The 144,179-nt window shown below is 45.8% G+C and overlaps 3 protein-coding genes across 3 annotated transcripts; 2 read left to right on the top strand and 1 right to left on the bottom strand.

Moving 5' to 3' along the window:
- Window positions 1–7,000: 7,000 nt before the first annotated feature.
- On the bottom strand, window positions 7,001–7,521 carry LOC130850271 (60S ribosomal protein L21-like). Its single transcript, XM_057729697.1, has one exon. The coding sequence runs from the start codon at window positions 7,494–7,496 to the stop codon at window positions 7,014–7,016; it is 483 nt and encodes a 160-aa protein (XP_057585680.1). The 5' UTR covers window positions 7,497–7,521; the 3' UTR covers window positions 7,001–7,013.
- A 26,012-nt stretch (window positions 7,522–33,533) lies between these two features.
- Window positions 33,534–35,796, top strand: LOC130848803 (serine/arginine-rich splicing factor 4-like). Its single transcript, XM_057727192.1, is given in 2 exon segments — window positions 33,534–33,623; window positions 34,268–35,796. Coding segments are annotated over 2 exon segments (1,443 nt in total). The 3' UTR covers window positions 35,621–35,796.
- Window positions 35,797–55,010: 19,214 nt separating this feature from the next.
- Window positions 55,011–138,260, top strand: FAM78B (family with sequence similarity 78 member B). Its single transcript, XM_057729696.1, has 2 exons — window positions 55,011–55,325; window positions 137,516–138,260. Exons 1-2 carry the CDS (start codon window positions 55,063–55,065, stop codon window positions 138,036–138,038), a joined length of 786 nt encoding a protein of 261 aa, XP_057585679.1. The 5' UTR covers window positions 55,011–55,062; the 3' UTR covers window positions 138,039–138,260.
- Window positions 138,261–144,179: the final 5,919 nt, after the last annotated feature.

The following is a 144,179-nucleotide window of genomic DNA, read 5'->3' as shown; positions in this document are numbered from 1 at the left end:
CAAAGGAAATGAAATCAGCTCTACTTGAACCACAGAGAATATAAGCAGAGAAGGCAAGGGAGAAAGGGTAGGTTCCCAAAAGAAAATCAGGTGCTACTAACAGAGTAAACGGTTGCTGGGAAGACTAGACTGGCAGATGTCATCGTCTCCATCTGTCTAGGATGAGGTTGAATAGGGCCATAGGACAGGCTGGCAGAAAGAAAGTGATTAAGCCTTTTGCCACTATTGATGCAATGCATGTGCTTAATGATAACAGATGAGATTCAGTGCCAGTGAGCAGCTGCAGAAAAGGAGCCAGCAGGGTTGGGAGTAGAAGCCAATCAGCAATCCATCTTACAGCCTAAGAGTTCCCCCAAGTCTATTTTGTTACATGAAATGCCCAAACTGGCTCAGGCGCTTTTCAAGTTGCAAAACTTGCACTCATGCTCAGCAGATATATTTGAAACTGTTTTATGACCAACAGTTAAGCAGGAGGAAATTGAGGGAAAAAATCAAGGATACAGCTTCATGCATAAAACTCAGCCATACAATTAACAGAGCCCATATTAATCACACGTCAGTCAGGCCTCAGTGGTTTGATAGTTATTCGTCGGCAAAAATAAGCCAATCCTGATAGGCAAAGATGGTGGATGCCAATATAACTGAAAGACTTAAATGTAGGGCCCCTATCATTAATTAATCAAGTAATTACTCTATTTCTGGTGTTTGTACCATATTTGGTAATTAGGTTTTTTAGTGTTTCTCCCCCTTCAGCTCCAGCCCTTTATCACACCAACATTCCTTTATCTAGACATTCCAGTGGAAGATGAGATGTGTTTTTAATAATAATAAAAATGCTTGTATTTGTAGATCACTTTGTACTTTATAAAATAGCTCACTAGAGTCTTCCAGCAGCCTTTGCAGATAAGCAGGATAAATATTATTCTCCCAAGTAACTGCCGACTGTCTGGCTTGGACTCAGACTTGAAAAATGCCAACAGAATCCCATTCTCCCACAGGCAGAGTAAGACATCTCCTTATCCTGATGGTGGAGCTTATGGAGCCTTGGTTCTGGGGTAAGGCACAGAATCACCCTTAGTACCTACAGTCCCTGAGGACACAAGTCAGCCCTACGCAACTGCAAAGGTATTAAATATACTGCACCTGGGCTTGAATGGAACAATAATTCTATAGAGAGGGGAGAAAGGCAATCAAATAGAAAACATGAATTCACAAGACAATACAGTATTTCACAAGATAACAAAAACGTGTTTTAATGATGCTCCCACTTGTATCATGGTCAGGAATTCTTCAGGAAATGCACTATCCCATTAGTCCTCAATCTCTGTAGACCAGAAGTACCAGCATCTCTATGACTTGGAGAAATTTTATAGGAAAGAGACAAGGCCCTGCACTGCGAGAGACCTCATATCTTTCAAATGAATCTTTCTCAGGGCTGATAATATAGTAAATGTATTCAGGAAGTGGGTTTTTGTTTTAATAAGAAAAATATCAGCCCCTTGCATTAATGCTGGTTAGCGTTTTTTGTGACTCTGAGGCCCATTCTTGGAACTATTCTACTATCTCTAAAAATGATCATTATAAAAAAGGTAGCTGAATTTACCCTCTAAAGCATTCACTTATCCATCCATTCATTCAGTCTATAAACTTTCAAGGACGTGATGCCAAGTTCTACAGTGGTGCAGAGGATGTAAAGATAAAAAGTTATAGTCCCTGAACTTAAAGGCTAGACATGCAAGTCAACCATTACAGCAGCAGCAGTAGCAACAGATAATATCAGACATTTTTGAGCACTTACCATAGTCCAGGCACTGTGCCAAGTGCCTTCTTTGTATTATTTCTTTTAATCTTTCCCACCACCAATGAGGTAGGTAGTATTATTAACGCCATTTTAGAGGAGTAAACTGAGACTCCAAGTGGTTAAATGACTTGCCCAAGCTCACATGGCCAATTAGAGGTGGAGCTGAGAGCCGAGCTCAGGCAATCTGACCCCACAACACATACTCTTAGCTCTGTAACTCATACTCCATATGAGTGCACTGGTCATGGCATGGATAAAGTTCAGTGGCAGCACAAGGGAAGAAGCAGTACTATATCCATGAAGGAGTTAGTTGAGCATCACAGGAGAGAGAGCATCTGCACCGAGACCTAATGGATTTGTAGCATTTTTCCAGGCTGGATAGCTTGCAAAGAGCATTCCAAGTAAAGGGAATAGCACAGCCCAAGCACTAAGGTGGGAAGGGAAGCCTGGTACATTCTGTGACGTAGAACTACATCTGAGTGGCTTGGGCATTGAACAAAGGTTGGGGAGGAATGGGAGGCAAGGCCAGTGAGGAAGGTAGGATCTGAATACCATGGCTTAATTATATAAGATATCTGTGTAATTGTCTTCGGTTATGAAACAAATCTGTCATTTAATTTTGTTTGGCAATTCACAGCACTCACTGTCTGATTAACATCAGAGTGAACTTGACCTTAGTTTGTTGGGGTCTAGTCTCCTTGGTGAACAGGCTAATTTTACTGTCACTGTTTAATGTCAAAGGTCTCTTCTTATAAAGACTGTAATATCATGTTTGTTTTGGTTTTGTTTTCAGTCCTAAGAGAGATTTTAAATGTTATAAATTATCTATGGAATCTAAGGAATCTAAGCTAATCAGTTTAGATTCACAATTTTGAATTCCTCGAGTTGTATCCTTACTCCACATGATTGTAAATGTGTATAAATATAATTGATTTTTAAAAGACTATAAGAAAATAAGCCAATGTTTTATGAGCTGCCTCTAAATTCTGGAAAATTTTTCTATAGTTTCTAAATTTTCCATAATGAGAAAGCATCACTTTTAGGAGTGCAGAAAGAAATTTTTCTAGAGTGAAGACCAGATATTTTAAAACTCAATGTAATGCACACATATAGTTCAAAAGTCAAGTTTTCCCAAAGGACTAATAATGAAAACAAAACTCCGTTCTTCACTCCCACCCTCAGGCTTAACCCCCCAAAGTCGACCAGTAACTCTCTAACTTGTTTATTCTGTAGTTACATCGAAATACTGTAGTTCTTCTATGGTTCTATGCCATACATGAGTTTATATACCATGTCTGAATTTGTCCATTTTAGACATTCAACTTGTTGCTATAAGATTTTGCTCATTTATATCACCTCCTATGTGTCTTCCCCAACTTCCCAATGTAATTATAACACATATTTCTTTCTCTATTGTTTGCTTACCTTTGAGATTTTAAGTAATAAACATACACCATCATGTCTTGTTCCACCAAATATAGTCCGTCTCTTAACATCCCCGTGGGTACAATGAGAACATTGGTGCTCCTAGACTTATCTTTAGCTCTGCCATCTCCCTTTCTCAGCATTCTGGTCTTAGAGCATTCCAGGTGATAACATTTACATTTGGTTCTGTAATTTAAATATTCCATGCTTTCTCTATCAGTTCATTTTAAAATTTGAAAACCAATAACAGCATTTACACTGTTGTGACCACGTAAGCATTATTCATGGAGGAGTCAAGTAGCATTCTGTGAGTTTAATTTTTTTCTTACACTTGTTTTTGTTTCTTCTGATTCTCACACTATTTTTAAATTTTCCGTTATGTCAGGTATTCTACAACATCTCCTTTTGTCCCAGGAGTCCTCTCTCCCAGGGCCCTCTGTCCTCCTACTTCGACCTGGGTTGTATGTTCTCCAGGTGCCATGGACAGTGTGGCTGATTCCGCAAATTCATTACATCACAGACGGTTAGACTGAGGAGACAGTCACACTCTCAGTGAGGGTGTTCTCAGACACCTTCCCTAAAATTCCATCACCCTACAACACTTCCTATTTCCTCCTCTGCTTTATTAATCACACCAGCACATATCACCTTACAACTTTATAGTTGCTTTTCATCTCTTTACCTGAATATAAGCTCCATGAAGGCAGGCAGTTTTGTCTGTTTTATTTCCTGCTTTATCCCCAGTGCTGAAAACAGTGCCTGCACTGAGTGAAAGAATCAAAACGACTCCATCTCCCTTGCTAGAGACTCTTTCAGCAATGGACAGCCCCTGGAGACCAGTTTGGCCAATGACCTGTGAGGAGTAACTTGCTGGAAAAGAAAAGCCAGTCTCTCTTCTGCTAGATATGAACACAGAAGCATTTGCTTCTGGCAGCCACACATGACTAGGAGGAAAAGGAACTTTAGGATGAAGCTAATACCAGAAATGACAGAGCAGAAAGATGGTAAAAGCCTGAATCTTTGTTGATCTTGGAACCATTAAATCAATCTGGGAGACCTCCCTATCTTCAGTTTGTGTTTCAGCCAATTTGAGTTGCATTTTCCATTACTTGCAGTCAAAGAATCTCACCAGTTACCTTAGTTCTACTGCGTATCTGCCATCTTAGGATCTCTCTTCACTGCCTTTCTGAACCTGAGTCACACGTTTGTGTACTCCATGTCTTTCTCTTTGGTTTACTTGCCAGTTTTAGTGGGATACAAACTGGATAACTTTCTGAGAAGTTATTTTTTTTTCTAGGCCCTTGAATGTCTTAAAATGTTTTCATTTCTCCCTTATACCTCATTGATGAGTTGGGTAGGTATGGGATTCTAGGTTGAAAATCTTAATATTAATCAATTTTGAAAACATCATTCAAATTTCCTTTTACCATCACTGCTATTGATGGGATATTTGGGTGATCTGGTTTTATTCTGGGAAATAAGATTGCCACATCTAGCAAATAAAAATACAGGATATCTTGGGACTTCCCTGGCAGTCCAATGGTTAAGACTCTGCACTTCCACTGCAGAGGGCCCAGGTTTGATCCCTGGTCAGGAAACTAAGATCCCACATGCCAAAAAAACAACAACAAAAACCGGATATACAACTAAATTTGCATTTCAGATAAACAAGGAAATATTTGGAACATACTTATTCTAAATATTTATTGTTTATTTGAACTTCACATTTAACTAGCTGTCATATTTTTTAAGGTAACACTATTGGGACACTTTTAGGATATTCTTTGTATCCTTACTGTTCTGAAATTTCACAGTATTTCTAGTTTGTGAGTCTTAAAAAAAAAAAACAACTTTTATATTAGTGCTTAAGCCCCAAGAAAGAGGGTATGGTTATTACTGACATGTTTAAATGATGAGTCACCATTGTTTACAGACTCTGGCTCTCTCTCAGCTTGAGTTTGAGGAACAGGAGCAAGAAAAAAAAATGTAAAAAGTTTCACCAATCTTAGAATTTGAAAATCTTTAGAGAGAGTGTCAGATCAGAAGCATGAGATGACTGTAGTCTATTTCATACAGGGCTCAATTATCTAGTAGTTATCTGGTTTCAAACCTTGTCACCCAACTGGTATTTCATACAAGTATTGGTGAACAATCTTAGGAAAGAACCAAAAGTTCAGGCTGAAGAGCCTTGCTTTATAAGAGTGAATATTCTGGACACATCCCAAATTTACCATATAATTTCTCCACTGTGAACATAGCATAGAGATACAGTATCTCCAAAGGTGAAAATGATTTGCTTGTGAGATACATATTTCCTGTGGTTATCTCTGAATGAACTAGCCAGAAAGAAGTGAAGAAGCAGAGAGATAAGAAGTAATCACTTTGGAAAGTAGTGGTCAAATCAGGCAAAGTAAAAACAGGTCAAGGAAATTAGGAGAACCGCAGAGTTGAGAGAGAAGAAATTTTTAAAACTGACTTTAGAATCAGTGAACTGGACACGACCTTAGAAATTATCTAGGCCAGCCCCTCCTTTTGCAGTGACAATACCCAGGCTAAGAGAGTGGAAGGGACTTGCCCAAAGTCATGAAACCAGACCAGACCAGTTCCCCTGATTCCCAGTCCAGTGTTTACTCCACTCCATTGCTGCTGTGGTTTGGGACCTATTGCACAACAGCCCTATTTAATCATCTTGACAGCCTCTGAGAGTGATCAACCTTCTCTGTTGTGATCTGGCTCAGCTCAGGGTAGCAGCTTCACCAGATGCCCATTAAAATGCAGTCAAACAGGGAGAGCAACTTGATGCCAGGCAATGACTTAGAGGAATGGGATAGGGAGGGTGGGAAGGAGTCGCAGGAGGGAGGGGATATGGGGCTATATGTATAAATACAGATGATTCACTTTGTTGTACAACAAAAACTGGCACAACAATGTAAAGCAATTATATTCCAATAAAGAGCTTAAAAAAAATGCAGTCGACTCCAGGGGGAGGTTGAAAAAGGGGCTCCAGGGGGCTTGGAAAAGGTTCCCCTGACCAAAAATATTGCCTGCATCCACCTGCCTGTGTGCCTGAAATTAAACCTTGAAAATGTCTGTTGGAATGCAAATGATTACCTTTAACATTTTGCTTGGATAGAGGATCCTTAACAAAGAAGGTATTAATGGTATGTGACACCAGACAAATGCTTTGTGATTGGACAGGGGTAGGATGACTAGTCAATGGTCTCAAACGTATTAGGACCCATCAGGTACAAATAGCAGCAGGTGCCCACTTGAACACCATCATTTCATATCAGAACAAAGCAACAGATTGCTTTGTGTTCTAATCATTTTCCTGTCATCAGATTTCACTTTTGGTGTCTGATGTCACAGTAAGGTATTTTAGTAGACGTAGTTTCCTTGATTACTTGAATAATTCACATTTTGATTCTGAATATGGGATGTTTTCAGTAGAACAAAGTCCCTTTAAATGGCAATTTTGATTTTAGCATTGAGACTCGGTTTGCCTGGACTCAAACTTGAAAATGTATTTCCCACACATGAAGGTCATTTGCCTTCTTCTCTTTGTGGCCAAAAGTTAAGGAAGATGAAGATTGAAAGATAGCCATTGGGTTTTGTTAACGAAGAGGTAATTTTAACCAGCGCTGGTGTAATAGATCGATAGAGGCCAAGGATAGAATGCCATACGTTGTTAAGAAGTGAATGCAGGTGAAAAGTGGGGGAAATTAATGTAGAAAACCTTTTTTTTTTTTTTTTCCAGAGTCCAGGCCTTTTATTTTCTTTACACCCATCATGCCATGAACTCGTAGGGAATGGGCTCCAGTAGCTCAGGCTCCTTTCCATTAGTTCTCACGAAGTGTGCTTCTCTGGGTGGAGCAGGCTGGTGCTTCAGCTGAACCCAAGTACCCTTCTCTTTGGCTTCCTTCTTTTTCTGATCATTTTCCTTCACCTGTTTCAGGAAGCTATCTCGGCTCTTAGAGTGCTTAATATGCTCGATACACACATTAATTCTCTTGGCAAGAATCTTGCCCTTAACTTGTTTGTTTACAATGATGCCAACAGCATGCTGGGTAACATTGTAGACTCTTCCAGTTTTGCCATGGTAACATTTGTGGGGCATTCCTTTTTGTACAGTGCCCATTCCCTTGATATCTACAATATCACCTTTCTTGTAGATTCGCATGTATGTGGCCAAAGGAACAACTCCATGTTTTCTAAAAGGCCTAGAGAACATGTAGCGGGTGCCCCTCCTCTTCCCTTTTGTGTTGGTCATTTTGGCGAATTACTGGACGATGGCGATTCCGATGGAAAAGAAGGCGGGGCCGTGCGCACACCTTACAAGGGCCCGCCGGCTGCCCGCGGCGCCGCCTGAAGAGACGCCGGCCGACAAGCCCCTCTCTCCCGGGGAAGGGTGTTGTCCCCGAGAGCCAGGAGCTCCTGTGAGGATCGTCTCCCCTCTTGCGAAAAGCAGGTAACCTGTAGACAACCTTTTAAGAGGCTTGACTATGACCAAAAAGAGAAAATCTTTTATCGAAATGTTTGGTTGGATATTGATTGGTTGGTTGATTTTAAAGGTGGGTATTTAAAGACATGAGTATTTCTATTACCTTGCGGGGATGAGTCAGGTCCTCAGCTTCTTCATCTGCATACTGCAGAAATGCTAATATAACTGTAAACAAAGAGTCTGTCCAAGGTCATCCAGCCAATTGACCAGAGCATCAGAATAAAAACCCTGGTCTTTCAACAGCTTATTGTCTTGGGCACATGAAGTCTCTCCATTTTGCAACTGTTTTTGGTTTTCAGTGGATCATGGGAGGATGTAGGTGATCAGTTCTGTACAAATACACTTGGGAAGAGCTGTAAGGGCCTCTCGGGCAGGGCAGGGAGAAGGAAAGAAAATACTTGATTAAGTTGACATTTTCCATTTGCCAGACGCCAAGGTAAGCACTTTACCTATAATAAATTATTCAACCCTCACAGCAAAATATGAAGCAAATAAAGTTATTATCTTTTCACAGATAAAGAAATTGCAGCTCAAAGAGATTAAGTAACTTGCCCAAGATCATACCAGCAAAAGCCAAATTAAAGAACCGTTGGCTTTAACCACTAGATTATCCCATCTCTCACAAGAATGCAGAGTAATACTCATTTAATACCACAAATTAGTTAGTAATATTTTTAAATGTCACAATTCATTTTTCCTAGGCATGGTCATATTTTTGTCCTTTTTTATCTTATTTTACTTTCAGACCAATGCTGTGAGACAACTAAGGCAGAGAACACCATCTCCATTTGAAAAGAGGAACATTGAAGCACATTCTCTCTCTCTCTCTTTCTCTGTCACAGACACAGAGACACAGACACAGACACACAGACACACAGACACACACACACACTAGGGAGGGAAGCCTATTAGGAGGGAAGTAACACAGCCTGGGCTGCTCACTGGCCACATTTGCTGCAGAGCTGCCAGAACCCTTAAGGGAAGAGATTCAGTCCTCTGCTCTTTTTAGCCAGTAGCACCTGGTGTCCAGGGTGAAGAAAATAAATCCATTCCATCAAAATGCCAGAATGTAGGCCCTTAAGCTGCTTTATCAGAGGACCAGGTGAGAGGATTCATAAGTAATAACCACAGAAACTATTTCCAAGTGGAACAAACTATTAAAATAATAAACGCAGCAGATCTTGACCACTACTAGACCTCTTTCCTCTCCCAAGTGACCTACAGCGAGTCTCTTGGCATCATAGAGCTCTGCGGTGAGATGGGAATTTGCAGTTAGCTTGAGGAATAAGAGAGTAAACACAAGTTGGCCCCACATGACCTTGATACATAACAGACCATTTTAAAAGACAGTATCCATCAGTTACGAAAAGGAGTCATTAGTCTGAAGAAGAAAGGTCAGCCTAGGTATGGTTTGTTGGTAATTTGGGTGCAAGGGCTATGTCTTATTCATCTTTGCATCCCCAGCACCCAGCATAATGTCTGGCACATTGTAAGTGCCCAGTAAATTTTGTTTAATGATGAGTGAACATTAGCCAGGATATTATGATGGCCATGTCTTCCACTGTGTTCCAGTTCTCTAAAACCAATGATTATGTATAAGATTATGTTAATAAAATATACTTAGTTGAACAGAGCAGATATTGAAATGACATCAAACAACTCTAGCCTGAATTTCCCAGGGAATTGCCTCAACTTTAAACTTACATGGCTTGTAGCATTCTGATTTAATGGAAGCAATTCCATTATTAGTGGGTGAGTTTCTAGATCAACCTGTAAAATTATTTTATCTGAATATAGAAAAATAATAGCATTCAATAGTATTATAGAACTGTATTTCTGGGACTTCCCTGGTGGTCCAGTGGTGAAGACTCCATGCTTCCAATGCAGGGGGCCCAGGTTCCATCCTTGGTTGGGGAACTAGATCCTGCCTGCTGCAACTAAGAGCCTGCAAGCCGCAACTAAGAGCCTGCCTGCCGCAACTGAAGATCCCGCATGCCACAATGAAGATCTTGCACACGGCAACAAAGATCCCAGCTGCCTCAACTAAGACCCAGTGCAGCTAAATAAATAAATAAATAAATATTTTTTAAAAAAAAAACAAAGAATTGTATTCCCATTGTAATTTTATTTTCTTGGTAACATTTATTTGAAGCTCCAGTCTAAGATGGCAGAAAGAAACCTTCTGCTGGAGTCCCAACTTCAGATTTGGGAATCCTTCTTAACTCTCTTTCTACTCTACCTTACCTTCCATTACCTGTCTCCACCTACCCACCCTAATCTGCACCCAGATAAAACCTGCTTCTCCTCCTGTTTCCTGAACCTCAGTGAGTGGCTCCATTGTCTACCCACTGATTCAAGTCTGACACTCTGGAGTCACCCTCCCTCAGAATGTCCCCTCGCTCCCATAACATACATCCACATCCACAAACACACATCCAGTAGGCTATCAGGTACCAATGATGCTACCTCTGACATTGTTTTAGTTCAGGACATTATCTTTCTGGACTACTGCAAATGTTTCTGGCTTCCAGAGACAAGAGTGCTGTAAATGTAGTAAGTCTTCTTGCCAATTCCACGCATATACAATTTACCTGAATTCATAAGTTGGTAAGTGTACTCAGGTGAGGACAACATTGAGGTGATAGATGAGACTCTAAAAGTGGATCAACTTTCCAAAGAAGGGCTCAGTCATTCTTCAGGACCTTGGAGAGAACCAGTAAATGTGGCTGATACATGGAACTAGGCAAGTGCTGTCAACACCAGGACAGTAAACAATGCAAGCGCTGGAAAGAAGTCAAGTTAGACGTTCCATCCACAGGTTGTCTTTCTGATCTTTGAACACTTCAAGTCCATTCCTGTGGCAGGCTTTTGCACCAGATGTTTTCCTTGACTGTAACTGCTGCCCCCGTACCTCTGCATTGCTGTCAGCTTCTCACCATTCAGGTCTCAAGCCAAATGACTGAACTAAAGGCTTTCCTCGATCGCTCTTATCCCATTTCCCCATTTTACATTCTTCATAACAATTATCACTGTTTGAAACTATGTTGTTTACTCATTTGTTTACATGACTGTTGTCTTCCCTAGCCTTCACAGAAGGTAAGCTCTGTGGGTGAATAGACCATGTCTGTGTGATTAACTGTCATATCTTTAGTGTTTAAAACATATCTGACACCTAGAAGGCAGTCTATAAATATTTGACAAATGAGCAAATGAAATAAGACAAGCAATGAAACAGGCAATTAGATTTGAAGTTTAGGAGACTAGTGAGGACCTTGAACTGAGCAGCTGGAGCTAATATCAGACACTTATTATTGGGTTTGGAGAAATAGGATTCAAGATGCATGTATAGATTTGTATTAGCATTACCCATGTAAGAACAGGCATCAAACACACACATTGGGTGGCAGGCATGCCAATACTACATTTTAATTTCTAGAATAATTAATATATTTTGAACTAATAAAAGCAAGATATTCCCTTATTTGGATCTCTGCAAAAGCAGCAACTTCATTCATTCATCCCATTCATTTCCTCTAGAAAGAGATTTTGATTTTCTCAATGACATTAAGTGGAAACTGACTAGGCAAATCAATGGGTGGGTTGTTTGATCACTCAGAGGTCAGTGAGTGAGAACCATTACCCCTGAGCCCTTACTTCCAGAATTCTTAGGAAATGAGAGAGTCCTGTGTCTGGGAGGCTTGGGTCTTGCCATTTGTCTCTCCAATGGAGAAGGCACACAGCAGGGTGGTAGGGCAAACTATATGCCCAGGATTTGAATCTGGAACACACATTTCATTTGGTTAACATGGAGGTCTTAAATGTTTTTAATCAATCACCAACATTTTAAAAATCAGGAGACTTCACATAAAGTAAAGATTTCCAGCCTCTCTTTAAAATACAGAAGTTCTAGAAATATTGGCCTTCGAATTCCCACATGAAAAAAATCACCAGACACTGAGTGGCAGCTGCCCCCTTTAAATGGGATGTGTAGTGTCAATGCTGCCACATCCCCCAGGACGCCACCTGTGTAACAGCAAGCCTGCTTCACTCATTTACCTTAACTGCATGGCCCTTGAAGGCATGTGAGTGTGAGGTCCCCCACTATGAAATATACAGATTAGATGATTCTAAGAATTGGGAACATAATTACGAAGATAAACTATCTATAAGGAACCAGAGTGTCCATTTTCCCAAAAAGCAACAAATCTGTGGTACGTTTCTGTGGGCACAAAACTTTTACGTATTGTAAAGATATTGATATTTACCAGGATATTGAACCTACTTTACAGAGTGTCCCCTTAAAAGAGAATCTAAGGAAATTATGTATGTGTGTATGTGCATGCGTTTGCACACACGCATGCAGATGTGTGCATAGTGGGTACTCAATAAATATACATTGAATAAATTAATGAGAGGCTCAAGAGCATTCATTAAAATCCCAAAGAATAAAAAACATTATGAACTGCTACTGTACACCTTACAGCTTATGAACCCACTCTACTTTTCTTTTCTCTCTTGTTTACCCCCAGTTGTAGCCCAAGACCGAGAATGGAGATATAATTAAAACCCATTATTAATTGTAAGTAGAACTGGCTGACCAAGCATCAGCTAGTCTGTTTGATTGGTCTGATTAGTTTGATGTGGGCTGATAGTGCATTCATTACTCCAGTGAAGCCAGAATTTCCTGGTTGGGAGCTATGTGTTCTGGCCCTGGCTCTGCCACTAACTAGTGTGGTTCTTTGAATAGGTCGTTTGGCTCCCTGGCCAAGGTTTGAACATCCATAAAAGTATGTGATCTCTGGGGCTTCTCTCTGCTTTATGGCATCTACTCCTGTAAAAACAAAGACACACGACAGCTAAGAGCTAGAAACCCAGAGCCAGCAGAGCCTAGCAAGGGAAGACCAAGAAGAGATTCCACCCTGCCCCCCAATAATTAAGGCAAAGAAGTCTCCAATGGAGACTTCCTCCAATGGAGGGACAAAAGTGGAACGTGCACTCTTTAGCAGAATGTTGAGTAAAACTCAGGGCGGGGAAAAGAGTAATGCGGAGGGAGTCCAACTGTAGACTGAGAGAATTCTATAGAAAAAAATGGGAAAATTACTCCTAATTAAGTCATTTAGAAACTGAACAACTGAATGCAATTCTTGCTGAAGCAGTAAGGAAACAGCCAGCCAAGGGATGCATGATAATAACAAGAATACGTGCTAATAGACAAAAATGGGATCCCCCAAGTAACTTAGGACAATAAGCCCCATGAGAGCTAGGAGATATCAGGTGGAAAATGGCACCTGAATTTCAATGTGGATTTTTAAAATATGCAGAGGAAGCATGTAGTAAGGGCTCAGAAAATATTTTCTGCCTCAAATCCTATTATTAAGAGCTGGGGAATGTATCACTATGTAAAAACTTCAACATGCAAAAAAATTAAAAATTTGAAAAATCTCAGAGTGATTATTCCTTTTTACAAAAGGATTCACTGTAAATATATGTTAAACAGAAATCTTTCATCTTTAAAACAAAAAACTGGGGGTTCCCTGGTGGCACAGTGGTTAAGAATCTGCCTGCCAATGCAGGGGACATGGGTTTGAGCCCTGGTCTGGGAAGATCCCATGTGTCGCGGAGCAAATAAGCCTGAGCGCCACAACTACTGAGCCTGTGCTCTAGAGCCCATGAGCCACAACTCCTGAGCCTGAGTGCCACAGCTACTGAAACCCACGCACCTAGAGGCCGTGCTCCACAATGAAGAGTAGCCCCCATTCTCCACAACTATAGGAAGCCTACATGCAGCAACAAAGACCCAACACAGCCAATAAAAAATTAATTAATTAATTTAAAAATAAATAAAATAAATACATAAATAATTGAAATATTTCCTTTTACAAAAATTCTTCATTAACAAACATGTAAATGAGGTGAAGTTCAGAATCAATGCTTTATTTAGTCTTGCATCCACTTCACCTAACGCAGTATCAGGAACAGATGGATAGTTAACTTTCAATGAATGGATACGTGTGTTTTGATTATCTACTGTTGCATAAGAAACCACCCCCATTTAATGGCTTAAAATGGCTTTATCTTTCACAGTTCCAAAGGTTGACTAGGCTCAGTGGGAAGTTCTTTTGGTGGTTTCACTTGGTTCTCTGGTTTTCTTGCAGTCAGATGACAGCTTGGCATGGGTTTATCTGGAGGCTCAACTGGGATGCTGGGATGACATGGCCCCCTACCTCTCTGTGTAGTCTCAAGTCTCTTCCTCTACAAGTAGACTCTACATGTAGTCTTTGCAGCAAGGGAGCCAGATTTCTCACATGGTGGTGGTTTGGGGTTCCCCAAAGCACAAAATCAGAAGCTGCCAGGACTTCTTAAGATTTTGGCCCAGAGCTGGTACAGTGTCCTTTCTGCCATCGTCCATTGGTTAAAGCAGGTCACAGGGCTGCCCCAGATTCGCTAAGTAAGGGAACTACAGAAGGATATGAATTAGAGGTGTGACTCACTGGGGCACTTCTCATAGGCCTGCCACCCCAGTTTGCCCTCACTTTGGGCCATTAATTTCCAAAGGGGTAGGAAGCAGGCTCAGAGTCATGCAGCTACAAACATAGGCCATTTTTATGAAAAAGGAAGAATGACTCAGAGCCAGAGCCCAGAGGATGAAACCAAGAGCCGAGGAAAACAATTCCTAAAAAGCAAAATTGTGCCTTAATCAAGGACTATCCTCTGCCTCGAGGCAGAAAAATTAGGACGTGTGCCAGGCTGGATTTCAGAATTGCTATAAATCAGCAATGGCTCATGTCTCCCTTTTTCCCTCTTTTGAACACTGAGGTTTTCACTGAAGTTTTCCTGTCTCTTTTACCATCACATATTGGGTGCTAGGGGAGGGGTGTCTTCACTGGTCTCTGCAACCAAGGAAGTGCATATGAAGGGCTGCCCCTGAGGAGTCCCACCCACACAGAACCTGATTTAGTGGACAGTATCCTGGACTTTAAACCAACACCGTATCGGGTTGAGATTTGCAGGGGTGAGGGTATTCTCCATGTAGGAAGGCCATGAGTCATTAAGAGCGAGAGGATGGTAGCTAGTCTCCATAGATGGCTCCCGATGAGCCACACCTCCCTGCATCCACGCCACGCTTCCTCACTGAAGCTGGGATTTCCCAAGACTTGATTTAAATAACAGAATATGGCAGAATTGACACTATACCAGCTATGGCCTAAGCTTTATAGGCCTGGCAGCTTCCACTTTTTTTTTATTTTTGGAAAACTTGAGCCTGCACATAAGAAATCTGGCTCTCCTTCTGGAAAGACCACATGGAGAGGCCACATGGAGGTGGGGAGGAGACCACTTAAAGAGGGAAAGAGGCCCAACTGTCCTAGCATCCCAGCCAAGCCTCCATTTAACTACAACTGCAAGAAAAAACCCAAGAGAGACCAGCAGAAGAACTGCCCTGCTGAGTCCAGTCAACCTACAGAAATGTGAAAGATAATAAAATGGTCGTTTTAAGCCACTGTTTTACGATAGCTTATTAATGCAGCTATAGATAAATAAACTTGCATCAGTGAATGAATATGGACAAAGTATCTTATTTGAGGGCGTTATAGTTTCACATACTATCCATAAAGATCTTTTTCTCTAGTCAAGAAGTATTTATTGAGCCCCTACCTCAGTCAGTACATCCTTCTCATGTATGAAGGAAAAATAGTGTCTCCTTTGCCCCACTCACGTGTTGTCTCCTAAAGAATAATGCTTAGATTTAGATTTAGGGAAAAGCATCTTTAATTGAAAGGTGGAATGTTTAGTTGAACAAATTTTAATTTCTTTGTCATTGGCTCCATCCTCCCCAGGCCTCAGGGGAGGGAGTTTTGATACATTAGCAAGAGGAAACCACTGCAGACTCTTGGGGCAGCAGTGACATGATGATAGTGGTATTTGGGATGGTTCGTTTGTGGCAGCAGAAAGCAGGGTTAGTGAGGCACGATCTTAGGTGCAACTTAATCTGGGTTGAAACCACAGTAAATGGAAAAGGAGAGAATTTAATTACAGAACTTGGTGAACTATAAAAAATGATAGACAACCTGTCAAAGACTACTGAGACTGGGAGAACAATGGTGCCATCGTCAATAACAAAAGGAAGAATGTGGGACACTTGGAAAAGGAGTTATGTATGGGAAGAACAGATCCATGATGATTTGGATTTAATCAGTTGGGTAAGGGGATCATTGAGCAGAGCTGTTTGGTAGGCAGGCAGTGGTTAATTTAAAAACAAAACAAATGAACAAAAAGACTAGAGCAGCAGACTACATGTGAGAGAGAGAAGGAAAGGGATTCAGGAGCTGAGAATCTGCTTCCACGCTTGACGCTCTTGGATTCAACATGGCTTTGCCCCACCAGCCAGTGAACAGTATGGTCCAGGCCACAATCAATGTCTAGATCTGAGACCTGGAATTCTGCAGGCTTGTCCAGGCACCCTGCTTCCTATGAAGATCCTAATATGTCTGGGAGGACCCAGGAAACACAGTGGAGACCAATTCTCTGCGGAGTGGCCAGTGACTAAGCTAGTAAATTTGAACCCAAAGCACATCATTTTCTGACTTCCCCCTAAATTATCTTCAAAATGGTACAATTTCATTACTTATTATTATAAATGTTTGTGTCCCACCTCAAATTTATTTGTTGAAGCTCTAACCCCAATGTGATGGCATTAGGAGGTGGGGCTTTGGGGAGTGGGGCTTTAGATGATGTCGTGAAAGTGAAGCCCCCATGATGGGACCAGTGCCCTTATAGGAAGAGGAAGAGACATTAGAGGTTCCTTTCTCTACCATGTGAAAATACAGCAACAAGGCATCCATCCGTAAGCCAGGAAGAGAGCCCTTACCAAGAACCAAACTGGCCAGCACCTTCACCTTGGACTTCCCATCCTCCAGAACTGTGAGAAATAAATGTTTGTTGTTTAAGCCACCCAGTCTATGGTATTTTTATAGCAGCCTAAACTGACTAAGACATTTATCCTTTAAGTAGATACTATATTCTACAGGGAAGTGAACTTGGTGAACTCCCAATAAGCTTGTAATGGTTTAGCATAGTTCAAGCACCCTTTGGGAGCAGCTTGTATCTCTAACACACATGGTACTAGATATTCTTTCATTTAAGCTGTAAAGCAGAAATAAACAATGCTTGTGAAGATGATGAAACAGAACTTGAGTTTCTCTAGTTCTGTCATTCTATATGACCAGTTGTAGATTTTTATTGTGTTTAAAAGCTTAAAACAGTGAAACAGAGCAACTAGAGTGATCATTTGAAAATATGCTCAAATGAATGTGAAATCCAAATACCTCTCTAATGTACTCTTTTTTTAAGAACTTTTTATTGAGGTATGATTGATATACAATACATTGCATATATTTAAAGTGTACAATTTGATTTTTTTTTCTTATTAGTAATGCATGTATGGCAACCCCAATCTCCCAATTCATCCTACCACAACCCCTCCCCTTTCCCCACTTGGTGTCCATATGTTTGTTCTCTACATCTGGGTCTCTGTTTCTGCCCTGCAAACCAGCTGATCTGTACCATTTTTCTAAATTCCGCATATATGCATTATATACAATATTTGTTTTTCTCTTTCTGATTTACTTCACTCTGTATGACAGTCTCTAGGTCCATCCATGTCTCTACAAATGTCCCAATTTCATTCCTTTTTATGGCTAAGTAATCTTCCATTGTATATATATACCACATCATCTTTATCCATTCATCTATTGATGGACATTGCTTCCATGACCTGGCTATTGTAAATAGTGCTGCAGTGAACATTGGGGTGCATGCATCTTTTTGAATTATGGTGCTCTCTGGGTATATGCCCAGTAGTGGGATTGCTGGGTCATATGGTAATTCTATTTTTAGTTTTTCAAGGAACTTCCATACTGTTCTCCATAGTGACTGTGTCAACTTACATTCCCACCAACAGTGCAAGAGAGTTCCCTTTTCTCCACTCCCTCTCCAGCATTTACTGTTTGTAGATTTTCTGATGATGCCCATTCTAACCAGTGTGAGGTGATACCTCATTGTAGTTTTGATGTGCATCTCTCTAATAATTAGTGATGTTGAGCAGCTTTTCATGTGCCTCTTGGCCATCTGTATGTCTTTGGAGAAATACCTATTTAGGTCTTCTGCCCATTTTTTGATTGGGTTGTTTATATTTTTGATATTGAGCTGCATGAACTGTTTATATATTTTGGAGGTTAAAACTTTGTTGACTCATTTGAAAATATTTTCTCTCATTCTGAGAGTTGTCTTTTCATCATGCTTATAGTTTCCTTTGCTGTGCAAAAGCTTTGAAGTTTCATTAGGTCCCATTTATTTATTTTTGTTTTTATTTTCATTACTCTAGGAGGTGGGTCAAAAAAGATCTTTCTCTGATTTCTGTCAAAGAATGTTCTTCCTATAAGTTTTCCTCTAAGAGTTTTATAGTGTCTGGCCTTACATTTAGGTCTTTAATCCATTTTCAGTTTATTTTTGTGTATGGTGTTAGGAAGTGTTCTCATTTCATTCTTTTACATGTAGCTGTTCAGTTTTCCCAGCACCACTTATTGAGGAGGCTGTCTTTTCTCCATTGTATATCCTTGCCTTCTTTGTCATAGATTAGTTGACCATAGTTTGGGCTTATCTCTGGCCTTTCTACCTGTTCAGTTGATCTATATTTCTGTTTTTGTGCCAGTACCATATTGTCTTGATTACTGTAGCTTTGTAGTATAGTCTGAAGTCAGGGAGTCTGATTCCTTCAGCTCCATTTTTTCCCCTCAAGATTGCTTTGGCTATTTGGGGTGTTTTGTGTCTCCATACAAATTTTAGGATTTTTTGTTCTAATCCTGTGAAAAATGCCATTGGTAATTTGATAGGGACTGCATTGAATCTGTAGATTGCTTTAGGTAGTATAATCATTTTTACAGTGTTGATTCTTCCAATCCAAGGACATGATGTATCTCTCTATCTGTTTGTGTCATCTTTGATTTCTTTCATGGGTGTCATAATTTTCTGAGTACAGGTATTTTACCTCCTTGTTAGATTTATTCCTAGGTATTTTATTCTTTTTGTTGCAATGGTGAATGGGATTTTTTCCTTAATTTTTCTGATCTTTCATTGTTAGTGTATAGGAATACAAGAGATTTCTGTGTGTTAATTTTGTATCCTGCAACTTTACCAAATTCATTGATTAGCTCAAGTAGTTTTCTGGTGCCATCTTTAGGATTTTCTAGGTATAGTATCATGTCATCTGCAAACAGTGACAGTTTTACTTCTTTTCCAATTTGGATTCCTTTTATTTCTTTTTCTACTCTGATTGCTGTTGCAAGGACTTCCAATACTATGTTGAATAGTAGTGGCTAGAGTGGACATCCTTGTCTTTTTCCTGATCTTAGAGGGAATGCTTTCAGTTTTTCACCATTGAGAATGATGTTTGCTGTGAGTTTGTGGTATATGGCCTTTATTATGTTGAGGTAGGTTCCCTCTATGCCCACTTTCTAGAGAGTTTTTAACATAAATGGTGTTGAATTTTGTCAAAAGACTTTCCTGCATCTATTGAGATGATCATGTGGTTTTTATCCTTCAATTTGTTAATATGGTGTATCACATTGATTGATTTGTGTATATGGATGAATTCTTGCATTCCTGGGATAAACCCCACTTGATCATGGTGTATGATCCTTTTAATGTGCTGTTGGATTCTGTTTGCTAGTATTTTGTTGAGGATTTTTTGCATCTAAATTCATCAGTGATATTGGTCTGTAGTTTTCCTTTTTTGTAGTATCTTTGTCTGGTTTTGGTATCAGGGTGATGGTGGCCTTGTAGAATGAGTTTGAGAGTATTCCTTCCTCTGCAATGTTTTGGAAGAGCTTGAGAAGGTTGGGTGTTAGCTCTTCTCTAAATGTTTGATAGAATTCACCTGTGAAGCCATCTGGTCCTGAACTTTTGTTTCCTGGAAGATTTTTAATCAGTTTCAACTCTCTAATATACTCTTGAAGTGTGTGGCTGGGCCCTTGTGTGCTAGGGGCCAATTCTAGCTACATAATATCATTAAATCTTAATGGTAATGCAGTAATTGTTTAGCTCTTAGAATACAATTTTTCTTTTAGGAAGGAGCATTTTATTATTACTTGCTTGCACAAGATAATAATAAAAAACAGACCAACTTTCAGTTAATTTTATAGTTTAAAAAAATTTCTAGAGAAAATGCACCCATTCATTACCTACACCCAGGGTAGTCCATTCCTATCCCCCTGGCCTTGATATTCCAGATAGGGCTTGATTCTGAAAAACAACAGCATAGTAATGTGGCACTCAACATCCTCAGTTCCCAGAGTGAATGAACACAGACTGGAGTGAGGCCACTTCTGCACAGATTGCATAATCCACATGGGACTAATTGACTATCAGAGAAGTTAAATAACTTGCCCAAGTACCTAGTTAATGAATTGCTAAATGAGACAGACTCTGGATCTCACCAATCTTCTCTCTTCCCTTGGCACACTTCTGGATCATGTTCCCAGTCTCTTTACATCTAGGTGGGATCATGTGATGAGTTCTAGCCAATGAAATGAGGAAGGAAGTGACTTGTGGCATTTCCAGCCTTAAACAATGTCCTACCAGTCTCTCCATGTTCTTTCTCTTTTCCTGTCTCCTGGCTGGATTCAGAGGATCCAGTGGAGGACTCAGTGAACACACTAGAAGGAAGGAGCCTGGGTCCCTGAATCTCTACATGGATATACACACGTGCACAAGGTAGCCAGCTGGAGAATGAGATACCACAGGGAGCAGACACAAGCCATCCCAGCTGAGTCCTCTTAGACTAGCCATCCCCCAGCCAGCTCTGCAGATCATCACAAATGTATAGGACATCAAATACATAAATGTATAGATGAGCTGTGATATAGGAGAGAAATACAGTGCAGCCATTGAGATTTTGATGTTATTATAGCTGTTACTTCACACTGACACAGTGCCATGATTTGAATCAAGGTCAGTTTGACTCCAATGCCTGTGCTCCCCAAGGGCACAGAGCATGATTGGTAATATATCCCAGTGGTCCCAACCCCTGGGCCATGGACCATTACCAGTCTGCAGCCTGTTAGGAACCAGGCTGCACAGCAGGAGGTGAGCAGTGGGTGAGCAAGCGAAGCTTCATCTATTGCTACTCATTGCTCCCCATCACTCACACTACCAGCTGAACCATCTCCCCATCACTCATATAACTGCCTCAAGCATACCCCCCCAACCCCCTGCCCAGTCCATGAAAAGTTGTCTTCCACAAAACCAGTCCCTGGTGCCAAAAAGGTTTGGGACCCCTGATATATTTCACTTCCTAGCCCAGTTCACTCAAATTACACCTGGCTAGATAGAAAACTGTCCCTAAAATCCCAACACACATGATCTCACCAGTGGCACTAGACTCTAGAAGAAGGCTTAGGAAAATACCTGTGTCAGTTAACTTTTGCTGCATAATAAAACACTTCAAAAACAAATGGCTTACAACAACAACAAAAAGATAAAGGGAAAGAAAAAGATTACTGTAGCTCACAATTCTGAGAGGTTGCAGTTTGGGCCTCCTTTGCCTGAGTGGTTCTTCCAGCCTGGGGCCAGACTCTGGGCACTTATACATCTACGATCAGCTGTGGAGTTGGCTGGCAGCTGGCTAGTCTGTAAAGGCTCAGCTGGGAGAGCTTATCTCTGCTCATGTAGTGTCTCTTCCTCCAGGAGGCTAGCTTGAGCTTGACTGTTTGGTGGAAGCAGCAAAGGTTGCAAGAGCAGCAAGAGGACCATCCCCAATGTACAAGCACTTTTCAAGCTGCTCCCTTTGGCCAAATCAAGACACGTAGCTATGCCAAAAGTCAGTGTGGGAGAACATTATTAAATGCCTGGATACAGGAGGTGGGAACAAATTAGGTCATTACCACAATCAATCTACCCCAATATCCAAGGGTAACTATGTGAAGACCAGACTACAGGACAAATGTGCCCCAGACTTTAAAGCTCCCCAAATTATTTTTTCCAGCCTCTGGCCACCAATCCAATGATAATATAATCTATGGGACAACAGCATCAGCTGGGCCTTTTTGTTTTTTGTTTTTTTAGTTTATTGGAAGCCATACGGGAGGAAATGACCAATTCGTTGCTGCTGTGGCTGGTTTGGCAGAACCCTAGAGGCAGAGAGCCTTCTCCATCTGAGAGAAGGATAGTTCCGCTGGGTGTGAGAAATCTTCTTCCTGCAAAAAGTGAGTCATGATAAGAATAGAGTGCCAGACCTCCTTCATACTCCTCATGTGGCAAGGAGAATGTGACCAGTTCCCTGGTGAGCACAGTCCTTTTCCTAAGAAGGAAGAGATAAAAGTCTATCAGGAAGAAGAAAACCGCTATTGGAGCTGTTGCCTGATCTGCTCTCTCCTCAAGTTTCCCTTTTGTCTTGATGTCTATGTTCAAGATCTCCTTTTTGTGGCTTGCTGTCCTTTCTATAAAAATGCCTTTCACATGGCAACATCTTAGCCAAGAAAAGCAAAATATCTGCAAAGAAAAAACACAGCTTCTCTGTCATTTCAGTGACTTAAGGCTGGAACAATAATGAGTTGTTATGGATTAAGTTGTGTTCTCTCAAAATTTATATGTTAAAGTTTTAACACTCAGTATCTTAGAATGTGACCTTATTTGGAAATAGGGTCATTGCAGATGTAATTAGTTAAAGACTGTGTCGTAGTAGACATGCACACAGAGAAGATGAAGTGTGATGATAAAGGCAGAGATTGTAGTAATGCAGCAGAAAGACAAGGAACACAAAGGATTGTGAGCAAACCACCAGAAGTTAGGAGAGAGTCATGGCACAGACTTCAGAAGGAATCAACCTAGCCTTCAGAACTATGAGACAATAAATTTCTGTTGTTTAAGCCGTTCAGTTTGTGGTACTCTGTTATGGTAGCCCTAGCAAACTAACACGAGTGAATAACCACCCATGTCATGGGCTATTTCAAACACATATTCTTTTTTAATCCTTGCCCCCAAGACCATTGGCCCCCGTTCCAGGTGAGAACACTGACGCTGAACCAGCATGGTCAAAAGCCAGTTTCAAATCCAGGTCTCCTGACCCTATCTATGCAATTTCCTTTACATGCTGTTGCTGTGTAATGGTTGCTGACAAAGGTTGATGGCAAGGCAAAGGTTGGAGCAGCAATTCTAAAGGTGGCTACACCCCCGTTGTGCAATAGATTGGTTTCTGAAAGAATTGGTTCTTAATCGATTCCTTATAAACTCAATGATATTTTAAGTGCTCCCTAGCAGTTTCTTATTTAAAGGAGCCCTGTGGGAGATCCTTTTGTATAGCACAGGGTCTCTTTGGATTGTAAATGATCACCCACCTCCCTCTAAACTCACTTGCTTTGCAGGGGTAATTTATTTTCGTATGAGAGATTTTTGTGAATGCGGGCCTGCCTTTAATTCCACACCTCTGCCTTGGCTGGCGGGGGCTCAGTAAACGCTGGCCGTTCCTATTGTGGTTAATGATGGCAATGAGGACGCTCACCAGCAACACTTCCTTTTAAATACACGTGGTGTCTGGAATGATTTCCTCCCGTTTCAAGCCATTTTGAGCATCCTCAGCTTAAAATCATTGCTTGGGTAGAAAACGGGAAAAGGATTTTGTTAAATGCCAACGTTTAGCTATTAATTACTCCCTAACTATTAGTGAGCTTTGTGTTAATTACTATTCGAAATACCTAGGTGTTTGTAAATTAGCAGGTTCTTCATTTCCTTTTCTGGGTCTGCCTTTAGGCTGTCTGTACAGAAAGATTCCCCTTGGGGGATGCACACGATTCACTGGAGAGGGGAGAGCTGTGGCCGGAGTGACTAGAATCTTACTATTTTAATAAGAGCCTCTATTTGGGAATTCAGGTTGCCAATGTTTTGGACTAGTTTCAAGATTCTTTCCTGAAAGTGCTTTTATTATTAATTAATTTGCTAATTTCGCATCACCTGAATATCTGCTAACTGCCAGGCACTGTCCTTGGTCCTGAAGATGCAGAGATGAAGAGGACTCTGCCCCTATGCCTCACAACCTCACCATCTAGTGGGAACATATACACACGTAGGAGTCAATAAACACAAAAATGTGGTAAGTGCTATATCAGAAGGATGGGGAAATGCACGGAAGAAAGGCTGGGAGCACAGAAAAAGAAGTGCTACACTTTGATGGAAATGGCAGAAACCATTTCCTAGGGTTGGTGGCATTCACACTAAATCTTGAGGTATGAGTAGGAGTATGCCAAATGCATAATGTGACAAAGGACATTTCAAGAAAAGAGAGTAGTGCACACTGAGATACAGTTATGAGAACCTGGCGCTTGGTGACTGGTGGGTGGCTAGACACAAGAGGTGATGAGGGCATAGCAGGGAGTGAATTTTAAATGATTTTCTGGGGCAAGATCACAAAGGCGCTTGGACATTATTCTACAAGAAATAGGGAGCCACTGAAGGGTTTTATCTTGGAAGGAAGGGTGACCTGATTAAATTCAGTGGCATGGAAGATGGCCTAAAATGTGAAGAAGCTGGAGACATGGACTGAACTGGGAGACAAATACAATAGATGGAGGTCTAAGCTAAGGAAGCAGCAGCGGAGATGGGAAGAAGGGCAGTCATTTACACCACAACAACTAGGTCAGCTTCTGAAAGTTTGTCACTGGGAAGCGAAGGAGAGGAAGGGTCTGGATGACTGTACACCTCAGGTGGTGCATCCAGGTATACTAATAAAAATGGGGGATGCAGGCATAAGAGCATTCATGCCCATTACATTTAGATTGCAGAAACTGCAAGGAAGCTTTCAAAAGTGAGAAGTATGCTAACTCCAAGAGTAGTTTGGGACCTACTCGCTCATTCTGGCTCAGCAGCCCTTAGAGAGTTATACTTTAAGTCACAGAACAAACAAATGAGTTCTCTTTGCATTCACTTAGAAAGGAAACACTGGCCCTTATCAGCCAATAATGGAGTTTTTTTAGTCAGGTTCTTAGTTGCGCATAACAGAACCTCCTCCAGCTAAAAGCAGAAAAATGATATTAAAAGACACTGGATAGCTCAGAAAATCTCCAGGAGTGCCAGAAAGCCAGCCTTGGAGGTGACATAACCAGGGACAGCACTTGGATCGCACTGTAGATGGCTTGTATGGAGACCCCGCTGAGGCACATGACACAGCACACAGTTCACACCCCTGACACTGGGCTCTGGAAGCCTAAAACTGCATCTGCTGCTCCCAACAACAAAGTGCCCCATAGTCTTCTTCATCAGAAAGTGGGTTATATCCCCTGCTTTCGTGCTCCACTCTTTTCCTAATTAAAGATTCCCATCAGCATATCTGATTGGCAGAAATTGGATCTGTGAATATACACACCCCAACTGAAAGGAAGGCTGGAAAAGTGAGTGCCTGACTTCCCCCTAGGGGAGGGGAGACTTGTAATGCAGAAAATGGCCCTAATATAGGAAGGGTTCTAGAACATGTGATTAGAAAACAGACAAGCATTAGCTTCAGAGGGCTACTATTTAAGGAAGAAGCTCAAATTAAAGGTTCTCTTCCTCCTGGGTTTTGTGAATCACTGCTTTTGTAGACATTACAATCTTTTTTTACTTGCTACTATAGTTCTTTGCCCCACACTGGAAAGCTCCTTGCGGCAGGTGAGATGTCATTTTTAGTTTCATGTGCCATAATTTTGGTGCCACGCACCCAGGAAGAGCTCAATGAATGCATCCATCTCCAAGCCCATGACAACCATAGAACCCTCTCTGCTTATTCATTCAGTGAGCATTTCCTGTGTGCCTACTGTGTGTCCTGACTTACATTAGGCATTGCAGCTGATTCAGCAGACATAATGGACACACATATGCTTACTGCCTGCAATCTACAAGGCCTTCTAAGCAAAGTGCACAGAGATGATGCCTGGCATTTGTCATCACTATGATAATCTATCATCATTATAGAAGCCTTCATAATTGGCCCTGAAGAAGAGCCCTTCATTGTCAGGCCCACCTGGCTGCACTTCCTTAGCACTGGCTGCTATGGACTCTGCCTCAATGAAAAGAAACCAAAAGGAAATTATATTGAGTTTCAAGAAGATATAAAGAAAGGATCTTCTAGGCTGTTTAGCCAGACTTTTAAAATGAGGATTCTAGGCCTGCGAGAGAGGCTTAGCCTACAGATAACTCTATCCCCATCTGCCTATCCCCAGAGGGCGATCACCAGGGGTGCTCATGCATTCCGGCCACTAGTTCCCCTGCAATACAGGGAGCTGCCCAACTCTTATTCCTTGTCCCAGCAGAGCTGCTCTACCCAGGAGATCTGAATTACTGTAAGGAAAGAAAATCATTTATCATAACTCTGCTGCCACAGAGTTAATCATGATCCCAATGGGCAGAAGTGAGGCACTGGAGGATGGCTTCACTTCTCAGTCTTGAGTTTCAGTGTTGAGGTGTTAGGAGGCCTCATGGGGCTCAGGCCTGTTTCCCTGGAAACACAGGCAGAAATAGTCTTCAAGGGAGACTGGAAAATCCGCTGTGACCAGGGGCCCAGGCCCAACCCTGCTTGATGACTTCATCTATTTCTAGCAGATTGGGGCAGTGGGTTCCCTAGAACCAAGAGTAAGGTAATACCCAGCACCCAGTGATGATGAAGGCTTCTGTGTCCTGCTCCAGTAGAGCTTTCAGAAGGGTCTAGTGTGGACTTCTAATCTGAGGCAGGGTAGAGCAGATTATACAGATTTTAGACATATTGATATTAGTCACTTTCTCCCTACTATATCCTACATTTCCATTCTCCAGGTTTTTGTGACCATGACATTATTTTTTTGGATGTAAGTCTTCTTCAAAAGTCATATCTTTAAGCAATCTCATCTTAAGTTATTTTTATGTCCATTTCTACTTCCAATCAAATGACTAAAGTTATCCTCCCTCCTTAAACAATTTAAAAACAAAGTATATGGTTTTAGACATTGGAAAATAGTCAGTAAATGACAGAGTCCGCTGAGAGAGAAGAAACAAACAATGGGAGTCCTATGGTTGTGCCAGATTGATGCCTAGAAAGAGTTTCCTGGACAAAGAACAGAAAGAGGAGTCCCAGGCAAAGGGGTCTCCCTGAGTTGAGGAGTTTGGGAAGCCCAAGGCAGCTAGAGTTCACAGAGCATGGTATCAGAGGAAACAGATTTGTAGATAGAAATAGTTCCAGAGCTCTGCAGAGGGTTCCCCTTGATACTTCGGCTACATACTGATTAGTGCTTACATATGAGGAAACTAGCTGAGGTAGGAGAAAGACCCACTGGAAAAGAACAGGAGAAACAACTCCCAAAGCTCATGCAGGGCTGGGAATAGTTTGTATTATCAAAAATTAGAGTGGAGAGGACTTCCCAGGTGGCACAGTGGTTAAGAATCCACCTGCCAATGTAGGAGACATGGATTTGATCCCTGGTCTGGGAAGATTCCACGTGCCAGGGAGCAACTAAGCCCGTGCACCACAACTACTGAGCCTTCACTCTAGAGCCCGTGAGCCATAACTATTGAAGCCTGCATGCCTAGAGCCTGCGCACCACGACAAAGAGTAGCCCCTGCTCTCCTCAACTAGAGAAAGCCCGTGTGCAGCAACAAAGACCCAACACAGCCAAAAACAAACAAACAAATAAATAAATAATTAGAGTTGAGAAACCTGTAATATGTTGTGGTACCAGAAAGAGTATTCAAAAGAGTATTGCCAAATTAGCCCCATGTAAAAGATTGCCTGATCCCATTTAACAAAGTTTGAAAGCAAGCCTCAAAAGAATCACACTGTTTGATCCTTAACTACATCCCTGAACAAAGCACAAAAACATTTAAAGGAGTATGAAAAATTTAGCACCCAAAAACATACAATGTAAATTCTTAGCATCCAATGAAAAACTATCAGACATACAAACAAGCAAAAAATATGATCCATGAGGATAAAAAAAATCAATAGAAAAAGACCCAGAAATGGTACAGATGAAAGAATTATTAAACAAAGACATTAAAATAACTGTTGCATTCCATATACTCAAGAAGATAGTGGAAATCACGGGCGTGACAAGGAGAGACATAAAAGATATTTTTAAAATATCCAAATTGAACTTTTATAGCTCAAAAATACACCTAAGATGAAAAAATGCAGTCAAAAATATTAAGATCAGGGCTTCCCTGGTGGCGCAGTGGTTAAGAATCCACCTGCCAATGCAGGGGACACAGGTTTGAGCCCTGGTCCAGGAAGATCCCACATGCTGAGGAGCAATTAAGCCCGTGCACCACAACTACTGAACCTGCGCTCTAGAGCCCTTGAGCCACAACTATTGAGGCCCACATGCCACAACTACTGAAGCCCTCGTGCCTAGAGCTCATGCTCCACAATAAGAGAAGCCACTGCAATGAGAAGCCTGCACACTGCATCAAAGAGTAGCCCCCACTCTCCACAACTAGAGAAAGCCTGCGCAACAGCAACAAAGATCCAACACAGCCAATAAATTAATTAATTAATTTTAAAAATATTGAGTAGATTAGACACTGTAGAAGAAAAGTTTAGTAAATAGTAATAAGAATAACCATGGAAATATTCTACATGAAATACAGAGAGAAAAATTATTGAAAAAAATGACCAAAGTATAAATAAACTGTGGAAGAACTTCAAGTATTCTAATATATGTGTAATTGATGGCCATAAATGAGAGGAAAAGGAAAGAGGAAGAAGATGTAGAAAAAAATTGAAGAAATAATGAAATTTTTTTTCAAAATTTGGTGAAAACTATAGACACAGACCGAAGAAGTTAAAAAGAAGAAACATTACAAAAAGTATACCAAGGCATATCAAAATCAGATTACTTAAAACCCATGATAAAACAAAAGTTTTTTAAAAATCTGGATTAAAAAACAAAAAAGACGTATCACATATAGAGGAACAGAGGTAAGAATGACAGGAGATTTCTCTTTGAGTACAATATAAGTCAGAAGAAAGTGGAGCAACATCTTTAAAATGCTGAAAGAAAAAACCATCGACCCAGAATTCTCTAAATATTTATACATTAAACAACACACACATAAAGAAACCATGGGTCAAAGAAGAAATCACAAGGGACTATATAAAGTATTTTGAACTGAAATAAAATGAAAACTCAACACATATCAAAGTTTATGAAATGCAGTAAAAACAACACTCAGGGAGAAATTTTTAGCATTAAACATATATTGGGGGGTTGAAGAAAGATGGTGACGAAGTAGAAGGACATGGAATACATCCTTCTCCACAGATACATTAGGAATACACCAAAAGATGCAATAATTCCCACAGAGAACCAGCTGAACACCAGCAAACGACCTCAGACACCAGAAAGGACTGCTAATATCCCGACATAACTGGTAGGGAGGCATTTGCGACTTTCAAAGAGGGTGAAGCAGCTGAGCTGTGGCAGACAGGAGGAAGTGAGAAAAACACAGAGGGTCCGCACCATGGCTCAGAGTGCCTGGAATGAGATGATGATTCACAGCTGGACAGGGCATCTGGGAGTGGGAGCTTGGGAACCGGAGAGCTGGTTCAGGGTGAGAAACATTGTTGGCAGTGGCGAGACGGACTGAGGGGACAGGAGGGAAGAGGTCCACAGCGAGGAGTGTCTACCGCAGAGAACTGCGAGACCGTAGTGGTAGCTGGATACTGCTGACTCACAAGCAGTGGGGGAGGAGCCGTGGGTGCAGCCTCTCTCTCGGTGCCTGTGACGGACAGAGGAAGGACCCCTGTGGGCCTAGCTAATGCATTCAGGGATAACCAAGGCCCCCGGGCGGGACTGGCTTAGAGTGGCTGCAGCCGAGAGCCAAAAGACTGAAGAGTGAAATGAATGGATAAAGAAGATGTGGCATATATACACAATGGAGTATTACTCAGCTATAAAAAGGGATGAGATGGAGCTATATGTAATGAGGTGGATAGAACTACAGTCTGTCATACAGAGTGAAGTAAGTCAGAAAGAGAAAGACAAATATTGTATGCTAACTCACATATATGGAATCTAAAAATGGTACTGATGAACTCAGTGACAAGAACAAGGAAGCAGATACAGAGAATGGACTGGAGAACTCGAGGTTTGGGGGGGGGGGGCGGAGGGTGAAGGGGAAGCTGAGACGAACCAAGAGAGTAGCACAGACATATATATACTACCAACTGTAAAATAGATAGTCAGTGGGAAGTTGTTGTATAACAAAGGGAGTCCAACTCGAGGATGGAAGATGCCTTAGAGGACTGGGGCGGGGAGGGTGGAGAGGACTTGGAGGGGGGAGTCAAGGAAGGGAGGGAATACGGGGATATGTGTATAAAAATAGATGGTTGAACTTGGTGTACCCCCCCAAAAATAATAAATAAATAAATAAAATTAAAAAAATAAAAAAAAAGACTGAAGAGTGGCCCAGCTCTGGAGACATTCTGTTTACACCTGAGCCACCAGCGTCCCTCTGCAACAGGCACCACCACACCCGACTGAACCACCTTGTCCCAGACAGGGTGCCACTGCTCACTCACTCCCAGGGGAAGGAACCACTATTGTACCCTCTCTCTCCCCACACACCAGCACTTACAGATGAACAATAAAGGAAGCTCTGCTGGTCACAGAATAATACAAAAAACCCAGGGTGGGTAGAAGGACACTTACAGCTGAGACCCCAAGGAAACAGAAATATTAGCATAGATTCTATTGAACTGGTCCATTCTGGGGTCAATTCTAGTTTCCTTTTTTTTTTTATTATTAATTATGATCTTAATCCTAAGGGATCTACGTGTTTTATAACATATTTTTCATTCTATTTTTTATTCTATTTTTATTTTCAGCCTTTTTATATTTATATTTCTAGCTAAGCCTTTTGTAGGGCTGACTGTATCTCTCCTACTGTCTTTTCATCTCTATCTTTTATACATTTCTATTTCTTTCTTTTTATTTTCATATTTCCAGTCACACTACGCTCTTCTGTTGCCCTGTCTTCTATCCTTCTTTAGTTTATTTTATCTTAACATACTTATAAGCAATATTATCAGTCTGCTCTGTCTCCTTGCTTTATTATCCAGATGACACACTGCTTTGGTATTTATTATTATGCTTTGGTCTTTATCTTAGTTCTACGTATAACTGTCTCATTTCATTCTGAGAATCTTCAGTCTGGTGGAACTCTAGCTCTTTATTATATTTGATCCTAGCTTTCAATATCTCCCTGGATTTGTGTTTGTGCATGTGTGGTGTTATTTGTTTGTTTGTTTGTTTGTTTTTGCTTTTGTTTCTGTTTTGTTCTGTTTTGGTTTTGAATTTCTGTTGGTTTTCCCTTTGAATGTCTGATAGCATACTGGGGTTCTTCTGTCAGGTCTTTCTAGTGCCTTATGTTCTATTGGATTCAGTATTTGTGTGTCTTATACATGTATGTGTTTCCTTGACTTAGTATTTGTTTGACTCAACACTCTGCCATTAGTCTGGGGCTTGGACAGTCTTCCTGAAACCCCTTTATTGCCAGAACAAGTAACCTCTGAAGTTTGGATAACCATGAGAAAACAAAGAAACACCATGCAGGCAAAGGAGCAGGAAAAAAACCCACAAGACCAAATAAATGAAGAGGAAATAGGAAAAATGCCTGAAAAAGAATTCAGAGTAATGATAGTAAAAATGATACAAAATCTTGATAACAAAATACAGAAAATACAAGAAACAGTTAATAAGGACTCAGAAGAACTAAAGAACAAACAGCAATGGACAAGAAAATAACTGAAATTAAAAATACTCTAGATGTTATAACTAGCAGAATAGCTGAGGCAGAAGAACGAATAAGTGAGTTGGAAGATAGAATGGGGGAAATAACTGCCACAGAGCAGGAAAAAAAAAAAGAATAAAAAGAATGGAAGACAGTCTCAGAGACCTCAGTGATAACATTAAGTGAACCAACATTCGAATTATAGGCATCCCAGAAGAAGAAGAAAAAAAGAAAGGATCTGAGAAAATATTTGAAGAGGTTATACTGAAAAACTTCCCCAACATGGGAAAGGAAATAATTAACCAAGTCCAAGAAGCACAGAGAATCCCATACAGAATAAACCCAAGGAGAAATACACCAAGGCACATATTGATCAAACTAATGACAATTAAACACAGAGAAAAGATATTAAAAGCAGCAAGAGAAAAGCAACAAAGAACATATAAGGGAAAACCCATAAGGATAACAGCTGACCTTTCTGGAGAAACTCTGCAGGCCAGAAGGGAATGCCAGGATAAACTGAAAGTCCTGAAAGAGAGAAACCTACAGCCAAGAATACTCTACCCAGCAAGAACCTCATTCAGATTCAACGGAGAAATCAAAAGCTTTACAGACAAGCAAAAGTTAAGAGAATTCAGCACCACCAAACCAGCCTTACAACAATTGCTAAAGGAATTTTTCTAAGTAGCAAACACAAGAGAAGGAAAAGACCTACAAAAACAAACCCAAAACAATTCAGAAAATGGTAATTGGAACACACATGTCAATAATCACTTTAAATGTAAATGGAGTAAATGCTCCAACCAAAAGACACAGACTGGCTGAATGGATACAAAAACAAGACCCTTCTATATGCTGCCTACAAGAAGCCCACTTCAGACCAAGGGATACATATAGACTGAAAGTAAAGGGATGGAAAAAGATATTCCATGCAAATGGAAGTCCAAAGAAAGCTGGAGTAGCAATACTCATATCAGACACATTAGACTTTAAAGTAAAGACTATTACAAGAGACAAGGAAGGACACTACATAATGATCAAGGGATCTATCCAAGAAGAACATATAGCAATTGTAAATATCTATGCCCCCAACATAGGAGCACCTCAATATATAAGGCAAATGCTAACAGCCCTAAAAGGGGACATCGACAGTAGCACAATAACAGTAGGAGACGTTAACACCCCACTTACATCAATGGACAAATCATCCAAACAGAAAATAAATGAGGACACACAAGCTTTAAATGATACATTAGACCATCTTGACTTAGTAGATATTTATTGGACATTCCATCAAAAAACTACAGAATACAATTTCTTCTCAAGTGCACACAGAAAATTTTCCAGGATAGATCACATCTTGGGTCACAAATCAAGCCCTGGTAAATTCAAGAAAATTGAAATCATATCAAGCATCTTCTCTGACCACAACACCATGAGACGGTATCAATTACAAGAAAAAAAACTGCAAAAAATACAAACACATGGAGGCTAAACAATACACTATTAAACAACCAAGACATCATTAAAGAAATCAAATAAAAAAAATCTAGAAACAAATGACAATGAAAACACAACAACCCAAAACCTATGGGACGCAGCAAAAGCAGTTCTAAGAGGGAAGTTTATAACAATACAGTCCTATCTTAAGAAACAAGAAAAATATCGAATAAACAACCTAACTTTACACCCAAAACAATTAGAGAAAGAAAAACAAAGAAACCCCAAAGTGAGCAGAAGGAAAGAAATCATAAAGATCAGATCAAAAAAAAAATGAAAAAGAAAGGAAGGAAACAATAGCAAAAATTAATGACACTAAAAGTTGGTTCTTTCAGAAGATAAACAAAATTGATAAACCATTAGCCAGACTCATCAGGAAAAAAAGGGAGAAGATGCAAATCAACAGAATTAGAAATGAAAAAGGAGAAGTAGCAACGGACACCACATAAATACAAAAGATCATGAGAGGCTGGCCGCCGCCTAAGGGGGCTGGGGCCGGGCCAAGCCGCCGCCGCTGTTGCCGGGATGCCACGGGTGTGCATCGGCCGCCTGAGCTACCAGGTCCAGGAGCGCGATGTGGAGCGCTTCTTTAAGGGCTACGGGAAGATCCTGGAGGTGGATCTGAAGAATGGTCGGTTATGTTCTGAACCCACACATGTTTTCGGAAGGACCAGATGGCTGACACTGGCTAATGGGAACCAAAAGACGAGTGAAAGTAACCTGGTTGTCACATACCCCAAGCTTAGAGGTGCTTCACCTGTCCCAAGATCAATTTCATTTTTCCTCTGGAGACTTTACCCCGCTGTATCAAAAAAATGTTAATACAGCCTGGCTTATCTGAGGTGGGGAAAGATCAAGTGCAGACTGAGCTGTGGCCAACGTGTACAGACCAGGAATCCACATTAGCTCTAAGCAGAGAACTCTTGGTGTGCGGGAACTGCCAGTTTGCCAATGTGAAAAGAGCCCCAGACTGGGTACTGGTGAGCCCTGAAGTCGCACCCCAGCTCTGCCACTCAGTGAGCACGGGGTAGATTTAAGGGCTCCGCCCTTAAAGTACAGTGCTGTTGACCCTAGTTTCAGGGTTCAAGCCACCCCATGGGTTAACTTCAACAGATGAAAATTTTTCCTTGGCTACAGCAACATCGCTAATCCTGACCAGCCATGGAGAGGTTCGGTTCTTGCAAGGAAAATGAGTGAATGTGGGAATGGCTCACCACATTGGGAAAACAAAACTCACATCCTGCTGATGGTTGGCTGAGGACTGTCATGTCCACATACAAAGAAAAGCATGTGGCACAGTTTTAGGACAAAGATATGGGTTTGTGGAGTTTGATGATCTGCGAGATGCAGATGATGCTGTATATGAACTGAATGGCAAAGACCTTTGTGGTGAGCGAGTAATTGTTGAGCATGCCCGCAGCCCACGACGAGATGGCAGTTACGGTTCTGGACGCAGTGGATATGGTTATAGAAGAAGTGGCCGAGATAAATATGGCCTTCCTACCCGCATAGAATACAGACTTATTGTGGAGAATTTGTCAAGTCGGTGCAGCTGGCAAGACCTAAAGGATTATATGAGTCAGGCAGGAGAGGTGACCTAGGCAGACGCTCACAAGGGACGCAAAAATGAAGGGGTGATTGAATTTGTGTCTTACTCTGATATGAAAAGAGCTTTGGAAAAGTTAGATGGAACTGAAGTCAATGGCAGAAAAATCAGATTAGTTGAAGACAAGCCTGGTTCTAGACGACGCCGGTGCTACTCCAGGAGCCGGAGTCACTCAAGGTCTCTCTCTCGAAGCAGACATTCTCGTAAGAGCAGAAGCCGAAGCGGCAGCAGCAAAAGCAGTCATTCTAAGAGTAGATCGCGATCCAGGTCAGGCTCCTGTTCCCGGAGCAAGAGCCGCAGCCGCAGCCAGAGCCGCAGCCGCAGCAAGAAGGAGAAGAGCCGCAGCCCCAGCAAGGAGAAGAGCCGCAGCCGCAGCCGCAGCGCCGACAAGTGCCGCAGCAAGAGCAAGGACCAGGCGGAGGAGAAGGTCCAGAACAACGACAGCACAGGCAAGTCCAAAAGCCGCAGCCCCAGCAGGCATAAAAGTAAGAGCAAGAGTAGAAGCCGCAGTCAGGAGAGGGGTGCGGAGGAGAAGCGGGGCAGCGTGAGCAGAAGCAGAAGCAAGGAGAAGAGCCGGAGCCAGGAGAAGAGCCTGCATAAGAGCCGCAGCCGCAGCCGCAGCCAAGGAGGGAGCCGCAGCCGCAGCCGCAGCAAAAGCAAGGACAAGAGGAAGGTGAGGAAGAGAAGCAGGGAGGAGAGCCGCAGCCGGAGCCGCAGCAAGAGCGAGAGGAGCCGAAAACGAGGCAGCAAGCGAGACAGCAAGTCAGGCAGCAGCAAGAAGAAGAAGGAAGACACCGACCGCTCCCAGTCCAGATCGAGATCCCGCTCGGGCTCGAAGGAGTGGGAACGTGCCAAGTCCGAGTCTGGCCAGAGGGAAGGCCGAGTGGAGAGTGAGGATGCTGGTGCCAATCAGGAGACCCGGTCCAGGTCGAGGTCCAATTCCAAATCAAAACCAAACCTTCCGTCAGAATCACGCTCCAGATCAAAGTCCGCGTCAAAAACCTGATCTCGGTCCAAGTCTAGATCCAGGTCTGGGTCCAGATCGCCCTCCCGGTCTAGATCTAGGTCCCACTCAAGGTCCTAACTGGCTACAACCACAGCTGGAACTACCCAAGAAGTCTTTTGTACATGTTTGGTAGCCGTAGCACAAGTGATTGAAGTAGAACATATGTCACTGCTGTACATTTTTAACTTCCCTAATGGTGTGTCTACAATTGTTAAATCTAAGTGCTTTCTCTCGGTAAAGCCTCCTGGCGTCAGGCCTTCCTGCTCGACTGAAAACAATCTTCTCTTTGAAAACCCCCTTTACTCATGGCCCACAGTAGAATATCCAAAATGCATTGGCTTTCAGGCCTGGCCTTTCCACAAGGGAGCTCAGTACCTGGATGGCTTTAAGGCTGGAATGATGACATAGGTAGGTATGGTGAGTTCAACTGTTTTGCCCTTGAATCGATGCCCTTTGATGTATGCCATTTAGTGAAAGTGCTAAGTCTTACGTTTCCTACCACTTTGGTTTCATATTTTGGGACTTAACAAAGTTGTGAATAGCACAGTCGAGGAAAATTGATACCTGCAGTAACCCATAGAAAATAAACTGTAGAGTTCCATATTCTGGTATTGTGATTATATTGTTTTATATTAAAAAAGAAAAGAAAAGAATTTTTTTAAATTTTATTTTTCCCCGTCTTGCAAAGTATAGTGACCCCTGTTTCCATTAAATTTGAATAAAGACTATTTTTGCTTAAAAAAAAAAAAAATCATGAGAGACTACTACAAGCAGCTATATGCCAATAAATTGGATAACCTGGAAGAAATGGATAAATTCTTAGAAAAATACAATCTTCCAAGACTGAACCAGGAAGAAATAGAAACTATGAACAGACCAATCACAAGGACGGAAATTGAGGCTGTGATTAAAAATCTCCCAACAAACAAAAGCCCAGGGCCAGATGGATTCACAGGCGGATTCTATCAAACATTTCGAGAAGAGTTAACACCTATCCTCCTCAAACTCTCCAAAATATAGCAGAAGGAGGAACACTCCCAAACTCATTCTATGAGGTCACCATCACACTGATACCAGAAGAGGCGAAGACATCACAAAAAATGAAAATTATAGGCCAATATCACTGATGAATATAGATGCAAAAATTCTCAACAAAATACTAGGTAACAGAATCCAACAACACATTAAAAAAATCATATACCATGATCAAGTGGGGTTTATCCCTGGGATGCAAGGATTCTTCAATATACACAAATCAATCAACGTGATACATCATATCAACAAATTGAAGGATAAAAACCATATGATAATCTCAATAGATGCAGAAAAAGCTTCTGACAAAATTCAACATCCATTTATGATCAAAACTCTCCAGAAAATGGGTATAGAAGGAAATTACCTCAATATAATAAAAGCCATATATGAGAAGCCAAGAGCCAGCATCATTCTAAATGGTGAAAAACTGAAAGAATTCCCTCTAAGAACAGGAACAAGACAAGGGTGCCCACTCTCACCATTATTATTCAACATAGTTTTGGAAGTTTTAGCCACAGCAATCAGAGAAGAAAATGAAATCAAAGGAATCCAAATTGGAAAAGAAGAAGTAAAATTAGCACTCTTTGCAGATGACATGATATTATACATAGAAAACCCTAAAGACTCTACCAGAAAACCACTAGCACTAATTGATGAATTTATTAAAGTAGCAGGATACAAAATTAATGCACAGAAATCTCTTGCATACCTATACACTAACAATGAAAGAGCAGAAAGAGAAATTAAGGAAACTCTCCCATTTACCACTGCAACAAAAAGAATAAAATACCTAGGAATAAACCTGCCGAAGGAGGCAAAAGACCTGTATGCAGAAAACTATAAGCCACTGATGAAAGAAATCAAAGATGACACAAACAGATGGAGGGACATACCATGTTCTTGGATTGGAAGAATCAACATTGGGAAAATAACTGTACTACCCAAAGCAATCTACAGATTCAATGGAATCCCTATCAAATTACCAATGGCATTTTTCACAGAACTAGAACAAGAAATCTTACGATTTGTATGGAAATGAAAAAGACCCTGAATAGCCAAAGCAATCTTGAGAAGGAAAGATGGAGTTGGTGGAATGAGGCTTCCTGACTTCAAACTATACTACAAGGCCACAGTGATCAAGACAGTATGGTACTGGCACAAAAATAGAAAGGAAGATCAATGGAACAGAATAGAGAACTCAGAGGTAAGCCCCAAGCACATATGGGCACCTTATCTTTGACAGAGGAGGCAAGAATATACAATGGAGAAAAGACAGCCTCTTCAATAAGTGGTGCTGGGAAAATTGGGCAGCAACATGTAAAAGAATGAAATTAGAATACTTCCTAACACCATACACAAAAATAAATTCAAAATTGGTTAAAGACCTAAATGGAAGGCCAGACACTATAAAACTCCTAGAGGAAAACATAGGCAGAACACTCTGTGACATACATCAAAGCAAGATCCTTTTTGACACACCTCCTAGAATCATGGAAATAAAATCAAGAATAAACACATGGGGCCTCATGAAACCTAAAAGCTTTTGCACAGTGAAAGAAACCATAAACAAGACAAGAAGACAACCCTCAGAATGGGAGAAAATACTTGCCAATGAAGCAACGGACAAAGGATTAATCTCCAAAATATACAAGCAGCTCATGCAGCTTAATACCAAAAATGCAAATAACCCAATCCACAAATGGGCGGAAGACCTCAATAGACGTTTCTCCAAAGAAGACCTACAGATGGCCAACAAACACATGAAAAGATGTTCAACATCACTAATCATCAGAGAAATGCAAGCCAAAGCCACAATGAGATATCACCTCACACTGGTCAGAATGGCCATCATCAAAACATCTAGAAACCACAAATGTTGGAGAGGGTGTGGAGAAAAGGGAACTCTCCTGCACTGTTGGTGGGAATGTAAGTTGGTACAGCCACTATGGCAAACAGTTTGGAGGTTCCTTAAAAAACTACAAATAGAACTACCATATGATCCAGTAATCCCAATACTGGGCATATACCCAGAGAAAACCATAATCCAAAAAGAAACATGCACCGTAATGTTTATTGCAGCACTATTTACAATAGCCAGGACATGGAAGCAACCGGAATGCCCATCAACAAATGAATGGATAAAGAAGATGTGGCATATATATACAATGGAATATTAATGAGCCATAAAAAGGAATGAAATGGAGCTATATGTAATGAGGTGGATAGACCTACAGTCTGTCATACAGAGTGAAGTAAGCCAGAAAGAGAAAAATAAATACTGTATGCTAACTCATATATACGGAATCTAAAAAAAAAAAAATGGTACTGATGAACCCAGTGACAGGGCAAGAATAAGGATGCAGATGCAGAGAATGGACTGGAGGACACAGGGTTGGGGGGGCAGGGGGGGCGAAGGGGAGGCTGGGACTAAGTGAGAGAGTAGCATAGACATATATTACTATCAACTGTGGAATGGATAGCCGGTGGGTTGTTGCTGTATAACAAGGGGAGATCAACTCGACGATGGGTGATGCCTTAGAGGGCCGGGATGGGGAGGGTGGGGGGGAGTCATGGGAGGGAGGGATTATGGGGATGTGTGTATAAATACAGCTGATTGACTTTGGTGTACCTCAAAAAAAATAAACACATATTGGGAAAGAGGAAAGGTCTCAAATCAATAACCTAATGTTCCACCTTAAGAAACTGAAAAAAAGATAAGTTAAATCTAGTGTAAGAAGAAGAAAGAAAATAATGATAACAGTCTAAACCAATATAATAAAAAGGAGAATAATAATAGATAAAATCAATGAAACAAAAGCTTGTTCTTTGAGAATAAAATCCCCAATAAAAAAAATCCACAAACAATAAATGCTGGAGAGAGTGTGGAGAGAAACCCTCCTACACTGTTGGTGGAGTGTAAATTGGTGCAGCCACTGTGGAAAACAGTATGGAGGTTCTTTAAGAAACTAAAAATAGAGCTACCATATGAGCCTGCAATCCCACTCCTGGGCATATACCTAGAGAAAAACATGGTCCAAAAGGATACATGCACCCCAACGTTCACTGCAGCACTGTTTATAATAGCCAAGACATGGAAGCAACCTAAATGTTCATCAACAGAACAGATAAAGAAGATGTGGTACATGTATATGATGGAATATTGCTCAGCCATTAAAAAGAATGAAACAATGCCATTTACAGCAACATGGATGAACCTAGAGATTGTCATACTGAGTGAAGTCAGACAGAGAAAGAGAAACATATGATATCATTTATAAGCAGAATCAAAAAATGATACAAATGAACTTATTTACAAAACAGAAACAGACTCGCAGACTTAGAGAATGAATTTACAATTACCGGGGGTGGGGGAAGGGTGGGGGGAGGGACAGTTAGGGAGTTTGGGATTGACATGTACACACTGCTATATTTAAGATGGATAACCAACATTTCCTGTATAGCACAGGAAACTCTGCTCAATATTCTGTTACAACCTAATTGGGAAAAAAGAATTTGAAAAAGAATAGATAAATGTGTAACTCAATCACTTTGTTGTACACCTGAAACTAACACAACATTGTTAATCAACTTTATTGCAATACAAAATAAAATGTTAAAAAAAAAAACTTCTCACTACCCTCTCCAGGTTGGGATACACAGTTTTAAGGGCATTAGCCCACTGTGTCCTCCTTTGCTTGGCAAAGTAATAAAGCTATTCTCTTCTACTTCACCCCAAAATAAATAAATAAATACCTGATATTAATAAATAAAAAATAAATACCTTATATATAAAATATAAAAAGTGAACCAATAAAATGAAAAAGAGAATAGCAATAGACAAAATGAATGAAACAAAAGCTTGTTCTTTGAGACTATCAATAAAACTCATAAGCTTCTACACAGATTGATCCCAATCAAAGAGAGAAGATGCAAACAACCAACATCAGAATGAGAGACTGGGTATCACAATAGAGCCTATAGAATTAAAAGGATAACAAAGGAATACTATGAACAACGTTATGCCAACAAATTCAGCAACCTAGATGAAATGGTACAAATTTCTTTTAAAAGGCATAATCTACTGAAGCGCTCTCAAAAAGAAGTAGATAATCTGAAGAGTCTTAAACCTATTAGAGAGATTGCATTTGTAAGTAAAAATCTTTCCATGAAGAAAACTCCAGATAACTTCACGGGCAAATTCTACCAAACATTTGAGGAAGAAATAATACCAATTCTACACAAACTCTTCTTCAAAAAAGAAATTGATGAAAAGTAGGAAGGAATAATATGAATGTGTTACCTTACGTGGCAAAGGGGACTTTGTAGAAGTGATTAAACTAAGAATCTTAGGATGGAGAGATTATTCTGCGTTATTCTAGTGGACCCAATGTAATCACAAGAGTCCTTGTAAGTGAAAGAGAGAGGCAGAAAATGTAGGATGAGAGAGAGAGATTAGAAGATATTGCACTTCTGGTTTTGAAGATGAAAGAAGGGGCTGTGAGCCAAGGAACTCAGGCAGCCCTCAGAAGCCAGAAAAGGCAAAGAAACTGATTCTCTCCTAGAACCTCCAGAAGGAAGTTGCCCTGCCAATACCTTGATTTTAGTCCAGTAAGATTAATTTTGGACTTTTGATCTCCAGAACTGTACGATAATAAATTTTTGTTAACACTAAACCTGTGTTAGTTTGTTCAACAGTAATTAGAAAAACTCATACTGTAAAGAGGGAACACTTCCAACTTATTCTATGAAGCCTGCATTATCTTGATAGCACAACCAGATGATGACATTACAACAAAGAAACCACAGAATATAAGCACAAAATGTCACTACCACATTTTAGCAAGCCCAATCTAACAACATATAAAGAAGATAATTCATCATGACCAAACGGGGTTTAACCCAGGAAAGCTATTATGGTTTAATTCTCCATTGCTTTTCCAATCTGCTCCAAGTTCCTTTAAAAGACCTGGCCTCCAGCAGCGCATCCTATACCATCTTCTGTCTTTCCCCATTCCATCCCTAACTTAGGATTTATCTGCATCAGCCTTCTCTCCATTTCCTAAATATAAGGTACCTCCATATGCTCATGCCTTTGCCCATGCTAGTCCCCTGCAAACACTGTCCTCTCTCGCCCTCTCAATGGGGAACACTTATTCATCCTTCACATCCTAGAACAGATAACATCTTCTATTCTGAGAAAAATTCCCCTTCCGCCTCATGCTCCTCCTCCCCATCTTTCCTATCTCTCCCACAGCATGCTATTATGACTTCTATTACAGGAATTCACCTTCTATTATATTATTTCTTTCTTTCTAGACTGTGAGTTCCACCAGGGCGAGAATGGTATCCGATGCACCTTTGAATCCTCAATAGCTAGCACAGTGCCTGGCATGTGGGAGACCCTTCATAAATTATTGGTCAATAAACAGCTTAGTAGAGAATAGTTGACAGTCGCTTGAGAAAGAGTCTAGCGTTTTACACGACAGAGACAATTAATCCAAAAGGAAGAAAGTATCCTCAGAAAGGCTTGGAAGGGTTCCAAAAACAAACACATCATCCTTTCCACTCAAAATTACATCTTCTGGCTTACATGTGTTCAGAGTCCCACCATGTCCAAGCATTTATACATATAATATTCTATTTGAGGGCAATGAGCAAGATGTGATTAATCCCATTTTTCTGATGAAGAAGCTGAGGCCCAGGAAGGGTAAATTATTCACCCAAGATTATGGTATGAGAAACTGGAAGAGCATTAAGATCCACTCCCTACCTGGCTGACAGTGCCCTACTCTGACTGCTCCTTTGAGCATATGCCACAGTCGTCCACCCCTGCCTGAAGGAAGTAAAAATTAATAAGGCCTTTGTGCTGTATTTCTGAATTGCCTGCCCTCTGGATGACTTCCACCATGAGTAAAGGTGCTGGAAGTCTCCCCAGCCCTGTACTATGCTCCTCTGACCACCAGACCTTCTAGGCACTGCTTTCAACTCCAACAAAGCACGCAGCTTCCTTCACTTCTCTGCCCAAAACACTAATAAAAATGGAAAAGAGAATGTTTGAATTGAAGTTTAATAGGTATAGCCAGACAGGCCAACAGCCTAGTGAGCCTTTCCCATTTTACATCTTGGAAATCATCTACTCTCCCAGACACAGCCTGCCAGTTCCATGATGATGATGTCTTTCACCTTGGGAGAATTAGGGATCACTGCCCCAGCCTAACATGGCTGGGGGTGATCCCTTTCTTCTTGTCTGACATGTATCTTACCACACTAATTTCCCCAGTCTGTCTTTTGGTTTTTATCATTTCTGTTTATATATCTTCTTTACACATTCTGCTCAATTGTCTCCATGTTGCCCTGAAACTTGGGTAAAGGAGATAAAAATCTCTTTCGCTTTTGCCTCTACTCCTTACCTTGAGAATTTCCTTTAGATTGTCTCTTTGCAGGTCCCATTACTCTCTGCCATCTAGAAAAGGAGCTGAATTCCCTCCTATTGATCATTTTTTCATTTGTTTAATGTCATATTTTAATTTCTTCCCCTTTGAGGAGGAAATTGCTCAATCTCTTTATACCTTTGCAAAATTTCTCAGTTTTGCATTTATTTTAGTTATTACCATAGATAGCATGCTTAGAAAGATGCTGTCCCTAAGGAGTGGGCTTTGGTCTCCAACAACCAAGAAGAACAAGCAATAACCTTTGTGTAATGCTTTCCAGCATGAAAATTGAGTCACAAAATCTGAGGACACAAGCAGAGAGAGCTTTAAGCCCCCTAAAATAGTAAGAGTAATAATATCTGACAAAGTGATAACCTTTCATATATGTACACTATCCAACTGATGGCCCTCCTCAAGCCTTAACATCCATATAAAGTAAGTAGGGCAGGGCACTTTCCAGCAATAATAAAAAAGAATTACTTACTCCAATGGTATGTACTCACAAAGATTTCTGCCCTTGTGTTTTGTTTGTTTTTGCCATATTGCATGTGACCTGGTGTACTCAGGTCTTCCTTCTCCTTGAGCAAGAAGGACTGGATTGGCTCAAATGCTTACCTATGCCCTCAGAAAATTAATTCACTTTTCCAAGGTTTCTGTCAATTCCGGGAGGTTTATGTCTTCGAAGCCTCCTCTGACTCTGACTCCATGTCACTTCTCAACTCTTGGTCTCATTCTAACTCATACAGTTGCTTGCACTTTGACCCAGGCATGGGATTCAGCCCTATTCTTTAATTTACACACACAAGCACGCGCACACACACACACGCGTGCGTGCAATGTCTTTGGAAATAAGGAAGACTATATTAAAGGTTTGTGGGCAAAGAGGAGTGGGTTTTTTTACATGAAAGAAGAATATAAACTTTCGAAAACTGGACATTAGATCTCCCTGTTCTAATGGGTAGATCTTCCTACCCATTTGGGCATGCCAGCCTTTCTCTCCTCCTTCCCCAGTCTTCCCTTTGCTCCACTCTCTTCCCACCTCCCAAATTCATATTCCTTTCTGTGGGAGAACCAACTACCATCTTTTTACCAGTTCTCAAGTTTCTGTTGTCAAATTCTTATCTTTTGCCCCAAGCAGTATATCAAGGTGTTTCCCAAAACAAAAACAGGATGAAATCTGGAGATAGCCATGAAGATCATCGTTTTGAATTACAAATACAAACAAGGAAACGGAGGCTCAAAGGCTTTATGTGACTGCCTGAGACTCGAGAGTTGGTACCACTTCCAATCCTCTGTCAACTGAAAGACACAAATCTTCAAAGACATGACTTTCCAATAAAGCTCCCAGTGCCAGGCTGTGGGCCTACTTTAAGATGCAATCAATTGTCCTTCAAACATTTTGAGGAAACAACATGGCCTTCTCCACCTAGCTCCATAGGGTGTTTGTAAAATGGAATTAGGATGTGTGACCTGCTTGATACTTGTCTCTTGTTGGTACGGGATTGTGGGTGTTGCTTCCAACTGCCTCAGGAAGTGTAAACACTAAGTTATTTTGCTTCCATTGTGTGTGATACTTACTGAGCATTACAGATAAAATTAGTCTCTGTTCCAGTATATACCCGATTTAAAGAGCTTCTCTGTTTTTCTCCTTCCCTTCTGTATTGTGTTCTTCCTATACTACTCATTCTCTTTATTATAATGTGATTTGGTCTTGCTTTCCACTCACAGTTGCCAGCAGTAATAAAAATAAATACTTATTCCGAATGGTAAATGCTTACTAAGAATTCTACCCTCATCTTGTATTTATTTAGCCTGGACTGAGCCCCGGGTTGAATTTTCTGAGTAAATACTGCACACATTGGAGCACCCTGCACAACCAGTCCCTGGGGATCCACACACCAGCTCCTCACAACTTCCTGTGATATCTCCAGACACATGTCCCCAACGCAATTTGGATGGGACAGTCCAGAAGGGGTAGGACCTGAGACTAAGGAGGAGATCCCAATGCTGGTGCTGAGAGAAATGTGTCTCATCCCACAGGGACAGCACGGTGGCAGGAAGGCCTGGCTTCACCAGAACCTCTAGTGGAATGACGGATGTGTCCTGGCAGGGGGCAAAGGGGGGCAAATCCAGGAGCAGCGTGAGGGGAATGCTTGAGCAAGTATCAGGGTTCAATCACAAGGTGGAGTTTGGGGATCTCCCTCAAACCCAGGGGGCAAGGGAGTGTCCAGAGTGAGTATCCAGATGGACTGGGATATTGGGCAGGTTACCAAGATGAAGCCCTCACCTCATTCAACAAAGATTTTATGAAAAACCACTGTGTATTGGGTATTGCTTTGAAGGCTGGGGAAAGAGCAATGACAAAAGTAAACATGGTTCCTAACCTCATGGAGCTTATAATCTAGTGAGGAAGACAGATCATAATTAAATAATCCCAGAAATGATTAGTTGCTCATATCACATGTGCTGTGAGGAAAAAGTACAGAGGGCTTTAAGGACGCACAGTAGTGAGCCCTTGCTGGGCCTGGGAGGCCAAAAGCATTGCTGAGGGAGTGGCATTTAGGTTGAACTTGGAAAGATATGTTGGCTACATGAAAGACATTCATCAGAGAGGAAAGACCTCAAAGAAGAGGGAAATCAGCATGTACTGAGCTGTCCTGCATTCAGTAAGTATCTATTAAGCACCCACTACATGCTGGCATTTGGGATATATTAGCGAACAAAAAGGCAAAGATCCCTGCCCTCATGGAGCTTACATGTTTGCAGAATGTGAAAGTGCAAAACACGTGAGGTGAAAACTGGGCAATGCTAATCACCTCAATGTGGCTAAATGTAAATGAGAGAGCTTGCAGATTAGGCTGCAGGTAGGAGCGGGCCACATTACACAGTCTTTTCCATCACACAGAGGAGCATGAGATCACAAGGAACACACTTCCCTGGATTCTGCAGTCGTGAGGGCAACATCTTACTCATCTTTGTACCTCCAGCACCTAATACAGTGCCTGACAGATGGCAGTGGCTCGGCACATGAATGAATGAACGAATGACTTTAGACAGGCCAGTGAACAATGAGAAGTACGTTTTAGAAAGATGATTCTTGGTGGGAGGGAGATAAATTAGGAGTTTGAGATTAACACATGCACACTACTGTGTATAAAATAGATAAACAACAAGGACCTACTATATAGCACAGGGAGCTACATTCAATGTCTTGTAATAACCTACAGTGGACAAGAACCTGAAAAGAAGATGAGTATATATATATACATATATTCTTTTTCAGATCACTTTGCTGCACACCTGAAGCTAACACAACATTGTAAATTAACTATACTTTAATTTTTAAATATAGATTAAAAAAAAGATAATCCTCAGCGTAATATAGAAGATGGATTGAGACGAGGAGACCAGCTGGAAGGAGTTGCAATTGTCCAGGTCAGTAGTTGCCATGTTGTTTTGCCTGTTTATCTATAAATTATATACATCAGTACTAAAATACACATAAAAATAGGAATTTTATTATTTTCTTCCTCTGCTCCAGTGGAGATTGTTCTGGAGACTGGTGCTCTGGATGATGAGGCTTGAATGGTGAAGGAGGCAAAGGAGATGGAGAGGGGCGTGTTGGAGGACAAGGGGGGTCTGCCTCCCACATAGCACAAGAGCTGGAAGGCGGCCAGTCCTAAGAGAAGGAACACACGTGGACAGACAATGGTGCTGAACTGATGCTCCAACAAATTCTACTATCTGACCCACATGGTGGAATCTGGTCAAACACACCTCATCCAAGATTAGCTGGTGTTTGGCAGGATAACCAAGGGTGAGGTAAGAAGGCAGAAGAAGGGAAGGTGTCTAGAAGAAATGTGGTTGAGGCCAATGCAAATCCAGAGAAGGTGACTGTCTTCCACTGAGGGTGTTTACCCACCTGGATCTACCTGTGAGTGGAAATCTCACCTGGGGCTTCAAGCTGTGAAATCAATTTATAGTTTATCCCCTCTGGTCTTGAAGCCAAAACAGAAAACAGAGGGTCAGTAGCCAGAAGGTCCATCCACGCTGATGGTTCACCCACTCTGGAAATTCCTATAGGCAAAAATGGTATTTTCTCTGTCTGTCCAGACTCACACTGCCCATCACCTACGCTGGTGAGGATGGTCACTACCATTCATTGAGTACCCACCATGTGCCAGGCACTGACCTAGGAAATTTACATTTAGTTAATGCTCACAGCAGCCCTGTAAAGGAGACATTGTGCTCTCCCTGTTCTCATGCTGTAGACAAGGAAAATGAGGATTAGGGACAACGACATTGTACCACTAGTACTTGTCCAAACTGAGATTAGAACCCAGGTTTGTCTGACTTCAACTGCATTAGCTTTCCACTGTACCTTCCTCTGCCTCAGGTAGTCACTGGGAGCCGTGGGCCCTGGTCCTAGCCTCCCTTTTTGGCCTCATCATTCCCCTTGCCTGCCCTCCCAGGTGCTACGCTCAGCAGCACTAAATTTCCTGCTGCTCCCTTACACACCATCCTCTCCATCATGCTTCTCAACTTGAATGCCAATGCTGCGGGTTCACAGACCACGTTTTGAATAACAAGGACCTAGAAACTGACTACAAATGCAGAATCTCATTTCTGCCCCACCTCAGACCTGCTGAATCAGAATCTTTAACAAGATCCCCAGGGGATTTATATGTGCATTATACTTTAAGCAGCACTGGTCTCAGCACGAAATACCCTTTCCTTTGCTTCACACCAGACCACCCTTTACAATATCATTTGAGCATTTACTATGTGCCTGGCACTGTGGTTAGAACTGAAGGCACAAAGTCAAATTAAATATGAGGTACAAACTTAAGATGATGATAATGTATTCTTGAGAAAGACATGCAAATAAATAGTATGTTGTAAAGGGTGAGTGCTATGAACAAGGTAAGAACAGGATGTAGTATCTTACAAACCTCACTATCTCTAAGCACCATCACAATACCAGATACCAAGAAAAGGCTCAATGATATTTCTGGAAGGGAAGGGAAGGGACAGAAAGGAAAGGAAGGAGAAATGATAGAAGGAATTGCACTGAACTATAATTTCTAGAGAATTGCCTGGCAGTCCAGTGGTTAGAACTCTGCGCTTCCACTGCAGGTGGCACGGGTTCATTTCCTAGTCAGAGAACTAAGATCCCGCAAGCCACTAGGCAGGGTCTAAAATGAATAAATGAATTAAATAAACTATAATTTCTAAAATGACAACTCAAACAAGATATACCCATCAGAGACTTCCCCACAGGGTATCTTTACTTGGACATTTGGATACCTGATTTCAAGACCACTGTAGCTCCCAATCCACCAAACTCTCCTTTTCTTATCTGATTCACTTCGACAACGGTGTTATCATTCATTAAACAACCAGCCTAGGAATCTGGATTTATCCTTGAATCTTCCCCTCCTTTGATCTTTCTATAAAGCTGTTAAAAAATGCTATTACTCTATTCATTCATGCATTAGTTACTCCGTGTCCAATGTATGTTCTGAGTAGGAGGTCAGGGGTTGACAAGATCATTTCTAGCTAAAGTGCTTGCAGAAGTTCTCATGAGAGTCAGGGAATCAGAGTGTGTGGTCAGACAGAGATCTGAATCTTGGCCCAGCCACTTGCTAGTTGTAACCTTGGGGCAGTCCCCTACACTCTTTGCACCACTGTCTGTAAAAGAGGATAAGGATATTATTACCCCACAAACTTAGGTAAAGAATAAATGAGACATACACCATTGCTATTATTATCATTAATAATTGCAGGGTGGGATACGAACCTGCAGTTGACGACACAGCTTAAACAAAGACAGAGGAGAGGACAGGATGGAGACCTGTCGAGGGAATGGTGAGGCATCTGCTTGGACTGAGGCCCAGGGTACAATAGAAGCTGGGGGAAAAGGGCTAGAACAGCTGCTTGGGGTCCCATCGTGGAGCACTTCAATACCAACTCAAGAGATCTGCGGTGAATTTGATAGTAACAAAAAACCACTGAAAGTTTCTACAACAGGGGAAATCACGATGAAAACTTGCTCTACCTTGATGTGTGGGAGGAGAGTGGCAAAGATGGGAAGGGAGGAATCTTCAGCTAGAAACGGGTAGTCAGGAGGACACACTGGCTTGCAAGAAGAGAGGTGTCAACTCATTGAGATGAAGAAGCTGGCAGTATGTCCAAACGGAAACATCTAGTAGGCAGACGCACATGCTGGCCTTGAATTCAGGAAATGTTTGGGCTGGAGTGACAAACTTGGAAGACATTGTAGGAAATAATAGTTAAAACCAACTGCGCTGAGGGAGTTCGGGCAGGAGAGGAGGGATCCTCAGGAAATACTACCCTGGGGGAGCAAGGGAAAGCAAAGAGGAGTCAGAGAAGACAGAAGGAGAATTGGGAATTGCAGAATCATGGAATTAAAAGAAGAGCATCAAGTCCTGCAGATTAAGGACTGAGAAAAGGACTCTGTGGCAGAGAGAGGCACAAGTGACCTTCAACAGGACAGCTCACAAACTAAGGCATTCTTGGTAGTCGCTGCAGCCTATCCTAATGTGAGGCAGGTAGGAAAGGCTGGATAAATATTGGCTACTTGAAACAGTTGCCACTCCTTGGGCTCAGCGCATTCAGCAAAGCAGCCTGACTCCATTACCAGGGCCCACTTCCTGTAGAGCTTCTTAGCGGAGCCTGAAGGAGAAACCAGTTACTCTGACTTGGAGTGGTGGTAGGAGGATTTTATCCCTCCTCACTCCCCAAAAGAGTTGTTTCTTTAATCCTGTTCTCTTGAACTTTGAGGATTCATTTAACCCCTTGCCTGCCTTCAGACCTTCTCAGCTAGATAGAAATTATCTCCCTTTTAAGCAGTTCCAGAGGTAATTCTTCAATAATTTTGGTAGTCTGTTCTACAGTTTCTGAAAACTCTTTGTGACCCAGAGTTTCTAAAAAGCTCACTTGACAAATTGAGTAATGAGTCAACTGATAGGAAAAATGAAGTCAGAGATCGCCCTGCTTCTGGAAAGGCAGAGCATGGGATCATTGGAAGCTGAGGGAGTGGATTGTAAAGGGGGTGCAGAGGCCAACATCCTGGAGAGTGTGCTCTAGGGCTCTAACTCTGGGAACTGAGGGGCTCTGTCATGCCCAAGAACATCAGAAGCACGAAGTACAAAGGAGGATTTGTGCTGTGCCCTGAGAATAAACTCGAGTGAAGTTATTCACAAGGAATGATTGTCATTGAGGTCCTGTCATTGAAGTTTTTCCATTTCTTGGTGCCTTGGACTGATAACCCTTGAGAGGGAGTATAGTGCTCAAAGACAAAGGGCATCACTTTTACATTAAGGAGGGATGCTGGGGGGGAAATAGTGGCAGGACGAAGAGGTACCATGCAGAAAGAAGTATTGATAAGGTAAAAATATATATGCTGGTTGTAGGTAAGGAGACAGCCCTAATAGTTGTTATGGGAAATAGTATTTTACCAGATTAAAAAAGTAAATTTAGTCATTCAAACATTTATTGAGCAGCTCCTAGGTGCCAGGCACTAGGCTGGGCAGCGGGGCGTGATGACACATCCTCTTGGGGAGTGTATAGCCTATTGAGGGAGACAGGTGTGAGCAGACAACTGTGAAACAGCAGGCAAGGTGCTAACAGAGGCAGGTACATGATGCTAATAGAGGCAGGGGAGACTGACTTTGCCAGGAGAGAAAGAGAAACTTAGAAGAGCAGCACGAGAGACATGCACTTCTGAGGACTTTGGTTTGAACTGCATGTAGAGGCCCATTGGCATTTGCAGACTGAATGTTCATGGATGAAAACAGTCTCCACTGAGTGATCTGAAAGGTCCCTGTAGGGCGGTGATTTGCTGAGACACAAATCTGAATGGCCTGCCAGGAGGCCAGAGCATACTTGTCAGCTACTTACTAGTGAATGGACCACGCCCAACACCTGGCATTTGTGCCCCAGCACAGCTTAGCTCTTCTCTTTGACATCTATGTAGTAATTCTCACACTGTGATTAACTTTTTTTTCTTTGCAGAGTCAGATAAATATGGAGTTAATAAGGTACAGATGTAATGAAGTAAAGAATTTATTTTAATAGCAAAATTTACTTAAGTAGCTTTAGAAATTACCCTGGCCCCATATTTATAGAACCATTAAGAGTCTAAAAAAAACCCTTACATTTTTCAGTTACACTTTTTATAGTGGAAATTATATGTCATGGTGACATTCATGATTCTGGAGACTCATGAAGGTCATGGATGAACACTTTGAGAATGTCAAGGGTCCAGGTCTGTGAATAATGAGTTATGTTTTATTGGCATTCTACTGGATGTAACAAAATCTCATTTTAAGTTTGAAAAATAAGATATATTCTCCTTTATATGATTTCCCTATAATCTGGAGAAGGCTACTATTGCCCTTCCCTATTTATGAAGGCTTACCATGTATTACCAAAAGACAAAGGATAATATTTTTCCACAAAATTGCAGCCTGACAAGCAACTCAAATCAACAAAGATAACTAAATTTCCTCAACTGAATGCTTTTCTCTTGGTCTATTTCTTGGAACTTAATAACCACTGAAACTCAAACTCTGGCCCCCTCCCCAAAATACACTCCAAGTAACTCAAACTTAACATGACAACACACAACCTCAATCTGCTTCCTCTTCTGTCACCTTGTTTTGGCTCTTAGGATCATGTGTATTTAATTGCTGCAGCTGGAGAACTCAGAGTTGGCCAGACTCTTCCCCCAACATCTAATCAGTTACCAAGTAAATTGATTTTACCTCTTAAATGACTCTCAAATGCAGTCAGGCCTTTCCAGTCCCATGGCACTGCCCTAGTTCAGGGCCAAATCATCTGTCATCACAATATCCTGACACAGTGCCTCAAGCCTGTCCTTCTTCTATCCTCCAAATTGATAGAGAGTAATTTTTCTCAAAATGCAAATCTTGCATTCATTAGTTTCCACTGACGATCAAAATACAGTCCCATCAATAACTGGTTCCTGGACAGTGAGTCTGCTGCCCATGGTCTATACATAACGCTTTGAGAACTGCATTGACTGTGAGCTGTTTATCTCCCTAAACATGCTGTGCTCTTTCATACCTCTATGCATTTTTGCATTTGCCCAACTCTTGTCCTGTGCTACCCTTTCACTCTTCTACTCTTAGCGAACCTCTAACAGAACTTCCAGATCCAATTCAAAGGTCACTACTGCAAAAGAGGCAGGTGTAAATCTCTCAGTGGCTCTCCTCTCTGGGCTCCTGTGGCCCTGAATACACACTATTAAAACATGTGTCATAGCTGAGATGAACTGAGAGAGTAGCATAGACATATATATACTACCAACTGTAAAATAGATAGCCAGTGGGAAGTTGCTGTATAACAAAAGGGAGTTCAACTCAAAGATGGAAGATGCCTTAGAGAACTGGGACGGGGAGGGTGGGGGGAGTCGAGGGAGGGAGGGAATATGGGGATATGTGTATAAAAACAGATGATTGAACTTGGTGTACCCCCCCAAAAAATAATAAATAAATAAATAAAATTTTTAAAAATAAATAAAAAAATAAAAACATGTGTCATAGTTTACAGCAACAACTTGTTAACAAGATTATCTTCTCCAGTGACCCACAAGCTCTTGTCTTTGAATCCTAGTACTTAGCACAATGCTTGGCTCCTGCCAGGCAATCGGTGTTTGCTGGATGAAAGGACCAGTGATTGAGATTGGTGGTTAAAAGAGTAAAATGGGAGAAGCATGTTATCAAAGGGCAAAACTGCTTTTTTTTAACTCTAAAGTGAATCAAGGTACCAGGAAGTCAACATAAGAATAAAGAGTGCTTTTAGATCTCAGCTGACTTTTAAATTACTTCTTACATCTGTCCTAGCTAAAGACTAACTCTAGCCAGCCTCCTGTGCAGCCTAAGTCAGAGTATTTCACACTTGGACACAAGATTCTGCAAATGCTCAGTAATCATGGAAGAAATACTTAAAGAGAAGCTATTGGCTTTGAAAATACAAGTGTAAAAAAAAAAAAAGGCCCAGTAAAATCATTTGCTATTTTTTTTTTCTAGTTGACATTTTAGACCACAACATTAGACACAGGGCATCATACTGTATACAATGTCCAATATCTGTGGTGGCAGTTTCCACAGGTCAATTACAGTGTTCATTCATTCATTCACAGACAACCGTTGCTCAGCTGCTACGTGCCAGTCACCATGCAGTACTCCGAACAAGCAAAGAAAAGAATGGGTCATGGGTCCCTGAGATTCCAGGCTTTCTGTAGGACAGATGGATTACTACAAACGGGTACCCTGGATTTGTAACATTAAGCAGTTACTATTTAAATCCAGCCGGGTTTCAAAAATGTTCTCAAGTTCTCCTTGTACTTAACGGGTCACAGTTTACCTTGGGTAACCTCAAGAAGGCTGCTAAGCATTCTAATCCAGCTAGTCGGTAGTGAAAGGCACAACCTGTCTCGAGATGCAGCTACATGCAAAACGCGGTGTTTAGGGTAAGTCCACTACTGCTCTAAATCCCCTGTGTGTGTGTTTGGGGTGGGGGGGGGGGGGCCTTGTTGAAAGAGCGTTTTCTAAGAAGGAAAAAATTTGGATGAAGGCAGGCGATGAGTAAAGCTGAGCTCGAGCTTCAACCAAAACTCTTGGCGTTTTGGTGACTTGGTGGTAGGGCACGCAAGGATTCTTTGCGTATCCACATACAGTGGTGGAAAGAAAAGCTTCCAGAGCAAACCCAGTCAGAGAAAGACGTAAATCCACTGCATTGAGCACCCTCCTGGAGCCCAGATTTCAGCCTTCTTCAGGGTAAAATACTAGGGGAGCTCAGGTCTGACTCTAATCTAACAAACTACATTATAAATCACGGGCCAGTCTCAGACAGGGCTGCTCCCCTAGCCCTCAGGCTGCCCCGAAGATTCACCGCCGGGTTCCCACCCAGACTCTGGACAGCGCCGCGCCCTGCTCGGCCCCACCCACTCAACCCAGGATGGGGCCCCACAGCCCCCAGGCCCACCCCCGCAGCCCCGCCCACCGCAGCCCCGCCCCTCCTGGGCCCCACGTGTCGCGCCCCACCCCGGAGCTGGCGGCCCTTTAAACACCCCCACCCTGACACAGTAACCCCCCCCACCCGGACGGCAGCCGGAGAGGGACAAAACTCATGGCGTACAGCCAGTTTCTCCGCGGGTCTCGTCCGGGGCTGCGCAGCCTGCGGGGCTCTCCACTCCGGGCCGCAGCCCCCCGGCGCCCCCCGGCCCCCGGCGGCCGGGCAGAGGAGTGTCGCTGCGGCCCACCCGCGGGGCGGGGCCGGTGGGAGCGCCGGTCTCCGCCGCCGCCACTGCTGCCTCCGCCTGCGGCTCAGGCCGCCCGCTCGCCCGCCGCTGGGTGCGCTGCACGCGGGGGGCAGCCGCGGTGCAGAGGTTCATGCAGCGGCGGCGGCGGCGGCGGCTGCTGCTGCTGCTGCTGCTGCCGCCGCGGAGGCAGACGGACCTGGCGCTGCCGCCGCTGCCGCCGCCGCCGCCGCCGCCCTCCCCCGGCTCCATGCCGCCGCCGCCGCCGCCGCCGCCGACTCCTCTCCGGCGAGGGGCGGGGGGCTCCGGCCCGGGGTGGGCACCGCTCCTCGCAGCGCCGCTCCCCTCCCTGCCCTCCGCGCGGGCCCTGGAGCCGGCGGAGGCGCCCGCCGCCTCCTAGGAGCGCACTCTCCGCGCTCCCTGCCGGAGAGAGGGGGCGGGCGTGGGCGGGGGCGGGCGGGCGTCGGGGCAGCGGGGACCCCGCGCGGCGACGAGAGGAGGGGGCTGCCTCGGAGGATGCCCGGCGGCGGCTCCCCGCTCCTAGGCGCTGGCTGAGCCGGACCCGGAGCGGGCGGCGCGTCGCCATGCCGGTGTGACGGGCGCCCCCGGCTGCCCGCGCGGCCCCCCGCGCTGCCCCACGCCGCGCCGCGCCGGCGCCGGGCGGCAGGATGGGCTGTATCCAAAGCATTACCTGCAAAGCGCGGATCCGGCGCGAGAACATCGTGGTGTACGATGTGTGCGCCACCATCGACCAGTGCCCCACGCGCATCGAGGAGACCTCGCCCATCGTCCTGCGCTACAAGACCCCCTACTTCAAAGCTTCGGCCCGCGTGGTCATGCCCCCCATCCCCCGCCACGAGACCTGGGTGGTGGGCTGGATCCAGGCGTGCAACCAGATGGAGTTCTTCAACACCTACGGCGACCTGGGCATGTAAGCGACCGGCCGCGCGGAGTCGGAGCGGGGTCCCTGGCCCCGGTCTCTCCTCCTCACCCCGACCGTCCTCCCCAGCTCCTTCTCACTGCTCTCCCCATCCTCTTTCTAAACCTTCCTCCCGCCTCCTCTTCCATCTCCCTCCTCCCTACGCTTTTGTTTCAGTGACAGGGCGGGTGTGTATAGGGAGGCTCCTCGCGAAGGCATTTTCTCGTGGTTTGCTTCTGACTCCCCTGAACGCGAGGAGAACAGTGCGGGGCGGGAAAGAACGCGATAAGAAGGGTTCGAGAGATGGAGGTGGGGGCGGCTGGATACTGCCCTGGGAGTTTCGGGGCGCCTTCTGTGCTTTGTGAGGCTTCCCGGGAAGAGTTTGGGGGGACCTGTAGAGAAGAGTGGAGTGCCGGGGGCGCGTGGGCTGTGCCGCGCGTGGTTTGGAGAAACCCGAGCGGGCTTGGAGGAGAAGGTCCCGGGCGTCCGAGCTGGACTTGGTGGTTCTGCCCTTGTTCGCTCGACTGTTGACTTCGAGCCCTTGTCCCCTGGGCCGGCAAGCCTGGAGGCGTTTCCATCCGGAACCGCAAACCCAGCAGAGCCGCTTCTCTGGCTCGGCGCCCTCTGGACGAGTGCTGGGGTGGTGGGAGCGGGAAAGCACCAGGCGCGTCCCGGAGGGGCAGGGCTGATGGCCTCGTGCGAGCAGCCTCTGGCTGGCGTGGCGCGGTGTGTGTCTTATGCTCGAGGAAAATATGGGTCTCTTGTCGATCTAGGGTCTTTACTTACTCCAAAACTTTACTAATGCGGCGCCGGAAGGGATTCCCCAGCGCCCACCGCCGAATTCTGTCTGCGAGCTGGGAGCTCTCCAACTTCTTTCAGCAGCGCCGCTCGGTGCGCGCCTGGCTCCGCGGTTGCGGTGGAGACCCGGGATCGCGCGACTGCTCTGCCGCCAGGGGCCGACAGTCTGCCCCGGAACCTCAGGCTGCTGACAGTTGCGTCCAGGACTTTTTATTTACTCAATTTTCATAACTCCCTGCCAGCCGCCTTTCAGAAGTAGACTGGGCAGTTGGTACCTGCAGTGGCTACAAGGTTTGGGGCCTGCATTCTACCTGCTGTTACAATGTAGGTCTAGAGCACCCTAATTAGCTTGCAGCCTTTAGGGAAACCCTATTCTGGAAAGTCAGCCTCATTTCATTAATCTAAAACTCTAAAGTTCCCAAGGTTCATCTTTTGAATATGGATATAAGGTGGGAGAGTTTCCATTTTAAAAGGTCAAACTATCTTTTTAACAGCAATGTGCAGGCTCTGAGAGCATGTAAGGTGCTAAAAGGAATTTTGACAGGTGGCTTTGTTTTTCCTGCCTCCCACCCTCACCCCAAAGAGTTGAACTTTTCTCTTTAACCATAAAAGCTCAATGCTGGAGAAAGCTCATTCCTAGGCAAGATGTGTGACAGCCCAGTTTCCTCTTGCCTTTGCACATAGAGTGTTCTTTTCTTTCTGGAAGGCAGCTGGATGTGAGAAATGGGGGACATGTTATTTGGGGTGAATCATGCCACTTAAAAACAGACACACCCTCAAACAAATGATTGCATCTGAACACATGTGTCTCTTAAAGATGTTTTTTTAAAAAACTCAAGTTAGAAAAAGCCCAGACAGGGCAAGGGCACCCTCCCTTTTGTTCTCCTGGCCCGGCCCTAATGGCAGTGTGCAGCCTTGCGGAGGGGGGGGGCGCAGTAATTGCAGCCTGCCGCCCCTCTGGAGGAGGCTAGGAGGGTCTGAACCAAAACAGCCTCACTTTTCCCAAGACTGCACAGCCAAGGCTCTCTGTTGCTTCACATCTCTTGTAAATTAGTAATCCGAAAGCAAATAAATCATTCTTTCCATAAAAAATAATATATTATACCTCAGGAGAAGCTGAGATGAGGTATAAACAGACGTGGTAGTTGAACTTCCTTGACTGTGTGGGAGGATGTGGCCTCGTGGGAACCCGCTTTAATGGGGTAGGTCGGTGCCCACTCAGAGAGACACATCTTCCCTGACCCTTCCTTGCTGAATTCCTGCCTTTGGAATTTGGGGGGAAAGTTTTGCTTTTAAACTACCACGATCAGTATTTTATGATTCTTGGTTTTCATGTTGTTGATGCCCGGGAGCCAAAAACAGTCCCCAAGAAATCATAAAGCATGTTATTTTAGACCTGTGTCCAGGGTCTACCTGTCTCTTCGTGGCTGCAATAATTGCTGTGTGTTTAAGGCCACTTTGGAGCCCAGGTTTGATTGAACCAATTTCCACAAAATGTTTCTGCCCTGAAAACTTCGCCAAGGTAAACTTTTTGATGGGAACTCATACTGCATGAAAGTCACTGCAGCCTATTCGTTTTTATGTCCACTTTAGCCAGTACCTTGAGTGGAGAAAACACTGCAGGCTGAATTTTCACCCCTGTGCAATGCTCTTGTTACATGAAGCATGATATGATGAGAGAGTATAGGTTAGAAAGCTTCCTTTTCAACATTTACAAGGGACTATGCCAGAGGAAACCTGCAACTTAAAATGCCAAGAAACCTCTATCTACAGATCTAAAGGAAAACATGAGTTTTGGTGTTTAAATTCTCAACATTTCCAAGAAAGAGTAGGCTTCTCCAGGGGCATTTGAAATAGTTGATGGTCAGGATGGCCAGAGTTTAATTTGAACTTGAACTCAAGTGACTTGGAACTTCCTTCAGTAATTCTACAGGAAGCAGGCTATGAATGCTTGTGGCATTTATTTCTAATTTGGCCCTGATGAAGCCTGCTCATGCAACCCTGTTGAGACCGCTGCAAGGCTTCCTCCTTCAGGGAGGAAGGGCCACTGGATTTTCTCAATCAACCCATCAATAAACAAATATTTACCAAGTGCCTCCGATGCACCAGCACCAGCAAAGAAAACAAAGGAATAAGCATGCAGCTTCACTTTTCCTCACTGTAGGAGGTAGGGGCTCATGTAGAAAGCCAGTGCCCCGAAGCAGTGTAGGAGAGATGCCAGCAGGAGGGGCAGGGGACCAGACCAGGTTTTCTAAATGTGTAAGGACTCAAGCTGGATGTGAGGGGAGGATAAGATTCAGTGAGGTAAGGAGGAGGGACTAGTTCTAAAGGGGAAAACAGCAAATGTGTGGAGGTAGGAAAATATAAGGTGTTTTAAGGGGGCATATATAGGCAATAGAGGAGCTTTCAAGGGAAAGAACACTGGGAGATGAGGTTGGAAAGGGTCTGTTGGGGAAGGCCTAGGACAGTATGATCTGGAAAAGAGAAGGTTGAGGTCAGGTCTTCTTAACCAGAAGAGTATGAGGAGGCTCTTCATACCTCGTCCACGCCTCTTGGACATACAGGAGGGAACATAAGATCTTAATGATGGAACAGGTTTTTTGTGTGTGTGTTTTTTAAATTGAAGTATAGTTGATTTACAGTGTTGTGTTAATTTCTGCTATACAGCAAAGTGATTCAGTTATACATATATGTGCATTTTTTTTCATATTCTTTTCTATTATGGTTTATTGTAAGATATGGAACATAGTTCCCTGTGCTACACAGTAGGACCCTGTTGTTTATCCAGTCTATGTATAATAGTTTGCTTCTGCTGATCTCAGACTCCCAGTCCATCCCTCCCTCACCCCATGATGGAACAGTTTTGAATGCTAGAGTACAATACCCAGGAACAAGGAATGAGGTTCACGTGCCAGGATGAGGGTGAAGCTGAGGTCAGGGAGAGCCAGCAGGGGCTAAAGGCCCTTCCCACTCCCTTTGAGCCCACGTGCGTTGTCTGGTAGAGCTGGAAGGGAACTCTCTGGTCAGCTTAGGGCTGATGGTATAGAATTTGGAGAACCTCAGCCTGGGTGAAACTTGAGGAGGTCAGAGGTCACTCCTCTCCTTCAGGAGACGGTTCCTGCCTGTGTGTCTCCTGCTCCTTCAGAGCCAACGTTGAGGCTTTGACTGTCCCCACCCACTTCTGTTGCCTGTTCAGTTCCACCCGAGCTGGTTTCTATCCATTCCAGATTTGTTCTTGCTCAGTTTGCCTGGGTTTTCCGTGTTGCCAGACACTTTTGAGAGTCACTCACCATTTCATCAATATTCCACATAGTTGACAGCTTCCTGTGTCTTGAATCTTTTTCATCATTAAGCTTTCATGCTATTTTTCTGGCCTTTCCTTTACCTGACCTCAAAATACAGTTCGTCAGGAGATTTCTCATCCTATACTCATGGATGGTAATTTCATCCATCCCAGCAGCAGCAGATGGTCTCCGTAATACACAGTCACCTGCAGTGTAGGTGTGTGTGTCTACGTACCGTTTCCGCTTGGCTGTCTGAGAGATATCTCGAGCTTAATGTATCCAAACCTGCACTCTTGATCTCCACTATAGCTCCCACCCCAAAGCTGCACCTCTGCCATTCTTTCCCATCTTAGTAAATAACACCTCCAGTCCTTGGGTTGCTCCAGCTGAAAATCTGTGTGTCCCTCTAGATGCTTCTGCGCACACCCAGTCCATCATTAAATCCTGCAGATCCCATCTCCCAGGTGGCTCTAATCCAGCCACCACTTTCTACAGACACCTCTTCCATCTTAGGGTGTGTTACCATCACCTATCACTTGCTCTGATGGAGGATTTCTGACCAAACTTGCCACCTCCGTTCTTGCCCTTCCTCTAGTCTGTCCCTCGTACGATAGCAGAGGGATATTTTAAAAACATAAATGCTGTCACTTTCCTGCTTAAGCCCTTTAATGACTTTCCATTGCAATCAAGGTAAAATTTGAAAATCTCTTCCCACTCTTTGGATTTCTGTTCTTAAGCCCCATCAGCCTTTGTCCACTTCTTCAAAGGAACCAGCTTCATCCCAGTTCAGAACTTTTCCATGTGCTGTGCTCTCTGTCTGAAATACTCTTCTTGCCCACCTTTGTCTAGCAAATTCCTACTCCTCATTCAGGTCTCAACTGTTACCTCCTTAGAGAGGCAATCCTGAGTTCATGGTTTAAATTAGGGTTCTCCTGTTCTCTTGAGTAACACACTGTGCTTTTAGTTATTACAGTCAGTAAGCAAGTAATTCTATGTTTATTTAACATCTGACTTACCTACAAGAATATAAGCTCCATTAAAGCAGGTATTATATCCATTTGATTCTCTATGAACAGTGCTTGGCCCATAGCAGATATTCAGTACACATTTGACAAAAATAAATGAAAGAGCCATTTTTCTGACCTCAAATAATCTGTGTCCTCTTCAACAAATCATGTCTCTGCAAAATTAGTTTTTCATCTAAAACCTAGGGCTAACCCCACAAAGCGCTCCAACTCTCGGTACTCCAGCAGTCACTTAGCACATAAACAGTTTAACTCCGCTGTGTTTTTGTGTCATTTTGACCTGCGTTGTCCCACCAGATCTGCTGCTTCTCAGCCCAAGGCACATGTCCATCACTTCCTCTGTCTCACTGAGGTGTTCTGAACACCAGGAGTGGGGTTCAGCAAGCACTGAAGCCTCACTCACATCACCTGGTGCAAAGTGGCATTCATTGTCCGCCCAAGGAAACGGGACATAGAAACCTTGTCATAGCACAGTTCCACCTGCATCATCAACTCATGGCCTGAACCCCAGGACTTCTGGAGGTGATGGCCCTAGCCATTGCTTAAGCATCTTGCTAAGTAGGGTCATTGCCCCAAAGTGAACACCGCCGTCCCCCCCCCCCCCCCGCCCCCCGCCATTCGCGGCTGAATGTGCAGCATGGCTTTGAGTGTGGCCCTCATTCCAGCATTTGCTCTTGAGGGCCAGCTTGGCTCATCTGTCCAGGGATCCTGATGAATCTCCAGGTGCACCGCCCCACCAGGTCCAATGCACCTCAGCACAGGGCTCACGTCTGTTACTTCCTCTGTCTCCCTGCGGAGACTTGCACCAACACCCATCCCCCATTTCCATTACATTCCCAGTCAGGGGCCTCATGATCTGGAAGTAGTGAGAGCTCCTCCTCATCAGAAACAATGGAGACCACAGTCCCAGAGCATCAGATGGGATAGCAGGATCCAATTCCCTTATTAAAGTCCTGAGTGCCCTTGAAGGGGAGGCAGCCTAACCCTTTGCTTCTAATCTTCTCCATCTCCGCAAAAGAGGAGCAGCAGAGGATTAGCTGGTCTTATCAGGATGCATTAAGCTCACTGGAGATAAAGCACAACTCTGGAGTTGGGGGGGTGGGGAGAGTGGGGGGTAGGAGGAACAGGGGAGGAAACAAATGATTCAGAAAAGAGAAGGGGAGAAATAAATGGGAGTTAACAATGAAATGTGGCTTGTGTAGCCTGGGATGTTGAACTACAGCTACGCGGGATGGGGAAAGCAGGAACAGGTGAGCTGGGAGGTGTTGGACTGCAGGATGTCAGCGACCTTCCACATGACAGCAGAGGCAAATGCTGTTTGTGGGGTTAGGTGAGCAGATGCTTCATATTCCGGGTTAAAGAAGGCTGGCAATTGAGTAAGGAAGTGCAGAATCTGGTGTAAGATGCAAGATCTCAAATATCCCCCTTCGCTCTGATTTGTGTAGCGCTCTGATCTTGTCTGACCCTCCTTATTATGACCACGGGAGCTAGATGCTGTTATTGTACCTGATGAGGAAACTAAGGCTCGTGGCAGGAAGCGGGGGGGCGGGGGGGGGGGGTGTGTCCGTCAGATGACTTGCCTGAGACCATGCATCAAGTAAACTGAGCTGAATCCTTGAGAGGGTAGGGCCAAGGGAGCAGGGGGCCAGGTCCATCCATTGCTGAGAAGCTCATTGCTTGGGAGCAGGGGCACGCCTCCTCAGTTCTCGAGGACTCCAAGCTGGCCAGTCTGGACTGCAGGTTTTAGCCGCATGCTGTCTCCTCCAGGATCTTCCCTGGGGGTCACATGTCAGCTCAGATGGGCAGCCCTGGGCCCCAGCAGACAGTCATTCAGACCACTTTGTTCATTCCTCAAACTCCTCAGACAATTGATGTTTGAACAGATGGAACAGTTGAACAGAGGAAAAAGAGGACCCCCTTCTGGTGGTGGGAAGGACCCCTGGCTCTACCATCACCTCATTGGACATTTTGCTGGCTCCCAGGAATTCTTATACTATTATTCCTTTTCCAAGACCCCCTCAGGCCACTGTGTTAGCTGCGTGGACCCTGCTACCTCAGTGGCTCTGGTAGAAGCCAGTTGGAACTGTTCACTGTGCCAGTTGAAGGGATAGCTGCTGGCTCCCCAGCACAGGGATCTGAATCAGAAGACCTGGGTTCGATTCCCAGCTGTGTGACCTTTGGCACTTTCTTAACAATCTAGTGTCTAGTTCGCATGCATGTAAATAGACAACAAAAAGATCTTCTTGTCTCCTTGGCTGGGGGGTCAGGAACCAGGTGAGATGAAAACTGTGAAAGTGGTCTCCAAACTGCAGTGGCTTGTGCACATGTTGCTTTTTTATGATTCTAGAGTGTGGCTGTTATTATTATTAGAGGGTGACTCTGGATCCGCCTTGAGGAGCAGGGAGGTTGTGGCCCTGTGGCTTCCCCTGGTGGAGAGGAGCATTCACACACTGGAGAGGGGTCCCTCATGCTTCACCCACTGCTCCCCCACAGCCCCACTCAGAGCCAGAGGGGAGGAGGAAGGCTCGCTTTGTAAATACTTCAGAGCCAGGTCTGTTTTTCATTCGTATTCAGTGGAGGGTGGAAGCTGCTACCTCTTGTCCCGCCCAGAGGTCGCCCTCCCAGATCTGCTCCAAGCTGCGGACTCCGAGCAGCATCCAGGACCCTGGCCACTCCCAGTCCTCTGCGCAACGCCTGCAACTCAACCATGTCCTTGTGGGGACTGCCTGCCCTGCCCCCAGGCCCTCCCGAGGTGTCAGCATCCGTCAGATGAGGAGCCAGGGACTCAGGGCTGAGGCCATACTGGAGCATGGAAGCCATGAAGGTCTGGGTGGACAATGAGACCCACACCTGAAATAATTGGTGTCTGAGACTATTTCTAATATATTCTTTCTGATATATTTTTAGTGTATCTGTAACATGTACTTTCATGATTTTGTCTCTTTACAAGGAACCTCACATAATCCCAAAATAATCACTAAACCTATTTAGAGCAACCATTTTTCCCATTCTTAGATAAGAAAGCTGGTTAGATAAATAATGTGCTCAAGGTCACTCTGGCAGGTGCTGGTAGAATCAGGGCTCCCAACTCCTGCCCTCGTGCCCTCCCATGCCAAGTGCACAGTCAACACCAACCCAGGACGGGAGGTGGGGATGAGAGAGGTCATCCTCAGAGCCGTGTACATTAAGCACTCCAGGGTCAGTCGGCACATGGGCACTTTGAGGGGCATCGTTTATGGCCTCTGAAGTCAAGAGATGGTACATAGGAACATCTAAATGTATCCCACAAAAGCGAAGAGAAATTCTCAGGCTGTCTGATTAAGACAAAATAAATAAGGCCATGTGCCGCCTGATGGCACCTCGGTGGGGTTACTGTGACAGGCCTGTCTCGGAAAGCCTCTGGCTGGCTTCCTCTCTTGAGACCTGACCTTTCCAAGCTGGCGTGTGGGCTGTGTCAGGCCGGGGTGCTCAGAGGCTGTCAGAGGCCTGGCTAATGGGAAGCAGTAAATCGCATCCTCAGTCAGCAAGCCCTGCAGCATCCTGAGGGGGCAGGCAGGCCAAGGAGGTCACAGCTTGTGGGCATGAGTGGTGACAGGGACAGCCTCTGGCAAGCCTGGGAACTGCCAGAAACAGGCAAAGGAGATGTTCCTTTGCCTTAGGCATGGGTGGGGGAAAGGGGTCAGGAGCTAGTATGTGTGGGGGGAGAGAGGCTTGACAGAGAACAGGATATGGGCTTCTCATCCTTCCTCCTTCCAAGAGCCACCAGCTGAGCCTGCATTCCAAAATGACAGCCTTCACGCCGGAGCCTGGGGAACTCACTTCAAGACCAGATTTTAAGTGACTCAAATATTTGAGACTCTCTTTCAAGCTTCCATAAATAGCCTCTACCTTTTTAAGGAAGAATAAGAGATTTGTGCCAAAAAACTAACCGCAAACTCCTGTTGAAGATGTCTTCCTGGCCTTCAGAGCCAGGGAGACTGTCTTGCGGGCACACGTGTACACTTTAAGGACTAGGCAGGTATCTGCTTATTGTCTGTCTCCCCATGGGGCCATAAACAACGTAGTCAACTTAATGACGATCGCAGCCACCATTTGTTGAACACATCCCGTACTAAACGCTTCGTATGCACTGTCTGAGAGACAGGTGCCAGACTTTCCCCGTATTAGACATGATGAAACCGAGGCCCAGAGAGGGTGGGTAACTGGCCCAGCAGTACCCAGCTCACAAGTCACAGAGCCAGGATCAGAAACCAGGATTCCAGTGACTCCTTACGATGTTTCACTGCTGCATTAACGCCAAATGACTGCATGATAGTGAATGAATGAACACATGGATGACCAGGGAGCGTTCAGGACATTGCCTGAGTGCTTTTTTCGTCCTTGCTGCGGCGACCTGGGAAACAAAGGGTTTATATCCCATTGGAAACAACCGGCTTCTTCGCCTCCCAGCTGGTTTGCTCAGCTGGTCAGGGCATGTTAATGAGCTTGGGGTCTTAGGGTCAGACCCAGGGGACCATCCCAGCACCCAGGTCAACACTCTTTACCCTTCCAGCTGCCAGTCATAGCAGAGTCGAGATTACAGGGCAGAGAAACAGCTGGGAAAATGCAAGTGGTGGGCCAACAGAGTCATCCTTCTCTCTTGCGGGTGTCAGGGCCATGTGGGAAATCATCTACCCAGCTGCTCATTTTACAGATGGGGCCACTGGAGCCCAGAGAGGGGCAGTGACACAGCGAGTGAGTGCTGGAACCGGGACTCAGACCCAGGTCCCTCTGACCCCATAGCCGGTGTTCTTCACTAGCAGGCCACACCGGACCTGAAGGCGAGTGGGTGGCTTACTCCGTGGGCCAAGGCTGGGGGCAGCCCTCATCTGTGAAGCAGTCCTCAGGGGTCACCACCGCCTATTTTTCCGCGCCCCCCCCCATCCCCCACCCTGTTTGCAGAGGGGCCAAGTCTGTGGGCAGAGATGGCTACCTGCCCGAAGGAGGACGCAGCACAGCCCTCGGCCGCACAGAGAGGAACTCAGGTGGGCCCAGGGGAGGTCTGCACAGTTGCCAGGAGCAGAGAGACCAGCCTCTTCCCACTGTCCACAGGCAGTGATTGGCAAGCCAGAAAGGAGAGGGGCTCCCCAGAGACGCCCATCACAGATGGCAGGAAATGGGAGGGCTTGGCAGCCCGGGGCAGGAGGGATATATGGAAAAATTGGACATTGAGATTCAGCCTGGACGCCCAACAACCCAGAAGCCTTTCCTCTACCCCTCAACTCCCCGCCCAGGTGCTGATGCCGTCCCCAGGGTCCCTGGCCCCCTGCCCACAGACAGGCAAGGTAGCTCCGTGGCCCCTGGCGGCTCCAGACGAAACGAGATCCAAGTGATGTCAGAGATGACAGATTGTGAGGGGGCCAGGACCCTCCCCTGACAGTAGGGTTCAGCTGGGCGGCCCCTGTGGAGCAGAGCAGATGGGGGAGTCTGAGAGGGAGATCCTAGCAGCCGGGAGACTCTGTTTCTGTTGTGGCTTTTACTTGGGTTTTCATCATTTTTTTTTTTCCTTTTGTTTTTTGTAAACTCAGTACGTTTTAGCGTAGGGGTGTGATCCAGTTGTTCAGTGTCTGCTTACTCTAGAGGAGGTGGGGGTGGGGAGGAGCAGGAGTGAGCAGGTCGGAGCTGCAATGCAATTTGCTCTGCCCTTGTTGGGATCTGAGGGGTGGAGTCAAAGAAGAGGGGGCTGAGTTTGTGTTTCGAAGCTGCCTGTCACCTCTGTCTGTCTGGCTGAATCCAAAATCTTTGCACCACTCCAGACTGTCTCTCATGAGGAAGACTCTGGAAAGCCAGTGTAATGTCAGAGGGGTCTTGCCTCCCCCATACATGGTCCCATTGCAGTTTTGGCCCACCATCTGAAAACTTGTACTCGGGACCTACCTCTGGTCCTCCCTGGAGGCCTTCCTGTAGGAGGAGGCAGCTTCAGGTCTCCTGGCATCCTTGGGCCTTTCCCACCAACCTGGAGTAACCTTTTCAAGTTCTGTAACTCTCAGGACTCCCTGTACCTGTCTCATCAGCCCTGCTGCCTAATTTTTCAGTATTTGTTTTTTGTTGTTGTTGTTTGTTTTTGTTTTTAAAAGAAGCTGCTTTAAGCCAATTTCATTTGTTTCAAGGCTATTTATGGCACTATTACATTTATGACACTCAGGTATACCGAGAAAATATAGTGCAGGCATACCTCGGAGATACTGCAGGTTCAGTTCCAGACCACTGCAATAAAGTGAAAATCAAATAAAAAAAAAGAAGAAGAAGCTGCTTTATTTTTTATTTTTTTTACTTATTCATTTATTTATTGGCTGTGATGGGTCTTTGTGGCTGCACACGGGCTTTTTGTAGTTGCGGCGAGTGGGGGCTACTCTTCAGTTGCGATGTGTGGGCTTCTTAGTGTGGTGGCCTCTCTTGTAGCAGAGCACGGGTTCTAGGCATGAGGGCTTCAATAGTTGTGGCTCGCGGGCTGTAGAGCGCAGGCTAAGTAGTTGTGGCGCACGGGCTTTCGATGCTCCGTGGCGTGTGGGATCTTCCCTGATCGAACCCATGTCCCCTGCATTGGTGGGCAGATTCTTAACCACTGTGCCACCAGGGAAGTCCAGTTTTTTAGTATTCACGAAGACTCTGCCTGCCTTCGTCTCTCTCCACCACTTGTGCTGTCTCCGTGTCCATCTCACCACCTCCCTACTTGCTTTCTGACCCTCTGCTTTCCCCGCTCGGGCCAGACACTCTTTCAAGTTGCTCGGCCTCAGCTGGATGCCTGACCCCAGGCCCCCTGTCCTTTTGGGTCCTCCCTGTCGGGCTCACCCTCTCCCTCTAAGATGGGAGACACAGATGCAGAGGGAGCCCACGAGCTCCTCTGCCCTCCTTGGACCCTCTGAGACCACACTGGGCTTCCACTTTCATCTCATGAGTGAGGATGATCTTTATAAAGAAAACTGCTTGTGACTTAAAGGGGCAACTAAAGTAGAATTCTGAAGGTCTGATGAGGAAGCTGAAACAGCTAGGAACGGAGCACTGTGGACGTCCCAGAGGGGGTGGGGCAGGGAGGAGGGGATAGATTGGACAAGCATGCAGGGCTGGTCAGCTCACAGTCTAGAGCAGAGAGAGGGGGCACGAAAGGCAGTTCAGAACATGCTGTACTGCCCCTGTGTTCTCAGCAGCCATCAGAAAGGTCTGGGTGTCAACTGAGACCCTAAGATACAGGAAAGAGGACAATTGATGTGGGGTGGACACAGCCCAGGGAAGCCACAGTCAGCCTAGTTTCTGCCCGGCAAGTTGGGATGAACTCTTGACCTTTTGTCCTGCCGGGTGTGAACTGTGGGGGGGCGGGGGTGGGGGTGGTCCAAGCAAGGGTGGCAGCTGCTCTCACCCCACCCCCACCCCATGCCAGAGAACAGCCACCCTCCAGAGTCTTCTCTGCAGAAAAGCCCCCTAAGGCAACCGTCTCCAGGTGGGTAGCCAAGCTGAGCAGCCCCACTGACCCCACTGAGGGGCTTCTGAGACCCAAGGGAGGGTAGAAGCCGAGAATGCTGAAGTGGCCCCTCTGTGGTCCAGGCGGGCATCCTCCTGCTCTGGCCAGCGCCGGCTTCCTCTCAGATGTGTCTGGGAGAGCTTCTCTTTTCAGGACCTGAGTCCCACAGGGAATCTAGACCATCTGAGTACTGGTAGGGTTGCTTAGTCTTTGTTGAAAAGACTTTCAGAAATGGACCTGCTACATAATTAGATGGAGAGTTGGAGCTGAAGGAAGGCTGACGGAAAGGGGTCGTGGTGCAGATGTAGCACCAAGGGCCCCCTTCTCCCGCAGAAACTACTAGGCCTCAGCGCCAAATGGAACGGGAGAATTTGTCCACATGAGAAAGTAGCATTGGTCTACGTGAGAAAGGTTTCATGGAAACCCTGTCTGGCGACCTTAGGATCTGTGCAGCTACCTTTTCTTTAAGTGGTCAGTTCTCTTTAGCCAAATGGTTGAATAGTAGTCTGAGTCCGGCACTGAAGCCGAGACGCTTGGGCACAGCCCGCACGGAGGAATGTTTGTGACCCCTTGGCGTTTAAGATGGTTTCCTCTCCACTCACATAGGGCTGCAATTTCTTCAGTTTGTATCAATGTCTTCAGACTCAGGATTGAGGAGTCATAGGCCAGGTACCCCCACAATTGGACAAACAACCACCGTTGAGCCAGGAAGCGTAGGGATGCTTCTAGATCAGAAGACAGGCACGTTTAGGTGCTATTCTGAGAAGGAAATGCCAAGAGTTTTTTTCAAGATTTACCCTTAGCATCTGGTGCTTCCTGAAATGTCTGGGTGTCAGGATTGTGATCTAGAATTACATGCTAGCGTTTATGACTTTCCACAAAAAAGAAAAGCATCTCGGAGTGGTGTCATGCCATCTTGAAAGAACAAAGACATTGAAAAAGTATTCTCTTAGAAACGCCTCCGGTAAAATGGAAGCAGGGTAGCCAGAGAGAAAGAAGTGGGTGGAATGGTCAGGCTGTCTTCATTGGGACAGGTCAAGAGCTAAGTATATATCCAGAGTTCAAGAGTACAGACCAATTTACAAGATAACAATGAACTCCTGAGCTGTTACAACTCTACATGCAATTGTTTCCAGTCTCAAATGTTGATTTTCTTTGGAGGCCTGTTTGTCAGTAGTGTGATTTGCATGACCGAGGACAGGACTGAGATGGGTCTCACTGGCAGAAATCACTTTCCGTAAGAGCTCAGAATCTCAGTTCTGGGTCATTCCATCCAACTTCCGAACATTTCTGGTTGGCTTCTGTGTATGCTTTAAATGAATGTGTTTTCACTGTTTCTTATGTCCATGAGCTCACGTTTGTTAGCTGTGTTATACAGATGTTCTATATTCTCACCAAGTTTTATCTGCTTGATCTATCAATTATTGAGAAAGTCTGTTGAAATTTCTCTCTTGCTTGTGTGTTCATTACTCTTCCTGCAGGGCTGTCCCCTGTTACTTTATACATTTGGGGGCTGAGCCTATTTACCTCTTTGGTTTTCAGTTTTCTCTTCATTTCTGACCCCTGAGGATTTATTTTGCAGGCTCAACTGTGGTTTCAGTAAGAAATTTGTATCAGGGTTTTTCAAGATATTTAATCTACCACATTATGATTTGTTTACTAGATTCTTCTTTTTTGGGGAAGTGGGGGTGGATTTCTTTTTTCCAGTTCTATTGAGTTATAATAGACATATAACACTGTATTATTATTATTATTATTATTATTATTATTATTATTGGTTGCATTGGGTCTTCGTTGCTGCACGCAGGCATTTTCTCTAGCTGTGGTGAGCGGGGGCTACTCAGTTTCAGTGCATGGGCTTCTGATTGCAGTGGCTTCTCTTGTGAAGCATGGGCTCTAGGCTCACAGGCTTCAGTAGTTGTGGTGCATAGGCTCAGTAGTTGTGGCTCGCGGGCTCTAGGGAGCACAGTCTTCAGTAGCTGTGGCTTGTGGGCTCTAGAGCGCAGGCTCAGTAGTTGTGGTGCACAGGTTTAGTTGCTCCACAGCATGTGGGATCTTCCCAGACCAGGGATCGAACCCATGTCCCCTGCATTGGCAGGTGCATTCTTAACCACTGCATTACCAGGGAAGTCCCTACTAGATTCTTCTGTTCCTCAATCACAGACAAAGCTATCAGTGGCTACTTTTTCTGCTTTGAATGAATGTCTTTCAAAGCGAGCTGCCTGTGTAAGCAAGGCACTTTGATAAAAACAGCTGAGGTTCCTTACTCTGACATTGGGGGTGAAGAGGGGAGCCAAAGCACTATAAGGACCTTGGGTCCACAGGCAAGGACAAGAGAGTCTGGCAAGAACCCACTGTGCCTTAAGCACAGCCGATGGGAGCAAACCGCTGCCTGCGTGGACCCAGTATCTCTGCAGTGCGGTAAGTGACTGCTGAGTGACTAGTGCATTTGCCACCCATCTGTATACACTCCAGGGCCCCATGTTGGCCTTGACAAGCCAGAATGTTCCGCTGGACAAGAAGCTGCTTTCTTAAGAAGCCTCAAGGCCCCACCCAAGCACAGCCATCCTCAGTGTCTCTCTTGTAGCATCAGAGGCTCCAGTTGGCACCAAGATTCCCCTCTCTTCTTCCCTGGGCCTTACCCCGGAGGCTCATTTTGCACTGGCATTTGGCTTCTGGCAGGTGGTGAGCTTGTTTTGCTCCTTCTCTTCCAGATGGCTCTGAGAAGGACCAACAGGAGGCGGGAGGGTGGGAGGCCGGCAGGAAGGCAAAGCTGTCTGCTACTTGGAAGGTGTACCCAGGGACCCCTGAGAAGGCACACAGGCCTGGCATTGCCCTGGCACTCAGCAGGCTGACTCTCTCCAGAGGTGGGGGCGAGGGTGGGGATTCCCTGCATTGAGCTGTTCAGGGCTGTGAAGATCTCAAGGTGGCCGGGCCTATGTACAGCAAGACTCTGATGACAAAAGACTAGACTTGCATTTAAGCATTTCAGAAAAGCTTTCATATGCGTTACCTCTGTTGAATTTCATGCTCACTTTTAGAGATGATATTATTGTCCACATAACAAGGGGAAAACCAAGGCTCCGTAAGCTTAGCAGTTTGACAGGTTACGTGAGGAAGTAGCCATGCTTGCCATCTGATTCCAAATTCATTGCTCCTTTTAGGTAGCTGATGCTGGAAAAAGAAAAAGTGCTAGAACTTTGGAAGCTACAAAGATGTTGGAATTTACTGGTCTGACTCCTTTATATTTTTTACAGGTTAAAAAAAAAAAAACACAGATGTAAAAAGAGGTAAAAGGAATTGTCCAAAGTCATACAAAAAGCTAAGTGGCAGACCAGCTGAGATCCTCGAAGGATTGCGTTTATTTTAAAACTTTGCATTTTTGATAGCAGTTCAATTCAGTGAATTTAATTTTTTTATGAAAGCTTTTCATTTCTCTGGGAAACACACTCCAAAATGAAACGACAGTCTACAGGAATGGCCTAGCCTATTAGACAGCTGTATTAGGAGGAAAGGTTCTGAACCATGATTGTCAACTGGGCCTCCTGACTCCAAGTGGTAGAACAGAATTGTCTCCTCCCTCGTGGCCATTTGATACCCATCAGAAATCTGAGCTGTTTCTCACCCACCTGACTGTCAGGGTAAGTCCTTTCCTAACCCAGATATACTCATTGATTCATCACCTAATAGGCACAAGACGAACATGAGATGCCTGGTGTTTTACACAAATTGTACCTCATTTAAAGTTCATTTAAATTCATCTTATCTCTATTTCACACATAAAGAAGCTGAGGCTTTTGAAAGATCGTGTAACTTGCCCAAACTCATGGTGCTAGGACCAGAATTTAACACCAGCTTCTAAGGACTCCAAATCTATGCCCTGACCACTATTATTAGTACGTTATTGCTTCACCTAAAAGAGAAAAATTAACTTCAGATTCCAAGCAGGGCTTGAGAATGCTGGGAACAGCAAATAATTTGAACATCGAATAACAAAACTCTTACAAGCACTCTTACTAAACTGCACGCATATGAAAGGTATTTCAAGATTTATCTGTAAGCCAAAAAAAAACCACTCTTAAAAGAATAGTATCAAAGATTTGAGTTCTTTGTGTTACCAGCTCTCTAGACCCCTCACATCTTACGTTGCATTCATCTGGGGCTTCTACGTGAGTGGACCACAGAGTTAGAGAATCATTGTTGTAGTTGGTGCTGTTAAAGAAGAAGCCTTAGATGAACAGGAGGAGTGCACCACAGTGGAGAAGAGCATGGGGTTCAGAGCCACTGGTCACTGAAAATTCATTGCCCTTCACTCCTCTTTGATTGAAGGCACGGAGTATTAAAAAGCATGGACCTTGCAGCGTCTCCACATAGGTTCAAGTCCTGCCTCCACCACTTACTAGCTGTGTAACTTCAGATAGCTTAACTAACCTCTCTGTACCTCTGCTTCCCCATTCATAGAAGGGGGTAGTGATAGTTCCTACATCATAAAGTTGTTCGGAAGATGAAATGAGTTCACATTTATAAAGTGCTTAGTATGGTGCCTGATGCGTTGCAGGCACTATATGTTTTTGTTACATTTCTTTTAAATGGGTGAACAAGTAACTAGATGGAGAAATATTTATTGAATACCTGGTATGTGCCAGGAACTGTGCTGGCTGATGTTTCATACTGTGAAGGCAAACTTGCCCTGATTGTGTAAAAGCCCTTTATCCAGCTGGATCAGCCAGGTGGTGTTTTGAGCACCTTGGTACTTGGCATTGTGCTGGGTCCACCATAAGCTTCGTGGTCAGGGAGCCCACCCAGAGGAGGGAGAACCCTGCAGAGGCGTAAAGACTAATTGACAACCATCATTAAGTCGCCTTTGCATCCAGCCTTCTCCGGGCAGAATTGTGCCAGTGCCCCAAAGCATCCTTATGGGGTCTAACTGCTCATCCCTGGACTCTATTCTCAGAAGAGATCTGGCCTGAGCAGGCAGCAGCCAGGAGCAGACTTCCCCAGGCCTCCTGCTCACTGATTCCCTTTTGGGTGTTATTTTCCCAGCATTGTACCTGCTTCTTATCTCTGGAAACACAGCGTTCCAGTAAGAGACGCCAGCTGTTACCTTCAACAACCCCTCGGACTTTGCTGGCTGTCTCACCTCACATACAGCCAGCCTTTCCTGTCCTGGTTGTGAGCAAATTTCCCTTCGCCATGTCCATTGCTGGCTTGCAAAGCTGCAGTTTGCTCTTTCCTGACCGCCTCTCTGCTCATCTCCTCCTCGATGTGGTCTCACCTGAACCCCAGGCAGGTGAGAACCAGACCCAGAGCTCAAAGCCCTGACATTACATCATGAGTTCAGAATTTCTAGGAATCCTGATGGCTCTGTGTGTGTGCTTAGTGGCAGGGGATGAAACTCGCAAAGAGGGACTGTAGGTGGTGATCACAAAGTCGTAAGCTGAGCCTGCGCACTGAATACTGAGGACAGCTCAGGAACTAATGCTTCCAGGGAAGGAAGCCCGGGAAAATTCCAGGCCCTGAGAGCCAAAATGAGATGAAGGGCAATGCTCAGGAGGCTCTTTGCCTCTGCTGAGAGGTTGGCGCCGATGTCCCCTGAGACTCCTTCCCTGCTCTTTATCCACTTTGCCATCCTGTTGGCCTTATGGGTTCTCAATGTGAGTGCCAGCTAAATGTGCCACCCCGACCCAGTAATCAGTAAGGTTAATTCAGAGCTAGAAAAAGTGACTCAGACAGAATCCTCAATAAACCCAGTGCTCTGTGGTCCCAGATGCTATAAAACCCTGAATGGAGAAGGTAGAAATTGGCCCTTGAGGTCAAAAGCCTTTTCAACAAAATGGTGGTGGCAGTAACTCTGAGACATTAGTCCACTGAACTGAAGACCTAAAACGTTCCCCTGAATTGTCCTCAGGGAAGATGCTGGCCCTTCCAAGCCATGTTACTAATAACCATTCTTCATCTTGGTAATAAAAGTTTACAGAGTGCTTTTGCTTATAACATTTTTTTTTTTTTTTTTTGCTTCTCTCAGTAGCTATGAGAGTAAGGGTGGAAAACGTATCATTTCTCTTACAAGTGGAGAAACAAAGGCTCAGAAGTTACGAGACTTGTCCCAGGCCAGCAGGCACAGGCATAGACTCACAAAGTGTCTTCTGACTCATTATACACTGTTTGTCCACTTTACCATCCTGCTGGCCTTCTGGGTCCTGAATTTGAGCATCTGCTTAATGTGAAGCCAGCCAAGAAAAAGAGTCAGTGCCCTTTCATTTGGGAAACTTGCATAGATGGGCCCCACTGGGTGCCACAGATGTGTCAGGCTTGAGCTTGTCTTTGATCATATACAGATCCAAGACTGGACATTCTGGCTGAGTGGTGCTGAGATAATGCTTTGTGGCCTCTCTTAAACTTGTGAAGCAACTGGAGGGGAATTGGAGAAAACATCTGACCGTTCCTCCCCCTCCTCCACACAGCCCAGAGCAGGTGAATGTCCTGTACCTTGCAGGCCCTTCTGCACACCCGCTTTGCCCATTGAGAAGCCCTCTCTTCCTTTGAAAGCACAGGCAAAGTGCTGATGCCATGACGGCATCTGGTACCAACCTGCAGGATGCCCTAGAAGGCAGGATGCCAGATGCACTCTGGAAGGATGTTTTTTGCTATTCAGACAGGTTGGGCAGGAGAATGAGGCAGGTAGAAAATCATCCAGGTTGTAAAATCTTGCCTCAGTTCCATGTCTAGGAGGCACCTCTGACCTGGACATGAACATGATAGAAACAACGTTGATGGAAGAGATGAGAGTCTGAGGCAGGGATGGCGAGGCCTGAAGTTCTTGGCCTCCTGAGGATGTCAGACAAGGGGTTCAGCTTTTTTGTCCCAGTGCCATTTGGGAATCCTTCACCTTGACTAGAATGGACTCAACCCGACTTGAGGGCATGCTCCCATCTGTCTTTGGCAAAGTTTGAGTTCCAAGGAATTGGGGGTCGATATATACCTTTCAAATGATCCTTAAGTCTGACAGCTGTTAAGCCCCACCCAACACGCACCCCATCTCTGACACTTTCAAAAAACACCCAGACTTCTTCCTTTTCTAGGCAGGGGGTTGGAACGGAGAGTTGCATTTTTTATGGAAAGATGAATGGATTCCTAGTGAAGCCTCTGGGTGAGGTACCATCATGGAGGACAGAGAGGGGGCTTCCCAGGAAGGTCCCTCCTTCGCCTGTGGGCTCTATACCTTTGATGTGATTTTTCTCCTTTGCATCGGAAGATTTTGCCCTGAGCAAAGTTAGTTTACACCTTGTTGCTGAAGCAAATAGCTGAGGTTTGAGAGACAAACAGCCACCCACTCCCTGTCTGTCAAGAGCCAGTACAGCTTAAGATGAATGGGAGACCTCTCTCTGCTCCCGTCTCCACCCGCCCCATTACTCTCTGATTCTTCCTGCTCCATCAGGAGGGCAGCCAGCCGCCTCCTCCCCGTCCCTGCCTCCCACCTTTCAGAACTGAGCTGATCCTTCAGGAAATATTTAATGTTCATATGCCTCCCTTGCATGGAAGCAGTTTAAGGGTTCCTGTGATCCTGTATTTAAATCTCTTTCATTTCCTACAAATGTATTGCCATCTGTTGATTTCATTCCTGTGACACCCACATCCAGATCATTCATAAGGAGGATCAGACCCATTCCTAGACCCCTCCCTTACTCACAGCTCTTTCCTCCCATCCAAATGCGGGAGCGTGCATGGATCTGTGAAAACATATTCTCTCTCTCTCTCTCTCTCTCTCACACACACAGGCACGCGCGTGCTTAACAGACTGCAGACTGTCAGGCAATTTTACATTTTGGTATTTATTTTCTGAATAATTAGCAGTGGAGACCTGCCAATCCTTTGATCCCTTGGGAACCCTGGTTACTGGACCCACTAATGTGGGTTCAGGATTTCTTTGGTGCCTTCTGTCAACTGTTTTGGCTGCCTCATCATTACTTATTCCTTGATAAAATCTCCTTTTTTATTTTCATCAGAGCTAAGTTAGTGGGTTGTGTCTTGTCTGTCCTGCAGTCCCTGAGGGCATCTGTTCTTTCTCCACCCCCCACCCCCCACACCCCTGTGAGGTCTGTAAGGACTAAATGAGATGATTCGTGCCAACCGTTTAGCACAGGGCCCGACACGTGGTTAAGGGCTCCGTACATATTATGATTGTTGGTATTTTAGTACCTGCCAGTCCTGTTGTTTACCACGACTTCTTTAACTCATCTTTCCCGGATCTGTCTGCCCTCTTCTCTCCATCCCCACTCCTTTAGTGTAAGCCTCAGCTTCTCACCTGCTGCACTGCCATGGCCTCCTAACTGGCCTCCCTGCCTCCCATCTCCACACTCTTCCCCTCCATCGCCCATCCTCTGCATCACGGTCAGAGCAAACATCTCAGGGTATCAATCTGATCAGGTCACCCCCTCCTGCTTAAAAGCCTCCTGCGGTTTCTCTTGCCCTTCAAGATAAAATTCAAACTCCTTAGCAAATATTGCCAAACCTTCCCCGCTTAGGGAACCAGAGGCGTCTCTTACCATCTCATCTGCCTGTCCCTCCTTGGTCCCTGAGCCAGAGCCACAGCAGATTACATGCAGTTCCCAGCCAGGATGTGTCATGCCCCTAGAGAGCCTTCCCTGGCACCCTCCCCCAGTCTGGATTCAGTGTCCCACCCTTCCACTGCCCCAGCCTGTTCCATGTATTAATAGCTAGCACTTATGTGTTCCCAGATGTTTCATGTCTCTTAACACATTTAATTCTCACAACCCTAGGAACCAGGCACTATTATTATGGCCACTCACAGGTGAGAATATTGAGACATAAAGAAATAACTGATTTGTCTAAGATCGCACAGCTCTTGAGAGCTGGATTTGAACCCAAATGATCTTGCCTCCAGATCTACACTCGTAACCACTGGGTTCTGTGGCCTCAGGTGCTGGTGGCCAAGCCATGGCCCTCTCTGGACTGAGCTCCTTGACCATGTTTGATCCTGGAGCCTGTCCCACTGCCTCACTCAGGGTATGAGCACAGTTCCTTTTCAGGTAACCCTTCCGTCAATCCATGGTTCTAGGCCTGTAGGACTCAGTATAGTTAAGATGAGCCCACTTCATGCAACTAGTTGCCCATACATCATTGCATAGAAAAAGGCCTGTGATGCCTTCATATGCTAGAACTCTGGGGTCAGAGACTTAGAAGACAAGGGCTGCACCCTTGGGGAACTTATAGTTAGGCTGAAATAAGATTATACACAAACCTAAAGTAATGATAGTAATGCCTCAAATCATAAACAAAGCCAGTTTCTTCGTTTTACGGTCAGTCCTCGTATAGAAATACTCTCGCTTGTCTCCGCTCGGCCCAAGCCCCTTGAAGAGAGAGCCACTGTGCTGTAGCTCAGGACCAGGGCTCAGCAAGTGCCCCTCCATGAACTTAGCCTCAGTTATGCAGTCTTCCCAAGCATGGGTAATACAGGTCATTCAGAAGACCCAGACATCTGAGAAATTCCCGGTTGGAAGTGGGTTTCTGGGGACAGAGTTGCACGCTGCAATAGACCCAAGTTGTTCAGGACTTGAGAACCTCTTTTAAGTGCAGTCTGACCCCTCCACCCACCACCAATTACTTTCCACTGCACAGTGTCCCCTGGTGACCTACCTGGGTATAGACCTCTACAAGGCAGCTGGCCCCTTCCACGCAGACGTGCCCCAGGGCAGAGCAGGGCCAACGCTTGTAGTCAGTTTGATCACAGGGGACCTGTGCTCAGAGCCAGGAACCCCAGGACCTCTCACAGTTCGCATGTCTTGCCAGGAGTGCAGAAGGCACCACATTTTTGCAGAACCAGCTCAGCAACTGTCAGCCTGCCTCCTCCCCTTCTCCACCCCATCCAGCCCAGAGCAGACTTCCTCCAATAGAATCGGGGGCACTTGCAGTCTGTCCCTGGCTTGTATGGCTTTGCATCCATCAGTGTGAATGCAAAAGACAATGCACGCTGTCATGTACTGCTTCTAGAAGCAGCTAGGACAACCAGAGGTGGCTGTCACTCATCTGAAGGTCACCCTTTACCAGGCCCCACGTGGATATGCACTTCCCATCACCACCTAGTAGGAACATGTTTTCCTCTTCTGTAAAATGGGCATGGACGTGCCTTCCTTGCAGAGTGTTTGTGAAGATCCTGCATCTGTTTGTTTAACAGAGTACCTGTGGGGGCCCAGCTTCCAGCACATAGTAAACGCTCAATTGCAATAACTTTAAAAAAAAACTCTGTCTTAGACAAAGTGGTTTCAAAGCTACATGGAAAATCCACAGGTAGCAATATTCCAACTCTCTTCCTTCTGTTGTTTGATGCGCTTAAGTTATGCAGGGAAATGGGGTGTCTTGCTCGATAACTGGAGTAAAACCCTCAGAGATTTCCATGTCCCCAAACCTCTGCTTGTGATGGGGCATGTGCCCCATCAGCCATTTGTCTGACTATGACATAGTTGCACGTTGACTTACCTCTTTGTTGCACTAGAGACCATGAGGGCAGAGACTGTCTCTGTGCACCTTGTATGTCACTGCCCCAGTGGGCATGCGATGCGTGTCTGTTGCACCACAGCAGGGGAGCCCTTTATGAGCATTCTGCCTGCTCACTGGCCCAGCCTTCAATGTCAAGGGAACATTACTAACACATGAAGGTGTCCACTTTGTAGGCACTTAATGCCCCCGAATTCAGGTACTTTCATGTACAGAGGCAGCCTGGGCTTTAGCGTCCGAAGGCCAGATTGCAGTCACAGCTCTGCTGTTGGTTGGCCATGAACTCTGAGCAAGTTGCCTGGTATCTCTAAGCCACAGTCTCTTCATCTGGAAAACGGAGGCATTACTAATGATACCCGCCTCACAGGGATGTTTTGAGATGAATAGAATGATGGGAAACCATTTTGTAAACTTCAGGGCCCTTCCCCGCCTGGCTGTGCTGCCGACCAGTGGTCAGGACTGAGACAAATCATGCCCCACCCCGCCCAAAAAAAAGTCTTTTTTGTTGTGTTTTATCAAGTATTTTCTTAGAAACCTCAGCTGTTTCCTTACAGTTGGCAACTTCACCCACTGTTTACAATAAAGGAAACTGAGGCACGCCCTGACTCAGCATCGGCAACCTAGCACAGGACAGAGGTCTTCTGCAGGTCAGTTTCCTCATCCCACCCTGGAGCAGAGATGCTGGAGCCTCTCTCCTTCCTCTGGCTCAGATTTATTGGTTCCCTGGCTATCATTTCCTGAAGGCCCAAAGCTCTGCCCAGTGCTGCTGTCTGGCTTCCCAGGTTTATAATCACGGTCTTCAGCCCCTAACAATGTCTGGGGTCTAATTTGCATATTCACTTTCACTGTCCAGTCCAAATCCTCCCAGGCAGCCTTCCGGTGGAGGCTGGTTTTCGCATCTGATTGTGGTCTCTGCTCTTTCCCAGCAAGTCAGCCTTCTCTCTCCGGGACAGGGGCAACTCTTAGGAGTCTCGTGTTGGAGGTGAATTGTGTGGTGAACAAGAAAATGAATGTAGGATCTGCCCGTTTGAAGGTTTGGCAGGGAGGGGGTTGCACCGGGTAGGTAGCAGCTCTGCTACTGGAATATCCTAGTCACTACTGGAAAGGTCATCTTCTAACTAAAAAGAATCTGACCCTGCCGTAGAGGGTCAGAAACATGTGTGCTCTACAACTCTCTTTCCTGCTCATTTAAAGCAGTCCTCCAAAACAATTTGGGGAAATCTGCCTCCACCCCGCCCCACATCCTGCACGGCCTTCATTACATCCTGCCTTCAAGGGGCCCCAGCAGTGTGGTAGGGAGGCTGTCCGCACCATGGAAGAGTCCAGCCTCTTACCTTCATCTCCAAAGCAGGACAGCCCAACTTGGACTTACATGAGAGAGCAACAGGGCTGTTCAACTCTCTGGCTGAAAGAACATACTGTGATATTTCTGGGGCAACACAAGCCTGGCTGATGGTGTCCACAGGAAGAGTGACCCATGGGATTTGCTAATCTGGTTAAGACCAGCCCTACAGTCCTCTCTGCCTTCTGCACATCTTATATGTATCAGGGTTCAATCTGAAACCAGTGGCAAACCCAGACCAGACACGTCTTGGTGGTGCTTGATGGTGTTCAAATGCTACCTCCTCCTCCAGGAAGCCTTCTCCATCTCGCTGACAATGACTTAGGGGCTCCTCCCTCTCTGTTCCCTGTCAACCCTGCCCCTGTATCACTGTGGCCATCTTATTTGTTTCCTTGGGTTTCTCCACTAGACTATAAGTGTCAAGTGTGTAGAAACTTATTTTTCCCAACTTTGTAGCCTCAAAGTCTAGCACAGTTCATAGCACACACTGACCTGTCAGCAGTGCTTGTTGAATGAATAAAAAGTCTGATTGCATAGAAAACCATAGTGATTGGTTTCCTTTTGGAGACACCTGTTTATGCTATTTACAGGAATAATATCAAAAAGATGGGAAATACATTGGTCTGAGGTTGGTTTTACCTACAGAGTTTCTGCATCATGGAGCTTATCTCAGTTGTTTCTGATGTTGGCCTACCTGCTACTGAATAAAGCTCTGAGCCCAGGCCTCTCTTTCTAACATAGCTGCCATACCCTTACAGGCCTCCAAATTCTTGTCTGTAAAATGAGAACACAGACTGACTAGGAAATTTTTCAGGTGTCCCCTTTGCTGTTTTGTGATTCTGGAGCACGTCAGAGAACACTCCAAGATGGCAGAAGGTCTGGATATTCTTCATATAATGTTCAAGGGCCTGTCAGTGCTTAGGGAGGGAGGCGGAAGACTCAGGGACATGCCAACTGTTTTGAACTGTGGGAGGTGCTATATAGAAGATGAAGAGGATCAGACTCTTTCAAAAGGCCCCACGGGCTAGAAAGAAGACCAGTTATTAACCTGTTCAATGAATATTTATTGAGCACTACCATATGTGAGCACTATTCTAGGCAATAGGGACACAGTAATGGATAAAACAGACAATGGGGCTTCCCTGGTGACGCAGTAGTTAAGAATCCGCCTGCCAATGCAGGGGACACAGGTTCGGTCCCTGATCTGGGAAGATCCCACATGCCGCGGAGCAACTAAGCCCGTGCACCACAACTACGGAAGCCTGCGTGCCTAGAGCCCGTGCTCCACAACAAGAGAAGCCACCACAATGAGGAGCCAGCGCACCACAACAAAGAGTAGCCCCCGCTCTCCGCAACGAAAGGAAGCCCGCGCACAGCAATGAAGACCCAACACAGCCAATCAATAAATAAATGAATAAATTTATTTTTAAAAAAAATCAACCTCACCCTCATGGAGTTTACTTTCTAGTCAGCAGAGACAATCCAAAAATGAAATAAATGTATTGAGTCGGAGCTTCTTGGACTCCCAAAATGGGCTGCCTGGGAGCTACTGTTTCCTGTGTTCAGGGATACTTTTTAAATGAGTCACAGGGGACTCATTTATCCATATTTATGGAGCTAGAACTAAGTATTGGGACCAGGGCAGTATGAGGGTAGTATGACATACTGAAAAAGTACTGGACTAGCAGTCACGAGTCCTGGCTTCAAATTTCACCTCTGCTACTGTCCAGCTGCGTAACTTCAGATACATTGAGTTTAATACTTAGAATTTGTTTCCAGTGGCTGGTTAGACTAGAGCTTGTTAGTTCCTTTTAGCTCTGCAATCTTACGAATCTGAGGCTAGTTAAGATGACTGATCTCTGTATTCTAACACCTCTAGCTTAATCATGGCCTCCACTCTGACAATTCTCATTCTAAGAGAGACAAGGTAGATGCAGTGGCTGTTTTTATGAAAGGCACCAAAACCAAGTACTCACAAATGTGCATGGCCAGGGGTGGTTGCCTTTTCTGGAGATCACTATGATACGGAGGCTGAAGAAGGAGGACCTCAGAAGATAGGCGGCTTGGCTGCAGGACCAGTGAGAGTGAGTCAGGAGGAAAAGGAGGAGGAGGAGAGAGCAAGCAGGAGAGGTGCGGGTGGAGCCTTTGATGAGGAGAGTGAGGAGGGAGCAGAAGTAGGAGACAGACAGGAAACCCCTCAACACAAGACCCAGGAATCCCAGCCTCACTCCCATGTAAGCCATACAACTGAGAAGCTTGGAGTCTACCTGCAGTATCCCAGCTTCCAATCACACAGCTCATGTTCATTGACTGGGTCTGAGACATGTACTCTGGAGAGCAGGCTAGAAAGGATGAGTGGGATATAAGAGGACAAAGCTCATATCTCCAGCCCCAGGCTCTCCTCTGCAACATCCATGGGACCAACTGCCTCCTAGGGGACTGGGTCTGCTTCCTCTGTTAGCCTTGGTTCTCTCCCATTCTGACTCTTCCTGAGCTCCTGCACACAGGACTATAGAGGGAAAGCCTGCAGGTGTGGAGCAGATGCAACTGAAGCAGAATCTAGGGCTCCAGACTCCTCACTTCCAATAATACTGCTCTGTGTTCTTAGGGCTGCTTATGCCTTTCAGTGTTTTCATGTCTATTGATAGCATCATGGTGCAGTAGCAAGAACGTGGGCCCGGGAGCTTCAAGTTCTGGGATTCTGGCATTTCATTTGGTTTTCAGTAATCCTGTGAGACGGATAAAACGGGAATGATCTCCTCTAATCTGCAAGTGAGGAAACAGAGTCACAGGGGAGTCGTTATCCATATTTATGGAGCCAGAACTAGGTATTGGAACCAGGATAGTACGAAACTGAAAACTTACTGGGCTAGGAGTCAAGAGTCCTGGCTTCAAATTTCACCTCTGTTACTGTCTAGCTGTGTGACTTCGAATACATTCATTTTCTGAGAGACTTGATTTTATTATCTATGAAATAGGTAGACTAGAAGAAGAAAATATGACAAATAGGTAACATCTTTGGTCCTATTCGCCCTTTCCACACCTGTGGCAGACATGGCTAATCAATCACAGCACCCTGCTCCCCTGAGCAGCCCCTGAGTCCTCAGTACCATACTCCCAGGCGGCCAGCAGCCACTGCTGAAAAGAAGAGTTAGCCCATAAAATGAAACTGCTTGTCATCCCCCAACTAGCTCTCCAAGTTCTTTTCCAGTCTAACATTTTGGACATAGAAACCTGATCTCCTCCCTTCCAGCCCATGCCGTTTCCACTGGGTCAGCCTGGAACATTCCTTTTCTACAGATATTTAGAAAAAGTAATAGAATGAGACGATCTGGGTTCAGGTGCTTTCTCTTTGCCTTACAGGCTTAGTTTAACTCGAGAGTAATAACACCTACCTCACACAGTAGTTATGGGAAGTGAGGGAGATAAGGTGAGCAAAGCACTTTACTAAACTGTAGAGTGCAGTACACATACATTCACTTAGCAGACGCTCAGTGAGCACCTACCGTGTGCCAGGCACTGTACCAGCATGTGGGGTAGAGCCTTATTTGTATTGGGTCAGGGCAGGAACTTGAGCACCCCACCAGGCATCCAAATCCCCTTTCTGCTCAGGGACAGAGAGCCTAGACTCTTGGTCTGGAGCAAACACGTCCCCAAATGTGGGCGAGGTAGCCCGGGACTTTGGACAGAAGGTGAATTTGTCCACCCTGTGGTGTTACTTTCCATCAGCTCATTACTTTTCTCTTTTGGCAAATCTTCCTGTTACCCCCTTCACTCACTATCTGCTCTTCAGCTCTTTTATTTTTGGCTATTACTTATCGGTAAAGTTCTGCTGCTATAAAGAAAGTGAGAAGTAAGGGTCACAGTTTGCAGTAACACTGGCAGTGAGAGTTGGCAGCACCAGCAGCAGCAGTCAGGGGCAAAAAGATGAGGCGTCTGGATACAGCTGTCCTGTTACCCACGTCACTGATCCGCTCTCGGGGGCCAGCACACAGCTAGAAGTCTGCTTCCCCGACCTCACACCCTGTCCCTGCAGGCTCAGGCTTTCCATTACCCAGGCTCTGGGAAGATTAACATGTCATCTTTAAAACACTTGGCACTTCTTGGGAAAAGCCATACTGTGAATTCAGACATGGGTATAAGATTGAACTCTTATTAAATCTCTGACATCCTCCATGCGATAGAATTCTTAGAGACTTGTTCTGTTACATCTTCTGTGTCCTTTGCTAGTTCCCAGCCGGTCTCATAGACAAGCAAATTACTGGCAGGTTTTGCTTAAGACACTGTACTTAGCCCATTTTGAAATACTGGTGAGTGTCAAGTCCCCCTCAAAGGGGCTGCTTGAAAAGATTTAGTGTTGAGGCTTGCTGTGTTTATACATTTCTTTTGCTCCATCTTGCAAATGCAGGAACCCCTGAGGATTTCCTGGATCTCGGGAGACTAGGTCTCTTCTTAGTACATCAAAAACCAGCTTTTGGAAAGTGGATTTGGTCTGTACTGATTCTAAAATACCTCGGATTATTAACCTTTGCACTATCTCTGTGGAAGGCATACAGATTGTAAATCTCTTTAGAGGAGAGAGAAGCACATTTGGGCACCCGCCTGCTCTCTCCACTGGACAGATGCCGTGGGGTTGAGTTAGAAGCACTCTGTGCCTGTGTCAGCGGGGGGCTGGTAAACCAGATCCCTGACACCTCGATGGAAGCTGTTCCATTTGGAATTCTCTCTGGCCTGACTGCCTCTCCATCGCTTTCTTCCCCTGACCACAAAAGGAGACTCAGAGAGTGCCATCTGTCTGCCCTTTCTTTGAATCTTCAAGGAGAATGTCTCCACCCAACATGTCTCCTGCTGTTGGGCTGAATAGAAAAGCAACGGAGCCTTATTCCTTATTGTTAGTGACACAGACACGGGGCAAGGCAAGCTTTCATTATAAATCGTGATCTGGAAGGATTGCGGTAATGAAACCTGAATCTTCATCGAGATGGTGTCTCCTGCTGTCGCATCTCCCAGCTTTAGATATTGGAGTCAGTTAACCATTCCCAATACCTTTGCTTAGAAAGTTGTTTTCAGAGTTTTGGACTTTGAAAACGAAAGAATGCATTTTTACACTGTCATTGCTGTAATGTTATAGTTATAGATTATATGTGCCTGCTCCCTGGACTCACTATTTTCATTTTTCTTCTGGGGCAGACACAAACCATGTCCACACAGGTGTGTAAAGAAAATTCCTACTGAGGTAGGTTCAACCTGGAAGACATCTGGAGAAGATAAAGCCCTGTAGGTGGACTGAACTCTTTCAGGAAACTTGTAGGAACCTCAAAATTGGCCTAATTAATGTTTTTGCATAGTAAATATACCTGTTTTCATTGTAGACTTAATTAGCTTCTTTAAAAATAATTCTTCAGGTGAAAGATGTTAATAGCTTCTCATCCTGACCTGCTGAGCACAGCCAGGAAGCTTGATAGTTTTAGGCCAAATAAAAGGAAGTAGTACTTTACGCTGTAGGTAGTAAATGTGTGAAAATCGTCACTCCTAGAAACAGTATGGGCTGAAATTATAAATAGATTCCAGGAATGAACTTTTAGAGAGTCATGGATGACAGACATAAATTGGGTTATTAAAGGGAAGTTAGGGAACATTTTCTAAATGCTGAAAGTTAACATTATAGATGAGTCTCCCATATTTTCATGTGACCCTCGATGACACCAGCATCAGGGGCTCTGGGTAAGGTGGAGTGAATGCTGATCTGACCTGCTGAGGTGCTTTAAATTCTCATGCTCCATTTTTTTTTTTAAGCCAGTTTAACTAGTTTAACCTCTAGTCTTTCTTTCTTCCTCTTTTTCTTTGTTATTGTTGATGATGATGATGGTGGTGGTGATGGTCTGATCCCTTTCAATCAGCCACTTCTTCAGAACTCTCTGAAATGATTTGGAAAACCTACAGGGTACTACAGTCCACCCATAAGACAGAACCCCCGAGCTCCAATCCTTCCTCTGCCACCAAGTAGTTGCTTTACCCTGGAGTGTCACCGCAGCTCTCCTGCCTGGTTTTTCATATCTCAAAGGAAGAGAGCTCTATTAAACCCTCTCTGAGGTCCCATTGGTGGTAAATTTCTGTGACTCTGTAAATAAATATGATATGCACTCTCATTCAGGGAATACCTAGAATAAAAGAATACTGGGGTGGAGAGACTGTTTTGTCTTATTTTTCGAAAGGATGAAGTAGAGAATTTCTCCCTTCGGAGAGGAAATGAACATGGCAGGGGCGGTGCAAGGAAACCTGTGTCAACATCAGGAAACTCCCCCCAACTTCCTTTTCTTTGAACCTGGTAGAAGTGAGAGAGAGAGAGTAGGGAACTCACAGCATGTGTGAGAGTCAGGCAAAGTCTGAATTCAGATGTGGCTCAGTCACCAGCAGATCCCAGTCTTTTGGTGGTAGAATGAAAATAATAACATGGAACTTACGGGGTTGTGGTGAGGCTGAAATGAGATTAGTGGCATAAAGTGTTTTGTCCAGTTCTTGGTATTGAGTAAGTGCTCAGTAAATAATAATGTTTAGAGAAAGGGGATGGGAGTTCCAAAATAAGATGATTATAATGGCAAGCTTCTCATGAGTAGCCATCAGGGAAGGAGGCGCTGGTGCAGCTGAAGGAAGCAGCCTGGGAAAGGTGCTGAAGGAACAGCATGCATCCTACAGCTGTGTGAAGTCTGCTGCAAGTAAAAGGGTGAGAGACTAGTGGCAGAAAGCATTCCTAACCCGTAAAAATCAGATTCAGTGTTCCACTGTATATCTATGGTTTTTTCCTTTAAGGTTGCTCAACTTTGCAGATTAATATTGTTTGAAAGTTGTATACATTTTAATAAATCAGTGGAAATAACAGTTACACACTTGCAGAGTTTGGGGAGGGATCCCCACATGAAGCAGATATCTTATAGTTTGGTTCACATCACTGCCACCTGCTGAAAGAGTATTCAAATTGCAGGTTCTTTTGCTTAAGAAATTGTACCTTTGGCATACGTCTTTTGGAAAGGTAACACTCAACCTAAAGTTATACAAGAACAGCAAGCATCCTCTGCTGAGAGGTCTTGTAACCTGCTCTTGAGAAAGACCAAAGGGGGCCTCATTAGAAGTTTCAGGCACTGCATACAGCTGCTGGATTAGGATATTCAGCTCTGCAAAGCTCAGCCCTTGTTCACCCTACACGAAGCCAAGAGAAGAACACTGGGGTCCAGACTCTAGCAGAAATCCTGTTCTCAAAGATAAGATGAGGGCCACTTTGTCATTCCCAGAGTCAGCAATGCCCCTTTCCTGCCAAAATCCTGCCAATTTAGTAAACATTTAATAAACAACCCATACCTTCTCTCATTGCTGGAAGCACAAGTTGCCCAGCAAATCCCCAACACTGCTGATGACCTTGGACTGGCCCCAGAGATTGTTCCCATATCCCTGAAGTGATAAATAAGACAGTGGACACCCCTACAGACTGCTCTTACTGGCTTCATCATGGTTCATTTGGGAAGCCAGCAGATATTATGAGCTGGTGTTATAACTCAAGTCACTGTTTATCTAATAATACTTTGGGGCCATTAGCAACAAAGCTGACCTTACTGGTTCACATAGTCGACAAATATAACTACACTTTATAGTGGTTCCTTCACAGAAAACAATGGGAAGCAAGTGGCTTTTGAACGTGGTGCCTTCCACCTAATGTGAGAATCTTTGTCTAATTAGGTAGAACAATTTGGCAAGAGGGAACCACTGTTAGGTGGAGAATTGTGCACTGGGGGAGGGGGAGGGGAGGGGAGGGAAGGGGGGGACTCTCCCTCTGCTTCACCTTACGATGGTACAAGGAGAAGGGAGATGACACCTGGGAAAGCTCTTTGTAACGATGGCTGGCATTCAGCAGCCACTTACTGTGACCACACTTCCTGTGCCCTGTACAAACATCTCATTTAAACCTAAGCAGTTACCCTATGAAGGTAAGGCGTAGTATTATCCCAATTTTACAGATGAGGGAACTACAGCATGAAAATTAAATGACTTGCCTGAGGTCACACTGTTAAATTGCAGTGCCAGATTTTGAATTGAGGTAATGTCAGTCAACCTCAGTGTGTCATTTTCTTCATACTGTGAGTGGTGGGGGAGAGCAGGGTTGGAACCACCCCTCTAGGTAACAAAGTAAGAACAGAAAAACCAAACACCTTTCAGTTATTTATGTGAACTGCTTAGTCCCCATGTTACACAATAGTTATGATATCACTGAACATATCGTATTCACTTTATTACAAGTTTTCTTTAATAATGGTGGCTAATCCATGCCAAGTCTTCGTAGCCTGTTGCACTTACTGTAGAGACATCTGCTAGCAAATTTTAAAAATTGAAGAAAACTATACTTAGTTGAGTTTTGATGACCTTCCTGACTTTCAGCCTCAGATTGAAGCAGAAGTCTTTCTCAATTGAAGTCAGCAGCTTTGATCAGAGTGAAATCAATGCATATATGTCACTGTCACTGCCAAATTTAAGATCTAGGTCTTCTGCGTTCAGTTGAACATCTACTATGTGAGGGCAGGGCTTTTCCAAGCCACGTCTCCCATCTTAGGCATAAGCTTAGGTCCTACAATTGGTACATTGCCTCATAACCTTGCTTTTTCTTTCATAAAACATATAGGATTTTGGAGGTATCCAGTTGGGAACTGCTTCAACATCCCTTGGAGACCATCCAGCTTACCTTGAATCCCAGTGACATGAAACCTTATGCAGTTTAATACAGTTTTTTCTATTCTTCCTCATATTGAGCCCAAATCTGTCAAATTTTATGCTGTCCATGAATCCCAGTTCTGCCCACGAGAGCCCCAGGGATATACCTTCTCACAGATTCACGTGACTGCCCTGTAGATCCCTGAGGAAGCACTCATGCCCCCCAAGTCTCCTGCTCTCCCCATCAGTCTTCCTCAGCCCTTTTGCATCCTATTGCTCTCCTGTAGATGGTAGGTTTCAGGGCATGGATCAGAATTCTCAGAAAAAGTGGTTATCTGTATCTGCCAAGCCCTCCCTGCCGGCATGCTGCCCCTCTGCTCTCTTGAGTCAAGAAATTCAGTAAGCGAGGGTTGGTGTAGGGTTTCCCAGCATGGCATTCCCATCACTGGATATTGACTCCTCTTGGGCTGCTTCCCAGGCTTCATACAACACTTGGAGCAAGAAAAACTGACCTTGATGCTATTTGGTCTCTGCAAAGCCACTGTCTGCTGGAGGGTTCAATTATCCATTGATGGGGGCGGGGGGTGGGGAGGGTGGTAATTTCCTCTCCCTGGCACCCTTTCCAACAGGATCCAGTGGAGTTGCTTCAACCCTAGAGCAGTCTGGCCCTGTCTACTGGGATGGGGGGGTCCACTGCCCTCTGGGCTGCTGGCATGGCCTCCCACGGTCTTGTTCAATTTGGAAGAGTTATAGAAAAGCCTCCTGGAGCAGGAGTCGGTGGTAGACCAAGTCATCCAACCTGGGCCCACACCCTTGTGGTCACTTTGGCATCTCCCAGGCTTAATAATAGCATCTGGGTCAAGTCTGGTGCTTCTGAGTTCCTGCCATGGTATCTGGCTATGCAGATGGAGGCATAATCTAGGAGAAAGAACACAGGGCTGGGAATCAGGGAACCTGGAGTTTAGGCCTATTTCTGCCGCTTAAAGAGCTGTGTTATCTTCGGGAAGCCACCTGACTTGTCTGTGCCCCAGTTTCTTCATCTGAATTATGCAGTTAATAATGCTTATTTTACATTAATCCAGAGTTGGTCAATAGTAGCACTATTGACATTTTGGTCCAAATAATTCTTTGGTGGAGGGCTCAGCGGGGAGCTGTCCTCTCATGCTACATGAGTCGTAGCACATTTAGCAGCATGCTGGGCCTCTACCCAGTAGATGCCAACAGCATTTCCCCCTTGCAATAACAAAAAGTGTCTCTAGACATTGCTGAATGTCCCCTGGTGGGAAGATTGCCCCCAGTTGAGAAGCACTGCATTAACTGATAGGATTAGCCAGGTACCTTAAATAATCATGTGTGCAAATACAGGACATCACAGTCATCATTCGTCCTTTAGCATTTTGGTCTTCTCTGATTTGACTATAATTCCGTAGAAGCAGAAAGTAGAAATAGCATGTTCTCAACCAGACCCCTACATGGTCCAGCAAGTAACTTGATAAGTCCATGCTTTACTTCATGCAATTGAAGTAAGTTTCCTTCTTTTAACGTGTTTAATGTCGACTGTGTGTGAAGAGCCAGAAAGATGAGTAGCCGTGGCTATTTTCATGGATGATAAATTCCAATGGGAAGAATATTTAAGCATGGAAATGAATATGGAGTGTACAAACCTAAGACCAGAAAGAGGCGCTCAGGTAGCAGAGAGAAAATGCTTCATGAAAGAGGTGCTGTTTGGAATAGGCCCTGAGAGTCAAATGGGATTTCAGTAGGGAGCAGTGTGATTAAGGGCAGAGAAGCACTGGGATTAGAGGATAAAGTAGCAGGAGCTAAGGCCTTGTGGCCAGTTTCTGAAAGCTCTGAATACAGGTTTGCAAGCTGTCCTTAGCTTGGTGGGCAGTGGGGAGCCGTGGAAGTTTCTGAGCAGTGGGGTGGCATGGCCAGAGCTGTGTTTAAGGGGTGGCGGTAGTGTCAGGGGTGGATGGAAGTGAGGAGAGGCCAAGTACGAGATGACTGGAGGACCAGACTGGAGTGGTAGTGGGTGGAGTTGGGGGGATGAGGAAAGGAGAAGAAAGTACAGGGAGAGAAACAACAGGAATTGGTGGGGGAGGGGCAGGGAGGAAGAGAAGGAAGGGGGGGGCGGGGAACGACCGGTTTGCATCTGATCCCTGAGAAAGAGGTTTCCATTAATAGAACAGGAGGAGACAGAGGAAGAACCAGCAATCAGGAACTTTGGGCACTGGAGAGGGGCCAGGGAAAAGCATTAAATGTGTGGGTTTCCCGAATCCTTCCTGACACAGTCTCGCACACTTCCTGTGGGAAAAGGCACACAATTGTTTGCTCAATGCTTTCTTTTTTCAATGGAGATGGGCTTCTCAAATCCATTTATCATTGTTTAGGGACTATTTATCTCAAAAAATAACATTCAGTGAAAAAACAGAAAAGAAGCTCAGCCTGGGGCCCGTGTCCCTGTGCAAAGCACCTTTTATAAGCAGAAAGAATCAGAGTTTGGAATTAACTAAGGTAACAGCAGGAGCAGAATTGCACACAGAGCACATGCCATATGCTGCTTTTTCCTAATATTCTAACAATACGCCAGAGCGCTCAAAATCTATATACACAGGAGTGTGCCCACAGCAGAGGCTCTGAGCCGGAACTGGTCCAGCTGGGCTTCCTACCACTGCTCACACACTGGGCAGGAAAACCGAGCCTGGACCCTCACATGTGTGAGCAGGTAACCTATGCTTATGTTCCCACAAAAGGCTAACATCCTTCCCAGGGACACCTCTGTCACATTCCCACCTTGTCCCCTCAGCAGATGATGCGGCTTTGGTTTATTTTTCCTCCTGTGAACCTTCCTTTACCTTCCCATCCTCCTGCCACCCTTTTTATTATTTTATCCCAGCACACTCTGCAATTATGATGTTGAGATCCTTAAACGCATCTCAGAAGGGACAATCAAAGGGATGGCTCCCAGGACACCCATCCTTCTTCAACCCTGCCTGCATGTTTAGTCATTAATATTTATCTGCTCGCCAGCTAAAGGGATGCTCTGTGCCTCTGTGGGGCTGCCTCAGGAAAGAAGGCCAACCTGCCTCGGCCACTCTCGCTGACAGCCCCATGCCAGATTCGCTCCCAGGGGAAGGGTGGGAGGAGAGGTCCAAGGACCATGTCTCCTGTCTCTGGTTTATAGATGTTGGCAGTGGAATCCATCTTTGAACGCATCTCCCCTCTTTCTTCAGCTGATGATCAAAAAACTGTGCCTTACATGTGGAGAGCTTTTCACAATTGATCAAGCATTTTCATCCGCGTTAGCCAAGCCAGCTGTCACGATGGAAACAAGCACAGGTATTAAGCCCCTGCTTTGTAGGGGACGAGGTGCAGAGAAGTGCGTGACGCATCCAGGGCCACAGTGCCTGTGTGCCAGAGCAAGGACCGGAACCCCAGTCCTCTGTCCAGGCTCCTGCCACCTGGTGACTTCTGCCAAGTCCATCACCTTTGGTTCCTTTCCTCCAGCTGCAGGCTTCCTCTGGTCCATTGCACTGCTGATTAGGGCTGCCATAGAGTGAGGAACAAATAAGGGAGGAAGAAAATAATTGCATAAAATACATGACTGGGGAATGAATAAAATAATATGTAGTAAATAAATGAAAGAGGAATGAATTAACTAGAGGAATAAATAAAGGAGTGAAAGGAGAGGACATGCAAAGAAGAAAAGTTTAGCTCCTGGGAATACGTCTAATTAAGGTGTCAAAATGATATTTGTTGGCTAAGCTCTCCTATTTCTCGGTTTACACCATTTCCTTTAGCTCCTGTATCTTAGGCTTTTATTTTATACAAGTTTTCTGATATTCCTTCAATAAAGCTTATACTAATGAGGCCAACTTTGCAGGTGGTTTTTATCTGATAGCAGAATGCCTTGTCTGATATGATGGGCTCTACGTTTTATACTGGTTATTTCGAAGATACTCGCAGGTGCACACTCAGTAATTCTGTGCGGATCCATTTGCCATCTGACCCACCAGGGCTGTCGCAGGTGAGGTGTGGTCTTGGTACCATTCTGAGCGCGCAGGTTAACCCCGGGAGCCAGTCTGTGCACTCTCGCGTCTTGGTGCAGCTGTTTCACTGATTTCCCCACATGTGCAACGGCTGTTCAGACAGATTTGTGAACTAAATTTATCTTTCTCTTTCCATCATCAGGTTTTCCTTTGCCAATGTCTGTTCAAACTGGCAAGACTTTTAGTGGCAGCAAATTCCATTTCTAGTAGTAATAACAGTGACAACAGTTTATTAAGCACCTACTATGTGTCTAACACTTGAAACGGAGCTATAAGTGCATACAGTAGGGCTCCAGCTGATGGGAGAGGGAGTGAGGAGACTTAAGGTTGGGGACCCCTGGAGCACCAGATGGGAGTGGGAGGACAGTGGACTCATCAGGTGTGGGGACAGATAAAGGGGATGGTGCACCCAGGGAAAGTGCAAGCCCCCCGTTGGATGGCTGGTGATTGGGAGGAAGGCTATCAGTACGTATCCAGTCTCTCCACGGTGCTGCAAATGGCATTATTTCACTCTTTTATATGGCTGAGTACTATTCCATTGTATATATGTACCACATCTTCTTTATCCATTCCTCTATCGATGATAAGAACCTACTAGATGGCACAAGGAACTCTGCTCAGTATTCTGTAATAACCTATATGGGAAAAGAATCTGATAAAGAATGGATACATATCTATGTATAACTGATTCACTTTGCTGTACACCTGAAACTAACACAACATTGTAAACCAACTCTACTCCAATAAAATTTTTTTTTAAATACATATTCTGTCTCTGTCTGAGGCAGGGTTGAACTTGGAGATGGGTTATCACTGACTGCAGCTCCAAGAAGCTAGGGAAGGAGACAGGAAAAAGAAAAAGAACTGCCAGCATTTTTCAGAGTCCTGCTATATACATCATTTCACGTAATCTGCACAACCATATGAGGCAGGAGTGATTGTTTCCACTTTACAGGTAAGGATACCTGTCATATGTCATATGTCCTGTCACCCAGCAAGCGAGAACACCCAGGCTTCAGCCTCAAAATCTATTGTTCCTTCCGCAGTGCCAGAATTGGACAAGAAGATCTCTGGAATTCCTTCCAAGTTCAGAATCTTCTGAGTCTTGGGTCCCACCTAGCCTAACTTGGTTGACATGGGAGGATGTCAAGAAACGTCCTGGCTTGCCATGTGTGGAGAGGGGGTATATAGTATTAGGATATGCACATGGGCTGTAGATGTGGTTAAAGCTGGTTAATTCCCTGCTCTAATACTTACAGGTCATGGCACCTTGGGCATAGCCTTTCTCTGCCTCAGTTTCCTCATCTGTAAAATGGGGATAATAATGGCACTCGTCTTATGGCCCTGCAAGGCCCTACCACATTGCCTCTCATTCTCATCTGTGCCACCCTCACTCCCTCCCAGCCTCACTGACCTCCTCACCACTCCTTGAACACCCCTGCCACATTCCTACCTTCAGGCCTTCACACTGGCTATTCTTTCTGCCCAGGATGACCTTCCCCCAGATATCCACGTAGTCCATTCCCTCACTTCCAACAAGTTTTTGCTCAAATATCATCTTCTCATTGAGGCCTCCCTGGACCATTGTCCCAGCGCTCCTGGTCCCTCTTACCTGCGCCACTATTTTATCTGGAGTATTTTCCCTAACCCACTATATAGTGACCTTGTTGTTTATTAATTGTTTATTATGTTTATTGCTTGCTATCTGTGTGCAAGTTAAAGATCTCTGTTTTGTTCACTGCTGTGTCCCAGGTGCCCAATACAGAGCCTGGCAGATGCGGGTGCTCAGTCATACCTTTGAAAGGATTAACACAGATTTGCAAGGATTAAATTAGATGGTATTTGTTAATAGCTTAGCTCAAAGCCTGACCCATAGCAGAGACTCAATAAAAGGTCGCTCTCCTCGTATCTGACTTTCATACTGATTAATTTGCTGATGGGTTGAATTGGCTTCACATTCCACTGGAGGGGAGCATGGGTTGTGTTTCGTGGCCTTTTCATTATGGGAACAGCCCTCCCCTTGCCCGCCCACCTTCCTAGTGGACACAAATAGACCATTTCTTGGCGCTCTAGGACCCAATGGGGCAGGTTATCAGAGTCAGCTTCAATATGCAACTGGAGAAACCAAGTCGGAGCATTTGGTAGCTTGTTTAAGAAAAGACAGTGAGTCAGAGAGCTGCCTGCCTGGCCATCCAGCAACTGTAGGAAAGTGCAGCTGAACTGAGGAATGGCTCAGCTCTGAGAGAGAATCCCTCCAGCACGGCGCACCCCGACATTGGCCTCACCAAGTTATGTATAGAAAAGAACTGCGATTGTGAGAGCTCAATGCAGAAGCTTCCTTTTTTGTGCCACTAAGGCAAGTCTCAGCGAACCACAGGAGAAGCCAAACGTGCTTAAAGAATATGGAGACAAGTTGGAGAGAAAGAAAGTGTGGCCAAGTCAGCCAGAGACATTCCACGGCAAAGGCCTGGCTGGCAGCAGGCTCTGCCCAGCTTGTTTGGTGTCCGTGCCCACGACCCACCCTCCACTCGCGCAATACCCTGACCTCCAGGACACAGGCATTGTGGGGCTGGACTTCTCTGACCCCATTTCTTCCACAGCCCTGCAAAATCCAGCTTCCAAGGGCCCAAGTAGCCTTTTCTCCTTCCTTCTTCCTCCTTCTGTCACCTAACAGAGAAAGTTCTATTGAGTTCTGTCAGGTAGTATTTCGTGAGTGCCAGCTCAGCCGTCACTAGGCATGTGAGCATGGCTGTCACCATGCTGCCCTTGGGGGCTCACAGCCCAGCAAGGCCGACTGAGGTTCTTCAAGCCATTTCTAGAGGCAGTAGTTAGGAGCACAGACCCAGAGCTCGCAGTCCTGGGTTTGAACTTGGCTCTGCTACTTATTAGCTCTGTGATTATTTTGAGGAAGTTACATAAGCCACCTACATCTCAGTGTCTTTGCTTCATAAAATGAGGACTAATAATAGTGCCTACCTCATCAGGTTATTGTGAGGAGCAAATGAATTAAAGTATGTCAAGTGCCTAGAACAATGCCTGGCATGTAGTAAGTGGTATATATGTTTGTTTTTATTGTCGTTATTATTGTTTAGTGTTATTCTGTAATAAGTGTTATAAAGATGCACAGGGGTGCTAGGAGCCCAAAAAGAGTCTTTAACCTGGGAAGGATTCCTGGCGGAGGTAACAATGCATGGAGTCTGGAAAGATGAGTAGGCGTTACCCAAGCCAAGAAGGTAGAAGATGGTCCAGGAAAGGGGTGTTGGAAACCATGTGACACACCCGGTTGTGTTAGGAGCTGCCCAGAGGCTAGAGTTGCTACCCTGTAAAGTTCCAGGCAGGATGCTGAGGGATGAGGCTGAAGCAGGGTCAGATCATGGTGGGGGGGGGGGGGGGCGGGGGTTCATTAGCTCAGCACCCTTCTCCTGACTTCTTTTAGCTCAGATGCCACTCTCCTTCTCACTCCATCTAGGCCCGGGTACCAGTCACCTTCCTGGTTCCACTGGCCACAAGAGTTACAGAGGGATGGGTATGCGCCCCAAGCTGGCCCATCATAATGGTCCCCTGGGATTTCTGCTGGGGCCCAAGTGGAGGAGACCGCTGTCCCTCGTGGCATGTTGCTGGAGGAGTGTCGTTCTGGGTGACTAAAGGCCTCTTCCCCAGTCCTGGCCCCTCAGGTTCCAGCTGGCCTTCCTTCTGTGCTGTGAACTATCTCATTATCCTGCCAGCAAACCTGTTTTTAGAGTCTGGGCTTCTTCAAGTTGGTTTCTGACATTAGCAAATGAAAAAGGCCTAATAGACCACACCAAGGGGCTGGGATTTCATCCACTGAGCAGTGAGGAGCTATTGAAAGGTGTTAAATTGGGGTCAGGTGGGCCTTTCAGAGACATCACCCTGACAGCACTGTGGAGGATGAATTAGAGAGGAAGGTTGGAGATGGGGACACCAGTTACGGGCTGTCGTCCTCATCTAGGAGAGAAGCGGCGAGGGCCTGACCTGAGAGAATTGAAGTAGGAATGGAGATGACAGGCTGACCTGAGAAACTGGAGGCAGTTACCTGAGGCGGCCAAGAGCAGGAGGAACCAGGTGCTGACTGACTGTCAGCTGTGTCTCCCCCGCGGTGAGGCCCAGGGCCTGAGGTCCCTGGACCAGCGCAGGTGGTCCGGTGTGTGGGAGGCCACGCTTGGAAGGTCAAGGCTGGCACAGAGGCAACAAGAAATGACCTTCTCCCCTTGTGGCAGACCCTTTCTGCTCTGCACCGTCACCTTGCCATGTGGGGTGTGCCCCCAGTGCTCTGCTGTCTGTCACTGCCCAGGGATTTCTTTTAAATGTGTTTGTCTGTTTTCCCCTCTTCCTTGGAGTGGTTCCTCATCAAAAGCAGGCCCTGCCCTCTGCTGCTTTTGTCCCTGCCTCCCGGGCCTCCCAGCCTGCCCGTGTTCCCCCCACGCAGAAGAGGCCTTCCGTAGCTGTGAACAGATAGTCCCCAGGATCCTAAAGATGGCATGGAGACAGAGGTTCCGGGAGGGAGGAGCGGAAGGGAAGATGGCCTAGGAGTTGGGGAAATAGCATTTTAAAAGTACATTCTATGGAAGCAACTTAACTCTCTTTCAACGGACAAATGGATACAGAAGATGTGGTAAATAACTTCATCTCTGAATTGGGAGATTGGGATTGACATATCTACACTACTATGTATAAAACAGATAACTAATGAGACCCTACTGTATAGCACAGGGAACTGTACTCAGTACTCTGTGGTGACCTAAATGGGAAGGAAATCAAAAAAAGAGGGGATATGTGTATATGTACAGCTGATTTACTTTGCTCTACAGCAGAAACTGACACAACATTGTAAAGCAACTGTGCTCCAATAAAAATTAATTTTAAAAAAGATGTAAGAGATATATATATAATGGAGTACTATTTAGCCATAAAAAAAGATTTAAATTTTTCCATTTGCAGCAACATGGATGGACTTGAAGGGCATTATGCTAAGTAAAGGAAGTCAGACAGAGAAAGACAAATACTGTATGGTATCATATGCATGTGGAATCTAAAAGCACAACAAACTAGTGAATACAATAAAAAAGAAGCAGACTCACAGATAGAGAGAACAAACTAGTGGTTACCAGTAGAGAGAGGGAACGGAGGAGGGGAAACTTAGGGATAGAGAGAAAAAGAAAAAAAGGTTATTGTGGGATTATATGAAATCATGTGTGTGAAATTTTGAAAATTGTAAAGCACTATAGAATTTGAAGAACCTTTCATTCAATTTTTTTTTTAATTAAAAGTCAAAAAAATTTTAAGAAAGTACATTCTATGTACGAGAGATTGTACAAACATCATTTCATTTAATTGTCACAACAGTCCTGGATACTTTCTACCCATTTTACAGGTGAGAAAGCCAGAGTTCAGGAATATCAAATGACGTACACAGCACCCTGCCGCTGCTAAGGGACAAAAATGAGGATTCGAGCCCAGCTCCCTGGTGATTCTCACCTTTAGACAGATTGTTTTTAACCATTTAAGAGTGGGTTGCTGTTATTGCTAGTTCAACATCTATGATTATCTAAGATACGAATTGGCTGACATAGCGTTGGATCATAGACTTTACAAACATATGTAAATATCAAACTGATGGTATTTTCCTTCACGTTTGTTACCTGATTTAGGTAGAGGTGGGTTGCACTTTTAACAGAACCAAGATGCGGTACAGAAGTTTTCTTTTCTTTGGTTTGCACTTTCCCACAATTCAGAAGCAGCTACCATCACTGGCTACTAGAAACCTTGCTCATGGGGGTGTTTTCTGCCTCTCACACTTTAGGCAGATCTGTGTCCTGGGCAGAGTGCTCTCTTCTGGTTATCAACTATGGCATCAAACCACATGTGCCCTCAGACCATGCATATCCCCTCCCTTAGGGAAGATTCTATTCCTTATCTTGTCTGAGACAAGAAAAAAATCCATTTTCTAAGTCACTTCCAACTCTTCACAGTGATGCTTCAGCAAGTCCACCACACAGATCTGGGAATTAACCTGTGATTCAGCAAAGCCATCAGAGATGCAAGGATGTGACAAAGAGTTCTTCCAAACATTCAGGAGTATAAGCAATGAGTATACAGTCGGTGCTCCATAGTGCCTGATTGGGAGTTGTCCTGAGGGCTCTGCATCCCTCTGGGAAGGTGCCAGGTGAGCCTTATGTGCCCTGAAGGTGGACTGTGCCATGTGAGGAGGGGTGTGGGGTGATAGATAGGAGAGAGGACCTGCAGCCAGACAGCCCACTCCATCAGATATAACCTTGGCAAGTGGCTTATCTGCTCTGTGTCTCAGGTTCCTCATCTGGGAAATGGCAATAATGGTACCCAGCTCATGGAGTTGTGAGAATTACTTAAGTTAGCCCACATAGAATGCTTAGGGCAACTATTAGTACGTGATGCTTGGTGGATATCAGTGAAGACCATTACCACTCTTAGACCCCTGTCCCGGGCCCCATGCCTTAGAGGGCCCTGTATACCACAGTGTACGGAGTTCTGAAGGGCCAAGAAGACATGTCCAGACTCTTCCTTCTAGGCCATGCTCAGGTACCAGGACTCCAGAATTACCTGTTGAAACAGTCTCATACCTGCTTTCAGGACCCTTGGACACCTTTTCCCCAGGTCTGCCACCTGAGGGTGGACTCCACTGCCTTGGGAACCCCCAGAGGCCCCGAGTGACTGAAGGTGATGGTGTGGATGGAACCTGGACCTGTGGACTTTGGTGTCCATGCCCGGGTGTGATCAGCCCCCTGTGAACCACAGTACCTGCACACATACCTGGTTGTATGTGGCCCCTCATGGCTCTTGATGATGTTGGTGTGGCTCCTCATGGACCACGGTGTCCACCTCCGTGTGGCTGCCATCCCTCGCCACCATGACCCAACAGAACTCGGTGGAGTCTGAGAATTCTAAATGTGAATCTGAATCCAGCCTTCCAGACATGAAGCTGTAGAGTTGTCAAGGTCGGAGAAGAGCACATATTTTATGTAGCAATTTGTAGAATTGATTTATAACTTTTAAATACTTAGTCATATGGTATGTGGGCTTTTTAGAAAAAATTCTTGTCCCAGACCCTGAAAACATTAGGGGAGTTGGGGGAATGTGGTGATGATGAGGGAGATGGAGAGTGATTGCTGAGCTGATGCTCTGGGGACCAGCACCTGAAAGTGGTGGCAGGACTGTACTGATTTGCTTTCTCACTTCCTCCGTCTGCTTACCAGTCGATTAGAGAGAAGGCAGAGGTGTAAAGAAACTTAGGTGTAAAGAACAAAACAAATGGTGTGCGCAGGTGCAGCCACGGGTTCTGGAGTCAGGCTGACCCCTCCCACCTGGAGCATTCATCTGTTCACCCTGGTTAACGGCGAGCTCTCAGTGGAGGTCCCTGCTCCCCACTCTCCCTCTCCTGGGAACAGCGCTCAGCTCCTCCTGTTTTCTCCCCCCACCTCACTCCAGATTCAGCTGGCATCTTGTGTTTTTGCTATCTTCAGCATCCCTGGCAGTGGCCCTCGGGGACCCCTCCTGAGGAGCCTCTGGGACCTAACTGAGCACAGTTGTCTGTACGTCTGGCACTCTCACAGCCAAGATCAATCCACATATTCACACCAACATAAACAATTGTATTTCCGCACATATCGGGGTTTGTTCTTCCCTCACCTCCCTCCTCGGCCTCCCCTCTCCAAATGACCTTCAGCGTTTCCACTGGTTCTGGTGTCAACAAGACGTGCAGCACACCCAGTGCATCTGTTCCTCGACCCGTGTTCCTGCAGCGGCTGGGCACCCTACTAAGTGGATGAGGCACAGTCAGCCAGCAGCAGCAGTGAAAGAGAGTCACCAGGGTTTGGAGGTGGCACGGGAGTGATAGAAAGCACCCAGACACACATGCGTTCAAAGCCCAGCTCCACCACTTAATTCCTGCACATCTGTGGACCAGTTACTTACCTTCTCTCAGCTGTGGGTGCTACGTGTATAAAATGAGGATAATAAAGCTGTGCGAGGATATGAAGAGACAGCACCCGTAAAGCCCCTAACCCAGGACCTGGCACAGATAGATTCTCAATAAATGTGAAGCCAAGGCCTTACTTATCTTTGATTCCCAGCACCCCACCCAGTGCCTGACATAATACATGTTGGTTCCCATCTTTAAGCTGTGAGGAGCTGACTCTGCTGAGAGGGACGGGCTGAGTTCAAGGTACAAGTAACAGTAGATGCACTGGCTGAGCCCCAGGCAGAGCTGCCTCTGCTCATCCGTCTTCTCTCTCATCCTTAGCTTTCCTGACTTGGCTGGGAAACGTCACCCTTGACATTTGAGCTTGTGTTAGAGCTGAGCAGGAGTCCTGTGGGCCCAGGGGACCACACACGTGTCAAATGTATCGCGTTGGCAAGGCTTGGGGAGTCTCATGTGGCCACTTACAACCTTCGTCCTTTATTCTCTTGACCACTTATGTTAGGACTGCTGATACGCTTTAATCTCCTGCATGAATATTCATTCTTACCTCTCTAAGAGAGACGCGTAATAGACGGGGAAATGCAGAAAATTTAAAGGCTTATAAATGGCAAGGAGGAAGAAAATAGCCCTCTTAGGGAGGCAGCTGGAAGAAGGGTGAAAGGGGGGCTTGGCTTTGAATTTATACTCTCTTGGACAAATGTAGATCATTCGAATGGTTCAATTGATTCTCATCACTGGGCAATCTCCCACATGCAAAGTGGAGGCCTGACCTGGACCTCAGATGGGCTGTTTGTTCCTTTAAATATGACTGTGGGTAGATAGGGCTTGGTTGGTTGGTTTGTTGTTTGTTTTCCCCTTTGCATTGTCTCCTTTGGAATCGCTTATTTCAAAAGAAGATAAATACCAGGTACTCAGATGTTTTGCTGTTTGTAGCAGATGCTACCAAAGGAATTGAAGGCAACTGGGTGTGTTAAAATCATTTCAACCCATCAGGGCTGCTTGGAGTAATTTCCCTGGAAATCTGTGAAAAGGGTTTTCAGGCTGAACTGGAGACAGTTGTGAATGTGTCCTTTTGTTGGATAACAGAAAGTGAAAGCCAATGCTGGGAGGAGCTCGGGGAGCCGGATGAGTGCTGTTCTCAGAAGCTCTTAGAAGCTCTCGCTGCCTCCCAAGACCTCAGCTTTCCTGGAGTAGCAGTTTGGAGGCAGCTCTGTTGGGTCAGAACTTGCAAGCATGAGGTCCGTCACGTGGCTAGCAGGTGGGCAGAGTGACCATGGGCCAGCCAGTCCACCTCTGCCCCTCAGGCCCTGGGTCTGAAAACGAACGTGGCAGGACGTAAAGAGGTGCTCAGAGAGAGAGCAGCCAGGGTTGGGACACAATAGGCTGAGGCAGAGAAACACAGGCCTGGTTCTTGTTCCAACTCAGTTACCAACTAACTCAGCCTAAAGGAAGTCACTTAAGTATGTCAGCCTCCGTTTCCTTACCTATAAAATGGGGGATTGGATTAGATCGAAGGTGGCAAACTTTTCCTCTAAAGGGCCAGAAAAATAATCATTTTAGGCTTCACAAGCCATTTGGTCACTGTTACAACTACTCAACTTTGCCATTGCAGCAGGAAAACAGCCAAAGACAATATGTAAGTGAATGGGCATGGCTTCTCCAATGAAACTTTATTTGTAAAGACAGGCAGCAAGCCATAGTTGGCCAACCATGGATGAGATGACCAATAGGTTTTAGGGGTCTTTTCTAGCCGTTTTGGGTCTTCATTGCTTCTCACAGGCTTTCTCTGGTTGTGGTGAGCAAGGGCTACTCTTTACTGAGGTGTGTGGGCTTCTCAGTGTGGTGGCTTCTCTTGTTGCAGAGCACGGGCCCTAGAGAGCGCAGGCTTCAGTAATTGTGGTGCACGGGCTCAGTAGTTGTGACACACGGGCTTAGTTGCTCCGCGGCATGTGGGACTTTCCCAGGCCAGGGATCAAACCCATATCCCCTGCTTGGCAAGCAGATTCTTAATGTTACACTGCCCCACCAGGGAAGTCCCAATTCTTTTTGTTTTTAATTCACAATTTTTTTATTAACAGCTTTATCAAGATATAATTGATATGCAAAAAAAAACCTGTACATATTTAATACTTAATTTGGTGAGTTTGGACATATGCATGTACCCATGAAACCATCACCTCAATCAAGGTAATAAACATATCCAGTAAGGCTCTTCCTAACAATGAAGTTACACATTTTATCTTGTGAAGGCACAAAACCCATTAGAATGTAAAGTTGTTGGTTCTTTTATTTGCTATGTGATTAACTGAAGTTACACATTAGACGGCTATCTTGGTATATTCTTTTTAAAAATCTCACAGAATGTCAGACTCTTAGAGTTTGGAGGGTCTTAGGGACTACCACCTGCTCCATCCTGGAAGCCCCTCTACAAGTTCCTGACTCCTGGTTACCCGTAGCCTGCACTGAGCTCCTCATCTCAGGAGACAGCACGCTCCATCCCGGCGCCTCCCGCTGTCGGCAAGTTTAAGACTCTGCTTCCTCGTGACTTCCCTCATTGGTCCCACTTGTGCGTGCTTCTTGCTTCTACCTTCTGTTTCTGTCCTCGTCCCCCACAGATGAGTCGCACGTCCCCTGTCCAGGAGGGTTGCCTCAAGGGACCGCTTCGGAGCTGCCTCCTTGCTTCCAATCCAGACCTGGCCCCCTGTCCTTGGCCCCACCCCCAACCCCTCCCCAGCAGCCTCGTGTCAGGCTGGCTCCGCCCAGGCCCAGACTTCTGGAGGGAGCGCTGGCACTCCAGGAGGACTGCCTGTTAGCTTTCAGTCCCAGCTGCAAGCCCCACTTTACATCTCAGACTGCACTTGGTTCAGCCCCTGTGCCCCTCCCAGATATCCAGAAGCTCTGCTTGTGTCTAGCCTCTGGGCCCCAATTCTCCAGGAACATTTAGAATACATGATAACTCTTTAGGTATCTAAAGTCCACTCTTTTCCAGACCCATCAGACCCCTCGTGCTTTCAGCTTACCTGTATATCCACAATTCAGCCATTCCTGCCACGAATAAAACAGCTAACTGCCTTCTCAACAGAAATCTATGCTAATGAAAGCATATATCTGTAAAAAAAAAAGTGCCATTAAAGCTGGAATGAAACAGTGGCTCTAGAAACTACGCTTCTCAGATGGGAATAGATGGATATGTCTGTTATTAGCCCGTCAGAGAAGCAGCAGCTTGCACTCACAGGGATGCACTGGCAGGGATGCCAAGACGGCAACGGCTGATCATCTAAATGAACAAAGAAAAACTTGCTATTTGGGGGTCTGTGATTCTGCTGTTGTATTTATTGAGCACCAACAGCAAACTGCATGCTCCACACGATGCAGTATTAGGTAAGAATCCTCCCCAGGGACTTGTGTCTTTCCCTAAACTGGCGGCGGGAGGGAGCAGAAAGAGACCACGGAAAGGGAAAAGTCAAGATAAAAGTCAAGAGACGTGGTGACTCCTCCGCCAGGACAGGATGGCAGGGTGGTACCATTAAAACCGAAGGGTCCTGAGGACTTCCTAGGTGGCACAGTGGTTAAGAATCCACCTGCCAATGCAGGGGACACGGGTTCGATCCCTGCTCCAGGAAGAGCCCACATGCCGCGGAGCAACTAAGCCCGTGCGCCTGCACTTTAGAGCCCTCGAGCCACAACTGTTGAGCCCATGTGCTGCAACTACTGAAGCCCACGCACCTAGAGCCCGTGCTCTTCAGCAAGAGAAGCCACAGCAATGAGGAGCCCGCGCACCACAACAAAGAGTAGCCCCCACTCACTGCAACTAAAGAAAGCCCGCACATAGCAAAAAAGACCCAATACAGCCAATTAAATAAATAAATAAATAAATTTATAAAAAAAAAAAACAAAAAACGAAGGGTCCTGAGACCTTGGAGTCATCTGTTCTATTCCCACATTTTACAGATAGTCATTGAGGCCCAAGGGGTGGTTGGCATCACAGAACCAATACCTGAACCCAGCCAGTGTTCCCTTATAGGAATAGAGTGGGTGTTTCAACTGAGGAGGGTGAGTTTTCCAGAGGACAACTCTGATTGGAGTGAATAACCTGGAAGATGAAATACATAAAGCCTAGGATTATTGAAAGGAAACTCTTTTCTTCCTGAAGGGACCTAGGAAAAAGAGCTTTTTAACCACGGAGTAAGATTTGTGGATAGCACTTCGTTCTAAGTGTGTTGGGGTTTTTTTATGTTAAACTATGACCTTGCCAATCTGCTGATGGAAATTTACTCCCCAGATGGACCTTCTTTATAGAGAGAGTAGGCTCTCCTCTTTGCCTGGCTGAGTGCCTCTTGCTAACAGAGAAATGCAGTTCTGGACAGAGCCAAGCCTGGTGTATGTGGCAACAATGGTCCCCTCCCCGATGCAGAAAAATGGTAGTACAGGGTGGCCGCATCTCATGTGGGACCTGGGGAGCAGGGTCAGGGTCCCATCTCTGGTTCTGGTTGGAGAAGATGCAGAGCCCAGAAGCAAACAGGAGTCTACACACATTGGAACAGTTCCAGTTACCACCAGAGCAGATGCCACGAGGATGGCTCTGGCAGGCCCACTGGCGGCCACAGTATGTGTGGAGTCCACAGAATGAAACCAGGCCTCTGGCCGAGAAGCCTGGCTTAGATCTTCACAGACTGAGCCACCAGTGCTGGTTGGCTCCAGGAGGAAGGAGACACCAGGAGCCTGTGTGCTCACACACACAGTCACAAAATACATAGGAAGAGAAAACCGTGCAATGAGATAATAGCAGTGTTTTACATCTGTCTGAGGCCTTGCAGTTTTCAAAGCACTTTCACACCTATGACCCTGTTTTCTTCTTTAGAGAACAGGTATTATTATTCCCATTCTGTGCACAAGAAGTAGAGGCTCAGAGAGATCAAGGAACTTGACTGAGATAACAAGTGAGCAAAACTGGGTCCAGAACACAGCTGACTTCTGGACTTATTTCACAACTCTTCCTGCCAGCTTTGGTGACATCTCTGGAAGCCCTTTTGAGCCCTTGGCCCCTCCAAGTGCCCCCTCAGCACTCACCATGGGTCCTGGGCTCCCTCTCTTTGTCCGTCATCCTTCCCTAGATCATAAGCTGCATGAGAGCAGGGCCATGACTGTTCATTGCAGTATTGCCGGGTCCTAGGACTGTCTGGGACATAGAGGATGCACAGCAGATACCCAGAGTCCATTCAACACGGCTTCCAGGGCCCATAGGATCTGCATCACCCCTGGGTCCACAGCCCCTTTGACCTCACGTCTACCTACCTTCCCCAAGCTGATCTCAAATGTATGCAGTACTTCCCCACTCCAGGGCCTTTGCCCTTGCTGGCCCCTCTGCCCAGAACCTTCTGCCTCCACATATGCAAGCAGCTGTCTCCCTCACTTCATTCTTATGTTTGCTGAAAATGACAATGGGGACATCCTAGGTGGCGCAGTGGCTAAGAATCCACCTGCCAGTGCAGGAGACAGGGGTTCGATCCCTGCTCCAGGAAGATCCCACATACCTTGGAGCGACTAAGCCCATGCACCACAGCTGTTGAGCCCACGTGCCACAGCTACTGAAGCCCGCGTGCCTAGAGCCCGTGCTCTGCACCAAGAAAAGTCACCACAGGGAGGCCCTCCACAACTAGAGAAAGCCCATGTGCAGCAGTAAAGACCCAACGCAGCCAATAAATAAATAAATAAATAAATAAAATGACAATGGGGCGACATTCCCAGAGAGGCCTTCCCCACACCTCTGTCTTAAAAAGCAGCCCCATTCCTCATTACCTTTATCCTGTTTGCTTGTTTGTTTATTTGCTTATTCTGTATTTCTCCTACTGCATTAGCTCCCTGAGGGCAGGAGCTTTGTTTTGTTTGCTGCTGTGACCCCAGAGCTTAGAACAGTCCCTGGCACTTGGCAAACATTGGTCGAATGAATGCAGAAACTATGTCTTTTCATGTTAAGCTACCAAAACTGCTTTCTTGTTACATCTGGGGAGCACAGTGGTACCCCATGCCCCTCCTAATCTGTCATTTCTCATTCTCAGCTCTCCCCCCACCACCGCCAAAATTATTTGAGAATCTCCATCTCTATGTAGCAATTAGAGAAGGCTGAGGGGAACCTTTTGTACAAGATCAGCCTATCTGCCTGGGAGTCAGGAGCCCTGAGGTCGACGTGGGTCAGATACAGTCTAACTCTGCCAAGATATTGGCCAGCATAGCTATGGTTTCCGAGTTTGGGGGGGAAAAATACAGAGAACCTAAGCTACAGTGTTGTCTCTTTTAAAATAAGGAATTCACATCGTTACACTCTCCTGGGCAGGCTCCACCTCTTCCTCTTCTGTGTCCTCTGAGGTGACGAGCACAGGGCCGGGGAAGGGGAGTAAAGGCCACTGCCCCACCCCCACTCTGTTACAGTGTGGGATGGACCACGTTTTTTCAAGTCCTGCTGGAAATCTCCTGGCTGGAAACCTTCCCAGATGCCTAATTTTCTTGCTTGAAGTGCATTTCTTTTCTCCTTGAAAATGAGTACGGGAGAATTTGTCTCCATTATAAACCCCATCCTGGTGGCCAGGGTAGAGTTAGAGTGTTCAGTATTCACACCGAACTTCCTGAAGCTTGGTGTGTGTAGAGCACTATGCCAGGGGCTACGGCTCCTAGGGATGGGACACAGAGGACTAGGGGAAGGGACAGGTCCCCCAAAGGAGTTTCCGTGGACTCTGACTCAGGGGATGTATAAACTGACCCAGGACTCCTCTTTGTCAAGACTTAGGAAGAACTTTCCGGGGGGCTGAGATCAGGAAATTGGGGTGCAGAGCTACATCCCAGAAAAGTCACGTGCCCCATTCCTTATTAAACTTCTCTTCTCCCCTCAGTGACCAAAATTGCAGGGAGCTTGGGCCATTCCTACCAGGAGACCCAAGGGAAGGCAGAATTGGCCTTCTCTGTGGGGACAGTGACTCAGACCGCAGGAATGCATGCATTCTTTTAATCAGCCCATCACACATTGACATATGTAGCAGCCCTGTCTTGGGTGCTGGGTACAGAGAACTAACCTGGACATGGGCCCGCCTTCAAGATGCTTCCATCCTGGAGGAGACACACATAGATATATTGGCACGTGGCGGGAGAAGAGGTCAGAACACAGGGAACTTTGGCAACCTCGCTAAGGAGCCTGTCCTCCATTCTGTGGACGATAGGGAGCCGCTGAAGGGTCTTGAGAAGAGGAGTGGTTTGCTTAGGTTTTCATTTTCAAAAGGACTCTCAAAGGGGCTTCTTAGGAAGATGGTGGACTTGGGCTCATCACAGAGACCCCCAGCCTTCCTCATCTATGAGCACCACTTCCCCACCTCCCCCAGCCGAGCCGGGTGCACCTGCCGTGCACTCGTATTGTGCCTGGAGTCCTCCCTGCTGCAGCGCGCATCCTCAGGTAGCGCTGCCTCATCTCCTGGCGTGTCCCACTAGAATGGCGGACACTAACTTATGCACATCGTTGTATCCCAGTGTCCGGCATAGAGCCTGGGACACTGCTGGGGCTCACTAAACATATGCATATTTTCCTAAAGGAATGTCACATGCAATTATTGCAGTAGAGCAAGAGAGAGAAACTCAGGGTCTGGGTGAACTAGAGCCATGACAGCAGGAGGCTGGAAGGAAGGGAAGGACATGCAAGATGGTGGGCAGCCCCGTCGGGCGACCTGCAGAGCAGCGGGACGGTGCAGCCGCCCTCTGCCTCCTCTCCCTCTCCTGCTTTTCTCATGTGTAAAGTTGGGTTTTAACACCTCCTCCCAGGGATGTTGTGGAGGTGAAACAAGAGTGTAAAGCGGCAGCTGACCGCCCGTGTGCTCAGTGAATGCTGGACTGCCTGTTTCCCCAATGTGATCAGTGTGATCTGGACTCGTAGGAGCTGAGCCAAAGTGAGGCACAGGTTGAAGGAAGTAAAAGTTTACTTTTCTACCTGTTACTCCCCGCTTTGTGTCCAAGAGAGCACCCACTGTCCTGGGGAGACCACATCAACCCAACAGACCTCCCTGCCTCTCACGGGCCCCTGGATCCTCTGGCCTCAGCAGCCAATCTTTTCTTAAAGATGACAGATCTACACCAAAATCCATTACCAAAAATTCCAGCCACTCTGTGACTGAATGAATGAATGAATGAGCAAATGGCCTTTAGCGTGAGCTCCGCCATTTCCCATGACCCAGGACACCCTCCCTGAGCCTCAGTTTCCCGACCTCAAAATGGGCATTAGATTGTGCTCTGCACAGTGTGTCTCGAGAATGCAGTTAGATAGCACGTGTGTGAGCACCTCAAAAATTCTCATGTGCAATAGGAATGCCTTTTTATCATCATACATTGTATCCCCCGACAGCACCCAACAGAGTGAGTGAGCACAGAGGGAGTCTTCGGCTGAATATTCAGGGCGTAAACAGTGCCGTTTGATTCACTTACTGCCCTGCATCTTGTTATATAAAGAATTTGCCTGGCAACAAGTATCCACGGGGTGGTGGATCCCAGCATGGTAGGAGGTATTACCGGTTCTGATGGGCTGCCTCCTTTCGCCTGTGTTTGACCTTAATGCTTGTGCATTTGGATCCTGCCATGACTCCTGCTGGAGGTGGCATCTTCCCCCAACTTGCTCCCATCTGCATGCAGGCCCCACCTCCGTACCCCCACCCCCACCCCATTCAGCAGCCCCTCTGTACCAGGAAACACCAACTCATTTCTGTGCAGAAGTGTTCAAGGAAACATGAGTGTGAGTGCACGGAACGCCAGGTAGCACAACACAGCAGGGCCAGAGCCCCTCTGGCGGGGGGCGGGAAGGGGGCGCAGCTCGGCTCCAGTTCTCCAGGCCTGCCGGAGGAAGTAAGTAGGATTCCTGGGTTTCTGATGTCACATCAACAACCCACTACTTTGAGCATCATTTATTTTCTCAGATTCCTCTTTTAAAATGCAAGTATTCTTTAAAATGCGAAACTCCTAATGGTCATTCACACCCTGATGAAAATGAACTTTGTTATATATTTAATTGCTAATGTTTATAAAACTTTCCTAGTGTTCTCTCACCACACATTTAATTTAATCTTCATAACTGTGATGAAGTGATTAGCTCTGCTTCGCAGTTGAGGAAACCAAAGCTGGACATACAGCTACAAATAAGAGAGATGGAATTTCAACTCAGCTTTTTTCCCTTGTGAAGAGTCTCTTTTCACTAAACCACACTGTTTCCAAGGAAGACTGTAGGAGGCAGGACCCTGATGGGGAAGGGCTGTGAGTCCAGAGCCCACAGAAGGGGAATCTTGGCTGAGGACCATCATGGGAGTCAGCTTGCTCACCTGCTGTCCACCCACCCACACCCACCTCCCTACCTGGGCCAGGACAGGGCGTACAGAATCTGGGGGCCAGTGACCATCTTCAGGCTGAATAACCATCAGATGGGGCACAGCCAAGCCTGATTCACGACAGTAAGTTTCTGTAGTTTTATTTCTTTCTTTTTTAATTAATTAATTTATTTATTGGCCACTTTGGATCTTCATTGCTGTGCACAGGCTTTCTCTAGTTGCAGCAAGCGGGGGCTGCTCTTTGTTGTGGTGCACAGGCTTCTCATTGCCACGGCTTCTCTTGTTGCGGAGCACGGGCTCTAGGCGCACAGGCTTCAGTAGTTGCAGCACACAGGCTCAGTAGTTGTGGCACACGGGCTTAGGTGCTCCGCGGCATGTGGGGTCTTCCCAGACCAGGGAGCGAACCTGTGTCCCCTGCATTGGCAGGCGGATTCTTAACCACGGCGCCACCAGGGAAGTCCCGGTAGTTTTATTTTTTTAATTAGAAAACAGGCTTGTTTTTAATCTCTCATCTCTCTAATTTAGCCAATTAAACAATGTACTTTAAGTGGATTTCCCAAGAATACAGTCTAATCAGTTCATATCGCAGCTCTGTACCTATTAGTGACCTTGGCTGAATTATATAACCTCTCTGGGCCTCAGTATACACAATCTGTAAAATGGGGGTCACCACTTATATGCTTCGTAGGATTATTGCAAAGACGAAATGAGGTGACTGTATAGAGTACTTAGCATGGGGCCTGCATATAGGAAGTACTCCCAGAATTGTAGGTGGTCCAGGGCCTTGTTGTCGGATCCCCGTCCTTCTTGGTTTCAGTGCAGGAGCTCAGACAACACCTGCCTCTTGGGGTGTCACAGCACCCAGTATAGTCCAGCTGCTCCTTGGAAAGTGGGGTGTCTGCAGAAGGGGGTGGCCGGAGTGGAAATCTCCCTCGAGGCCTTTCCTCGGGTATCTTATCTGAGGCAGTGCGTGCGGGCTGAGGGCCCGGAGCTTTGGTCTAGCAGCATTTGGAGGATTCTACGGGAAAGTACCCTTTCAGGCCCCAGAGGCTTCTCTCCAAGGTAATTCAGACTGTTGACCCAAGAACCTGATTAGTGCTTTTTTATAAATTGGGTGAAGTGAACAGACATAGAGAACCGACTTGTGGTTGCCAAGGGGGTGAGAGGGTGGGGGAGAAATGGATTGGGAGTCTGGGATTAGCAAATGCAAACTATTATATATAGAATGGATAAACAACAGGGTCCTACTTCATAGCACAAGGACTTATATTCAATATCCTGTAATAAACCATAATGGAAAAGAAAGAAATAAAAAATAAATAAATTGGGTGAAGTGAGATGAAGATCAGAAGAGAAGAAATAGACTGGACTCCATAGAACCCTGCTTTGGGCTTGGATCTGTATTTTCCCTTGACCTTTCTCTCTGCTTTGTATCTGTCCAGGGACTGGGGTTGTGAGTATGATTATAATAGAAATGTGATAAATGAATAAGAAAGCTAATCCCTAGTAAATCCGTTCTGAAGAGGGAATGACTAAGCTGAAAGAGAATTGCAGACAGAGCCAGTCAGGAGATACACCCCGAGAATTTATACAGAAGCAGCAATGCCAGAGAGACCTGGCTGCTTCTGGAGAGGAGAGGGCAGAATCATAGCCAGGGAAGGCCACGGTGCTGAGTAATGTCTCCTGATGTTAATCAAGTCTTTGAGAACCTGGATCATGCAACTTACTGAACTCAATTTATATTCTCTTAGGCAAAATCACTGTGACCTGGATGGAAATTTAGCCAGAGAGCAGTAAAGAATGCCAAGCCACAGGTAAAGAACTAGCCTCTGGGAAGCCAGGAGCCCTACTTTCTGGCTGGTTATACTTTCAACATTACCGGAAATTAGATAACATTGAACATTTACTGCGTACTTATTAAGTGCTTTGACCTGTGATGACCTGAACTCATTGGATCCCCTCAAAAGCCCTGCGCCGAAGGCATCCCAGTCTAGTAACCACTTGACAGTTTTCTGTTATAAAAACATATTCTGGGACCTTGTTGGTTTGACTTTTCTCCCATTTCGGGTGGCCAAAAGGAAGTGGTAATTCCCAGTTTTTTGAACTAAAGTAAGAGACTTACTACATTTCCAGAACAGACTATAGGTACAGCACAGACACTGTACGTGAACCACAGTCCGTGTGTCTTTGCTAGATAACAGCTGTTCTAGCCTGTGTTACAAGTTGTTCTGAACTTGTCTAAGACTTCTAGTTTTCTCTCTACATTGGTGAGATCGTGATATCAGGCGTCTTGACTTGACAACCAAGCTCTAAAAGCAGAGCCCCATTTGTTGATGTGCAGAGAATAAACATGAAACCCAGTATAAACTTATCCTTCCTCTTCCTGCCTGTGAGACCTTGAGAAAGTACGTATTTTTAACAAACTCCATACATTTGGGGTCTCCTTGATGCAGAAAAGAGCAGATGCACTGAAAAGTGCCCTCCCTGGACAGATCTCAGTCACCTGAATCCCATGGTTGCTTCATCCAGGGGACATGTGAAAGAGAAGGGTCAGGTCCAGGCCAGCATTTGCGGGATGGTCAGGAGACCACATCTACAATGGTCCCATCCGTTGTATTCACACAGAGGCCTAACTCTTTCCGCCCTTCAACTTTGGTCATCGAAGACATTTTATAGCGGTCACTTGGTTTCTCGCAACTGTGACGTCCTCCTTCATTTTTTCTTAGCAGGGACCGTTCAGGTTTCTCAGTCATTCCTGTTGACATTTATAGGGCACAGGGCCTCCCAGAGATTGATGGTGCAGTGCCAGCCCATGCTCACCCGTGTAACTTCTTAATTCTCAGTGTTACACGCAGAGAAGCTGGAGGCTCAGAGCTGGTGCCTGCCCTCGGCCACGCCATCCCATTATATCTTCTGCCTCTCTCCTCACACATCCAAATGTGCTCAGCTTCCCGGAGCTCTTCCTGATGAGATAGCAGAGGCTGCGTCTTTCTTAGTGGAGGATCACAAACTCTGCTCAGCTTTGTGGCACCTGAAGTGCCCGATGCCCACTTAGCCAGCAGCCAGCGTGCGCGTGACAGGTGCTCATGGCATCAGTTGCCAGCAAGCTAGAAAGGAGCAGGGAAGTTAACTGTTAGCTGGGCTTTGGGTAGCAGCTCATGGGAGGAAAAGCCTGCGATGGCTCACCACTTGCCTTGGCCTCAGCCACAGGAAGAAAAGATAATGAATAACGTCCAAAGCAGCAGAAGTAAGAGCAGTTACAGTCTCTCACTGCGTGGCTCTTCAAAGGTTCGCAGCTGTGCAAAGGGAGGATGTGAAGTCAGGATTTCATGATACCGAGTGTCAGGGCCAATGATAAATCCTGCCCTTTTCCTTTTGAAGACAGCTCTTCGTCATCTATTGATCCTAGGACTCCAACCTCATTTCCGTGGCGACTAGGCTGGCTTCCAGAGGCAAAAGTCAGGGTGCGGTGAGATGCAGACAGGCCTGCCATGATGGTGGTCTAGGGCAGGAAGGCCAACTGGATGAAGAGAAGATGAGAGCATTGAAGCAGGCCTCTCTGACGACTTCAGGGCAGTCAGAAACATTCCTCTCCTTAGTCCCCATCTTGAATGATGAAACTGAGGCATGAAGCAGCCAGGTAACGCTCCCTAGGTCACATGGCCAGAACACTGTAGAACCAGGAATTAGATCTATGGTGGAATAAGTTTTCCTCCCTTCCAAAGAAAACACTGCTACTGACCAGCCATCAGGAAGTTGTGTGTTTAAAGTTGTTTCTCTTGGAGAAGAGAGGAGGGGACAGTGATGTGCATGGGAGGCTACTTGGGCTGGCCAGCAGGGTGAGCTTCCAGCCCACAGGTGGAAGCAGACCCCACTCACCTCCCCACCAGCCCACATGCTGACCAGCAACCACCCGTCCCCAGCAGTGGTTCCTGGGTAACTACAGGGACCCAAAGGGGAGCTGGAGGTCCAAACGTGTGTTCTTCCCACCAGTCAGAACAAGTCAGGACGAAAACTTGCTGAAAGCAGCAGAGAGGCTCCTGGGATGACTGGCAATTTGAGTTTCTTAGAGACAGACACTTTGTTGGGACCAGATGTCATTTTAACCTAAAAACCTATGGTTATGTTGCTTAGATGATCTTCTTTATTTACTCTAACCCGTAATCCAGAAGCCGCTCTAGATTGAATGTGGGCCGTTAAGCATTCCTGTGAGAACCACAGCTCAGTATTTTTAGGTGTTGCCATCGCCAGCTGGGGAATTACATTTCTGTCTGCAGCTTGCTGCACTTAGGTTCTGATTATCTCCGTGTGTATTCTAACCGTCACCAGTCCTCAGGAGACGGTACCGGCACGTACTCTTCTCTGCTGGTGGAGTGTCTGCACCCACAGTAGTTCCTGATTCCTCCCCTGCTCCAGCCCCGGAGACCTTCTCCAGCGGCGAGGGTCTTCTGTACCTCACTCACTCTGTCTATCCCTGGGGCAGTTCCCTACCCATATCCCCCAGCCCCCATCTTGGTGGGGGTGAAGAGAGGGATGACTGAGGGGGCCTGGGGTCCCCAGGGGCTCAAGAGTTCTGGAGCAGGGGCAGGGAGTGAGGATTCTCTGCCAGGGCAGTGCCTGACAGTCTGTGCCCGGAGGCTCCAGCTGCACCGCTCCCATTGAGAACGGTCCTGGTGGCCTCCTTCCTGTGCAGTCTCTAACCTCCCCTCCCCGGTGGCTCCTGACAGCCCATGCTGCGGAATCGGGAAGCTGTGACGTGTGCTCACGCCCCTAGATGTGCCTCAACCTCAGGCCAGCACCGGGGCAGCCTTCGTGTGGCTTCCGACCACTCTCTCCTTGAGCTCTCCTGCCTGCCCGCCCCGCTTCCTGGCCCACTGGGCACTTTGACCGCTGCCTCTGCCTGCCCCTCCGCCTTCTTTTTACCTGTGCAGATTCGTCCCCCCACCCCTAGTCTCACCTGTGATGCCTGTGCACTCCTCTGCCCCAGTGCTCCTGGGCCTGGCCTGCCGCCACAGTGGGGCTGGACAGAGGGAGGGGCCTGGGCACTGCCTTTTCCATACTCGAAGGAAGGGGAGGGCAGGGCAACTGCCACCACAGGGCCTGGCAAGCCCTGGGGCAATAGGAAAATGCAGCCACCTGAGGCCCGGCCTCCCAAGCCCCCACGTGTGCCAGCAGCCTTTCTCCTGCAGGGCCGCACGGGCAGGTGCAGATGGACAGAGCTGTCCCTGCCTAATGAAGAGGGGCAGGAGCACCTTAAGTGTCCAAGCAACCTGCCAGCTCAGCCAGCTCTGACTTGCCACCTGGGACAACTTGCTTCAGTTCCCTGAACTTGTGTCGTTATATATTAAGTGGGTCTAATAATATCCACTGTGCAGAAGCATGGTTCTGAGGGCTGAAGGAAGAAATTCGTATAAAGTGCTCTACACCCTCTGGCATGTTGTGGGTACATAAACCACAGTAGCTAGTACTCCTCTTGTATTGCTGTCACTACAACAGAAGCCCCGTCTTGTCCCTCCCCTGCACATCTCAGCTTCATTTGGCCCCAACCATCCTCTGCTCCTTGCAGGGCTCCCTCCAGAACACGTGACCATCTCGATTCATGGCAGCATCCACGCGGTGCCAGAAGGTTCACTGCAGAAGAATCAAGGCACATTCTGTCCCTGCGTCTATAGGACACTCCTGCACCGTCAGCCTTCTAAGTAAAGTACAGACTGTTTGAAGCAGAGGGAAATCTGCTCTGACAGAACAGGACAGCAGGAATCCGCAGACTCGTTGCAGTCCTGATGCAGCGTGGCCAAGGGCAGCCCTGGGTCCACCTTGATTAGAAAATGCCCACTGCAGCGTCCTGGCGGAGAGCAGATGTCAGCGTGGCGCACACACCTCCAGGGAGAGAGGCTTGGAGGCTGACTCCACAGGGAGCACAGGACACCTCCTCCCTCCACAGTGGGGTGGTGGCCTTCCACTTCCATCCCCCACTGCTGGCTGCAGCCTCCCGCTCCATCGGGACCGAGACTCTCATTCCCAGCATCTCTGTGTGCTCTTCGTTTGCCCCATTTTTCTCCTGGCTGTGGGTGTGGGCGCACCCCCAGCGCAGTCCCTCTCAGATGGCTTCTGCTCTGTGGCTGCAGTGCTTGCTGTTTGACACCAGCCCTGCGTCCCAACCTCCTGCTTCCCCTCCCTCTGCTGGACCTCTGGCTCTATAAGGCATGGACTCCAGAACACACACACACACACATTCACGCACACACTCATTCACACCCCTCGTGTGCCCCCCTTCCGTCTTCCCCCATCCCCACCGCTCCCCTGTGCACAGTCATTGATCCCAAGATATGCAGTCCCCTCCGAGCAGCGCTATTCTTATATCATCCAAGCCAGTCAGGAGACATCAGATCTTTCCTGGAAATCAATGCCTGCCTTACCTCCAGTGCCTAATCTACATCTGCTCATTTTCTCGCTTTCTTTAAAAAGGTAATAAAGAGCCCTTTCCATGTGACCCTCTTGCCTGCCATTGCCAGGGCCTCGAGAAGCCTTTGCTGATCAGGATTCTTTTATTCTGCAAAGAATTGCTCTGACACACGTTTCTCTCATGAGTTTGTCCTCTGTTCATGTGGCACAGGTTCGATCGCTTAGAGCCTTTCCATGTGGGAAAGGCCCCAAAAGGTGTTTGATGGTGAAGAGGGCAAACCCTCTGCTTTCAAAGGGGTTCTGTGAGCTCCGAGTCCCATAGGACCTAGCAGGGAGTGACATATCAGCCTCTTTCCTTCTGCTTTTGGTCCAGGGGAAAAGGAAATAAAAGGCAACAATTGCCTCCCTAAGAATACAGGAATATGTGTATAAATACAGATGATTGAACTTGGTGTACCTCAAAAAAAATTAATAAATAAAAAAAATTATTTTATTGAAGTACAGTTGATTTACAATGTTGTGCTAATTTCTGCTGTACAGCAAAATGATTCAGTTATACACATATACATTCTTTTTCATATTCTTTTCCATTATGGTTTATCACAGGATATTGAATATAGTTCCCGGTGCCGTACAGTAGGACCTTGTTGTTTATCTATTCTATATGTAATAGTTTGCTTCTGCTAACCCCAAACTCCCAATCCATCCTTCCCCCAACCCCCTACCCCTTGGCAATCACAGGTCTCTATAAGACCCCTTTCTTTCTTGGTAAGAGTAGTGGGAAGGGCAGGGACTTAGACTAGGCGCTTGAAAGTTAGAATTTATGATCAGCTGCGTATCTTTCCTGCTGTTTAGGACCACCCTTCACAACTAGACGTGAAACATGACTGGACCATGTCTTCCCACCACCCCTTTCTGCCCAATGTCTTTTCTGAGTCATTTCTGACAAACTGACATGCCCTCCTTTAAGGAACTGGATATATATATATTTAGAGAAACTTACAAAACCAGGAAACTAATAAGAGCTTACTTATGTTACGTAAAGATTTTTCTGTTCTAAAATGCTTCTCTGTGAGGCTCCTTTAAGGAGTAGCTGCCCTAATATATGTGTTTCTTTACATATCCTTAACTACTGCCCAAGTTCCAAGTAGATTTGAAAGAGTGTAGGATTGGGGCTCAGGGAGGCCCAGGTTTAATTCTAGCCTGGCTACTTCATGGCAAATTGGAAGGCCTCTGAGATTCAGTGTGCTCTTCTGTAAAATGGACATTGTTGGGAGGATTAAACAAGTTCCTTATTACTTCATTCATCAAACGTGTGGATTCAAATGACATTTCTGAGAGCCTCTTTTACTCTTACATGAAAAGAACGGGGCAGATGTCACCAAATTTGAGAGACTGTTTCGCGTGGTTGAACCTAAGATAAAAACTGTGCTGTGTACCCAAAATTCACCTTGGGGAGCCCATGCACAGGGCTCCCAAGGGTCAGAACTGGAGTTTTGGGTGGACAGATCTGGCTTGTAACTGAGGGGCATGGAAGAAAGGAGAAGCCAGGTCTGCATCCTAGATGATGAGAACAGGCTAAGGAAGCTTGAAGTGTAAGACCAATGGGCAGAGAATAGGCAGAGAACCAGAAGTGAATCCAAGGTGAAAGGTCGGCAGACAAGAAGAAGCCAAGCAGGACTACCTGGGGACGGGGGGTGGGGGTGTTGAGACCACTGACCACCTAGAGGGCTCCCTTTAAACAAGCCCCCAGAGAGGGTAGGGTCAGGAACACCAGGCTGCTTTGGAGTGCAGGCTACGCAGATGGCAGGCCACCTGGGCAGCAGGGCCATGCCCCCCCCCCCCCCCCCCGCCGCCATCCGAAAGACAGTTTCCCATGGCTTTTTATCTCCCTCCTCAGAGCCCGCGTCCTCTGGCACAGATAATTAGCACTGGTGGTAGCTCAATTAGCTAATTATTTCTCATTCATGTTTACCAAGTGTATTACAGACAGTTTGGACAGATCTTCCTGAGAGTCAAGTTCTGGAAAATTCTTCAGAAGAGTAGATGCTTGCTACATAATGCTCCCAATCCCCTCTATCTTTCGGAAAAAAATAAGAGCTCAGCTGTGTCAGCCACAGAGTTTCTGGGTTCTCTGGCCCTCCTGTCTCAGTGACGGCAGTGGGGTGTGTGGTAGGAAACATGTAGAATGTGGATGTAGGCTCAAGACCTGTCTCCATCGCTTACTAACTGTTGGACCTTGAGAAAAATCAGTTGGCCTTTGTGAGCTTTGGTTTCCTTGTCTGTAAAATGGAGGACATACTGTCTCTTTCATAGGCTTGTCGTGAGGATTAAAAGAGATCATTTATAAGAGGAGTATGGAGTGACATCAGAACGCTAAGCCAGTATTTGGCTGTGGTTGTGTTTCCATTCATTCGGTCCCCAAACATCGTGGAGCATCTCCGCAGCAGCAGGAGGTGGCGGGACCCACAGGGAACCATTCTTGAGCCCCCCCGTCCTTGCACCAAGCTGACCGGACGGCCCTGGGGCAGTGGTCGAGGCCAGCATCGCCCCTCCGGCCTCCTCTTCCTCCCTCGCTCGTAGCCCGACACTATGTTTGGGCAATGCAGAAGTCACTCCTACCTTTTCTGCCCACTCCACGTGCCAAGGCCTTTGCTCCTGCCTCCTCCCCGTCCGCTACCCAGTCCTTATCCAGATTCTGCTCAGGTGCCAGTGGGCCTGCATTTAAATCCTGCATTGCCCCGGGCTAGTTGCTTCACCTCCCCAAGCCTCAGTTCCTCTGTTTAAAATGAGGACGAGGCTAGTTGCAGCCTCACTGGGTGGTTGTGAGGATCGAGCAGCTCACGTGTGTGAAAGGCCGTGCGCAAGGCCCGCCCAGCGCAGGTGCTCCATCAGCGTTGGCTGTCGTGGTGACCACCACGGTCCTCTCCCCAGCAAAAGCGCTGCTGCCCCCCCACGATGACACGTCTCTGTCCCCAGATAGCCCATGTTGTACTGAAGAAATCTGCCTCTAAGTCCTCCCCAAATAATGTCGACATTCCCTGAGGGCAGGGACCCTGTCTTATGAGTCTTGACATCCTCTGCACCCAGGACAGAGCCAGGCACATGGTAAGGGTTCGAGAAATCATGGAACTGATTTAAATTGAGCTGTATCTCTGGCGTGGTTTTTCTTTTTTTTTTTTTTAATACCTTTTTTTATTGTACATGTAATTCATACATGAGTATAAGGCAGACAATTAAATCACCCACATTGCCACTCTCAGAGATAACATCACATTTCAGTATATGCTTTAGATGATTCCTGTCCTATCTAATGGCATTTGAGCTGGTCTTGGGGTCTGGAGTACAGACACTGTAGTTGGGTGGGACTTCAATGTAACCTCTTCCCACAATTTATCTAATCATGTTTGGGACCAGGATGCTGCTAAAAGGAATTTGGCAAACTTCCCTACTTCCACATCCATTTGATCGTGATTATTTTTTAAAATTGAAATCTAATTGACCTACAACACTGTGTTAGTTCCGGGTGTACAACATAATGATTCAATATTTCTATATGTTACAAAATGACCACCTCGATAAGTCTAGTTACCATCTGTCACCATGGGGTGGTTTTCCTTTATTATCAACTTTTGATTGGGACAACATTCCCTTTGGTGGGTCTAGTCGTAGCCATAGAAGGATGGACTTAACCTATGATCTTGGCTGGCTCTTACCCCATCAACGTCATCAGAGTGGCCTCCTCCTTCGGCTCATGGCACCCGCTTCTCCTGGTGACTTTGGCTTTTGCAGCCCAGTCTTCTTGTTGCATGAGGGTCAGTTTCAGTGGCTGGGGCGTTGGTCTGCCCGTCCATCCGGGGGCTGGGCTGGTGAATGAGCAAATGCTTCTTATGGTCCTGGCTTGGAAAACAAAGGGACCCCCACGGTTGTGTGCTCAGGAGCCCCGAACAGTAATGCATACGAGACAGGGCTTCCTGTTTCCCCATTTTCATACTAACATTTTTCAACCCACATGAGAGCCTAGGGTCAGCAAGTGGACACTGGGAAGAATTGTAGGCCTGGGCGGGACAGGAGGAGTATTGCTTAACTGACCTTGGTACGAACTTTTGTATTAAAAAGAGCTACTTCTGCAAGAAGCTATTACCAGCTTCCTGTCTGGCCTTCCATCACTGCCTCTGCTGTGCCCCTCTATCACTGCTGCCAGGAGGACGAAGAGCCCCGTGTGGCCCAGGAACGGTGTAAGCTGAGACTCACGGAGTCCACATAGTGTTTTTGGCCACAGGGCTCCAGACCACGAGGGAAAGCTGCTATTTAACCCTTACTGCAGTTATGTTCACAGAGCCCCTGACTCCCAGGAAGGGCTCCCTCTTGCTGAGGCCAGAGAATACATGTGAAGTCCCAACTCCCTCAGACACCTGAAGGGCAGGGCTTCCCCATACCACAGGCTCACGGCAACACGGGCCCGTCCATGGAGCTTCCTTCTACTTCCCGGTCCATTTCCCAGCTCCTGGGCCTCTGGATGCCCCAACTGCATCAGACCCCATCAGGACGCAGCATGTACTCCTTCTGGGAGCCTCAAAACAGACCATCCTTCAAGGCTGCTCCTGTGAAATCTTAAATTCAAACAGTCCCTCTCAGGCCTTCCACTGGACTCATCTTCCATCTCACAGAGCCACCTGCCTTCTTCCTGCCTCCTTACCTCTCAGGCGCATCATCACCATGACTCTTTTTCAGCACCCACCATTGTCTTGTCTCTTCTGCAGACATTCACTCTTCCACACGTTCATGAAATACCACTGTGTGGCAGACTGTGGCAGGCGCTGGGTCTATAACAGTGATCAGTTATAGACCCAGTCCGCGCGAAGAGACAGACGTTCAACCATAAACACACTCACACATATGTCATTGCAAACAGTGATACGCTCTATGAATTAGAAAAAGAACAGGGTTCAATAAGAGAGACCTAGTTTAGTTCAGCATTGGGGGAGGGCATGTACAGACCAGAGAAGGTCCCAAAGGAAGTAATACTGGAGAGCTAAGGATTATTCAGTTACCCATATAAACAGTTGGAAAAGTGCTTTTCCAATAGCATGTGCCAAGGCCCTGAGGCAGGGAAGAGCCTGGCATGTTTCAGGACTATAAGGGAAGCTGGTTTGGGATGGAGCACTGAGAGAACAGGGAGTGTAGTATGAGATGAAGCTGGGGAGAGAGTCAGAGGCCAGATGAGGCAGGGCTGTGTGGAGCAAGTTAGGGTTCCGGATTTTATTCTACCAGTGATAGGAAGCCTTTGAAGAGTCGTAAACTGGGGAGGCCACCAGCCCAGCAAAACCCAAACCCCAGATGAATCCAGCGTCTGCTTCCTCTACCACTACACCTAAGTCACACAGCGCTCTGGAAGTCAGGTGAGCTAGATTGATCAAGAACTCCTTCACAGAGGACCAGAGGGTAGAAATGGCTTGGCCGTAGCCAGAAGTTACTCAGTGAAGCTGGGAAGTTGTAATGGGCATAAAAACCTAACATTGCAGTTACTTTTCATGTAACCCACATCTTGGATCCATAGGGGGATGTTATGACCTCCATTTTACAGCTCAGACAGCTGAGACCTGAGAGAGTCATCATGTAACTCATGAGAGTCATGTGGCTGAGTGACAGCCGGGACTGTGGTCCTGGGGCTTCTGCCTCCCGGTGCTTTTTTTGCCCAACCCAGCAGGGTCTTCAGAAGAAAGAAGATTTCCTTGGAAAGAGAGGGAGCACAGTGTGGAACATGGTGGGGCCAAAGGGCCCTGCAGGTGTGATGCTGGTGCTCCTTCTGAATCCACAGCAGCCCCCACATGGCTTTGATGGGCTTCTGAATAAAGGAAGAGTCATAAAGCTCCTGATTTCAACTGAACATTTAAAAAGCGTGAGGTTCCAGAGGCCTCTGTTGAAAGCCAGCTCCCCTGCTGGCTCTCAGGCTGACGCCAGAATCATCAGAGCAGGGATGATCCCTGCAGGGGCAAAAGCCAGTCCCCTGAGTGTTTGATGGAGGTGACCAACAGCTTGAGCAGAATTCGCTCAAAGCATCCAAGCCTGGACTTCACGCTGGGGGAGGCTGACTCCTGAGCCACTGTCCCCGGGGTGCAGAAGGAAATAGCAGCAGATACAAGCACTCCCTGAATCAGCTGCATTTCAGTACACTGATAATGAACTATCTGAAAAAGAAATTAGGGAAACAATCCCATTTACGGTAGCATCAAGAGTAAAATACTAAGAACAAGCCCCCTCTGCCATCTCCAGTGCCCCCGGCACGTTCTCTGGTTGAGCAGTGCGCCTCACCTTCCTCCTCCCATCAAGGTCATCACACCCACCAGGAGCCAGGTCACGGCCAGCTCTGTATCCCCTCCCCCATATTGCCTTGGACACACAAAAGGACTTCAAAAGTTATGTGCTAAAGGAATTAATTAAACAACCAACAGGACTTCCTAGGTGGTGCAGTGGTTAAGAATCCGCCTGCCAATGCAGGGGACATGGGTTCGATCCCTGCCCCAGGAAGATACCACATGCCGCGGAGCAACTAAGCCCGTGCGCCACAACTACTGAGCCTGAGCTCTAGAGCCCGTGAGCCACAACTACTGAGCCCATGTGCCGCAACTACTGAAGCCCACGTGCCTAGAGCCTGTGCTCTGCAACAAGAGAGGCCACCGCAATGAGAAGCCTGCGCACCACAATGAAGAGTAGCCCCCGCTCACTGCAACTAGAGAAAGCCCGTGTGCAGCAACAAAGACTCAACACAGCCAATAAAATAAATGAATAAATAAAATAATAAATAAAAATTAAAAAAAAAAAAACAACCAACAGACGAAGCAGATGGGGGCAGGGGGTGTCAATAAATACAGTTGTCCCTCAGTATGCATGGGGGGTTGGTTCCAGGACCCCCAGAGTATTCCCAAATCCGGGAATGGCCAAGTCCTTATATAAAATAGCATAATATTTGCATAGAACCTACACACATCCTCCCATATACTTTAAATCACCTCTAGGTTACTTATAATCCCTAAGACAATATAAATGTTGTGGAAATAGTTGTAAATACAGTGTAAATGCTTCTTAAATAGTTGTCAGGGTGCATGGCAAACTCAAGGTTTGCTTTTTGGAACTTTCTGGAATTCTTTTTCCCAATATTTTCAGTCCTCCATTGGTTGAATCCATGGATGCAGAACCCTTGGATACCGAGGGCCAGCTGTAATGTAACTTTTTAATAATGAAAACACACTGCAGTCATTTGGGAGGCACCCAGTTTAGGGAAAGAGTGCAGTGTCTGTCTCTCTTGAGCTAAATCTCAGCTCTGCACTTACTAGCCAGGAGAACGTAGACAGGTTACCTAACTTCTCTCAATCTAAGTTGCTGTATTTCTAAAGTCAGGGCTTTGCCTCACAAGGACAGTTTTTTTTTTAAGAACTTTTATTGAGATATAATTGACATACGATAAACTGCATGTATTCAAAGTGTACAATTTGATATTTTTTTCTCATTAGTAATGTATATATGGCAATCCCAATCTCCCAATTTATCCCACCCCAACCTCTCCCTGCCACTTCCCCCCCTTTGGTGTCCATATGTTTGTTCTCTACATCTGTGTCTCTATTTCTGCCTTCCAAACCGGTTGATCTGTACCATTTTTCTAGATACCACATACATGTGTTAATAGATATTTGTTTTTCACTTTCTGACTTACTTCATTCTGTATGACAGCCTCTAGGTCCATCCATGTCTCTACAAATGTCCCAATTTCGTTCCTTTTTATGGCTGAGTAATATTCCATTGCATATGTGTACTACATCTTCTTTATCCATTCATTTGTTGTTGGACATTTAGGTTGCTTTCACAGGGACAGTTATGAAGATCAAATGAGTTGACAAAGGACCTAGCATGGTGCCTGAAGTGTAGCAGGAGCTCAAGAAAGGCTACTTTCCTTCTGTTTCTGGAGAGCTGAGTGCTTAAATATGGGCCATGGAGGCAACTGCTTGGGTGTGAATTCTAGCTCCACAGTCACAAGATCCCAGGCACCTCTTAATCTTTCTGTGTCTCAGTTTCCTCCTTTGCAAAATGGGATGGTGATAACTGAAGTCACCTGGTAGTATTGTTACAGATTCAACGAGAGCAAGCGTGTAAAGTACTTACCTCCACTGTATCCCACCTGGACATGCCACACTGGGGGAACACGTAGACACCCCTGGATGCTTTGGACTCTCTCTGCCCTCTAGTGTGATAATATCCATGTGAAGTCCTCTGTGCTCACTTAGGTGTGCATCTCACTCCCTGTACACAGGCGCCCCTTCTGTGTGCTCAGCAGGGACCTAATAGACCCGTTTTCACGGCCCTGTCACCAGGACACACACTGAGCCACCCCACCGGCATCCTCACATTGTCTGCCCCCAGCCTCGCTGCTGCCGGTAACTCCCCACATCTGCTTCCTTGCTCAGCGTGCAGGGAAATGTGGCCTGTGATGAACACGCAGTGGAAAGTTAATGAAAAACAGTAAACTCGAACTTTAAAAGTCTGTGCCGCTACATAACTCCGTCTCCATCCTCAGCCTGGTCCCTTCTGTGTCCCTGTGTCTGCCTCCCTCCTCAGCTTAGCTTCATGAACCTGACCCTCCCCCACCCTTCCCCCTCTCTCCTTGGCCATTATTTGGTGGGAAATGGGAGCTCCCTAAAGAAGCAGCAGAAGGACTTAGCAGCTGGGAGAAGGAGAATAGGCAGCATATCCACATTCTGCCAGTGCAGCTTCCATCTTCCCGGCCACACCTGGCCTGGTGCTGGTGAGAGGACTGGTCCCTGCAGCCAGCCAGCAGAACCCGGCAGTCTTGTCCCTATGCCACCATGTCTTCCCTGGGGACTCACCTCAGCTGAAATGTCATCTGTAGAGAGAACCCATGTTTGGGGGGTGCAGGGGGAATCAAGTTAGGGGACCCAGGTCAGTACCTTTGGTTCCGGGCAACAGGTGGGCACAGGTGCTAGAGAATTAGGTTCATACCAGCTTGGCCACCTACTTGCTTTGTGACTTTGCGAAGTGATTTAACCTGAGCCCCAATTCCCTTATGCAGGGGAAATAAAGTCGAAGGAGTAACAGTGCCTCCTTTGAGGTTGATGTATCAGGCGTTTACTAGAATGCTTGGCACACGGTAAACCCCCAGTAAATATTAGCGGCTCTTATGAGTAGTAGCAGTATTAATAATACCCGACTTCTGAGAGTCTCCCCTCTGTCTGCCTTAATCTTTTCAACCTTGTCACCATGGCTGTTTTGCTCAATCTGATTCACCTGGTCTCGTTCTTGCTCCAGTTAACAGATCTTTGACTTTATTTCCTGGTTTCCAGACTTTAGGCTCCTCTAGACGCTGAGGCAAAGGAGCCCCCTCCCCAGACCCTGCATTGACCCCCTGCCCCCCGCCCGCCCCGGTACCCAGATCCCTGAACCACAGCCCTGTGGGATGTTCCTCAGGGCCAGCCGATGGGGTGGGCAAGAGTGGAAGGAGGCCACCTTCTCTCTTCCTCAGGCCCCAGCCATGATCCTCAGGCAGCTCTGGTCAGAGGAGCTGGGTTTAAATAAGATGACAGCAGACATGTCCGGATCATGATCACTTCTCAGTGGGTCCCTGAGACCTCCGTAACCAGAGGCAGGGGGAGGGTAAGGATGCTCTCTGATGTCAGAGGATGGGTGGTGCCCCTGCACTCCTGCTTGGACACTTGTGCCCAGGAGTCCTGCCCTGGTTCATTCGTTCATGCATTCATGCATTCAGGTAGTAAATATCTAGTGACTTCCCATTCATCTTGGGGAAGATTTGGTAACCGTGTCATACCAATATCTCCTTGCCCTTGAAGAATCTTTACCCTCAATGGTTCCCAAATTGGATGGGAAGAAATCACAACAACTTCTGTCCAGGAGAACAGATAGGAAGACTTCTGAGTTCTGGCCCCAGCCCTCATCCACGTTAGGTCCACGTGTCGGAGTGGGGTGGCAGAGTGGCTGTCTCCTCCTCAGGGGGCCCCAGCCAGTCTTCCTCACATCGTCTTCAGCAGATGCATGTGCCACCATTGGACTCAGCCCCCGGAAGACGAGCTGTGTCTTTATAAATAACAGTTAAAGCTGCAGATGTTCTGGGCTAAAAGAGTCAATGAGACTGCAGAGCACGCAGAGCCAGACTCTGTCAGCTCACCAATACGGGGTGAATGGGAGGACCCCAACATGTCCTTCTCCAGGGATCACCAGAAGATTCCGTACTAGGAACCCCACTTGAATAACAAAGAAAGGAATCGGGGAACCGCACCTCCTCCCAGTCAGGGACAAGGAACAAGAGGAAAAATTCAAAAGAATTTTGAAAAAATTCAAAGAAAGAAAGAGGTTCACAGTGTCAAAGGCCTTTCGTTGTCACTGGAGCCCCCAGATTCTAGGCTCCAGTGAGAGCTGTAGGGGAGGCCTGGCGTGGGGCTGGGATCCAGGCAGTATGAAGGCAGGAGCAGGGCACAGGCTGGAAGCCTGACAGCCGGTGAGTCAAGGACACCCATCAGGACTGAAGAGCCACAGTGGCTCCCCAGCTGCAGGTAGTGCAGGAGACTCAGTCAGGACGATGCTGGACCCTGGAGTGGAGTGTGGGTGGGGACCCTGGCCCAGTGTAGACCCAGGGAAGCCACCCTGAGTCCCCATTGGGCTTGGATCCCAGGGAGAACCAGTTGTGGGGGGTCCTGTGTTCTGGGAAAGGTAGCCCATCCCTGAGGCGTACCCACTACATTTCTCTTCTGAATCCAGAACTTCTTCCTCTGTGGTCCTGAAAATTCCGCCGGCCATCAGCACAAGGACGGAGGTCTTTGGTCAAAAAACATAGGAGCTAGACATGGCCTGATTCATGAGGTGGTTTATTCCACCCTCTCGGTTTTATAGATGAAAAAAATGTAGATGAAAGGGTGTTGGAGACCCCAAAAGTCATCCCAGAAGAGCATGAGAAAGTGGTCTCTGGCCAGGCTGGTATCTCCCAAAGCAAGTATTTTTAGATCGGAAACCCTTCTCCCATGAAATCATAAGCAAAATTTGAGGGAGGTGGTGTCCTAGGTCTCTGTGTTATCCACAAAGTCTGACTCAATGTTGGGAAGGAAGTAGGTGCTCAAAATTCCTTGTGAGATGAACACATGAATGCGTCTTTCTTGGTGAGTGTCGTAAATAGATCATGTTCTCTCTCTCTCCTTCAGTGTCCCCATCATGTAAATGAAGTGCAGCCATCTACCCTCCTGTTACCTTGTCAGGATGGAGGGGAAATATTCAGGTGCCCATGTCACCTGCGTATAAGGAGGAAATACCTCTTACCCTTGAGGATGCTTGGGCTCCAGCCAGTCAGCGTTCTCCCTAAATGAGCAGTATCCGTAATCACAGTTCTCATTTGTGAAGTATACCAGGCACTATGCAGATTGCTTTGCATAGCTTTCTTATTTATTTCTAAAAGCAACCTATAAGGTAGGTTTTATTATTATTCCCATTCTTGCTGGAAATTGAAGACCCAAGAGGCCTGGCTGTTTGCCCAAGGCCGCGTGGCCCAGCGGGCAGTGCTGTCCAGAGCTGCACACAGGTCTGTGTGAGTCCCGCCCGCTGTCTCCCCACGTCACCTCCAGGTGCCCCTCGGCCTGCCCAGCTCAAGTCAGCCTGTGCTATGTTGCCACGCCCCTTCCTCGTATTTCCCCCCAAATGTTTCATGGTCATGATATGCAATCCTGTGAAGCAACTCATCATTTTTGATTACAGAATTAATACAAATTAATTATTTTATAGGAGAATATATACAAAATAAAAAGAAAAGGAAAACACCCCTAATCGTATAATCATACATTCAACACTTTGGTGTCTCCATCCAATAATGTCGTTTTTAAATTTTCACTACGGTTCTACCTGTAGTAGCAGAATTTCAAAATAAGAAGAAAAAACACATGTCCACTTTCCCTCTTCTCTTGTCCACTGCTTGTCCGCTTTGAGGGATGAACACAGAGAATTCGGTTGACTGCCATGGCCAGATCGTGACCGCTCGCCACCTGGCCCCTCTGGCCTCTCCCAGCACCTGGGTGGTCAGACCCACGGGCAATGCTGACTGTCAGAAGGACATTCAACTCAGGCTCCAAGCCGGGAACCCCAATGTGCCTCCATCCAGTCCCTCTGCATTCCTTTGGCCGTCACATCAAGCCTTTCCCCTAGACTCTCCAAGAGCCTTCCCCATCCCTTCCCCTCTGTCACCCACTGGAACTAACCTCATTAGCGGCCCCGTCTGCTCTGCCGGAAACACTTGGCCTGCTCATTGCAGCAGCTTGAAGGAAGCTTCTGCTCCGGGCTCATCCCTGGAGGCACCGCAAGGCCTGTCCTCAACGTGCCTGCAGTCTGGTGGGGAGATGCGCGTGGGGACACACAGATGCAGCACGCTGAAATTCACACACTGTCGGGCAGCCCCTCCTGGGAGGCGACTTGGAGCTGCAAATTGAGGACGTAAAGGAGCCAAGCATTGAAAGCGCTGGGGGAGGAGGGTTCTGGGCAAAAGGAACAGCCAGGCCCAGAGGGGGGCAGATACTGCTCTTGCTCCAGAATGAAGAAGGTCAGTGTTGGTGGAGTATAAGGGGCCCAGGGAAGGCGGTGGAGAGGAGGCTGGAGACCTGGCAGGGGCCTGATAATGGAGCGCGGATGTTAAGTGCAAGAGAAGCCCTTGCAGGAGTTTTCAGGGAGGTGAGGCATGATCTGACCTACGTTTCTTAAAAACCGCCTTCGTGGCTTGTGGAGGCAGAGCAGGCTTAGACATGGGGGCCCAGCAAGGAGGTCATTGCCGCATCCAAGAGAGCGGAGAAACGATGAGGCGCAAGTGGTGGCCATGCACATTAGAGAGAAAAGACACATTCTGGCATCCGACCCATTAGGAGGTCTGACCTGTCCTCTCAGGCTGGCTGTGAGCTCCTTGAGGCTGGGCACAGACCCCCGCCTGCCTAGCACAGTGCCCGTGCCTGGCCAGCTCTGTAAGGGAAGCAGCCTGGGTCCACACTCACGCCCCGCAGGTGTATGTGAGGATGCTCCATGGGTAAGGCCACCCTGGCCTGCAGCTCTGTCTGTGGGGAAAGGCACTTTGCTCCAAGCTCAGAATGGGAGTCAGAGGCAAAGCATCCTCAGACATGACCCAGAACACTGGCCACCGATCCAAGACCTCAGGGCTGTCAGACAGCACAAGCCAGCAGAGACCTCTGAGAACCCAGCCAGGACCGGGACTTCGAGACAGGAGCTGATCTCCAAGTGGTGAAGGATAAATACATACTGAGAAGGTGTCTCCAGTGGTAGAGAAACCCAGTCTAAACAGAACAGGAGGGTGGCTGACAAAAGAAGCCTTTCGCTTAAACATGGAGCCTCGCCCAGCACTGATGGCCCTTTAAAAACACTGGAAATCGTCTTTTCTGCTGTGAGGGGGATATATGCCTCCCTGTGTGCCAGAAGGAAAAGGATGTGGTCAGGAAGGAAGGGGGCGGAGGGGGAGGTGGGAGGGTGGTATTTACAGGCTTCTCAGAGTCTGACATAAACAGTGCAGAATGAGGAAAAACCTAATTTTAAAACTTACTCTGTAATCATGGTGCAGACCATCTGAGAATCGGGACGTGTGCCAGCTCTTGGGCTGGGATTGGTGCCTGAGTGGGCTGGGAGGCTGCCCAGGGGACATGGGCTCTGTGACTCCCCCGTGGGTGACACAGGGCATCGGCTTCCCTGCCCCCGACCTGAGCCCTCTCCCAGCCCTGAGCCCTGTCCCCACCTGCTCCTTCCAAAGGGGCGTGTCTCCATCCTCTCCCACTCGACCTCGCTGCCTGCTGTGGACTGCTGTATCCTGAGCCTCTTGTGCAGGGGTTTGCAGGGAGGAAAGATGCTGGGCGCTGCCTCTGCCAACCCAGAAGTAACGCTGAGCGGGAGCATTCCTGGGACATGGGCTCAAGGCTCATCTTAGCACTGGATGGAGAAGAAACGCTGAATTTTCAGAAAACATGTTCTGTTTAAACTTTCCACATTCCTGACCAGTAATTCTATAGGTTCAAGCCATGACATAAAGGGAGAAGAAAGGGGCCTCTTTTCCAGCCTCTAAGTGCAGTAAAGTTTACAGAGCGGTGAGTCTTCCTTTAAGAGCAGGCTCACCAAAGTGGTTAGACCACAGACTCTCAGAACAGGGCCTGTGATGTGACCAGGACTGATACCCAGCTGCAGAACTGGTCCTCTGCCATGCCTACATTAACCTTTTAGTTGCTGGATTTGGGACAGAACCAGGGCCAAGGGGGAACCTGGGTAGCCAGGGAGGTTGCCCTTGGGGAGAGGGGAGTCTGTTTAGCAGTAGTTCCAAAAATGTCTTACTATTTTAACAACGGGTATGGTGATAGCAGTGTGTGCCCGCTAATATTACCCATTATTATCTTTTATTTTTTAGAACCTTTTGGAGCACTAACTTAATATCAGTTCCCACCATAGGGAACACGTGTGATTTAGAATAAGATCTCGTGTTTGCAGCTCACTTCTGTCCAGCACTAACTGTATGACTTGAGCAGGTTCCTTATTGTGGAATGGAGAGTGGAATGATGCCCACCTCATGCGATCAATGTAAGAAGTAGGTGCGACGCTGTTTCCGAGAGTAAATGTTAATACTAAACAGATGTGAATAAAAACGCACACACCCAAAGAAAAGTCAGGATTGGAACTGTCCATGGTTCCAGAGCTGTGGATACAGACCTCCCACCTCATACCCATCCCTAACATTTGTAGGGTCCAGGGGAAGAATGAAGGCCCACATTCCATATTTTTAAATATTAATTTTAATTTTAAGTTGAACAAACAAAATGCTAAATGTATATTTCAGACTAACAGAATGCTAAATTCTATCCTCTGACCTTGACAGATGTATCTTTATGACAACATGAAAAGCCAGGTTCAGGTTTAGAATTCTTGGACTCTGAAAGTTCTGTGCCAGATGTAGCAGCCTAGGAATACCCAGCCTTCAGCCTGGCTCCATTTCTCTTCCTTCCCCTTGCTCTTTACCATATCGAGATATGGGCCTTCACGCACATGCATGTGGACAGTTAACATATGTATGTCCAAACTCCATGCATACCCCCAACAAGCAGTCTTGGGCCCAGGGGTGCACACACAGGTGGAGTGGACTGCCCCTAGGAAAACAGACCAGGAGAAAGGCCTGTGTGGACCCTGAAGGCAAATTTGGGGCCATCTGAGCTGGATCCCAGATACCCGGAGGGTGGTCTAGGAGGAGCAGAGGTTCTAGGTGGGCATGCTCTCTTAGCCCCACACACTCCTTACCCAGTGTGTAAGGGCATGGCCAGAAGATACTAGAGTGGGCCCCTTCAAAGTGTAGGGCCGGGCAGGGGCTCCTCCTATCTAGGCTTAGGGGTAATCCCATCCCAGATCTCAGAGCCTCCCCTGGGAGCTCTACAGACTTGAAACCATCAGACCTCTCCATGTGTGGTTCCCCCGACTCCCATTCCAGTCTCCATCAGGGGACATTAGTCTCAGCAGTGTCCCTGCACACCTGCCCACTCCCTGCCTTCAAGAATGCAGCTGCTACCCCCGCTCCCATCCCCTTGATGACCACAGGGCTATGGTGAGAGCAAAGCAAGGCTCCCTCAGAGAGGTTGCTCTGGCCCTCATGGACACTGGGAGAACTGGCTGGGCCTGGGTGGAGGCCTGGACCTCAACCCAGGGACCACTCATTTGAATGAAATCTTCACATGAGCTTGTTTGCTTGAGATTTGCCTCTTTCTTCTAAAAATGGGATGCAGAAAGCGTGTGGGTTGCAGTAATCGATGTTTTCATTATTAGCTCCATCGGCAAGTCCATTAGCTGTGAGCTTTGGGTCAATGGCTGATTGTCTGAAATGAAAACACTGTGTTTATCACAGTGAGGAGAAGGGTTGTTGGAGAAGGAGGGGAATGAGATGATAAGAACTAATATTGACCTGGTGCGTTACAGTTTACAAAGCAGTTGCTCACACATCATCACTTCATTTGATCCTTGTAATAGCCCTGAGATTAAAGAGGTGGTGTTATTTTTCTTCCCATTGTACACATGAGCAGCCTGAGGCTGATTTGCTGAGGTCACCCAGCTGTCACTTTGGGACTGACATCCAAGACTCCTGAGAGCAGTCTTGGTGCTTCCTCCATTCACCACACCAAAGACTTCAAGGAAGGAAAGATGAGATTTCGAACTCAAAGGAGCTCTTCCCACAAGTGGGATGCAGTAGAAAAGGCAGCGTTTGGGGTCAGGGAGGTTTGGCTTTAAATCCTGGCACCACCCCTTCCCATCGACATGACTTTGCATAGTTTATTTTTCCTCATTTATGAACAGCGTGTAATAATCCTTGCCTCATATGGTTACTGTTAAGTGCTTTCACGTGGGAGCCTTCAGTGGCTGTTCATTTCCTTTTTTCTCTAACTCTACCCCATCTCTGTTTCTTGTTGACACCTAAACTTCAGTGTCACTTACTTTGAGCCAAGCTGTGTTAAGTTATTATCTCATTTAAGTCTTACACCAAGTACATCAATTAAAGCCTGTTATTATGCCTACTTGATAGCTGGGGAAACTGATATAGAAAGGGCAAGTAACTTGTCTAGTAAGTGGTAGCTAGTAAGTGATAGCACTGGATTTACAAGCCTGGGCGATCTGGCTGCAGAAATCCTGCCTTCAGCTTCTTTGCTCGATCAGTTCTCTACTGCCTCTCTCTTCTCCCCTTCAGTGCCCAACTTCTTGAAGGAAACCCTGAACTCTCCATTTTTTTTCCTGTGTTTGCTCATTCCGTCCATAACCCCTTACAGAATGGTCTCCACCTGCATATCTTTACTGCTGTCTTCATAGTAATTCTAATGGCTTTTCCTTAACCCCACTCTCCTCCATTTGTATGGCTTTGACACTGATGACTCCCTGAAATTCTCTTGACTTTGGAAATGAATTCTCCCCCTTCACTGGCTCTTCTGCTTTTCAGATTCCTCTTTGTCTTCTGGCCACCCAAACAAGCCGCCTAAGATCTCTCTTTCATCCCCAGAGACCTCACCTATCATCAACACATCTACTGATTCTCTCCATGCAGATAGTTGCCAAGTTTACATCTCTAGCTCTGTTTTTCTCCTAAGTTCTAGACCCCACTTTGCAACTCCATAAAAGCAGCAGCATCCCAACTGAAATTCATAGTCTCCTCCCATCGTTCACTTCAGATCAATTCAATGCTTATTTATTCAACAAATAATTTTGAACTCCTTCTGTGTGCCAGGCATTGTTGTAAGTACTAGAGATATGACAGTGAATAAAACATGGGAAATCCCTGCCTTCTTTGGGGTTACGTTTGGGGAGTGGGATAAGGAGAGATAGACCATTAGCTATGTAAGTTATGTAGTATATTAGACAGTGCTACAGAGAAAAATGAAGCTGAGATGGGGGATGGGGAGGGCTGGGGCAGGAAGTCACAATTTTAAGTATGGCTGTCAGGAAAGATTGCACTGAGAATATGATATTTGAGCCAGGAATGATGGAGGCAAGGGAGAAAGCCTTTCAGATAATCATATTAATACAATCTGGGACCTGTAAAGTTCTGGATATATCCATGGGAGCACAGAAGAGAAGGCTTCCTGGAGGACATGATGCATGCAGTGATTCTCAAATGTCAAGTAGTGAGACACAGTGAGACTTCAGGGGAGGAAAGAGCAGTGCAGGCAGCGGGCACAGCAGGAGCAAAGGAGCAGAGGTGAGAAACAGCACGGCATGTGGGCACAGGGAGGCCAGACGGCAGAGGACATACGTCCTATTAAGGAACTTGAATTTTATCCTGTAGGTGATGCCAGTGATGTCCATGTAAAGGAGGCTTTGAAGGGTTTTAGGTAGAGAAAAGACATAACCAGATCTGCATATGTGAACACCAGTGCAGGCTAAAAGATGAATTTGAGAGGGATCAGGATTGCATGCAGAGAGACCAGCTGTGGACCATTATAGTAGGCCAGGTAAGAGATGCTGAGGGCTTGGATTAAATGAGGGCCGTGAGAGTTGGATGGAGAGAGGGATATAAATTCAAGCATCACTTATGGGGCAGAATTCACAAGATGCAGTAACAATAGCTTTGGCAGTCTAGGAGAGGGCGGAGGAAGAGCCAAAGATGACCCTCACTTCTGTCCTGGAAGAGAGGGTAAGCAGTGGGCCAATGCCTGCAGCAGAGATGGGGGAAAGGGCCAAGATTACAATGGATGTGGTGATTTTGGTTTGGGTCATGTGGAATTTGAAGTGATTTTGGCATCCCATTCAAAGTAGTTATGATGATCATAGAGTAATTCCAATGGTGCTGTCATTCTTGGAACTTCTTATCAGGGATCTCTTTGAAAACTATTATGAAAGCCATTTTATCAGCTATGTAAAGCAGTCATGCATTTATATGCATAACTCTTTTTGCAAAAATAAAAAAGCCACTACCCTGGAATGCACATTAATAGCTATTTTTTATAAAAGAAATAAAAATGATATGATACTTTTCAAAAAGAAACCTACTCCCTAGTCATTAGGCTTAAGTTGTAACGAATTTTGGCTGCTTCCAAAATCAAACCCTCCCTTAATCATGTAGTCCTGGTGTCCCTGGGGCTATGGAAGAGAACATGCTTCAGACCTGAGGGACTTCCAACAGAGCAGTGGCCAAAGTCACAGCAATGGCTGGAACGAATGCGTAGCCTCCCAAAGTCACCACGCCCATTGGCGACACTCGCCAGGTGCCTTTGTTTTGATGTGATGATTAAGAAGCCTATTTTATTTCTCTATTCCAGAGAATCCTCCAAGACAAGGGCATCTTCCTTCTCTTTCAAGACAGGCACAAGAGTGCAACTTTGTTATATTATCTCTGTTTTCAGGAAATCTGGGACCAAACTAAGCTTTGTGACTTTCCCACAAAACTGACCTCTAGACCCTGGGCCCAAACCTCTGCTCACATAGCTCTGGACAGGAAAATAGAGGCAAAAAATATGAACTGTAAATACTCTATAGAAAAAGTAATTGAATTGAACGGCAAGATAGCCAGTCTTGAAAAGGACAGTGCTGTAACAAACCAAATTCCCAGGTGACATGCCACAGCTCTGCTCCAGTGTTTGGGACAGCAGAACAAGTACAGTTTTACACTATTAGGAATACTTGTCCTCCAATCCCACAGAGGAAACCAAAGGCCAGCAGAGCTTGGTCACTGTAACCAAAATGAAGAACTGGGTTGAAGCAACACAGAAAATGAATGCCTGGTGACTGAATAATTGTCGCAACCCTTTGACTCGGGGCACAAAGCTGCCTCCAGGGTGGCGATTTCATCAACTCAGCAGGCAGATTGGCTCTCACTTGACCTGACCCTTGTATGATTATATCCCACTCAACAACACTTACTCCCTTTTGTACAGTATGAAGTGGCTGTAGAATTATCTGGGAGCTACTCCTTGGCCCAGCTACAACTAGCATGGGTAACAAAATGTTAACAAAAGTCTCCAACTTTCTGCCTCAAGTCAATTCCTCTTACTTAGTTTCTGCCAACCATTATATACTGCAGTTATTCCCAGCAGTTATCAAGGGCATGGAGGCAAGAGAAAAGGTTCTTGCAGCTGTGGGCTCACCTCCTCTCCAGGCAATCCAGCCTTCCCTTCTCTTCAGGCTGGGACTGACTAGTATAGGGAGTGCTGTGGGGGGCAGCAGGAGGCAGCAGTTAGTATCTCTGTGTGAAGGATTCTGAGAGGGTTCAGTTTTAACCTGGCAATGCAACTCCCTTTTAGGTCACTGGTATAAAGTGCTGCAGGATCTTCTGTCACTTCATAAGAGAAGAATTTTATATCAAACAAGACTACTACCTCTTAGCTAATGAGTGAAGCAGTCTCATTTCTTTCCTTAATTATTAAATTGTTATGCAGCATTACTAAGACTCATTTGTGGTCCCAGAAAAAGATATATGGAGGAAGCATAGCCAGGCTCTGCTGACTAAACGTCTGCCCCTACTAGGACCCAGTCCAGCTGTCCATGGCTGCTCTGGGAGCTGCTAGCCCATCGGATAGCCTGAATCCCCTCCACCCTGGCTTCCTCCAGCATCATGTAAGGACACTTCAGAAGGCAGTGTAGCATAGTGGTCAAAAGCATAGACTTTGGAGTCAGACAACTTCCAGCTCCACATCTTACAATCCATAGAACACTTGGCATGTACCTTAACATCTGTAAGCCTCCATCCTCTCATATGTAAATGGAAATAAAAAAATGTATTTATCTTGTGGGATGTTTTGAGCATTAGCTGAGATAACATAATTAAACTACTCAGCACAGTAGTTGGAATAGAGCTAGTGCTCAATAAATATCAGCTATGTTGATGATGATGACAGTGGTGATGGTGAGTTGTCCATAACTTTGGGGGAGACACATGGGCTGGGAGTAGGGCACGTATCCTCCTCCCTCCTTCTGTTCACGGTTGGGAGCAGCCAGGAGGAGTAACAAAGTGCCCAGAATGGCAAGGTTGCTAAACTAAGCAATTAGACTTCCAGGCTGGACTTGAAGTTGATGGGAGAACAGCACAGTAGAGACTATGTATGCCAGCCTACAGCACAAATTGCACATTGAGGTGGTTTCCCAAGAGTGACCATTATCGCCTTTGTTATCAGTTTCTATATCTATGTTTTCTAAATGCTGAATTGGCCAATGACTGGAATTTAAACAACTTTCTTTGTTGAGTAGAAATTCTACTACTGTGATTTCCTAGGAAATCAGTATACCCTTTAACTTTACCACCTGTGCCCTCCTTTCCACCTGATACTTCCATCCAAGTATGTCAGATTTCAACCACCACCTGTTTTTAACAAACAAACCTCACACACACTCATACTGCCTGAAAAAGTGGGTTTTGCGATTGAATGCCTCTAGACAGTTCATTACAATTGCACCATTCCAGCTAGTTGATGCCTCTTTGTGGGTCTCATAAATGCTTCTTTGAGCTTTTTTCTTCCAGTTGGACCAGCTATGGCTTAATTTAACTTGTTTTGGTGTTGCTTTTTTATTTTTGTTTTGTTTTCATTTGTTCTCATTTAATCCCGACACGGCAGAGCACAGAAATTTTTGACCTGAATTCCCCTCTGAACTTCCCATTTTGCCCAAGTTGACTGTGATAGTAAGTGGTGGGCACCTCTCCAGCTTTTGAAAAATTCATTCAGCCTCTTCTTTTCTTGTGCATCTCTTCTGCTTTGCCAGGTCAAGCTGGGAGCTACCTGACTTGAGGGAAGGGAGAGTAAAAGCCATCAGTGACTCAGATGGGGTGAGCTACCCTTGGTACGGGAACACCACAGAAACTGTGACCCTGGTTGGCCCCACCAACAAGATCTCCAGGTTCTCCGTCAGCATGAATGACAATTTCTACCCCAGTGTGACGTGGGCAGTGCCAGTGAGTGACAGCAATGTGCCACTGCTCACGAGGATCAAGAGGGACCAAAGTTTCACTACGTGGCTAGTGGCCATGAACACCACCACAAAAGAGAAGATCATTCTGCAGACCATCAAGTGGAGGATGAGGGTGGACATTGAGGTGGACCCTCTTCAGCTCTTGGGGCAAAGGGCCCGGCTGGTGGGCAGGACTCAGCAGGAGCAGCCCCGGATCCTGAGCCGGATGGAACCCATCCCCCCCAACGCACTAGTGAAACCCAATGCCAACGATGCCCAGGTCCTCATGTGGAGGCCCAAGCGGGGGCCGCCTCTGGTTGTGATCCCTCCTAAGTAGAAGCAGACTGGCCTGACTGTGTGTAGAGCACACACCATTGAGACACGCAGTGAGGTTGCCAGAGGTGGCAGGAGCCAAACTGAGTTTCTGAGCCAAAGCAGACCTCGTGGTTTGCCAGCCTTTGCAGCCACTTGTGAAGAGTAGAGCTGCTCCTTGGGTGGTAGAACCATAATCTTTAGGAAAAATCCCTTCCCTTTAGGAATAAAGAAATCACTGATTTGACAGACTTGCTGTGATTACCATGCAAGTAGCCATATTTTGGAGCTGACCAGGATGATTCTTTTATCTGAACTATTGACCATTTCTTTCCTGTGAGATGCAGGGGATGGAAACGAAATTAAACAGTGCCTGTGGCAAATGCTGCTTCCCAACCAATTAGAAGTGGGAGTGAAAACATCCACACCAGGTGTTTGTAAGACATACAGTTCCAATGTCCAACTGGAGGGTGCTGGGGAAAGGGGTGGAATGAAAGTCGGGTGGTGAAGAGAATGGGCAGTGGAAAGAGGAGGGAATAATTTGTTACTGCAAAATAATACCTGTGCATGTATTAGTTAATCATCAAATCATCAACACACTCACTGGAATGAAAGAAACACAGAAAAATGGAGACATGCTATTGGTTCCATTCTGAGGAGAGCCTCCTAGGCACTGTCCAAGGTGCTGACGGCGGTTCTACGCGATGGTGACTCTCAATGGTTCCATCTACTCACCTCTTTCCAAAAACTGCTTATTCAAAGTATCCTCAGTCACGGTATTTGGATAGATAGTTTCTGTATTCTCCAATAGCTGTGATATTTGGGGCCTTCACCATGTTTTTAGTGAAACCCAAATGGTGATTTTGTTTACAGCTGCTTATTCTGTTCCCATTACTAGCCCTAAATTTACAAAAAGATAATTGTTTATAAACCATGAACCCGTATAGAGTTTCAAGAACATTTCAACAAGAAGGATAGCATTTTTACTATTACACAGTCACACATGCAAGCACACATGCCAGGATGTATATAGCATAATTACTATGCTGTACCTGCATGTGTGCTCATAGCCTTTATGCATACGCAGTACATATATTGTGTATGTGTATATGTTTATTTTAGCTCAATTTCACAGAAATTCAACTTTAACTGATTGCGCATGTGTGAGAAAGTGCTTCATAAGACAACTTCAAACTCTTAATGAAAATCTGAGCTACTCACAGCAAACCTGTGCTGCTGAGACCCAACCAATAAAGATGAGAGGCCATACTTCCTTTAGTCGGGCCAATATAAACGCTTAAAAGTATCCAGTCTTTAAGGATCACCACAAAAAGAGCTTTTAAATCGCTACAAAAGGAGGCTTTCCTTTTATTATCGATAGTGCTAATTTTGATAGATAGATGATAGTTGATATTTAGATGATAGATAATAGATAGATAGATGATAGATAGATGATGATAGATAGATGATAGATAGATAGATGATAGATAGATAGATAGATAGATAGATAGATAGATAGATAGATGATAGATAGATAGATAGATGATAGATAGATAGATAGATAGATAGATAGATAGATAGGTGATAGATAGATAGATGATAGATGATAGATAGATAGATAGATAGATAGATAGATAGATAGATAGATAGGTAGATAGATAGATGATAGACAGATGATAGATAGATCCTTGTTTAAAACCTCCATGCAAAATAATTATAAAACTCTCACAATATCATTGTGAATTTTATGGGGGATACTGCTAGCCTAATTTCAGCGATGAGAGAGTTAAAGTTCAGCACAATTATTACAGTCCCATGGTTGGCTCCATCAATCTGTCTTTTATCAGAGTTTGAAGATGGAGAAGATAAAACGGGAGGACTTATTACTTTTACTGAAAATGCAATTTAGTCTAACTTACTTCAGGTTACTTCAGGTCCCAGAAGATGGTGCTTATTTACATGACAGGGTTAACAGATCCACTCCAAATTGTGTGGTGTTAACTTCACACCCCAACCACCAGCTACTCTCTTATAGATTAGTTATTGATGGCAAGCTGAGCTATTTATAACACCACATTAATGACACATCAGTGACTCACAGAAGACCTGGAGACTTTCCATTTAGAAATAATTCAGCTATTACATTTAGATTCCTCTGTCCCTTCCCATGTTATGCCTCCTTATTTTATGGGAGAGGTAGTCCCAGAGAGATCCATGGTTTAAATATAGAACTGCTTAATTTCCATGCCAACATCAGAAACAGGAATCTCTCCCTGTGATTGAACTAGATGCTACCCTTATGGAATTCTAGAGTGTGGATACTGATCCTGGAATCTAATCCTTGTGGCTCTACTTTAAGAAAACCTGATATTCAAAAATCTAAAATTGTAACACACAAAAGGTTAATGAGGAAGGGTTTTTTACATTACAAAATCCTACACAAGATTTCTGCCCATTAAAATAAGATATGACTTACACAGTTATGTTTACATATAGCATAACTTTTTCAAAGGCATATCTGTATTTATAAAGCAAGGTGCTACATACTTAGCTAGACTTGTTCCCATTGAAAACTCACACTTTTTTCAGAGTTTTAAAAGAAATGACCCCCGGCAAGTTTTCTGGCAAATTATGTAACAACAAAAATGGGAAAAATAGATGGGAAAGTGCTTATGAAAGTTAAAGGCACTGTGCAAATATACGTGATGATTATCGTCAGTGATACTGTTGTGAACACTCAGTTCTGAAATCAGCCTGGCAGAATGCTCTTGCCCTGCAGCCTATTATTTTAAAGCTATAGGTGCTTTACAAGGAAATGATGCTTTTCTTTCTGTCATCCTTAGATCATTACCTTTCAGCTTAGTCAGGATATTGCCAAATGAAACTCTCCAACATGAGAGAATTCACCTTGAAATCTCTGTTGGGATCACTTCCATCCACCCATCAGAACTTTCTTCCCCTGACTGTCCCTGGGTCTAACACCAGATGCGATCATTTTAAAGGGGCTCATGTGGTGCCTTGATTAGGTTTTAGTTGGGTAGTCTTAGTACTGTATTTGGATTCTAAACTCACATACCCACAACAGTTTCTTAGTGGCATAAGAGTTTTTAATTCCTGTGTGGGAAACAGCATTTCATTAGGTCATAGATTCTTTAGTTACCTTTGAGATTTTTTATTCCATGATCTCAAGGAAATTGGGGTCTAGTTATATCAGCTCATCTATTCAGAATTACATCATTCACAGGGTCATAATTAGCAGCAGAGCCAAGAGAAGACCCTGGGTCTCCCATATCTCATATCACAGCATGGTCACACTTACCTAAGACCCACAGTTTTCCCTTGTCTCCAACCAAAGCAGCATCACCATATTTGAGCCATTCAGCCTCTTAGCACTAGAGACAATTGAATCCATCCTCTAAAGAATAGGGAGAAATCTTTGTCACAATTATGTTCAAAAAATGAGTGTCCCTGACTTCCTTTTATCCATGCCAGCTGTTTTGAGATTGAACCCTTAATTTGGGCCCTTTGCAGCATCCTACATTCCCAGCTCATTGCTTTTGTCCACAGCACCTGGGAAGGTTGGAGGCTAGTTCCTTCTTTGCCTCCCCTTCCATGGACTTCTTTGCAACTCCCTCTTTCCTGGTGCTAGGAATATCTCACAGGTCAAATCATGTTCTCAGCAGTAGTTCTGAGCAGTAAAATAAAAGAACTATGATTTATGGAGTATTTGACAAGAGGCTTCCAAATGCATTTTCTCATCCCCAAACAATCTTATGAGTGTAAGATTGTTGTTGATATTGCTATTATTACCCCATTTTATGGACAATAAATTGAGATCCAGAGGGCTTAAGTGACTTATCCATAGGCACACAAATAGAAAATGTCAGGAGTTAGGATTCGAACAGGGCCACTTGGCTCCAAATCCCATGCTATTACACTATACTGCGGTGCCTCCCGAGTTGTTCCCTGCCTAGAGAGCACAAAAGAGAAGGAAGGAACAGAGAAAGCAAGTCCCTTTCACCTACACAATCATGTAGTCCCTACCAGTCTACTAAGTGGACGTATTAAGACAAGAGATGTAACACTGTTTTCTTATACAGAAAACTGTAATCCCTGGGGAAATTTCCCCAGAAAAATGCCTGTTGGGGGCTGCAGTGTGGGTGAGCTGACTGTCGCTCAGCAGCTCTTAGCACAGTACTGGTAATTAGCGGAGTAGGAAATCTGCTCTCCTGGTCTCAGAATCCCTGAGACCCCATGAGCATGAAAGGAGGAGGAAAGCACGCATCCTGCAGTGGAGTTCCCAGCTGAGCAAGGCCCTGCCACCCGCCATCCCTCAGTGCAGCAGGAGCAGCCCATGGGGCAGAGGCACTGGAAACAAAGGCTTTCCAAGCTCTGGTTGGCACATTCAATGTTCTTCTTAGAACTGAGAGCACAATTAAACATTGCCAGAGCCAGCTCCCGATGGAGTTTCAAAGGAAGATGTAAACACACACACACACAGACCCACTACACTCACACATGCTTCAAGCTGAAAAGAAAATTAATCAAAACCCCAATGAACGCCTGAACTCTATAATTAAGCCTAAATGATCCTTAGATAGAAAGGGAGCGGAGTGAGCAAACTCAGTGGCCAGGGATATTTTTACCCCAGAGTCTTATTGCCATTAATTTCTTTTGAGATCTTGATTACATCTGGTTCCAGTTTCCCTGGTAGGACATCTGCCTATGGAAGGCCTTCAGAAGTGTTGCCAGCTCAGTGGCCAGAGGACAGCCAAGGTTGTTTGGCCATCCTTAAACACTCTTACAGGAATGCCTCTGGGGAGATGGAGTGCTGTGGCTCAACTTGGTCAGCCACACTCCTTCCCATGATTGATCCCATCACTAACTAATCTCAGTCCTCCTAATAGTTCTTTTGAGGTCAACAGAGCTTTACAGTTTACAAAGGGTTTTTACTTTCCTTTGCTTAGAGTAAAAAACATCTCTATTCAAGATAGAAAATCTTTGTATTGGTCTAAGCTTTCTGTTCTTATTGTTATTAATAACAGTAACTACTATTCGATTAGGATGTTGCAGTTTGCAGAGCACAGACACAAATATTTTGTCATTTGATTCTCAATAATCTTATAGGGTCTTCTTTATATCCCCATTTTACAGATGAGGAATTTGAAGGTCATGTGACATGTCCAAGGTCACACTAATATCAGTGGTGCTCTGAAGACTTGAATTTTAGTCTTCTGGCTCCACACCTTTACTCCATTCTCACAGGGCGTTTTCTCCATGGTTAAATGCAGGTATCTTTGTCTGCCTATCTAGCTACTGCTATTCCTCAGGCAGGGCTGACTAGCAGAGGGAGTCTTTGCAGGGTCGCCCTAATTGACCTCTAGATGCACTTTGACCAGACAGAATAAACTGTCCTGAAGAGTCTGAGCTCAGCTATTTCAGCCTCTGTGCCTTCAGATGATTTCTCTCATCTTCCACATTGGAAGGGAGGCCCATTTGGGTGTTCTGAGGTAGGAGGCCAGAGCCTAGAACCTCATCATGACTTGAATCTTCCAAACCCAGCTGGTGAACTAGACCTTTAGCAAATCATATAATTAATCTCAGCCTCAGTTTCCTCCTTTCTTAACTGACCCACTCACTAATACAGCCCAGCCAGCATCACAGTCAGAAAGACACAGTGGGATGATGTCTGCACACACTCCAAAATGTCTAAAGTGCTGGCTTACCTGACAAGTAAGGTCTTGTCACGTCAGCAGAATCATGGGACCCCGGGCTAGTTGCAGGCCCTCAAGTCTCATCGAATTGGAAGCCCAAGATCATTTTAGGGAAACCCACTGTCCCTGCCAAGGGAGGCCTGGCCTTTTGGGGGTGGGTGGAAACCTTGAACTCTCCCTGCCCCTAGCTACCTTGATGGAAAGACCTGGATTCTGGCAGTCAGGAAAAGAAAGGAGACCACTGCATAGCCCAGTAGAAAGTAGCTCCAGGCAGAATTTATAGCTGGAACTCCAAGAGGCCTTTTGGAAAGGAAAAGAGGCTGATCACATCTGGGCCAGACTTAAAATCCCAGCATGATTTGCCTAGTTTAAGCCTCCAGGAGAAGCCAGCCAGGGACAGTTACATTTTTCCTATTATGGGCTCAGGCAAGACATACAGAGGGGAAAATTAT

The sequence above is a fragment of the Hippopotamus amphibius genome, chromosome 3 (assembly GCF_030028045.1).
Source record: "Hippopotamus amphibius kiboko isolate mHipAmp2 chromosome 3, mHipAmp2.hap2, whole genome shotgun sequence".
Lineage (NCBI taxonomy): Eukaryota > Metazoa > Chordata > Mammalia > Artiodactyla > Hippopotamidae > Hippopotamus > Hippopotamus amphibius.
Note: the sequence above shows the minus strand (reverse complement) of the source record. Positions and strands in the feature narration are given on the sequence as shown.

Bases quoted from the DNA above. Each gene is read 5' to 3' on its own strand.
- FAM78B (XM_057729696.1), top strand. From the start codon at position 55,063: ATGGGCTGTATCCAAAGCATTACCTGCAAAGCGCGGATCCGGCGCGAG. The intron at 55,326-137,515 runs GTAAGCGACCGG...CTGCTTTGCCAG, and splicing joins ACCTACGGCGACCTGGGCAT to GTCAAGCTGGGAGCTACCTG.
- LOC130850271 (XM_057729697.1), bottom strand. From the start codon at position 7,496: ATGACCAACACAAAAGGGAAGAGGAGGGGCACCCGCTACATGTTCTCT.